Source organism: Convolutriloba macropyga, chromosome 9 (assembly GCF_964194025.1).
Source record: "Convolutriloba macropyga chromosome 9, txConMacr16.3, whole genome shotgun sequence".
NCBI classification, from domain to species: Eukaryota; Metazoa; Xenacoelomorpha; order Acoela; family Convolutidae; genus Convolutriloba; species Convolutriloba macropyga.
The window spans coordinates 30,959,818-31,103,996 of record NC_134476.1 but is presented as its reverse complement, the minus strand read 5'-3'; the positions used below and the strand labels follow the sequence as shown (position 1 = coordinate 31,103,996).

Sequence of the window (144,179 nt, the reverse complement as noted above, 5' to 3'; positions counted from 1 at the left end):
AAGTTTTTTAAATCATCTGAGTGCTTGCAATCAAGTAGCGCTGTCATAATGGGGACAAAATACGGCTACAATGACGTTATAATCAAAGACCTAGATAATGAAAACTCTCATGTACCTCAGTTTTTACTAATACAAAAAGTTTTGTTTTCTGAACCTAATATATTTTTTACTTGCTTCAAAATAAAAACTCATGAATATCATGAATCATCTCGTTCTTACTGTGTTTCTGTGAATTACAGTGAAGGACTCGTCATTGTTGCTTTCGACGAATTGTTTGATTTTCATCCTTTATCTCTTCACAAATGCGCTGTTGTAGATTGTTTTTTTGAACACGTTGTCCTAAGGCAAGCACTGAAGTACAACAACTATGCATCTAATTTTAAATTTTATTGAGGAATTTCCTTTTTCTCAAAATTTTCATACAAAAAACGTGTTTGGCTAGCAGCTAATTGTGTTCGTTTGGTAAATTTTTCCAGGGACATGTTGCTCTTTGTTTGTCGACCTTCGGTCATGTCTGATTGATAAATTTTTGTTAGGTTTTTTGTCCTTCAGCAGTCAGATTTGGCCGTTAGGTTTTTCGACCTTCGGCAAAATCTCATGAAAAAGTTGGCTGTTAGGTTTCTCGACCTTCAGTTGGCCCTTGAATTTCGGTCTGGTAGTTTTTTGTCTTATATTTCGGTCTGGTAGTTTTTGGTCGTTTATTTCGGTCTGGAAGTTTTGGTCTGTTAAATTTTTAACTTATTCAATAAAGTGTGTTTAGACATGGACATTCAAAGAATTGTGCAACGAAATGGATATGAGTTCTATTTCTACGACAATGACGAAAACGAAGATGTTGTGACAATGCTAGACTACATGTGGTATCTTCAAAAACACGTGAATTTAGTGCTAATTAATAGGGTTATAATGATAGGAGATTCAAATTTGCGGAACGCTTTTGACGATTTTAATGATCTTGACTGTATTAGGGATTTACCGGTTGTTAACAAAAGTAGAGGTGGTAGATGTGCACGCCATTTAATTGATTGTTACCCTGAGATAGTGAAATATAGATATATAATCATTTGCGTTGGTAATAATGATTTAAACACCACAAGTGATGAAAAGCTATTGAAGTACTACACTGACCTGATTGAACATCTGCCATATGAACATCATATATTTTTTCTAGAATTGCTACCACGTTTGGATCACGCTGAATTTTATCTTAACGATAAAGGAGAAAAAAAGTTTAGACATACAAGATTGCAGTCATTTAATTTGAGAATGAAAAATAAATTAGGTGCTAAGTTTTATGGAAACAAAATAATACATCCCTGTCATTTCCTACCTCACGATCGTGCTCATTTGAATGATTTCGGTAAAAAAAATTGATTGTCACTGTGTCAAAGATGGCAAAAAATCTGTTAAAAAAGAACTAATAGTTGCGTAATTCTCCTTTAACAAGTAGCTTTGGCTCAAACTGATTAGTAATTTTAAATTGATGATTTTAACGAGCTTTAATTGTCTCTTTGCAATAAAACGTTTTGAAAAAGAGCCAAAGCCACGTGTTTTACTGCTTTTAAGTACTTCTGTTCAGAGGTCATAATTATTTCCTGCTCAAATTTTTTGAAGTGACCCATTGTTGGATTTCAAGTCTCATCGTAACCGTTTCTGACTGATATCTGAGCAGAAGCACTTAAAAGTTCTTATTCTCTTGGTAATTTTCTGCTTCTGTTAGTTTTATGTGTTGTGTTTGTTTTATTAAAAAAAGTCTGCTTCCCGGACACAAAACCAAAAAAATAGCTTTAGTAACTGTTTGTTTTTAGTTGTTGTTAATTCGCGTTCATGATAAACTATTCAGAAAATAATTTGCTCAGTTACTGTTCAAGTTGTGCTTTATTAGTTTTACTTGTGGTGCTTGATTAATTATTATAAAAAAGTTTGCTCAGTGAACTCAAATGCAAAAACATCATGAAGAACTGTTACTCTGCTGCTTCTATTATTTAAATCCGTAATCCTTGATTAGTTATTCGAAAAAAGTTTGCTTAGCGGACCAAAAAACCAAAAAAATAGCATTAGAAACTGTTTATTTTTAGTTCTTGTGCGTGCATGATTATTTATTCAGAAAATAATTTGCTTAGTTACTGTTCAAGTTGTGCTTTATTAGTTGTAGTTCTTGATTAATTTTTTTAAAAGTTTGCTCAGTGAACTCAAATGCAAAAACACCATTAAGAACTTAGTTTTCTATTTCTATTAGTTTAATCCGTTCTCCTTGATTAGTTATTTGAAAAATGTTTGCTTAGCAGACAGAAAACCAAAAAAAAACATTAGTAACTGTTAATTTTCTGCTTCTGTTAGTTTTACGTGTTGTGTTTGGTTTATTAAAAAAGTCTGCTATCCGGAAACAAGACCAAAAAGCCTTAGTAAATGTTAATATTGTGCTTCTATTAGTTCAACGTGCTGTGCTTGATGAATTGTTCATAAATGTTTGCTTAGCGGACACAAAACCAAAGAAAGTAGCATTAGTAGTTTTTTATTTTTAGTTATTGTTAATTCGCGTGCATGCCTATTTATTCAGAAAAAAATTTGCTTAGTTACTGCTTCAACCAAAAAAATAGTATTAGTAACTGTTAAATTTGTGCTTCTATTATTGTTTTGTTGTGCTTGATTATTTAAAAAAAATCTTGCTTAGTAGACACAAAACCAAAGAAAATACCTTTAGTTGTTGGTTTATTCAGTATAAGTTGGTTTGGCTCAAATGTGTTGAATGGTTTAAACTGTTAGGTTTTTCGACCTTCAGTTGATTTTTGAATAAAGGTGTTGCAATATTGAGCCAAATAAACGAATATTCTGTTTATTAGTTCTTGTGATCAGAAGTCCTAAGTAATTTTAGCTTTAATTTTTGTACTTGACCAGTTATTAGGTTGCCATGTTCTAATCTTTGATACTAGAAAACCTCTGATTTAGACCTTAACTTTATGCATAATTTAGGCTTGGCTTCTGAGCACAGGAACTACGCAATCACGTTCTACCACCCCTGTGCTGTTCATTAATCTTTTAAATTAAAACTAAAATTTTTAAACTCGTTGAACTGAAACCAAACAAAAAGCATGAGTTTTACTTGTGATCTGTTTGACTTTATTTAGTTTTTTTTCCTCGCAAGGGGTCAGAAAGCAATGTGATGAAAAAATGTCGAGCCATGGCTTTAGCGTTTTTGTTTTTGTCGATGTTCATGTGTTACTAGTTGTTTTCTGTGGTTTCTCATTTTCTCGTCTTGTCCTTGTTATTTTGTTGTCTTTAAGTAGGAGGTTTTTAAACTGTTTTCAGGGAGTAAGCTTTTATTTAGTTCGTCTGCATTTTTTGTGTTTGGTCCTGTTATTTCTATTCTTGTTTCCTCTTTGTCGCGTGTCATTGATCTTTTTGTCTGCTTTTTTGATGTCTTTTATAGTGTTTTCTTCTTGTGTCTCTTGCTTCAAAAAATTAAGTTTAAATGGAATTGTTTTCGTAGATAGTTCACAGCCGGTTGCCTAATTTTCTAATATTGTAATCTTCTCTAGTTAATATTTTTTTAAATAATTTTATTCGTCTTGTTTTTTCCGGAATTTTTTTTACAGGATGCTACTTTGTTTAATCGCATAACCTAAAGTTTTGTTGCTCATTTTGCCTTATTTCGCCATTACATTTGTTTGTTATTAAGTTTTTTGCTTGCTGTCTTAAAACTTGTTTCTGTGGTCTTTCGTTCTTCCAACTATTGTTTCGAGCTAGGTTCTTTTTGTTTCTTCCTTAGGTTCTGTCAGTAATTGTTTCTTGCTTCAAGAAGTTAGGTTTTGGACGGAATTGTTTTCGTAGATACTGCTCAGCCGGTTGCCTGTCTTTTTAAAATTTTAATATTCTCGAAGTAATGTTTTGTTTTAATACTCTTCATTTTGTTGTTCTTTAAGGAATTTTTTTCAGGACGCTACTTAATTTTATTGCTTGAACTAAAGTTTTGTCGCTCATTTTGTCTTATTTCGCCATTCCATTTGTTTGTGCGAAAGTTTTGTTGCTTGCTGTTTTAAGACGCGTTTTGTGTGGTGTTTCGTTCTTTCAACTATTGTTTCGAGGTTCTGGTTGCTAGGTATGTTCCGTGTTTGTTTTAACAAACCTGTTCAAGATTCTGTTTTCATGGTTAGTTGAGTCTTTGTTTCTTCCGGTTCACTCTTCTTTTTTAACCTTGTACTGGTTCCTTTTCATGAGGACTTCGTGAACTTAGGTGGTTGCCCGTCGTTGTTTTTGATCCGAGTCAATTTTTTCCTAGTATTGTAAGATTTTGTTTTTGTCTTTTGGTTTTTGGAATGTTATGCTTCTGCTTCTTTTCTCTTGGTTGAAACTTAAGTTTCTTTTTTGTCTTTCGCTGTTGAGTGGTTTGATTTTTATCTAAGCCTTCAATTCTATTAATCTCCATCGCTACTTTTTTCGCATGTTTTTCCCATTCTATAAATGTCTTTCTCTCGTTCACTTGGAATGAAATGTTCTCTTTTGTCAAAAAATTTTTCCTGTTTTTTGTTTTCCTAATTACTTTTTGCCTGTTTGGGTAATTTGTTTTTGTATGAGTTTCGCTTTATCGTGTCCCGTTTTTAAATCTATCCATTAGCTCTATCCGTTGTTTAGCTTGAATTTTCTTTAGAACATTGTTTTTTGTTGTTGTTTCTGCATAATTTCTTGTCAGCTTGCTTGTTGATTTCCTGTCCTTAAATCTCCTCCCCTTGTAATCTTCTCTTGTTTTCTTTTTCCATTTGTTTTTGTTTTCCTATTGATGTTTCTCCTAGATGTATCTTTTTTTGTTCTTTTGTAGGGCTTCTGTGGCTGTTTTTGTTCAGTTCTTTTACTAGGTCTTTTTCTTCCAAATTTTGATTTTTCTTGTCTAAACTGTTTTTTGGTAAATTGTTTGCCTTTTTGGCCGTTTCTGCTGAAGTCATGAATGATCTTCGACAATTTCTGATTGCTTTCTGACCCCCTAATTAAGTATTGATTCTTCTCGGCATTCTCTATATGATCAACTTCCGATTCATTGATATTTTGCACTTGTTTTAATGTCTTCACCTGTGTTGTTTTGTTTGGTCTCTGCTTTTTCGTTTGTTTTAGTGAAAGCCTTCAAGGATCCGGCCTTGCCGCGCATCATTTTATGGCACTCCAATAGTTTGGGACCTTAGTGGACGCCTTCTCGATGGCGGTCCTGTATAAGGTGTGTACTCTGTGCATACTGAGCTGAGATTCACTTTAAAAATACAATTTTCTGGATTGTTTTCTAAATAATTGGTTCATAAAGTGACTGAAGAAAATTTTTCTGTCAGTTTACTGTTGTTTTACTACCTGGTCAAGTATTGTTTCGTTTTGCTTTTTCGTTTGTTTTAGTGAGAGCCTTCAAGGATCCGGCCTTGCCGCGCATCCTTTTATGGCACTCCAATAGTTTGGGACCTTAGTGGACGCCTTCTCGATGGCGGTCCTGTATAAGGTGTGTACTCTGTGCATACTGAGCTGAGATTCACTTTAAAAATACAGTATACTGGAATACGCTTTCTCAATAGTCGGTTGATAAATTGACTGGAGAAAAGTTTTCCGACAGTTTACAATGTTCTTTTACACTTGTTTTTGTCTTGCCGGACAGTTAGTCTACCTGAACAGAGCTAAAAGCACCTGAATTTTTCCGGAACTAATACCTGAACTCATAGAGGATTCAGGTAAATTTACCTGAAAAAAACACCTGAACTTACCTGAACAGTTCAGGTAGATTTGTCTCACCTGAACCATACCTGAACACACCTGAAAAATACCTGAAATTTACCTGAAAAATTCAGGTATCACTGCCTGAACTTTTACCTGAACTTACCTGAAAATTACCTGAAAAAAACACCTGAACTGTTCAGGAAATTTTAACAGTTCAGGTAAATTTACCTGAAATTTACCTGAAATTTCAGGTAGTTTTTGCCTGAAATTTCAGGTAAATTTCAGGTAAATTTACCTGAACTGTTAAAATTTCCTGAACAGTTCAGGTGTTTTTTTCAGGTAATTTTCAGGTAAGTTCAGGTAAAAGTTCAGGCAGTGATACCTTTTTGTCTTGCCGGACAGTTAGTCTACCTGAACAGAGCTAAAAGCACCTGAATTTTTCCGGAACTAATACCTGAACTCATAGAGGATTCAGGTAAATTTACCTGAAAAAAACACCTGAACTTTTTTTGGTGTGTAGAGCATCTCCGAAAACTTAAATTTGAAAAATTGAGTGACACGATTTTCTTTTTTTTGGGGGGGGGGGGGGAGGGGAGGAACTATTTTCTCAAATGGTTTTTTTTGTTCAGTCAATTTTAGCCCAGAGATATACCCATCGTAGAGAATCGCGAATAGTATCATTGAAAAGCTCTTCAAGCGTAGAATATGAAATAAAAAATATTTTTGATTTCCTATTTTTTTAGGCGTTATCGAGGCTCAAAGTCTTTTTGAACTTTTGATATCTGGGTGTGATTTTGTTCACTTTTTGGTATATCTCGTGTCATTTAGAGACAAGTAGTTTTTCAATTTTCAAGTCATATAGACCAACTTCCTTAATTAAACAAGCGATTGGCTTCATGAAGAAGATTAAGCGAACTTACATAATGCTTCGAAAGCATTACTAATGGTTGTTGAGACTGGATTTTTGTTCATAATTAGGGTTCTTTTTAGAAGTCTTTTCACCCTAAAACAACATTGAAACTTCCCATTGGCGTTGAAAAGTTTCCCTTATTAACAAGAAGAAAATAAGTTGCAAAAACTATTGGTTTGAATGGCTTCAACTCCTCTTTCAGGCACTGTTTAATTAAGTTCTTGTTTTTGCCTGTATATGTTGTCCTGCCCTCTTATATTCATAAGACCTCTTCTGATTAAATAATCACCTATTGGTTCCAATCCAGCTATGAGTTCAATTGCTTAGTGGTTTCCGGTTAAATTATAGGTTTTTATGGCTCTGATAATACAATTTGTCTTTAAAATTTAGTGATTTTTGTAAATCAGTTCATAATTTTTGATACTTTTGAAGTGACCTCATCACATTTCTGAGTGATCCCATTGATGTTGACAATAGCACTCAAATTGAATTATCCATTTTTGTTTAACTTAGCACCCTATTTTTAACAACATCGAGACTTCTCTCCCATTTTCTTCTTAATTTCACGTTTTTGACAGTAACTGTTGTTTTTCATTATGTCTTCGCATTTTTTGATTATTGACAATATAGTTCTTTTAATGATTACAGTTAATGATTCTATGAACCTCGGCCGGTGGATAGGTGACGGTTCCAATGGCTTTGTTTTTATTTGCCTTCAAATTTTATAGATTTTTTTGTTGCTTCCTTTTTGTTCCTCTTTTGTCATTTTGAAACTTGGTCTTATCAATGCGAGGTCCTATCCCTTTTCATAGAACTTAAACTGCACGCTTGTTTGATTTTTAAGTCTTAGTGGATGTTTTATATCATGCAGACTGTGCATTATCATCTGAGTGGTAAATTTGTTTGTTTCTTTTTCTTGTCATTTAAAAAATTCGCGTAAATAAGAAGCCCAATGGATTTTAAAATAAGACCCATCTGAAAATCTATAATTTTTTAAATACAGTACCCGATATAATGCAAACAAAAAGTCAAGAAACAACAGATAGTTTTAAGATGATAGCTGATCACGCTAATGGCTTCAAAACTTTGCGTTTTCGTAAATTGTTGCTCATTTTTCTGTATTTGTGTATCTGTAATTTTTTTGTAGTCCTATCGTGTGTCTCAGTTTCAACAACTACAGATCTTCTGAGAACTTAAAAAAGTGTATTCAAAAATCTATTTGCTCTTAAGTTTTTTAAAATATTTGACTAAAAAAACCGATAGATTTTTGGAATTCACCTTTTTTTGTGGGCTGGTTATCTAGTTCCTTCGTGGACCAGTACCATCTACTTTGTAATTCAGGAAGCATAATTTTTGTACTACCGGTTTTTTCCTGTTGTGTTTTGATTTTGAAACTGTGTGCTTTTAAAATGAGGCATTTGCTACAAATTTTTATCGGTTTTTTTTCTCAATTGTATTGTCTCGTAGTCTTAACAATGGCAGGTATCAGGAACTCTCTAATCCGGCATGGCATTGTATAATTCATTTATAAGTTTGGTTTTATAACACTTTTTTAAAGCAAACATCTATTTTTGTATATCTCTTATCTCTTCATTTGTATGACAATTATGCAAAAAAAATTGGATGAGCGGGGTCAAAACATATTGTGCAAAGGCACATTACCGAGCATCTTTATTTCAGGGTAATGTTGCCCTAGTTGGGCAGTTATATCATTGTAGTTGCTTTTTTATATTCTACTACTTTCCATGATTTTCAATTTTTTTTGCAAATTTAGCCGTTCAACGTTTTTCAAATATGATTCAATTTCCCATCAATATAATCTTTATCATCACTGGGATTAGGTAATTTTACCGCGGTAATCTTTAACGTCGTCAAACTTGCATTTTTTTCTTAATCATTCAACCCGTGAGTGAATTATGAAAATATTTTGTTCTCCACTTCATTTGTGTCCATGCTGAAATTTGACTCAGTTAATTTTTTACAACGCCTTTTACAACTTTAAACGCCTTGTTATGTCATGCAAAATTTTGAACTTCGTTGCAAAACATCGCGCATATATCTCAATGTTTTCTGGTCAAGTAACATGGTAGCATCTTGATAGGGTTAACCGTATGTCTTTATGTTTCTTATGACGGTGAGCAACTGTACTTTTACAGTGAAAGGATATTTGTTAGTAAATATCGGCCTTAGTCAACAACATGGTGGCATTTACAAATTTGTAATTGGAAAACAATGCGCATCATTTATGATGAAATAAAAAAAATTAAAAATGTGCGCCTGTATGAGAATTTTTAACGCAATTTTGTTTTTATCGTAATTGAGATTTGTTTCCACATAAATTCTATGACCAAACTCTGGTCGTGGGTTTTCAGTCATAGTCTAGGTATAATACAACAAATTCCTATTAAAACTTTGCAAATACACAAATACAATAATCATAATGTATTTTGGCAGTTGCTGTTAAAATTAAATGACTTTATCCTGAAAAATATTATATGTCTAACCAAAAGCCAGTAGATCTGGCATTTCGTATTTGATTGCCTGTAGCAGCAGGTATACTCCATAGGGTGCCCAGGTGATGACAAATGCAATGAAGATTGTCACCAAACAGATCAGCAGCTGTTTTTGTTCCTTTTCCCGCTTTTTGCTTCCAGAGGCAATGGAGGAACCTGTAACAATGTGGGTTAGCGAAACCGTAACAGAACTTCAACCCTGGCTATTATATCCTGGAAAATTCTGACAGCTCTTGCAGGGTTATAAATTTATGCATCTTTGATTGTTTGGTTGCAATCTATGTTATATAGTAACCTCTCTCGTAGGAATCTTGAATTAAGACCTTCTTCAACATACTACAAGATTCCTAAAAGATATGCCTAAAAAGATAAATCAGTGGTTGGAAAACTTTTTTGCTTCACGTATTCGAAAAGGCAGAAGAAATGTATTTTGTCTCTTTCTTGAGATATTTTTTCGGTTCCTTATGTTTCTTGTACCTTGAAATTCTAATTAGTTTGCGAGGTAAATAATAATGCTCGTTCAATTTAAAAGCATTAGGTACGTCCAGGTTCTAACTAAAACAACTATAGTCAATTGATTGGCCCATTGTCAGCTTTTTTACCCCATTTTCCTTGGTTCCATGATGGCTAATTACTTTGCTGATTAGCTGTCGTTCCATTCGTGGTTGATAACACGGGTCAAAAGAATTCAATAAGTTGAATTTTAAATTAAAATTAGAACTGAAAATATAAAAAAATAGCTCGTATTTATAGCAGTCATCTATGCGAAAATATGCAGAAAAAATTTAGACTAGCTAAAAATAATTTACTTCATTGACATGTGAATAGATCTTAGTTCCGAATCCCGGAAGTGATTTTCTATTTTTATCAACAATTCATGAGAATCACATATGGCCTAGGTACAATCCAGGCCATCAGTTGGAGGTCAGTGGATGTTAAAATCAGTTTCCTGTTGGTGAGAGAATTGACTTCTGACATATGATTGATAGGTCAATAAAATAATCATAGCGCCAAAACAAAATTAGAACTAAGCTTAGTTTAGTGGACATTACTTATTGACAAAGCAAAAAAATTCGTCAGGTAAGTTCTTCTTTTGTTCCTTAAACTTTAATAAAGAAAACTTCTAAGTTCCTTGATGTTCCTTTGAAACCATCACATCTTCCCTCCTCTTTTAAGCAAATTTGTGGGTATAGGTTCTCCAAATCTGTCTGGTTGTTTTCTGTCTCTTGTTGATGTTACTGAAGGCTCTGGTGGTTCGGGTTGTTGGTGCTCTGCAGCTGATGTGACTGCAGAAGCTTCATCCTGATGTAAAGGTCCCACATCTGTGTTCTGAAGTTGTGGTTCTGATTGAGATATGGTCTCCTCTACTGCTAGTTCGGTTTTCACAATGTCCTTTTCTAGTCTCGCAATTAGGTTGTCGCTCACTAGAATAGTCCGTGTCGAGTTTTTGGGCTGTATTAAAGATGTGTTCAAGACCTTTCTGATGAGGTAGGTAACAGGAACTGTTTTTTTCTTTTCATTGGCCTTGAATAGAATAGGTTCGCACAAGTCGAGATCTGCTATTGCTGGTAGTCTCACTCTGCGTCCCAACAGGAGTTCAACTGGAGTTTTGCTCTTCGTCTTTGAAGTGTTGCGATGTGTCATCAATGCCCTTTGCAGGAATGCTCCAAATGACACATTAAGATTGGGACTCCGTGCTTGAGGTGCCCGCTTCACTGTCTGAACTGCTCTTTCAGCTTGTCCCTTACCTCTTGGATGATAGACGGTTGATTCCATTTTCTTGTGATTCCACTGTTTAAAGTCGCCACTTGCAAATTCAGGACTATTTTCTGATACTAAAGTTTTGGTACTCCGAATCTTGCAAAGATTTGACTAAGATACTTTAACTGTTTCTGATGTTATATTTCCCGCGGAGAAAGCTTCTATCAAGTCAAAACCCGCGTCAACAGTTACTAAGATATTGACTTGGTTCTTAACATAACCCCAGTACATGTGGAACCGTTCCCAAACGTCGGCTTGTGGCCACGTATAGACTGTTTTTCCCAGGCTAGGCCTGTTCATTTGACTATTCTTACAATTACTAACAAAATGTTGAACGTCTTGGGTAATGCCAGGCCACCATGCTATCTTTTTGACTATTGCCTCAGTTGCATTCTTCCCAGGATGTGTCTCATGCGCACTTGCCAAAACCAAGCGTCGTAGTTTGGGTTGAATGCAAGGAACAACACCTCTGAAGATGATTCCTTTGTGTATGGTCAGTGCATCTTTGTGTTGTTCGAATCCCTTTTCTGCTTCTGGACATTGTTTCCAAATGCCACCTTTGATTCGTTTCATTATGCTCTGGACGAGTCTGTTTGTTCCAAGTTCACTTTTGATTTCTGCTTGGGTCACCAAATCAGTCTGAGCGAAGCAGATGTTATTGGTTGCGAAGCACACTCGATCGTTGTCGGATTCTTTTCGTCAAAATCCATTCTGCTCAAAGATTCTGCATGGGGTATCTGCTCCCCTGGTGTGTATTTCAACTGTTAGTTGGAACCCATTAGAATTATTGCCCATCTTGTGATTCTGGATGATGCTGTCTTCGGGATCTCCTCGTCTGGTGCAAAGAGAAAATTGAGTGGTTTGTGGTCCGTCTGTAGGGTAAGTCGTCTTCCAAGAAAAATTGCTTCATTTTTGTGACCCCAAAACTTAATTACCAAGGCATCCCGCTCTATATTCGAGTAGTTTTGCTCCGCTGGAGTCAACTTTCTTGATACATATATGACTGGATGTCCTTCTTGCAAAAGAACCCCGCCAATGGCTTTTTCAGAGGCGTCGGTAGTAACTGTTGCTTCTTTTTTTAAACTATATGGCTGTACAAGTGGGTTAGTACTTAATTCTTTTTTTTATGTCATCAAAGGCTTTTTATTGCATTTTGCCTCATGAGAAATTTTGTCCTATTTCTCATGTTATTTTAGGCAGGAATCATTCTTCCCTAAAAAATTGCTAGCCCAACAAACGATTCGATTTGTTTGATGTCAGTTGGTGCTTTTGCATTTTTTATTTTCCCAACACGTTTGGGATCTGGTGCTATTCCCTCCTTTGAAATGGAGTATCCTAAGAAACTAACGCTATCGACTGGTTTTGAGTTAGACTTTTTCTCATTAATAGTAAATTTTTTTCACGTAGTCGACTTTTGACAGCAAGCATTCTCTTGTCGAACTGCTCCTTGGTAATTCCATACACCAACACATCGTCTTGAAAAATCACAACACCTTTGATTCCTTTGCGTGTGTATTCGATGCAATTCTGGAAGATTGAAGAAGAGTGTTTCAATCCCTGAGGTAGTTGGCACATCTTGAACAGTCCGTGAGATGTGTTGATTGTGCATATATCTTTTGCCTCTTCGTCAAGTTCAATTTGATAGTAGGCACCTGCGAGGTTAATTTTGCCAAAGTATGAGGCCCCATGTAGGTTGTGGAAGATCGTCTCCATGTCTGGTATTGGGTAGTCCTCATCCATTACCTTGCAATTGATATGCACTTTCAAGTCCACGCAGAGTCTCAATTCTCCACTCTTCTTTCTCTGCCGCGCCACTGGAGATGCATTAAGGACTCCTCCTGGCTGTATCGGTTCTGACAATCTGTTCCAGTTTCTCTGTGACCTTGTCTTGAAGTGATGGAGGTATTTTTCTGGCTTAGCAGAACATTGGCTGTGATCCTGGTATCAGCTTCACATGAGCTTTGTAACCCCTTTACAGTAGGTAGGTAATCGGTTGTGATGTTGTTCACACCGTACGTGGGTAGAAAGTTCCTACCAAGTAGTCCAAATTCATTATCAGACTGCACAACTGATAGTGAGCCTGCTTCCGTTCCACTCAACGTCACAAGTAAGTGAACCCAGAAGCGTTAATTGATGACCATCATAAGCTTTCAGATGTCTTATCTCACCATCCAATTGAGGTTTACCAAGCTCAGTCCATATTTTTAATGATATCACTGTGCTATCTGCACCTTTGTCTACCTGCATTTATACTTTACAGTTATTTTTTGAGATATATTCCCATGTTGCAGACATGCTAAAAAATTGTTCCTTAGTATAAAACAATCCCATCTCCGATGCTGGAGATGCTTTTTGTGAGGAATTGTTTCCATCGTCGCAAAAGTTATTTTGTTTATTCTAATTAACTTAATTTAGTTGGGGTTTGCTTCTAGAATTTTTTGAGAAATGTCCCACCTTTTCACAGGTGTTGCTTTTTTCACTTAGTGCTGGACAAGGTCTACTAGAATGTGGCTTACCTCCACACCTAACGCGCATATTGTTGCTTTTATTAGCCGTAAATTTTTCATTTGGCTTTCGAAAGGCCTTTTTGAACTTGAACCCAACTTCTTCTTTCACAGTAAAAGGCATATTATCTGATGAAGAACTTGCAAAAGCCATTGCTTGACTTCTTAAATATAAGTTCTCGGTCATTTGAGTAATCGACATTGTTGGTTTTGCCTCGTTTAGTAGTCTAAGTTTTGCTTCAGGGTCCTCCAGACCTGAGATAAATTTTATTTTTATCAACTCTTCTGCGGGTTTGGCCGCTGTTTTAAGTTTTCGAAGTCACCATGGCGTGCTTCTTCTCTAAGACGTGCTAGGGAATCGTCTTCTGACTCCCCTACACCTTGTATTACGGACAGAAATTCAGCTCTTTCTGCCGTTACTACTCTCTCTTTAGGAGAAATATAAGTTTGAATCGCCAATCTGATGTCTTTATACGGAGTGTCTAATAATCTTCTAGGACTAATTAGGCTCCTAAGTTCAATAATTGCATCTTGCCCGCACATAATAAAATGAGATTGGTTAACTGTAGGTCCTGAACAGTACCATCAGTGTTAATTTTGCCCTCTTTTTTCTCTGCTCGACATTTCGCCACAAAAGACAAAATCCAACCAGTAGCTGATTCTGCATTCTGTAGATCCAAAATCTTTCTGTCTGTAGTTGGTCTGAACACCATTGTCGTGGTCGATAACACGGTTCAAAAGAACTCAATAAGTTGAATTTTAGAATAAAATTGGAACTGAAAATATACAAAAAATAACTCTTATTTATAGTAGTTATCTATGCAAAAATATATAGAGAAAAATTAGTTTAGCTTAAAATATTTTACTTGATTGACATGTGAATAGATCTTATTTCCGAAACCCGGAGGTGATTTTCTATTTCATGAGAATCACTCCTCTATGGCCAAAGTTCATCAGGTAAATTCTTCTTTTGTTCTTTCAAACTTTAATAAAGAGAACTTCTAAGTTTCTTGATGTTTCTTTGAAACCATCACATTTCCCCTCATTTGAATCAGGTTAAGAACAAAAACAGGGATCAATTTGGTACTTGTTCACAGACCTGATTGGATTGTGTGTTATGTTAGGTGAACTGATTTTTGGTGCTCTTTTTAATGAATCTTCAATCAATGTTCTGAACGAAAGCGTTTTTATTTAATTTTTTGCCGGTGTTTGCGGCAAATATGAAGTTCAAAAACCGGGTTTCTGTAGAATTTTGCACCAAAATAATTTTTTTTCTTGAAGTTCATTAATTAATGGTCTGCAAGTTTAGCCGACGCTACAAATTTTTTTCATAACTTTTGTGATACATGTTTTTTCTAATAATTTGTCTTTAGGCAAGTCCTTAGTGTTCAAAATTTTTCGCTACTTCTATATTTTTACAATTAAAATCTTCTTTTTCTTGTTTCTAATTTGGTAACTGAAGTATATTTGGTTCAGACTCAAGCAATCAATTAAACTTTAGCTACGCAATTTCTATTGTTGTCCAATTTTTCTTACGACAGTCCTGTTTTATTTTGTTCTTTTAAGTCGAGCTTGAAAGCGGCCACTGTTTTGGAAGAATATGTACTGTTGAGTGCCTTTTTACAGGTCAGAGCGATTGATTTACAATAGCCTGCGCTGTTATCCTGTAATTGCGCCAATTCGAGAGAATATGAGCGTCGCCGGTTAGCTCACATGCTAAAAGAATGAAATGAAAACTTTAGTTTTGAAAACCACAAAATCCAATCAGTTGATAAAGGATATAATAAACGAGAAGTCTGGGAGGCCTAGTAGGGTGGTGGTATTATATGCACCCCAACCACTGCAGAAGAAGTGACTGGCCAATGCAAAATTCTCAGAGCTGTGCATATGCCAGACATCATATATTCGTTCTGAATATGATCACGGAATTGTTAACTTGTGTGGTGTCCACAGTCATGACGTGCGTTCTCACTCTACAGTTGATAAAAACTGATTTTCAGACAAGAACACTGGGTGTTTTGAGATATTGAAAATCGGACCGACTTTATTCAAAAGCATTATGGATATCAAATCCAATTGAATGGCTTAGTGACAAAAAATTACCAAAGATTAGTTTTGAAATTGAAATCCAGTTGCCAATGAAAACTTTTAACCGTGTAACAGCATTACAAAAAATTTTACAGGAGCAAAAAATATATACATGAGACATACGATAAGCATGTGCGGACCAGGAAACTGGAGTTTGAAATGGCGAAAAATTTTTGCATACATTTTAAAGCAACTAACCCGAATAAACCAAAAGGACACAGCATTTCAAATGGATGCAACTTTACCACACTTTAGAAATTCATTTCTATTTTTTACGGGAGGAACCAATACACATTCCTAGATTATAGTAATTTGGTGTTCTCATGGAGACAGATTTTCATTTTGTTGTTTTCATTGTTATGTGCCGTGACTATAATCACCAGGAAAGCTGAGCAACAGTCAGATAGGAACGCAATATACCGCACAAAAACATTTTGCCAAAATACAATGCTAGATGCAGTAAAGGTACAAAGAAAAAGTAAGTGAAGTAAACGTAGGCTGTACAATAGCAAAAAAGATATTTTAGGGCAAAATTGTAAAAAAAAACAGAGCCACAGTAACCTTTATTCAGTTTACCATGTGCAACCTGTTTTAGCGATCTCAATTAAACTTTCTTTGTTAAAAATTAAAAATTCAATTATAACATAATTTGATAGAATTATACTTTTCACAACCAGTTGCTGAGATTTGCTAAATAATAATGATATTTAAATTAGAAAAAAACATGTCAATTGTTTCAGATGAATATTATTCCCCTGAACGTTATCAACCCTGCCACTTGATAGTTATTATCATCTTTGCTTTATAACAAAGGTTTTAAATATTGTCCATACCTGAATATTCAATTAGCGGAAGTGGTGCTCTACATTGAAAAAGTACGAAAAGCAACTCAAAAAAAACTCAGGTCAATTTCTTTTTTCCCTTGATTGACAAAATGTTTGAGAAACTGATTGTCAACGATCTTCCCTTCTTCCAGGAGATGCATGAATTCTTGAACTCAAAACAAGCCAAACCAATATAATATCATGTTTGGTTTTTATAGCCTAAAGTGCACTTCCTTTTTGGCCGATGCCTAAGGAATACAGTTATCAGACATAAGAAGAAAGAACTCAAAGTAATGAGGACTAGAATAGAATGGCATTGCCAATCTGCCAGCATACATTATCGAGGTGTTGATTCCCGTGACGATTGAGTCTCATTAAATCCATCTTTGGCCACATAGCAGAGTGTGTGTTACCTAGACCAAAGATGTAGTGTAGCCACTCTTTATCAAACTAAATGGGCGTTGGCTATTTCTGTGACTGTCAATATATCTGTTTATGTCTGACCTGACACAATGTTTTCTACAACTTGATCCTCAATTCAGATGCTACACACTGTACACACTGTTCTCTCTCCAACTACTTGTCGTCTTTCAGTCATGTAGTGTAAAAATTATAGTGCAGTGTAAAGAGCCCTCAAATCCCATCTGCATTAATCCTGCGTTCGCTGACTACTGGCAAGGCGATTCAAATTGATTAGAATTCAAAAAACATTTAGTTTATTTAGAGCCTGGTTAATTTAGTACAAACGCGACAAAATTCATCTACTGGTTTTGATTTTGCTTTTGTTACTTTTGTGACTTTTGAATCAAACTAGCGCGTTTCTGCTCATTTAAAACATTGCCAAAAGCGAAACATAACTACAACAACGCTGATTTAAAAAGTCTCAAGAAATAACATTCCACCCTTCATTGAAATGAGTTAATCGATGCTCTGTTTCAACGCTTCATCTTAGGGTCTCACCTGAAGTGATTAGTATCAAAATTTCATGGAAATCTGAGCGATATTTGTTTCCGCTTCGAGATGGCTTGTTCAGAGCACAATCCCAAGCTTAACCACTCAGCTAACTACCGCTAACTGAGCTGGAAGTAGTTAACCTGAGTTGTCTTTTTTAGGTGGCTGTCACCGTGTGTCTACTGAGTTACTAAAACTTCTTCACAAAATTTTCTTCTCAGAATCGCACTTCCACGTTTCCCATTGTTTTTGTTTTAGTTTCATCTTCCTTTTGCCGGGAGCCCTACTTATTTAGCCATTGGGCCCTTAGAAGTCCGAATCTCAAGCCAAGACGATCAGACTATTGGTACCAAGACCAATTGAAATCCAGTTCATTGAGGTGTGGAGTCCCGACAGTCTCAAGTCTCCTAAAATTCATCTTTCGGGACATAGCCGAGCATGTGCTGTCTTGACCCAACATGTAGTGTAGCAAGCCACTTGTTTGTCATTTTAGATTCACAATCACAGTTGCAACACCACTTGGCGATGTTAGGTCTGTGACTTGTCAGTACATCTGTTTTCACTAGACTTTTCCCAGTATTTCATTTCTGTAGGTTCTCATATCAGATATGGATTGGACTTAGGAACAGTGTTTTCTCTTCCACAACTCAAAATCTTCAATTCAACAGTGTAACAATCAGCCCAACATCTCTCGCATCTCAATCCTACTAACCCTACATTCGTTCCCTAATAGCAAAGAAAAAACAAGTAGGTTCAAGTTCATTACAAATTACAAGAGAATTTGATCGGAATCTAACCTAAATCAGTAAAAATTAATCAAAATTGTCTCAATTTTAATTGGTTACTTTGGTGACTTTCGAGTCACAAAGACCTTCTTTTCCTCAATGGAGACATTTCCAACAGGCAGAGGTAGACAACAAAAGACTGCAAAGCCATTTCTTGACAGGTCGCCGTCAACTGCCGCATTTCATCCCTTCTTCCAAAAGCCCTAATTGACGCTTTGCCTCAACTGCTTCATATCAAGCTCTTGCCTGCACTGATGGATACTGGACTGGCAATTAATACAAAGAACAGTTTGCTTTGAGTACGAGGTGCCTTGTTAAGGGCACATTCCTCGGACTATTTGTTTTGTGAACTTCCACCAATTGAGCTGGTAGTAGTTATCTAGGCTCACCACGTGGAAGTTACGGATAACGTCCACAAATTTGACTTTAAATTCTCCTCTGAGGCTGTTTGTCTCAGTAGAGTACCTCCGTGACTCAATTATTTTTGTTAAAACTTCTGACACTGGGAAAATTAAGACTATCGACCAGCTCCAAAAACTGCTCAGGTCATTTAAAGCGAACAAAACACAATTCTTTTCAATGAAATAAACACTTTAAAAACCAAATGCTTTTTAGAGCATGGTGTACAAGATAATTAATTCTGGAGTCAAGCCTACAGCAGCCAGAGTCATTGCTTGCAATTAAATTGAGCTTCGACAGAGAGGAAACTAATTTTGTGGATGTAAAACTTAATTTGCAAAAAAATGCTTTCAAAAAATTGTTTTCAATTAAGACAGTATCTACTTAAAACTTGGTAGCATTAGCTGATTTATATATTAATCGTCCCGAGAGGAAAAAAATCGTTAAAAACCGATTGATTCTATAAATTCAAAAACGGTTTTCACTAAGATAACACTCATTAACCTGTATGAAGCTAAAGCTTTTGTTCAGCCACTTTCATTATACGATAGGCTAGTTTGTAGTTCAATGGGCAGAAAAGAGATCTGAAACTGATATGGTTTTGCAATTATATCCTGAGGGCTATTATTTTGCTACGAAAATCCGCTTTTAAAATCAAAATTGGTTTCAAATTCTTAAGAACTGAAAAACGGCACTTTTGCTTGATATAATTTAATGACGAAAATTAAACGGTGGAATCTTTCGATTATTGCAATAACTATGTGTGAAAGTTTTTAATCAAAATTTTTAAAAAACAAAAACAAATGTAGATTGGCAGATCAGTTTCCGAATTCTTTTTAGTAGGACTAAAAAGTTCCTGTAGGTTTTTCTCACTTTTTCAAATTTGATTTACAAGAAAAATTTCCCTACACGTTCCTGCTTAAATGGGTATCTCTTCAACGCTGTATGTACTTATTTCATGTGCAATTTGTACAGCGTTTGAAAATTCAAATCTAATCTGATTTAAGATGAATCAAGATTTGGGGAGCTTGTAAGATTTACTGCACAGTAGTTTTAAAAATTTGAAAGAACTTTGAAGGCAAACTGGTATCATCATGCATTCACTTTCAAGGTTGACTGCATTTTTTTCTCATTCATCAATCACTAGGGGTCCATTTGTCGTCTTGAAATAATGTTCCAAGTTAAATTGAAAAGGTTAACTACATTTTCTGCAAAGAGCTTGAAATTAAGATTAATATTTTCGGAAAGGATGCTGATGAAGGAGGCAGAGTCGGATTAAGAATTCTAAGTTTTAATTAGAGCATACTGTTTTAATCGGATTCACTGAAATTGTTTAGTTGATCCATCAAGGAATAAGAATGGGATTATTTTTTTGCAATTAAAATCAGTATATGTAACATTACTTTTCGATGCCAGCTTCCAAATATTGTAGTAGCAAAATGTAATCACACACACTGGAAACACAATAGCTCCACCTGTCACCAAAATCGTATTGAAGAACTTGTTCACATCGATGAAGCATCTCAGATATAATTTGTTGAAGGGGTGGCTTCCCAGACCGAGTATTTTCATGTTAGGCAAATCGATTAGCAGCACACAGATGACTAGACATACGATTGAGAGGACTGTTCCCTGTTTTGAGAACATAGTGGAGTAGAGGTCATTCTTGCACACGAACACAAACCTGCAATAAAGATTATATCATTTTGTTGAGATTTAATCCACGAAAGAGGTACGAATTTGAGGTCCAGACTGAAATGATCTTTGACCATAGACAAGTCCCAAATGTGCCAGCGCTCCATTTTTCCCCCAGACTATATAATTTGAGCGGGTGTGCTCTCGAAGTTTTCCAGAATTGAGAGGTGGCTTTGGTTTGGGACCTCAACCAGGGCTAACATCTGCTCGTGGCTCGCAAATGTTTTGGAACCCCTCATTTTTAGAACTTGTGCCTTACCATGGAAAATATTTTTATAAACGTATTGGGGCACGTCTGCTTGAGGGTTGCAAATAATATGCAATCATTATGCACGGGGCCTAATCGAAAACGATGCCAGATTTCTTTACGCTGCAAGAAAGCCCAATTGTTTTGCTGAGAATCTTTAAACTATATCTCACCTGTTGATTGCGATGAACATCATAGCCCAGATACTACCCACACAGCCTACCATGCAAATGATGCCAGATACTTCGCACAGAATTGGGTTGTTAGGTAGGAAAGTGTCCCCATATATGGTACCAAGCAGTACAAATACATTCATAGTCATCACTCCCAAATCGAACACAGCCAATACGACAATGAACACGTGATGCAGTTCACGAAGGTGTTTTGTAAAGATCACAGACGCCATTACTGAAAAAGAATTAATCTCTTACAAAACAATGTCCCGAGTGAAAAACAAAATAACTGCTGTCAACATGTCCATAAAACGACCTTTCGAGAGCATCTGCGAAGTAACAGTTTCAAATCTGTGCACGAAGGTAAAGCATTTATAGGAAGTTCCATCGAACGTTTTATCACCCAGGTTTACACCTCGAATTATGAAAAAGCCAATAAAGTCTAGTGGGGGTGGGGGGTCGAAATAGACAAAAATTATAGAGTCGAGCACTCTCTTACAATCAAGCAAAACTATTTTTTTTTGGGTTGGGAAATGACCCCAGATTATATATTATTAAGAAATTGGAAAACTGCCATAGGACTTAAAATTTTTTTGCGGATTGTAAGATAAAGCAGTTATAGAAGTTGGCCTATATTAACACATGAGTTGATTGAATTAAAATATGTAGTTCAATTGTAGTTGTCTCCCTCCCATTAGCTGTGATAAAAACTGAAGTTATTCAATTGTTTTCTTTTCCAAATTTAAGCATTATCAATTTAATTTAAAAAATGCTTATTTTTGATAGATTGGTGGTTCTTCTAAATCGCGAAAGATGAAACAGTATGCATGCTGACTACTTTATAAGCAATAGCGAATGTAAATTTTGTGATGTAGAAATGCAGACTCATGAAAAGACAATTGCTCGGTTCACGACTTGACAAAAACTTGCACTAATTTTTCAATTCATTTTTTCGAGTCAAACAAAAACTGGGCAGATCATTCGAGTCGAAGTTAAGTCCAGCGTGGTTAAGTTGAGTTCATTAAAAGTCAATTTATTGTCAATTATCAAATTTGGATCGAGCTAAAATCCAGAAGAAAAATTAAATGTCAAGTTCAAGTCCAGATGCCCAAAATTGGGTGGAGGTATAGTCCAGATACAAAAAATTGGGTCGATCGAGGTAAATTCAAAAAGCAATAAATTGGGTCAAGCTAAAGTCGAGCTGACAGTTAAAGTCGTGCTAAGGGGCAATTTGGGTCGAGCATGGTCTTTTCACATCCGTTTTGGGGTAAAATTTTTTTCTGAAAATGAACGCAGTTTTTACTGGTGATAGAAGCCTTTAATTTGTGTTATCATTTTTTTTTACAAAATAGATCATTTCTAACAAGCAAATGGGAAAATGGATATGATTGATTGTTGCAGCTATCTGCAAAATAATTTTGCAACATAAAAATGTTTTACATTACAATTGAAGTAACACTGATTCAAGGAGGATACTGTTTCAAAAGACAAATATTGGGAAGTATCAAACCTACGATAATGAGCTACAAAAGCGCGGAACAGGATTGGTCGTTGCGAGGCAATGTCTTTCGAAAAAAATGTTTCTTATTTGATTTAACAAACAAAAGCAAGACAAATTCGGGTAGATGGAAATAGAACTATGATTATTTCTCCGACACACAAAGCTAAAGAACACAAGGTAATTTATACACACTGAGTAACAAAAAAAATTTCAATTTCAAACAATGATGAGAAAAATGAACGAACTAAATTAATAATTAAAACTTTGCATCCAACTTTTTTAAAAGTTTTAGCCTAATTTTTTTCTACGAAATCAAAAATCCGCACTGAACACGCTCGCTAAGTAATTAATATAAATGAGATGTGGCTCACAAATAGTTTTTGGAACTCAAAATCTACTCCGAGAGCTTATTTGTGATCAATTCAACGTCTTCAAAAACAGTTATGTTAAATTAACGACCAACTTTTTTGACGGTTATGACTCTAAGTTAGCCTTTAGAAGTGCATTTAGGTTAGTTTTTTATCTTCAATTTTCAATTTTAGGAATATTGAAAATTGATTTCGTCTCCATTTAGGAAAAATATAGATAAACAAAGCTGTAGACACCATTTTAAAAAAAATATGCAATATTTTCTAACTATCGAATGCTGAATTTCATGGCAATTTCTGCAATAGAAATTAGATTCAGAATTGTCAATGTTGGTGCTTTGAAACTGAAAAATTTTAAAGAAAAAGTGATAAACGTTGGCGTATACAAAAAAATATGACTGAGATTTTAAAATATCACGCCTCTTTTAGTCAATTTTTGGGCCAATTAAGGGACAACAAACTTAAACTAAATTAATTCTAAATAAATTAAACATTTTTATTTTCAAGAATAATTCATAAAACAAAATTAAGCAATTTTCAATAAAAAATGTCTTTAAATTAAAGTTTGCATCTTTTTCTTGATATTTGTTACCCAAAAGATATTAGCTTCGATTTGCCAACTTATCTAAAAGCTTTCAACTTTAGCAATAAAATCCAATTTTAGCTACACAAATTGAAAAAAAACGTTGCCTGACTAAAATTGGCTTTAAGGAAAGTGAGCTTAAATTGAATCTGACGTGGTTATTGCAAAAATTTCTTTGACACAATTGCATCATTTTTCCACCACATTTATTGAACATTTAACTCTGCTTTCTTAAACTCAAATTCACATTCAATCAAGTTTACCTTACCTAAGAAGTTGCCTGGAATTCCCAACAAAAGGGAGATTAGAAGCCAAGTAATCATCACAATCCTCAACTTTTTCGATCTGTCCATAGTTAGTTCATGCAGTGGTTGAACCCAGTCATCCTGAAAACAAAAATAACAACATCGATCTAGGTTTGTCTCTAAAATAGGAATTTTATTGTCTGTTTTAACGCACCAAAAATGTGCTGATTCTGGAACCACTAAATAAAAAAAATGAACAACTTTTATCGGTGGCAAACAAGCGCATTTTTATCGCTCAAAACAAATTTTTTTCTTATTAAGTCAATTCACCGAAATAGAAACGTGAAGTAGGTTTCCCCAAAACCACCAAGGTGAAAAAATTACAGTGAAACAGTTTTGCCCAGTTTTTAATTTTTAATCTAGGTTTTCAAATTTATGTTTTAGTCGAAATTTGACTTTTTTGTTTATAAACTATATCTACTCTCAATTCTTTGTTCATGGAAGTTGCTTTTTAAGAGAAATTAAATGCTCCAAAACTCCTTTTTTATATTTTTGTCGAGCCAATTTTATGGCTGCAAGAAGTACCTTGGAAGTCAAAGATAATGAGCTTTAGATTAATCCGTTTGTGTATTAACTGGCAGAAACACCTGAATTAGATTTTTCGTTTACAGATTTTTGAAAGAAAAAGGATTTTTGATTGGAATTTGGTTTACTTTCCAAGAGTTGTACTGATGAAATTGACTATTACCGATGATAAATCAGTTTATTAGTTTTTTGACAAATTTTTATCATTTTTTCAAAATGTTTGCTGCTGTTTTTCTTCTCAGCAACCGTAGCTTAGTTTTTGAAATATGCAAGAAAAATTTTTAATTTCAGGAACTTTGATTCAATTGAGGACTAAAATACTGTTCTGAGTACACTTGTTCAAATATGTTTTTTACAAAATTATATCTGGACAAAAATATCAACCGTTGCAGTTTTAATTGAACTACTGCTTGCAAAACTACAAAAACTAAATGGCGATGAAGCGCAAAATGTTCTGACAAAAAATTATTGTTTTGTGTGTTGATATAATTCACATATAAAGATAAAAAAATTAATAGTACAACAGACTATCAATAGAAAGAACAAAATATGAAACATTTCAATTGCAAATGCATGATAGCTCAAATCACCAAAAGCAGCTCGTTTAATTTGACAAAAAAAATTTTCCAAATTCAAAAATTATAAAAAGAAAAATTTTACAGAACAATAAAGTCTGAGTTGAGGATCTTTTGACAATTTCGGATGCAATTTTTTGTCAAGTTCAATACAAAGTAAGTCTTGTCATTATTAAAAGTTTTTTCTTTTCAGAATTTTGATTGTGTCAAAACATATAATACTCAAAAGATTTGTAATTTGACTTTTGAACTAGGCCGGGAAACCCATTTATATAAACTAACAAACTTTTTGAAACAAAAGTTTCGAAAGATTACACGGCTTAAAAAATGTTTTTTGTTTTATTACATTTAATTCCATCCAACTCTTCCATCAAAATTCGCAGCATTAAATGAATATTGAGGTTTTATCATCAAAAAATGAATTTTAACCCTTGAATGTTTTCTCTACTAGGTATTTGCTGTAGCGTATCATACAAGAACTTACAGTAGAGTCCCAGAAGAAAACCAATCTGAAAAAAATTTCATTCAAACAATTTTGCCCAGCGTTTCTTAATCTTGTTTTCTAACTTAAATTTTAGTCGAACTTTATCTCTCTTTTGTTTAAAAAGTGTATTTACTACCAAATTTTTGTCCATTGAAATTGTTCTTTAAATTAAAAAAAAATTGAATGCTCAAAAGCTCCCTTTTTTTCTTTGTGACAAGATAATTTTATGCTTCCAGAAGTCCTGCGGAAGTCAAAGTTAATTAGCTTTAGAATAATCTGTTTGTGTGTAGAGGCACGTATTAAAACAATTGGCCAAAAATTAATTGTTGGTGAATTATATTTTTTGTTTAAAGCTAAATTTTCGGTGTTGAGTTTTGAAATAAATAAGGACTTTTGATAAGATTTTCGATCATTTTCCAAGAGATGTAATGATGAAATCAACTACTATGGTTGATAGCCCATTATATTAGTGTTTTTTTAAACTAATTTTTTGTTCAACTTTCCATAAAAGTTTTTCGTTGGTTTTTTTCAGCAACCGTTGTTTGGTTTCTGAATGATATAGGAAACGTCTTTAATTTGTGGAGAATTGATTCAATTGAGAACTACAATACTGTTTTGAGGTCTCTTTTCAGATGTGGGCAAACAAATGTCGTGTGCAGTTTGACATTAAGTGACACTTTCAAAATTATATGACGATGACACGCAAAGTCTTGAGATAAATAAAAAAAATTGTTGTTTTGTGTAGATATATTTCTGAAATTTAATAGTAGAACAGGCTGTCAATAGAAGGAACAAAATATGACATTCTCCTGTTCCAAATGCATGATAGCTCAAACCATCAAATGCAGCTCAGTTAATTTGGTATAACTTTGTTCGAATTTTAGAAACCATGAAAAGAAATATTCTAAAAATTAGCAACGTCAGAGTTGAGAAGTTTTTGGCTAATTCGGATATACTTCTGTGTCAACTTCAATACAGGATAAACCCTATTTATACGCCTTAAAGAGGTTTTTTCGTTATTCAATAGCAATTATTTCCATCAATCTGTTCCATCAATATTCGCAGCGTTTATTGAATATTGAAGTTTTATCATCAAAAAATATATTTTGACCTTTAATTGTTTTCGATATTTTTAGTTACACGAATTTTTGAAGAAATCCAGAAAAAAATTAAAAGTTGGACAATGTTATAATCTACATCGCGATTTTTTAAAGCTCACAATTGCGATGAAACTTTTGTTTAAATTTAAAACTCCTCAATATTCGATGACGCTTCGAAGAATATATGTATTAATTATACTAGAAGGAGATAATTGCAACTGATATTCGTTCAGAATGGCGAAAAATATTCTACTGCAAACAATTGTCATCAATTCTTAGAAGAATTATATTTCAAACATGTCTTGATCAAAAATTAGATCTATGTCTTATTCTTAACACAATTTTAAGTTAAATGTTTCAAGGTTACATTTTTATGTTTGATCAGTGTTTGCGAAACTTACTATAAAGTCCAGTTCTGTAAGTTGAGCAGTTATATTTGCCATCTTATGTTTGGATCAGAATATAGTTGCACCAGTTAATATGAATCAACACTTATCACTCAAAATAATGTGTGACCTTTTCTCACAGAATTAGATTTCAAAACGAAGAGATTTTAAGAATACAAAATAGGCCCCGCCAAAGTCTCTTTGAAGCATAGATAACAAAAGACATCAGATAATAAAGTGCATTTTTGTCATTGCTTGAAGGTGGTCCGTTATCAAAGGCTGCTAATATTTTTAATCAACCACTCACCAAGTCACAACACTCAAAGCTTACTTTTGACAATTTAAGCAAAACATCTGAACAAATTCATTCTCAATTAAAAGCCTATATTTAAAAAGAATCATATAAAAGATTTATTAGAATCTTAACAGAAAAGTGGATATTCAATGCAATTGAACTTTGACGAAAACTTTGAACCCGTGAAAAATTCCTCACTCGAAAACTGCCCCTTTATTGTTCAACAGCGGTCAAAATTAACCCAATGAACTTTCAGCTGAAGATATAGTGCTTTTGTTTAAGAAAGATTGTTTTTGTGCAATTGTTGATTAAACATTTTTGGGGACTTTTTTGCGGGGGTGAGACATTTTTGGAGACTATTGCCCTTTTGACGAGCAACTTAGGCAGAAATTGATCAAGCTCGTTAAATTTCTAACTAGTATTAAGCCCATTTTGGCCAACAATAATGAAAGACGTAACCGTTTTTGTAGTAATTTGATTGGAACCTCAACGGAAGTAAAAATGCGATCAAATTAACCACATAAAATTGCAAGAAATGATAGCAAATTCATGGAAATTTTCTGGATTTAAGTCTCGCAGTACTTCAGCGCAAAAACAGCATAATTCAGTTGTGAAACTCAAAATCAGTTCAAAAACATTGCGTATCAAGTGTATTTTAGTTTTCCTTATGCACAGTATATCTTCACTATAGTTCAGTTGAGGTCATTGAGTTCGCCCAGGCTATGTTTAATACTTCATGTCTGAAGATTTATTTGTGAACAAAAATTATGTCTGACTAAAGTAATAATTTGGTAGCTTATAACTGTCAATTACTATAATAGTATGCAGTTTTTATACTTAAGCTAACTTGTAGGTAAAACTTCTAGATAACCCCATTAGCGTAGAGGTTATGACGTGCTACTCAAATTCGAAGTTACTGGTAGAAAACCGGCAGTTCGAATAGCAGAAGGAAGCAAGCCTAATACAAGAGAGTAAACCCATTTCATTAAACCAGGCAGTTCGAATACCCGGCAGTTCGAATACCAGAAAAAAAAACAAGTGTATTACATGGGAGTAAACCCATTTCCTTAAAACTGCCAATAAAGATAAATTTGCCAAACTGAAAGTGTTCCAAAATCTTACACCTAAAATATGATTGTATCAGAGTGTATCGTTGGCATTTTTTCTACGAGATCAAGTTTCGAAGCCCTGAAGCACTTGATTACTATCATTTTAAAGAGTTGGATGTCAACTTCACAATTTTAATCACAATTCTCAAATCGTTATCTTGGAGCCTATAATCGCATTTACCCCAAACGTCTATAATCTTGTCAACTTATTAATATAACAGAATATTTTTTTCATCTCTAGATATTCAGGCAAGATAATTTGATAAAAAGGCAGATCTTGCTTGGAAGTTGATGTTTCTGTAAAATTTTATGCCTTCTGTTAGGTTAAAACGGAAGTAATTTAAGATGTAGACAAGAAGTTGACAAGATTATGACAAGGTTATGTTCATTGTAATACTAAAGTCAGATAATTTTTGTAATAGCAAAAAAAAGTGGGATTTAGTGAATAGATTTGTTTAAAAATTCGTAAAGAATCTTTTTAAAAAGTTTTTGGAGAAGTTTGCTAACTATTTTAATGGGTATAAAAAATGCTGTTGGTTGGGCAATTATTCAAGAAACTTAAACATTAGCTAATGCCTAGAGCTGAAAAATTTGATAGTCTTAATTGTTATGCGGATAAAAACATCATCAGCTCGTTGTAAATGGATTCAGCCGTGTTTGTGTTTTGCGGTTTAAAAAGCTAAATCTCTCACCACGCTTTATGTTGTAAAACAAACAGTTCAATTAAAATAATTTCTCTTGAACCGTTTTCTTGTTTTTCAATGCTCCTTGCTTGAGGCTTTTGAGGTTTTATTACCTTTTACTTTTGAGGTTACTACTTATTTTTTGAGGTTTTTGACGTTCAAATCTCGAAAAAATTCTTTTAAAAATTTTTTTTCAAGTGAAACTCAAAAAAAATTAATTGTTGAAATAGCCGAAGCAATGGATTTGGAAATTTCTCAATTTAGAGTTATTTTTCACATTCCGACCGTTTTCCGAGAGTGTTTATTATTTACATGAAACAGAAGACTACAACTGATTTTTAAGATGACCAATTAATTGTAAAAATGAATAGGTGGCAGGGAGAAAATTGTGTGATCGTGAGAGTTTTGGAACCTTCTGCATCAATTTTGAAGGTAATATACATACAATCTAGCTAAACACAAAAACCCATGCTTCCAAATGCGAAATTCTTGTGCATTATACAAAGTCACTTGGATTGTGGAGAGGACAATCCAACTACTGTATGAAAAACGTGATTGCATTGGCAGGCTAAACTCAGCGAAATAATTCATACTAATAACAATTGAACTGGCCTGAAGAAATTTTTAAAAAAATCATGAAGCCATAGTCAAAATGTTCAAGAACCTGTTGTGTTAAAATCAAAGCAATTTTGTGGGGATGAGAAAAGATCAGCGCCTACAGATATTTTTTGTGGTAAAATACTAATAAGAGGTAACTAAATGAATTGCTAGTAAAAACAAAATTACATTAATTTTAAAGAAGCAAATCCTAAAGGAGATGACCTTGTGAATGAAAACTCAGAGAGCAATTGGTTGTATGGACACCTCAGTAGATATCAGTAAAACGAAAAGATTTCGGTCTCGCAAATTTATTTTCGTATTCAGAAAACACAAACGTTTTCCTATTAAGATGAGAACTCTTGTAATTAATCTTAATAAAGAAACTCTCGCGAGGCTGAATATTCAGTTATAACAAAACTGAATTACCTATAATTACTCCCATAAACATTATGTTTCTAAATGTTCCCTAAAGTTGGTCCTCACATAATAAAAACGGAGGCTCCGGAAGAAATGAACGAACCATATGTGTTTTTTACTGTACAAAAATTCAAAGGTAGTTTAGTGGAACTAAGGTAGTTCAGTAATTTGGTAGTTCAGTAATTCAAAGGTAGTTCAATAATTTGGCAACTGAATCTAAGCGCTGAGAAGAGAGCCCGCGTTTTGACGCTGAAACTTTACTTTAAAGAGATCCCAATTTGCAGATAGAACCCAACTGATATATTCTGAGTTCAGTATTTTAATTTTTTGAATTATTCAACTATTAGCAGAAGTTTTTAAAGGCTTTTTCTAAATATTTGTCAGAAGAAACTTTCTAATATATCATTCTTAACAATGAATTGGATGTCGCTTAATGCAATTTTTTTGTGTATCATTTAGATAAACTTGTAGGTGAATAAAAAAACTGATATTGATCCTAAGATTGGTGATCTTTTCATTGCAAACCGATTTGGTAGACAATTCTTCTTAGTTTGTATTTTAGAGACATATAATCTCCTTTGTAACAACGGAGCGTGCACGGACCAGGGACAAAACGATTTGCCTAAAAGTGTCGCAACATTTGAAAGGGGATGCAAAAATGGACCTTTGACTTAATTAATTCGTTGTCAATGTTCCATCGTGTTTTCAGTTCCAATATCAGCAGGCTAGAATTCAAAGTACTCAGGAGGAAAAGCTTTGTTTTTTTTTGCATCGTAATCTAGTAATGAGTGCCCTCAGTTTCAAAAGTTTTAATAAAATTATTTTAATTGAAGCGCTCTTTCCCAGCCTTAAATTGCTTTCTTTACATTTTCAACCTCTAATTTTCAATGATCAGTCAAAATGAATTCTTCCCTGAGGTTAGCATTGAATCGTTTTATGTTTTTGAAAAGATTATTTCAACCAACTAAGGAGCCTCATGTCTTCTGATTTTGACCCCCTTCCCCTGGGTTTAAACTGGTGCACAAACCATTTCCTATGATTAAACAAACTGTGAGTTCGGATAATCGTTCTAGCAAAATTTTTGAAATCTTCCAGAAGTTCATGATTAGAAACTAAGAACAGCAGCGAATCAGAAGTTAATTTGAAACATACGGAACCCGGTGACTATATAACTTAACAACATCAGTTTTCAGGGTGGCAGTCCTCCCTAGATTCATTAATCTTTTCGATAACTATATCTGAATTTATTTTGACTAGTGTAGACCATTTTTGATGATTCAATGATATTGAATGAATTTGACAAATTGAGAAACTTAAAAAAAATAAAAAGTGGGAAGCGTCTCAGATATTTTGAGTTTAATAGAATCAAAATATTCAGGAGCCACGTTACACCAGATATTCGAATACCGAGTTGGTAACGGCAATTTTTCTTAAATCTAATGAATCCCCGAGCAATAGCTCAAAACATTTTTCGACACTGCATCTAATGAGTTAACTTTACTGCAATTTGAGAATGCGTTTTCTTCAGCATTGCAAAAGAAATCACACGTCCTAATCTTAAAAAATTTTGAATTCCTTAGTTTAGCTTGATAACCTTTTTAGAAATGAACTTTTTATATCGCAACTTATTTCATATTCATTGAAGTTGTTTAATTTTTTGCTATAATTTTGTTCTCATTCAGTTTGTTCGTAGAGCAGCGTTTATCGTTTCTCTGATTCCTATGGATACTTTTTATATTCATAAATTTTTTTGTATAAAATTGATTGCATTTTTATTAAAAACATTGTGAGAGATTTCTTGTGAAGATATACAAATAACTTCTACAACAAACAAAATTGCAACTGAAAATATTGTTAACACTAACGTCACTTTTACAATATCACTCGGTTATCGGGTCTTCTTTCTTCTTCAAAACTGTATCTAATTTTCTTGTAGTTTGTTGCCAATTTCTAGCACGTATTCATTTTTTCACTGAGTGAGGTATTGAGGGAAGAAAAAGTCCACCAAATATGAGAGAACTGTAGTCAATTTATTAAAAACAGTTTGTTAAACAAATTAATAAATGTTACAAAAGATAAGTTGTTGCTTTCAGCCAGAGGTTTAATTCAATCAAAATATTTTTAAGATAGTTTGTAATTTCATGTTTTTCGAATTAATAGCAGGCGTGGTAAAATTGTATGTGGAAATGACGTTTTGTTGCCTTTATTCTTTTGTAAAAAGCGAATAGAGATCTTTTTGTTACATCTTATTTTTGCTGCCTGCCTATGCATTGTACAGAAAAATAATTCATCAACAAAAATTTTTTCTAACCTTTGACAATTTTAAAATGGCAATAATGGGCGCGATCAACAATCTCTCTTCAGTTCTCTGATTTTTTTTAAATTGCGAATAGGGGTTTCCTCTTGCTTCATAAATTAATTTTTTTTTGAGTTCTGATATTGTTGTCTTCATGCCAAAAAATAAACATTTTTTCAGCTGTCATCACTTTTTTGGTTGTGAACTAATTTTAAGTAGATAGGAAACTAATTATGTTGTTTGCTTACACAAAACATAACACTTTCAATCTTTTACGATTGTTTAGTTGACTACGCAGTTTATACAGTAAAGCCCCATTAGTTATTCTAGTAACCACGCCCTCAACCGACTTGTCTCTTTTTCTGCTTTTGATATGAAGGTCTTGATTTTGAAAAACAAAACATGTGCTACATTATTTTGTGTGTAATCGTACTTAATACTGCCGATAATTTTCTAGGAGTCAGAACAGGTAGTTTTGCCAAGAATACTTTTTGAGAGAATTTATTATCGATAGTGGCGACCTTCAGTAATGACTTAAAAAGTCCCCTTACCTAGTCGACATTAACCTAATCGTTCAGTTAGACTACCAGTTTTTAAAAATTTATTTTTTCCACTTTGTCATTTTTTTGTAAAGCTTCGTCTTGCTCTTTCTGGTAGCGGATGCCCTACCCCCATTTTTCCCCCTATGATTTTGTTCTTCTGATAATGAAATGGCTACCTCGCCGACAGTATCCTCCAATTGGTCTTACTCTCAGTGGTTATTGTTTACTCTACCTTAATGTTTCCTGTACCTGCGGAAATTAATGAAAGTTACAGGACTTAAAAGCTATTTGTCGTTTTTCCTAAATTTGTCCACATATTTTCTTCAAAGCTATGTTGCACCGATTTCTGAAATCATTTGAATGCTCATTTTAAGTGATAAAAATTTTTGAGCAGCATGATAGTGACCTCTTGTTCTACGTTGAGCAATTTTTCCAAGCCACAATTTTTTTAACGGTAAAGTTTTTTTGTTATAAGATTTGCTCACAAGTTGCTATTCGAGATTCGTGATTATCAATCAGCGTGATACCAGAGAATAAACTATATTTTCACTCAAAATGACATTTAAAACCAATTTCATTACTACAAAAATAAGTTTTTTAAACACATTTATTGTTGAAAACAGACTTCACAAAAACTCTTAAATTTTTTCGGAAAACATTGAAACAAGGAAGACCAAATTTTTGTGAAGTGAATTTAGTCACTTTTGTAACTAAATTTCATTTTTCCTTTTTTAATGCATTTTTCGTGAAAAACGTAATTACAAATTTCGAGGATGAAAAGGAGGTGCCCTATTTAGAAATTTCAGTCAGCGTTTTCCGATTTTAAATTCGAAGTTGAAAAGTGGAATCTATTTTTTTCGCAAAATACTTTTTGTAGAAGCCAATTCGACAAAATTGCCGCAGTTAGTTTCCCTTAATTTGGGAAAATATACTGCGTTTTCATGGACTGGAAAGAAAATCACTTTTAAAAGGTGCAAATTTCGCTTTTAAGTGAATTGGCTCAAATTTATGCTAGAATTCACAAAGTAGCACCAAATATAAATTACTAATAAGGGAAGCATGATTCACACAATATCAAAACAAGAAGGGCGAGAGCAAGCAAGAAGATTTATTGCATTGTAATCTGTCAGTAGTAACAAAAGTGCTTTAGTCAAATCTTTTGCCTTGTTAAGAAACGATCAGAGTATGGAAAATCAAGTGGAAAACAATTGCAATTTTCTACTCAAATACGTGTACTAGAGAGCAAGATCTATTATGTCATGCCCTCTTTGCGACAAATATTTCCAATAAAAAATTGGTAGTTTTATTATAATTGACCAAATTTGCTTCACCGAAAAGGATTAAAATTTTCTGCAAATCCTCTACCGCCTAACATAACTAGTAATCGCATTTCTTTGGAAGTATTTTGCGTCTTAGGCCATTTAATTACTATAAATTGGTTGTATTTTTGTTACCGATAGAATCACGTAATCTTTTTTTAAATTTCTAAAAAAAAGTGGCTCAATTGATCTCTGTGTTTCCAGACGGTTGCAAGGAGAAGTTCTTGCAGCTCTTGTGGCAGTTTGGATCTTCAAAGAGATTAAAAATTGATCCTTTTGTAATGATTTTCTGTAGGGTCAATGCGTTATTTTCGAATTCGAGTATTTTGAAAATCATTAGACATTTGATTGCTTCTGCCCCTTCTCCTATATACAATTGCTTCAATTTTGGTCGCAATGTTTATTGAGAGTTTTTCATAGCATTTTAGTGCGCAAATTTTACGTCATCTACTAAAAACATTTCCGCGCATGCTTGAGGCCAAGTCAAAATACCGGATCTTATATATTCGCAGCTTTTTATTGATAGTTTTAAAAAGTTTAGGAGCTTCATGAAAACATAGAGCTGATAGGCAACTGGTTGAGCCATTATTTATCCAGTTTTGTAAGGAAGTAGTGTCTCCTGCTTAAAATAACACTCAATAAATTTACAGTTAGTAAATATGAGACAGAACTAATTTTTAGCTATAATCAAAATTTTGTAGCTATATTATACTAGTTTCATCATTTTACTTTCTTTGTCTGTTAGCTTGGTTGACCAAGCAAGAAAAACGGTAAATTTTTGACAACAAGAGAATGTGACAAATCGGTGACGCTCAAAGGTGTTAGATGTTAGTGCGGCTCTCTAGGAGCCTTCAAACGCTCTTGGTATGCAACTCTTTCTAAACCCCTATAGTATACTTTTTTGATGTTAAGAACAACTTTTGAAATTTGAACAATTTTTGAGGTCCACAAGCCCATTCAACTCTTCATCGCAAAGTCTCATACAATTTCAGCTCTGTAGGCGTACATTTGCCAAGCAACGGTCTTTGTACTTCCTCGTCACTTAGTCACCCTATCCACTCTTTCGCCAAAAAAGTTTTTGTGGTTTGACTGCTTTTATTGACAACAAACAGCAACCAAAAACCTTGACAAAGACCTGGCATTAAAATAGGTCGCGACACCCCCAGCACCTTATGCAGCAGCTGTGATCTCAATCTAAACATAATCTGATAAAATGTCAAGACAAAATTTAGTCAAATTTCAGTGACATGAAACATGCGAGAATCATATCACAGTGGCAATGCAAACTGTGTGCTATCATCCACTATTAACTCCATTTGAAGATCAGAATGGCACTCACTGCTGGGTGAAAAGCCCATGACTTACTGCTGCTACCATTGAGTATCTGGATATTTTACTGTAACAGATTTAGTAAATAGGAAAATAGTTAATTCAATGCAACCATGTGTCATATCAGTGCACAACTCCGACACAATTAAAATTTTAAAAGATAATCAATTGGCTTAAACTATGCCAATATAGAAATTCGTTGTTTTCTACGGTCCCTAAAACACGGGTTGAGGTGTCAACGCAATAAATTGCTAAAAAATGTAAAAATTGCCGTCTGTGCGGTGAAAACTTGCTAGAAAAAATAGAACTCACCGTTAAGAGTCGCTAATTATTTAACTAACTGATAAATTTACCAACTACCTTCATGAAAGAAGATTTTGCAAAAAAAGATGTAAGAATAGCAGCGAATGCGTTGACATCGAAGAAAAAACAATTTACAGTTAAAAAAGAAAGTTTTACAAAAAACTAAATTCAACAAATATCTTTATCGCAATAAATATTGCAAAAAAAGAATAGCGGTGAATGCTTTGAGATTGATTAACCCAATTTCACTGCTGTAAACCTCCAACTGCACACAAAGTTTCCCCGCTAAATTAGCACAATTTTCTATTGACTCAAATTTTTAACGAAACTACGTAAGATTTGAAGCGAATGCGTTGAACGCATTAAAAAAATTCAAAGCTATCACAGCAAATTCTATGAAACACGCAAATATCTGCAGTAGTGGTAGCAATGGTATTTTTATACAAAAAATGATTGTCTATTTAAAACTTTCTTTTACTACAAATTTTAACTTTATTGGACACTTTTGTAGCAACCAGCAGACAAATGGAGGAATTTTAACTTTTAAAAGAATTTTACTATCAAAACAACGCATATATAAATCGCGAAAATGTCATGAAAAAATTTCGAAAATCTCACAATAAATTCAAACTCGTAGTCAAAGATCCCTTCTGTACGAGAAGTCTCAAACATTAAGAATTTTTGGTGTAGTTTTTCTAGCAAAAAGTTAAAAGTTCATCGGTGGAAGCGGCGAGAAAAAAACTTACTCCTAAGAAACGCATATCCTACGTCAATTCACCGCTTATCATTGATGTAATTTTTTTCCGATGAATTTTGGCAAGACTTACGGTTTTTAGTGGTGAATTTTTTATTTTATCCACTTCCTGTTGTTAGCGGCCAATTATTTTTTTCATCGATTTTGCGGTGAAAATAAAAATTCATCGCTAAAACTGCGAATCTTACAACATTTCAACGCATATGTTTTCATATGGTTTAATGAATCTGATTTAAATTCAAAACAATTATCAAAGAAGTATTTGACAGTAAATCCCTTTCGATAATAAAGTTGTTAACATGCCGGAGGTTAGAATTTCAAACCAGTGTACGACTGTTTCGTCTTTGCAAGAATTTCAGTGAATGCGTTAAAAATGAAAATTTCAATGACGAAAGTCTCAAATGTAGTAAAAAAAAATCGGCGCTAAATACGCAAATATTACAAAAATCACCGCTTTCACTTGGTTCAGCGCTAAAAGATCCGGAGCTTTGCAGTGAAAATTTTATCACCGCTATTCACCGCAATTCTTACATTATTTTTTTGACAACACTGCCACATGGATAGGCTCAATTGCGCGCTGTGATAAGTTCTTGAGAGAAGGCAGAGGTCATCGGAATCCACACGCTAGCCTAAAAAAATTAAAATGTTGCCTTGGAACGTCTATAACTCTTACACAAAATTTTTCCAATTAAGTTCAATTTCATAACAATAACAGCGTCACATTATTGCATTCTACCAGTCAAAATCAAAAGAAGTAGACATGTCACAAGCAATCACGCTTGAGAAAAAAAGACGTGATCCGGTTAATGTTCAAAAATCTTTCATTCAACGAGTTAAAAAATAAATTTTCTCTTCCAGTGAGAGGAGATAGCCTGCACAATTTTTAAATTGAAAACAGTTAAATTGAGAATTAATTTTTGTGTGAATCAGCCAGGGTATGAGTATGCTAGAAAGGACCCAGGAGAAAGTAAGAAAGGAAACGCGTTAAATTGTGAGAAATTTTTACCGAAAGAACTCATTGATGAGAAGGACCCATAGTCTCGCTAAGTTGTTCTCAGTCACTGTTAATATACTACCAACCTAAGCATCGGAGGAAACGATGAATGTAGCCGATTCTTCAAATTGTCCTGTAAATTTAAAGTAACTATAGGCAACCAATGGTCTTGTCAAATATTTTTGTTGGTGAATCTTAAAAGTTACAGTTTGTGCTCTGTAGTTCTGAATGTCCTTTGAAAGTTAGATTTTTAGGTTATGTAATCATATGAAACCAAGATGGAAGTAGGTAGAGTCGTAGTTGCACGCCTAAATGTGTCTCAATCAGTCTGATTTCGTTAAAATTTATATTTGTATCTAAAGATATATACATTTGTATCTCTGTCGTTTTTAAATCTGTTATCTTTTGTTCAAAAATTAAATAAAAATAAGGAATAATAATAATTCATGTCGGTTGATAGCTCTTGATCAAAGCCCCGGTGTACGACCAAAAGGAATTGAGGAAGTACTCGGGCGATTTTTTTCAAGAACTATTGTCAAATGTATTGCAAACTGACATTGATACGTTAGGTGATGACCAGCAACTATGTAAAGGTCAAACAGGAGGCATTGAACAAGCAATTCATTCATTGAGAACTGCTTTTAAAAACACAGTTTCGCAAGCGATCTAGCTTATCGACATAAAAAAACGAGCTTTCAATAGTCTCAACTGTGATCTTGCCTCACGAAACAACGAGAAATTATGTAATCTCTCTATCATTCCATATGTAATTCCTATCGTGAACCATCAAATTTGTTCATTAGCAAACAAACAATTTTCTCTTGGAAAGGTAAAACCCAAAGCAAACCCCCTTAGGATGTCGATGTATGGAATTGCACTTATCCCCTCAATTGAACATCTTGACGATTATTTCACAGTTCAAATGTGGTATGCTGACGATGAAAACGTTTTTGGCTCTCTTTTTAATTTGAAAAAAAAATTGACTCATTTAAAAACAGGGTCCTGTTTTCCGTTATCATCATAGCAAAAGCCACATCATTTCCAAATGCCACTTTTTTATAAAGGCAAAGCAGGTTTTTGTTCCTGAGGAACTGGATAGAGTTGAGGGTTGTAGATTACTTGATAGTGCAATAGGTAATGCAGAAAAGAAAATTGTAGTACTATCACTAAAACAGCAGAAATTGTTTCTTTGTAAAGCTGACCTCAAAAGTTTAATAAATCGTTCACTTCATTGGTGCAGCATAAAATGACTTTTTTTACCTCGTACAACACCTAACATTGAAGAAATGTTAGCACAATATGAGAAATCATTCACCAATGAGCTATTACCTAATCTACTGAAGAAATCCTGCCTAAAATCAAAAATACAGAAATATCCTTTGGTTGTTCAAACATCCTTTAACCTGAAGATGATTTTAAGGAATATATACGAACAGTTCAACTGTCAAGTCCCTTATCCCTATCTCTGCTCCAAAAGCAAACAGAACCAACAACATATATTCGAAATAAAAAAGGAGAATGCGCTTGGTATCAAATCAAAAAAGACGAGAATTAGGAGCAAATTGAACAAAAACGAGAGTCGCTTGCTTGACTTAGCTAATGAAAAGGGAGCATCAAGCTGGTTAAACGCTACGCCATTGAAATGATATCAATTTGATACAAGCAAAAGCAAGTTTTGTTATGACCATGCCCTTCACTATTGCTGGGACACAGTGAAGATGCCGTCACTATGCGCTTGCAATGAAAACTTCACTGTGGCACATGCCCTCTACTGTCCGAAAGGAAGGTGGACCCACATGTGACACAATGGACGTCGCGAGTTTCTTAAGTGATGTCTGTCATGATGTCGAGATCAAATCTTATGTTCAGCTTTTACAAGGGGAAACATTTGCTCCTAAATCAGAGTCAACCCATATTGGTGCAAGATTAGATATCAAAGCCAACTGACTTTGGGGATCGAAGTTCAACAAAACCTCATTTGATGTAAAAATTTTCAACCCGCTTTAAAAAAAGTTGCACTGAAAGCAGTAGCGAAGCCTGCAAGTACCATGAATCTATTGAAAAGAACAGATATGAAGAAAGAATAACAGGTTTAGAAAGGAAAATTTTGTCCGCTTGTCATTGCATGCACTGGTGGAGCTGGTCCATCAGCTTCTAAGGCTCTGAAACAACTGGCATCAGAACACTCTGCGCGGAAAGATGACAGCTACCTTAATATCAAATTACATCTATGGACAAAATTAAGCTTTGCTCTCTTAAGGAGTTCCATTCTCTGCATTAGTAGTAGTAGCGAAGTCTTTAGGGATATACCATGGGTTTTCACCTTTTATGTCATTAGTGAGTAAGTTTGGAATGTTGGTTACAGTTCGTGCATTGGCAGAGTATCCTCCAGGTACATAGATTGGCTTCGTTTAACTTTTCGAAGAATTTCCAAAATTGATGTGTTATTCGTGCTTTTCTGTTTTCTGTATGCATTCGCGGTTGAAGAAAACTTAGGTGGCGCGCAATTATCGGTGCTTCAATGAGACCTGTGGTCGAAGAAGTGAGGCTGTTAGTTTGACTCATCTGCTTTCGTCATTAGTTGATCGTTTTCTAATGCTGTCTATCTTTTGTTTTACTTTCTCAGTTGATAGATTTAAACAATACGAAATGCTTTATGAAGACTTCATGCTGGGAGGGACCCGGACCAGCCAATGTTCACTGTTTTGAGTAGAGACATTTCCTAATTTACCTTTTTAAAAAATTATATTGAAGGAGTGAAAGCAGATTTACGTTGCCAGCAAACGTAGCCTGTCTCTCAGAAGGCGTCGAATATTAAACGCGCGGAATATTGAATTGTCAGATTGTAATTAATTTAGTCATTGGGTGTGGAAATTGTTTCTTATTGAGATTTCGTTGCTGTTGTAAAAAAATTAAGATTTATAATTTTGATTTTTGGAAGGTTCCTAGCTTTTTGCGGTTTTTTTATAATTTTGTTGCAGCTAATAGGCATTCCAGATCAAATTGTTTGAACGTTAAAGTGTTCATTTGCACAGTAAATCCTTTTGTAAAGAAAACGAAAAATATCCATTAGGGGTGCAAACAGAATGCGCCATCTGAGTTGGTGAGCTCAAATGGATAATATCATCATCTGCAAATGTTAAATTCTTCCAGTTTTGTTTTCCGCCTGTCCCATGCCTGAATTGCAAGCACCTATATTTGCAAGACCCTCTGGATTTTGCTATACTTTCTCAATCTTTTGTCCGTCTGCATCAACAGCCATTGCCTACTATATATCAGTTCTGTTATCAAGTCTGTATATATACGGATGTCTACTATTTACCTATTATAAAAAATATAATCTAATTACTACGAGGAAGGTAGGGTGGTAGCAGAATTTAACAGAACAAATGATCCAATCCAAACTTGGGATCTATTCTGTTTCGCCCCCCCCCCCCAATGTTTTTTATGACCCCCAGTTACAAATTGTATGTTGTTATATAGCACGTTACTATGTAAGAAAATAGCACGTGCACCTGGAGGTCATAAAAAATTTATGATTACTAAGCTGGGGGGCGAAACAGAATAGATCCCAAACTTGCTTAGCAAAACAAACTATCCCGGAATTCATTTTTCGTATTCAGAGACGGAATTCATTTTTCGTATTATGGAAACTTCGTTCTGACAAATGTGCTCAGAACACTGATTCAAATATTCTCTTTCTGTTAATAATTTGAGCCTTCCTAAAATGTCTTCAAAAACTCATCGTAGCTTCTGCAAGAAGCACCTGAGAGGGCATGATATTTGGTAAGGTATTTGCGGTTATTTGCACAGAAAATGCAGTGGGTTAGCCCCTACCGAACAATACACTGAAAATCTTATCTGCAATAACTGCAGCCTGTCAACCCCAGTCAACGAGACAACAACTACCGTGAAGCAGAGCGCTCAGACAGACGACACAGAACAGCGAGACATGGATCAGCTGTGGACGAACCTCGATAGCTATGAAGAAGAAATTGACAAAATTTACTTCAGTGTGGTACACTGGAGGAGCCAGTTTTTCTCACTCGGCAAAAATAAAGTTGGGACCAAATTTGTAGACTACAATGAGTGCGATTTTAGAAGTTTTTACAGACAGAAAGGGCAAGAACAACATCCCAATGAAGTTGATGATGATCAAAACCTGAAAGCACCTGCAAAACGTGCTCCCTCCCCATCAGTAACAAAAGTGCAGTGTTCAACTGTGTCTCGTGTGGCGACTCCATGCACCTGACCCCGAAATGCAGTGGAATGAGTGAAAAAGCCATATATGGACTACAGGAAATCCGACAAAATGTTTTGCTCATATGTAACGACTGTGTGCAGAACAACCAACGAGACCGAGTTCTAGACAACTTGGCATCCAGCAGAGAATCCCCGGACGTGGCGGAAATAGCAAAGAGCTTCGATGAAATCAATTCTGAGATATCCAAAATCCGAGCGGAAATCAAGTCCCCTCCGCCCGAGCCGACAAAACCAGCCGTGCGTCAACCAGCACAGCCGATCATCCAAGAAAAGCCAACATTCGATGGGGTACGCTTCCGAGGGATTCCCGAATCCTCCGGAAAAACCGCCAGAGAGCGTTATGATGTAGATGTTCTGAAAGTAAAGGAAATCCTCGCCCACATGGATATCGACTGCCCAATGGATGATGTAAAACGCGTTGGAACCTACGAAAATGAGAAAACGAGAACTATAATTGCAAAATTCTCCAGTGAACATCATCGGCGACTTGTCCTGCTGTCCGCCCACAAACTTGCAACCTACGATAAACCAATTTTCGTGAGCCGAGAACTCAGTCCGGACGAGAAAAAGCTTGAAAATGCTCTGTTGATCAAGCGCAGATACCTCATAGATGTCGAGAAAATAGCCCTAAAAGACTTGCGAATTCGCAATCTGAAACTGCAGAAAAAAGAAAACAAGAAATGGATTGACGTTGATGTCACTCCTACTGGCAGCAGCTCACCTGCGGAACAAAATTGACTACAAAATAAAAACAAACTCCAAATACTCAGTTTCAATGTGCGAAGTCTGCTTGACTTCCAAAGGCGACAAATCCTTGCCAATGAAATAGCAAAGAGGAACTACGATGTACTCTGTCTCACGGAAACCTGGTTAACAAGCGATGTACTTGACAATGCACTCTTCCTTACTGGATAATCAATCCACAGGACTGACCGACCTACTGAAAACCATAAATCAAAACACGGAGGAGTTCTCATTGCGGTGAAAGAGATTCCTCACTACAGACTGAAAAACACAACGCACTCGGAAAGTGTATCGATTGCGTTACAAACTCCAACTGAATCACTTGTAATTTACTGCATGTAAAACCCTCCTAAATCTAGCCCTTACAGGGCACCAGCCAGTCAAATCCACGAAACCCTGGAAGAAATCGAAAAACAGATGAAACAACGGGATAGTTACACCTTATTTGTCAGCGGCGATCTCAACCTCCCTGGAGCTGATTGGAACAGCATGCTCTCAGATGATGACTACGAACTTTCGCTTCTCAACAACTTTGAAACCCACCAACTTCAGCAAATTCTGCCTTGCAAACGAAATCAATCACTGGATGTATGCCTCACCCAATCTCCTGACAGCATTGAACTTGCCGAAGTCGACAAAAACCTAACACGGGAATACTCAATCAACGGAAAGAGATGCTCCGACCATCAAGCATTCCGGACAACCATTTCCATCGACATATCAGCTACGAAACCAGCCCCCAAAGTGAAACATGCATATCACAAGGTGGACTGGAAAGAATTTAACAGCCACATCAGAGACCATCCCTTTTCACCCTACTGCTTCAGCAACGTCGATGAACTTGTTGACCAATAGTACCTATGGATCGAAAAGATAATTGAGATACTAATCCCCCGTGTCACCCAGCACCGAGCAAACCTTCCCCCAAGGATTTCCTCTGCCACATCACACGAACTCAAGATCCTCGGAACGATGAAAAGAAAATACGAGAGAGCACCGACCCTCAACCTCCTGATAAAGATAAAACGACGCAAAAAACTCCTCAATGAGCAAATCCTGACAGATCAGGCAGTCTACGAAGACAAACTCTTCAAAAGCCGCCGAATGTCTGATCTACAGAAATACCTGAAATCCCTACGCAAATCAAAACACTTCCCTGATGAAATGTACTACAATGTTGTGCAAAATGGACAAGAAACAAAGAAAACAGCCACAACCGATAGTGAAAAGTGCAATCTCTTCAACGACTTCTTCTCCAACGTTTTCACCAAAGATGGTAAAATCAACGAACTCTCAGTCTACCCAAAACAGAGACTCAACTACCTCAGAATTTCTGAAGAAGAAATTGAAAGACAACTGTTGGGCCTCCAGGCAAACAAAGCGTGCGGCCCAGACAACATCGGAAATATAATCTTAAAAAACGCCCCAGCTTTGGCAAAATCTCTCAAATTTATCTTCCAAACCTGCCTTAATAAAGGAAAATTCCCAGAGAGCTGGAAAACAAGTGAGATCACCCCGATCTACAAAGAAAACGACAGAGCAGACATCACACAGTATCGACCAATAAGTCTATTGAAGAACGTCTCAAAAGTCTTCGAGAAAGTCATCTTCGAACGGCTTTACCCACCAATAGAAAGAACCCTCTCTGACTCCCAACACGGTTTCAGAAAGAAAGGATCAGCAGTACTTCAACTCATCCTCTTCACAGACGAACTATACCAGCAACTTGAATCGAAAAAATGCAATGACATTCGAACTCTGTATGTTGACTTCAGAAAAGCCTTTGACAAAGTAGCGCACAAAAGACTCATCCAGAAGCTCGAGAACATTGGCCTCGGAGGAAAGCTACTCCAACTACTCGAAAGCTATCTCACAAACCGAACGCAACGCGTCAAAATTGGAACAAGCAAATCAAAGACCAGAAATGTAACCAGCGGAGTACCTCAGGGATCAATTTTGGGGCCTCTGATGTTCATCATCTACATTGACGATCTCCCCGAAGAAATCTCAGACATCCCGGCCTTCGGATACGCGGATGATTTCAAAGCAATTACCCACGGTGAACACGAATGCGAGACCACTCTCGGGGAAAAACAGAAATGGAGCAAAGCGAACCATATGGACCTAAATGTTAGCAAAAGTAAAACTCTCCTCATCAGAGGGGATCTAGCCTAGCGTGACGAAGCAGGTCTTGAAACCGTTGCCACCCAAAAAGATCTCGGAGTCGTAATGTCTCGAAATCTCTCTTGGAGCGCAAACTGCCAACTTAGAACAACCAAAGCGTGGAAAGCCTTCTACACACTCAAACGAAATGTTTCGAGCAGAACCTCAATGGAAACGAAACTGAACGCTTACATAGGATACGTAGTGCCCGTACTCACTTACGCCTCCCAAGTCTGGTACCCTTCGAAGACTGACATGAAATCAATCGAGAAGATCCAGCAAAAGGCAACAAAGTGGATATGCGGTGGAAACGACGAATACCATCAAAGACTCGAAACGCTGAAAATACTCCCACTCTCCATGTACATGGAAATGCACGATGTCCTCTATCTCCTCTCAATCCTAGAAGGCAATTACTACGTCCCCGAAGACAAACTGCCAAAGCGAAAAGAAAACGAAACAAGACAAAAGCAGGAATTTGAACTCCCCAAACATCGACTACATAAATCAGACGAAAATTTTTTCTTCAGAGCCACAAAGCTATTCAACATCATCAGTAGGACAACGGAGAAGCCAATGACGAAGAAACTTCTGACAGAGATGTACCAAAACTATTTCCACAGAAGCTACAACGAACTCGACAGCTGCAGCTGGAGACTTCTATGCAACTGTGGAATCTGCAATCCAATGAAAAAACTCGTGCCAAACGAAAACTGAAGGGTTCCACACCCGAAGGCTCCGACCCTAAAGACTCTCCTACTACTACTACTACTACTACTTACCGCACTTGATACTGCCCAGGACAAAGTCTGAGAATGCCGGCTTAAAAGCAATCATCCAGAGAAGACTAGATTCGCTCACACATTGCAAGCTCTTGGAGCTTTATATTGAAGCACGAGCAATACAAGTGAGGCTGCCCAAACAAAAAACGCCGAAAGAAGAGTCAGATTTAAAGAGCTTCAATAAATTTATGTGTCAAGGAAAGATCTCGAGTGTACTGATATGTCTGTCCAATCACCAGAAAGGAGGAATTTTATCATTGAAAGAAAAAACTGGAGAGAAAGCCGTTTTAGAACTATTGAAAGAAAAACACCCCTCACCTGGAACATTGGAGGAAGATTTTATTACTGAAGAAGTTGATACCCTTCCATATCACGACTCAATTTTTGACGAGATCAACTCTGCGACGATCCGCAAAGCAGCCATGAGAACACATGGCAGTCATGGGGCTTCAGGTCTAGATGCGGATGAATGGAGAAAGATCTTGACCAACTATGGACAATTTTCAATAGATCTGTGCAAAACTATTGTCCAACTCGCGCAACGACAAATGCCCAGGCATCCGCCCTATTTGAATTGGAGAAGTTCTCAGACGGATTATCGGCAGATGCATAATCAGATGCATCTCAAAAGATCTCCAAACGATTGGCGATGCAACCCAACTATGTCTTGGACAAAAATGTGGAATTCAGTACGCTATACATTTGCTTAGAGAAACATACCAGCAACCAGAAACTGAAGCTATCCTCCCAATTGATGCACCAAAAACCTTCAATGCGCTCAATAGGAAACTCTCTATGCGGAATATTGACAGAATCTGTCCTTCGCTAACATCAGTCTACAATTCATATATTTACGCGTCTAAACTATTTGTCAATGGTGAAACCCTACTATCCTAAGAAGGAACAACACAAAGCGACCCAATAGCCATGGCAATGTATGACATTTCAATCATGCCAATGATCAGAAAGTTGAATCCATCAATCGTTCAAAAATGGTACGCTGATGATGGCAGCATGGCCGGGACACTTCCCGATTTGCTGGATGCCTTCAAGACCCTCGAAACAATAGGGAAAGCCTTCGGCTATTCTGTTAATGCCCCGAAATGTCAACTGATAGTGAAAAACTGCTTACGTAAGAAGGCGGAGCGCATATTCAAGAACTCTGAAGTCGAGATTACTGATGGTACTCGAGTTCTGGGATCAGTAATTGGGGAAAGAAGAGCCTGCGCGGAGAAAACGAAAGATTTCACAGAGAAAATGATAAACATAATACAAAAATATGCAAAGTTCGCCAAAACATAATCACAGAATGCCTACGCATGTCTGACCAAAGGCCTGCAAAGTAAATTGACATTCATGTCCAGAACAACACCAGATATGCACCAAAATTTTGACAAAATCGAGAATCATATTAAAACGGAACTGATTACAGCCATCACTGGCAAACCCAATCCCGATGAATTAATGCGGAAATTGTTGGCTCTGCCCCTCAGACATGGAGGTCTGAATATACAACATCCAGATCAGCGACTGAATGACTACACGAACTCATGTCTAATTTCCGATGCCTTTGCAGTCTGTCGAGAAGACGAATCTCAATTAAGCAAATTAACGATACAGATAAGACAACAGAACTCGAAGTCCTTAATTGAGCGCAGAAACCAAGTACTGATGTGGACGAAAACGAACAATTCATTGTGACATTAGCTTCAGAGAAGGGTTTGTCCAATTGGTTAAATGCTCTGCCACTTAAAAAATACGGATTCAACAAGAATAAATCAGAATTTCGAGATAGGCTGCGTTTGAGATATCATTGGGACCTTGAGAGATCCCCCGAACATTGCGCATGTGGAGAAAAAAGGACAATCGCACACTCCCTCCACTGTCCGAAAGGAGGATTTACTCACCTGAGGCATATCGGAATCCGTGATAGTTTCGGAGAGTTGTTGAATCAGGTTTGCCATGATGTAGAAATAGAGCCGAAACTTCTTCCGCTTCAAGGCGAGAGCTTTGCAAGCAACTCAGTAAGCAAAGATGACGAGGCTCGACTCGACATTAAAGCAAATGGATTGTGGGAGTCACGATTGCACCGTACCTTCTTCGACGTCAAGGTCTTCAATCCGCATGCCAAATCATGTCCAAAAAACACCAAGGACGCTTACAGGTATCATGAATCACTAAAGAAACTGAAATATGAAAAGCGGATTGTTGAGGTTGAACAGAGCTCCTTCACGCCACAGATATTCTCATGTACTGGCGGAGTGAGTCCCATCACGAACGAAATCATCACAAGGATAGCTCAGAAATCGAGCCACAAACGAGAAGAGAGTTTTAGCGATATTGTTAGTTACATACTGACGAGGTTAAGCTTTGCTCTTCTACGAAGCTGCCTCCTATGCATAGGCTGCAAAGTTTTAAAAAAACCGGAACTTACCGAATCATCCATAGGGGCCATTATAGTAGAGGGAAGGCTCAAATAATTTTAGTTTCTAGACGCGTTGATTATTACTGTCATCTAATGTTCCTTGCATTGCTATTATATGTCTTCCTGAAGCTATTTAATAGTTACTCTTTGTTGTACCACCGTGTTAAACTGAATTCACGCTTTTCTCCTTTTAAATTATATACACCTGCTAATATTGTTCTATGTACCTTTAATGTACGTGCTTTTCTTAACGCTAGCTTCTATTTGATTTGTAATTTGTTGTACCACCGCGTTAAACTGAATTCACGCTTTTCTCGCAACTATCCCTGGGAGAGCTTTTAATCCACTGTTATTCAATTTATTCTTAATAGTAAGTTAGGTTTCTAATAATTGCTTTTCTCGTTTTAGAACAAAATGTCTGCTGAAGGTGTGGAAAGCAAACAGGTAATAATTCCCTTAAATTTGAAATGACTCAAGAAATATTGACTCATATTCGATTCTTAACTAATTTTTGGTCTCAAATGATTGTGAAGATACGAGAGTGTTGCAGTGATCAAGTGACTCTGAAAGTTAATGATTTATTGTTAATTTTAGATTTTCGTCGAAATTGGACGAGTAGCTCTGATCCAACAGAAGAGGTACAAAAATAAGTTGGCCGTAATTGTTAATGTGATCGACCAAAGACGCGCAATCTGTGATATATTCCACCCTCACGGCAAAGATGTTCGTTTGGTTGCAAGAGCATCGATCGCGCTCAAAACAATGAGATTGACAAAGTTGGTAGTCAAAGGCATCCAGTGGAATTCGCACTCAAAATTTGTGACTGACAAATATAAAGAGGCAGATATTCAGGAGAAATTCCAGGATACGCAGTTTTACAAAGCATGGCAGAATAAAATGAAGGTTTGTCGTGATTTTTTTTCTTTCCTTCCCAGTCTAGTCCGTATTAAACTTTGCGCCCCTAACTGTATATGAAGATTCAGATTGTTTCCGTTTGTGCCCCCCCCCCCCAGTCCAGAGGGTGCATATTATTTGTACCCCCCCCCCCCCCCCCAGAAGCACGCCATATTTGTACATAATGATTTACTATGCAATGACACCTACTCTGTAACTTGGGGGGGGGGGGGGATTTTCATAGCAGCAAGTGAAATTCAGCAACAAGTAATTGAGCTCAATTGTTTAAAAAAAGCGTTTCTTTACGCAAAGGTCTGTAATTGCATCGTGATTTTGTTCAACCTCTGCCTGTATAGATATTGGTGGCCGCCGTATTGGCCGGCAGGGCGTTTAGCCGACAACCAAAAAAATGAGAAATTTAGCCGACAATTTAAGTAAAATGAGCAATAAAACTTATTGTGAAGCTGTGATTGGTCAATTTAAAACACTATTTCGTAAGCGGATAAATATACCGCAGTTTTTTCATCAACTAGTGTAACGAAGGTCTATCAATTAGTGTAACAAAGGTATTTAACCGCATCTGGCCATGCCTCGCGGGCCATGGCCATGCCTCAGCGGCCCATGGCCATGCCTCAGCGGCCCGTGGGACTTGATATGAATCTATCACAACCGAACTACTGATTTATGGACCAATGAGACTTTTATGACCAATTATGATAAAAGTGTCGGCTAAATTTCCCATTTTTTCCTTGTCGGCTAAACGCCCTGTCGGCCAATTTTCCTAGCACCATAGATATTGTACTTATTGGCAAACTAGTCGTGTGATAACTTTTGTGTGTTTCAGAGAGACAGCCTGAACGATTACGAGAGGTTTAAGTGTGAATACATCAAGAGAAAGGTAGGATAATTTTTTGTGGTTTTTGCTCAATTTTTTTCTGCATATCCTATTTTATTATTTTTTTTACATCATATTGAGGTTTTGTATAATTACCGAGGTATTAATTTGCGAGTTGCATCGATGGCAGATTAGTAAGCTGTTGATGCCATTCTAATCCCTCTATGTGCATTTTAGCGGTTTGCCATCATCAAGAAGAAAATGGCTGAGCTCAAGAAGGCAAAGACGGTTGCAGCAAAATAGAGGACTTTGTTGACTCAAGAACCAGCAGGCTGATTCCAATAATGACCGTCATTTTTGTTTGAATCATAAAACTGTTCTTGATTATAATTTGATTCGGTTGGCAAATTGTAACGCTAATTCAATAGTCTTCAACTGATATTTTTCTACTTTTAGTTAGATTGACCATCGGAACGCCAAGTTAAATATTATAGAATTAGTTCGGAGATTCGCAGATTAATTTCACGACAACTACCTTTGCTGTTTCAATACTTCGCTGATGTAATAAAAACAAGAACAAGGTTGAATTACGTTGATTTTTAACCTATGGATCGAAAATTCTTGATTTACAGCTGTATAACAGTTTGGATGGATTACAAATTTCTAGCTAATGACAAGGTTTTTCTTTCAGAACTAAATGAATTTTGAATAACAATGAATCTTTGCTGCGCTGGAGTCTTGAACAACCATTTTCATTCTCTCAGCGACAAGATACTTCTGAAGGCAAATTTATCTGAAGCGGAATTGTGTCCGGATATAAATCGAGTTGTTCTGACAAAGTGTACCAATCAGAAGATTTTTGATTCTCTTGGATACTTTGACCGAGATCTGAGCAAAGTTGTTCTGTTTAATGAAGAAGCACTTTATTACAAAGAATGCGGTTATTTGAGAGTTGTTTACAAAACAAGAGATTTGTGCTTTGCGGAGCTGTTGTCATTGCTGTGCATTGAGCCCTCGAAATATTTTGTTTACAGTTATATGAAAAACCTGGGTTATAATTTGAAGCCATTCGATGCATGCCACTTAGTGGTTACCACAGAAGATGAAAATTTTGACAATTTAGGTACAAGTTCTGATGAAATCGGCCCTTGTGTAAACAATTTGGCTGCTAGCGAAAACGAAGTATCTGAATTGGAAACGGCATTGAGCAAAGTGAGCGCAAGCACGAAATTTTTTTTGCTCATAGTCTCCTGTAACAAAAAGTTAACAAGTGCTTTCGGACTTTAGGTGAGATGATTCTTCATACTTAGTTCAGGATTTGCGAGAGTTGTGTTCTACAATCCGGTATTCTACAAGTTGTTTTAATGCTATTTTTCGTTTGTTTTTTTTTTGAGCGGTTTGTCGTCTGAGCGGTTAAAGTGTTCTTCCTGTGAAACAGGATACCTAAGTGGTTAAATTCGGTTTTAAATTGCTATGCAGTTATCTTTGAACTTTACTAGTCTAATTGTGTGGTTCATTAAAACAGCTGTGTGAAAACAGCATATTTTCATGTTGTAACAATCGATTTTGGTTCGCCAGCTTCCTCACCCCGCCTATTACCAGGTGAGGCTAGCCTCCGTGAGCCCACGCTAGCTCTAAAACAAACTAGCTAGCCACATCAGTCATTTGAGAGCAATTTGTGCGACATTAGTAGGTTACGTGTTAACCCCGTGCTTTACATTTTAATGTTCAACAAATATATTTGTGAAGCTAATAATTGGGATACATTATTAAACTCATAACTAAGTTTGTCTGTATCCGCTATTAGAAATAGATGCAGAAAGGAGGCATTGTACAAAGAAAGTTCTGAAGGAAAAACGATTCTTCAGAAAGCGAGGATTTATCATTTCCTGTCCCTTCTTTTTATTAATAGCTGCGAAAGTGATAAAAAAGCGGGGAGCTTTTGGCCTTCACTCGATTTTTTTATTTCGTCGACAAGATGTTTGGCCACCACATGAGGTTACACTCCTCTGTTTCGGCTTTTGCGAAGTAGGCTTTGTTGGCTTATGGAGTTTAACGATTTTTGGCTCACGATTGAATTATTGCTTTCCTACAAATGTTTTCAAGCAATGGTTTTTCATGACGGATCTGATTTTCTTTAATATATGGCCGTTCTGTTGATGGAGAATATGCACTTTTTTGATATGAAGTCATTTGAGTTAAAAGCTGGAACCTTACTTTTCAAAAACAGCCGTAGCCCCTATCTGTCTCCTCCGTTTCCTACAATTTTAAATTACAAGATGCTGGTGAAATGTCAACACTGAAGGACTTCGTTGGCACTAAAACACTTGACTCTTTTTGTCGAACTCAGTGCGGTGTAAAGAGTTTTCAACATAAAGGACAATAGTAGGCTGACTAATGACTTTCAGTTCCCAAAAAAGACTGTGAATGAAACAGGACATGCCTTTAAGTTTATAGTAGAGAAGCAGTTGAATACTTTTACCCTCTTTATAAGTTTGTTTGCTTTGAGGATTTTCAGTTATCACAGAGTGGACTATTTCCCTAGAGTCACACATTAAAATTGTGTCGAATTCTCTCTGCACGTTCGGCAGTCGCAATGAAGCTGCCATGTGCAGATATTTTGACCGCAAAAACTTTCATTAACAAACTTCCACATTTCCTTGAACACTCGTTTTTTCAATCCCTTCGGGTTGAGAAAATCTATTTTTTTATTCAATCCGTTAACTATGTTGCATGTCTTGAAAACGAATTCGCCTCTCGCCTTTTCAGTTCTGGTTTCGTAAATTAAACAGTTTGTGCTTCTTCTCGGAAGCTCGTTCTTAAGTTTAGCAAGTATCAGGATATCATTCAACTGGATATACATAGGAAGAGGTAAGACATTCAGTATCCTGAGTTGGTTGATTTATGGTTCATGGCGTGCAGTCAAGATCCAAGTTGCGGCTTCCTTTTGAAATTTTTCCAGTTTGCCATATCTGTTCTTATCTGCGCACAATTAAGACCATACATTAGGACTGGTAACACCAGCAATTTTGTACCAACCGAGTTTAGTGAATGGTTTTACTTCTTTCGCAACATTTCTTCGTAGACTACATAACACTTTGTTGGCTTTTATCAGCCTGTATTCAATATGACATGAGCAGTTAAGTTTCCACATACCATTACACCCAAGTTTTTCACTTCTGTTTGTTGTTTCAATTTTTGGCACATATTTGGTATGTCTCATCCTTTCCTCTGCAGGTTTGATTCGTACATTCGTCTAGGGCCAAGGTCATTCCATTTTCTGCTACCCACATTTCGATCGAATTCAAGTCTTCCTGTACTTCTTCACGCTTTTTGCCTTCAGAAAGAATTTTTAAATCGTCAGCAATGATGTAGGGCTCGCTGAACTTTTTACTACATCTGGTAAGTCTCTTATGAAAATGCAAAAGTGTAATGGTCCCAGCAAAGATCGTTGTGATGCACCGCTCGTTACATCTAGTTCGTCCGATTAGAAGTTTTCCACCCTTAAGTATTGTTTCCTTTCCGTTAGGTAGTCGAAAAGCACTTTTTTCAGCAGCTGATAATGGTACTCTGTCAAATGCCTTTGAAAAGTCAGTGTTAAAAACAAGAACATCATTATCCACACCATAAACTATCGCTTCATAAATTTGTTTCAAAAAGAAATCACATTTGTCAGAACTAATCTTTTCCTTACAAATTTGTTGATCTGCGCACAAGTAGATCGTGAAGTGTCGATAGAGTGCTTAATAAATGCATTTTTCCAGTACGTTACTATCTATGATTAGTAGAGAAACTGGGCGGTAGTTTTCCACAAGACGTTTCATCTTTTTTTGCAAATAGGTGTTTCGGATGCAAGTTTCCAACAGTCCGGAATTTTCCTTAGTTGTTTGATGTTCTTGACTAATTTATGCGTGTTTTTGCTCATTGATTTCAGTTTTCTGGAAAAAGAACGGTTGAGAGTCATTTGGACCCCGTGATATCCGAGTGTCAAGATCATTTAAGATGTTATAGACTACTACTCTAGAAGTGTCGAAGTTTTTCAGTTCTGGGTCTTTGCATTTTAAGTCCTCAATTTTGAAATAAATTTGGGTGAGAAGACCGAATAAAAAAACTCGATTGAAAAATGATTGAAAAATTTAGCTTTTTCCTGGAGATTCGACGTGGATTTTCCGTCCTTAATAGTCACGTTTGGCAGACTTTGGATTTTTTGGGACTTTTCAGTTGTTTTAAATTTTTGTTTATGTACCATGAGATTTTCCTGGAACTCAAATCTTTCTTTTTCGGCCATGCTAGTAATCTTCTTTTGGAGCTTTGTAACTTGATTTCTCCTGTACCTTGTTGGTCTGTGCTCTAACAATTGTTTTAGTGTCCTGAGGTTTTTCATCAAATTGGATGTCCCAGAAGATATCCAAGGATGCAAGTTTTGGCGGTGCCTTGTTCTTAGCGCAACGTGGATGTCAATCACTCTGTCAAGATATTCATAGGTCTCCTGGCAGATTTTTTTTTATGTTAGTATGGCAGCATGGTACAAACTCGGTAAATTTTGGAAACTCCAAAAATTTCTTATGCCTGGTTATGGATGTTTATGAGGGCACTCTTGTATGATGTTTATTGCCTCCTGGTCCGAGCAATCGAAGACTTTCGGGACTACAAAATGTTTGCCTACTTGCTGAGGGAAAATTGATTTCGCCTCATATTAAAGTTGCTCTTGTTCTGCCGTTCAAATTTTTCATGGTTTTATCAAAATCTTCATGTGTATCTGTAATTGCTCGGTATCGGACGATTGTAAAATATGCAGATCGCTCTTTCTGTTTTGTCTATTTTTACTTTAACTGCAATACAGCATTCTTGTAATTCAGTTTTGATTGATTCTGAGTCAATTTCGGTTTTTACTGCTATTAGCACACCACCGTGTGCACTCTTCTCATCAGTTTTACCTTCTCTATCTGATCTATATAGAAAGTAATTGTTGAGCAGTAATTCGGATGACTCAAAATTTTTGGTTAACCACGTCTCTGTCAAACAGACTATGTTGTAATCAAAGAGAGTGACAGCATTCGATAATTTGTACCTTCTAGTTATGTTTAGTAGACTTCTTGTGTTCATGTAGAGAATTTTAACAAAGTTTAGTCACGAATCCGTTCTTTCGCTTGATTTTTTCTCCACTTTTTCCCCGTCATTAAAGAGTTCAAAGTTTCGAATTTTCAGTTTCTCTTTTGAACACCATTGTTTATGAGTTATCTCCTCTTCTTTAGACACATGTTCTCTCTGACAGAGTCTTCTTTGGTAAGCGCTGGGAGGAGATACACTTCCGTCTCAGCCAGCTATTTTCTCTTTTCTTGTGCTTTAGCCAGTACCATTCTGCATATTTTTGTTTGGAAAAGTGACCAATAACTTGCGGGGTTTGGTTCGGTTTTGTCAAACTTTCCCTGCCCTTTCAGTTCTAATATTTGGGCCCTCATTCCTATTTCTTTCAACACTTCTCTCACTTCTGTTGTTGGGACAAAATTTTCTGACTTGCTCTTCTCAGCGTCTTCAGTTATCCCTTGGAATCTCACCGATTTTCCGATATTGTGATCTTCGTTCTATTCGTCCCTTATCTGACCCATTTCAGGCAGAATTTGTTGGCTGCTCGGCAATGGCCTCAGCGTAACTCTTACCAATATTGTCGCAGATTGTTTTGGCTGCCGAATCCACTTTATTTGCAACCAACTTCGTCGGTCTATCTTCCATTGACACTCGTCGGTCATTTAATCCCTGTCTCTTCGTCTAGTTTTTCATTGATTTTTTCTACTGTCCTGCACCTTATGAAGCTATCTCTTTCGTTATTCTCGATACAGGTGTTGCAGAGCAACGTAGCTAGTTGTTCTAGTTCCTTTATTCCGTTTAATGCAACCTGAGATAAACCAGTGCAGATGGGTTTTAGGTGCATGTGGGCATTGCATGATACGCAAACGTATTTTTAGCGGACTGATTTATGGGCTTTTTGCATGTAACATTGATTTTAATTTTGAAAGATAAGAAAGCAAAAGATTTTGTTACTCGAGGCGGAGAAGCAGACCTGAACAACGGAGCTCAGTTCCTTTTCCCCGAACGGACTAATTTACCTCTACTCAGGACCTGAACAACAAAGCTCAGTTCCTATTCCCCTCAATGATAACTTTCGGACCCGGACAACAAAACCCAGTTCCTAAGGTTCTTCTTTTCCGACTTCTGCTATCTTTCGTTTTTTGGCACGTTGTTTCGATGAAGGCTTTTTCTTCGTTAGAAGTTTACCGAGGTCAAGGTAGTTGTTAACAACAATTTCAAGAGTATGCTATTCAAGGAAGTCAATCTGGTGCAGATGATGATACTCTTCCACTAAATTGGGGTCCTATTTCTTTTGGACAGAAGAGTTTACTACTTGTAATTTATGCATGATTTTGCTCATTGATTTCAGTTATCTGTAAAAACACGGGTCGGTAGCCATTTGGACGCCGTGATTTCCGAGTGTCAATATTATTTAAGATATTATAGATTAGTACTCTAGAAGTATCGAAGTTTGTCAGTTCTGGGACTTTGCAAGGAATCAAAAGATTTTGTGACTCTAGGCGCAGAAGCAGACCTGAGTAACGGAGCTCAGTTCCTTTTCCCCGTACTGGCTGGTTTACCTCGACTCAGGACCTGAAAAACAAAGCTCAGTTTCTAGTCCCCTCAATTATATTGTTTGGATCTGAACAACAAAACCCAGTTCCTAGGTTTCTTCTTTTTCGACTTTGCTATCTTTCTTTTTTGGCACGTTGTTTCGATGAAGGCTTCTTTTTCTTCGCTAGAAGTTTACCGAGGTCAAGTTCGTTGTTAGCAACAATTGCAAGAGTATGCAATTCAAGGAAGTCAATCTGGCGCCGATGATCATACTCTTTCACTAATTCGGGCTCCTGTTTTTTCTTTTGGACAGAAGATAGTTTACTACGTGCACAACAGGAATCGATATTTTAGACTCTAAATCGTTGAAGATATCAGGTGTGCTTTCTCGTTTGGTGTATACTCTTCCCCGTTGTTCGCGGTAGCGATTTGATTTCTTTAATTAACCTTTCAATATCAAAGGGATTCCGCTCATCATGGCGATGTTCGCTTATCGTGTTGTTAATTGCGTTGTGCCAAATTATCACGTTTCCCTCGACTTTTCAATATTTGATGTACCGTGTTGTTCGGATTCTTTGCTGATGGATTTAAACAGGCTCTGTGCTCACTGTATACGTGTTGAGACAATATTTGCAAGGTCAATCAACTCTTGATCTCTTCTCGAACCGAGAGCTTGATGCAGTGAACTTGCTCCAATTATCAATACCATTTAGGGGTCACCACGGGTACCCCGAAAAACATATAGCCTGAAACTATTTTATGAACCAATGAGAACGTTTCATTAACATTGCCTGAGCTTTACTACTGTTTCACTACTTGCTTAAATACTCCAAACCTGAAAATTTATCCGACGTTAAGAACTGCTCAAAATGATCCATCCTAAAAGAACTCCATCACATATAGATAGTGCATGCTTAGATGTCTTTAAAAAGATCAATGAATGTCATCTTTAGCGGTGCCAGTTAAAATAGTTCGAAGTGAATAGGAACAATAAACGAAACATACTTGAGACAACAATTAAGCATAGGAAAACACAAAAGATGTTAATAGCCCGAGTTGTTGGAATTGATAGCTGGATGTTATTGGTTTCGTCTGGGTCTTTAATTTGTTCTCGCAAGTATTTGTTCTCGCGTATTTTGTTTGTCCTCGCATATATTGTTTGGATCTGGACAACAAAACCCAGTTCCTAAGTTTCTTCTTTTTCGACTTTGCTATCTTTCTTTTTTTGGCACGTTGTTTCGATGAAGGCTTCTTTTTCTTCGCTAGAAGTTTACCGAGGTCAAGGTTGTTGTTAACCATTTCAAGAGTATGCATTTCAAGGAAGTCAATCTGGCGCAGATGATCATACTCTTTCACTAATTCGGGCTCCTGTTTTTTCTTTCGGAAAAAAGATAGTTTACTACGTGTACAACGGGAATCGATATTTTAGACTCTAAATCGTTGAAGATATCAGGTGTGCTTTCTCGTTTGGTGTATACTCTTCCCGTTGTTCTCGGTAGCGATTTGATTTCTGTTTTTAACGTGTCACTATCAAGGGGATTCCGCTCATCATGGCGATGTTCGCTGATCGTGTTGTTAATTGCGTTGTGCCAAATTACACGTTTCCCTCGACTTTTCAATATTTGATGTACCGTGTTGTTCGGATTCTTTGCTGATGGATTTAAACAGGCTCTGTGCTCACTGTATACGTGTTGAGACAATATTTGCAAGGTCAATCAACTCTTGATCTCTTCTCGAACCGAGAGCTTGATGCAGTGAACTTGCTCCAATTATCAATACCATTTAGGGGTCACCACGGGTACCCCGAAAAACATATAGCCTGAAACTATTTTATGAACCAATGAGAACGTTTCATTAACATTGCCTGAGCTTTACTACTGTTTCACTACTTGCTTAAATACTCCAAACCTGAAAATTTATCCGACGTTAAGAACTGCTCAAAATGATCCATCCTAAAAGAACTCCATCACATATAGATAGTGCATGCTTAGATGTCTTTAAAAAGATCAATGAATGTCATCTTTAGCGGTGCCAGTTAAAGGAGTTCGAAGTGAATGGGAACAATGAACAAAACATACTTGAGACAACAATTAGGCATAGGAAAACACAAAAGATGTTAATAGCCCGAGTTGTTGGAAGTGATAGCTGGAGGTTATTATTGGTTTCGTCTCGGTTTTTAATTTGTTCTCTCGAGCATTTGATCACGAACCGAGAAGCGTAAGGTTGATTTTCCACTGAATTTACCACTCAGTAGATGAATTTGTGTGAAAGGACTTATGTTCGCTTAAAAATTAATTAGATAAATTTTTAAGAATATTTAATTATAGTTATTGTTCTCTCACGCTGGAAAGTTAATACGCTATAATGACTGAAAGATATTCTTATTGTTTCAAAACTTTTGTTTGTCCGCGTTTTTTCAAAACTTTGTTAGAAGTTACGGCTCAAGTTACAAACCAGAATTTTGATTAAATTGAATAGAAACTTTGTCTTCAATCCTAGGAATCTTTTTGAACTAAAGGTCTCTGCTGTCTTTTTCACGGCTATTTTTGAGCAATATACCAGCTATGTTTGCAGTTTTTGATGTTTAAACGGTAAACATTCTTTTAAAATGCTATAAATTTGAATGCGAATTAGGATCACAGTAGGAGGAAGTCTCAGAATTTTAGTTCAAATTTTGGGGAGATTTCGGCGAAGTTTTTTGTTTTGCAACTATTCCAAAGTTTTCATCTGCACTTCATCAAAAAGAAGTTTAATAAAAAAGAATCGAAGCTGCTCAAAATTATGCAAATGAAGAATCCAATTGAACATTAACAAATTTCCATTAAAAACTGTTTGTAAACTCCAATTGAAAAACTATCGGTTGAATTTTGATGTTTTTCAACTATATCCGTCATTTTTTTCAGGAACATTGGAATGGAATCTTAAAGTGAAAGATTCAGTTGTAAAAGTATATATCCTGTGGAATGAGTTTTAATGTCACCAATGGAAAACTGTAAACACTTAACTTTCCGGCCGTGAGCTTTTTGATTTGATTTGCGCTTCATTTTGAAATATTGACCTTCAAAATATTTATCCTTTTTATCGTCGGTGTAACCGTTTTTAAAACAAAAATTGGAAAAATGCCTTTCTACGGCCTTTTCCGTTGGAACAGTATCTTTTTCAAAACTCTAAAGCTATTTTCAGTCAAAATTTCTTCGGGAAAGTTTTGATTACATATGATCCAGAACAATGACGCTGGCAACAACGTTGTGAATTATGTGAAATCCGCTTGCGGAACACTGTAACTATCTAAAGGAAACCCAAAATCGAAATATTACTTGAAAACTAACAGACTGTGTGATAGAAAAACTGTAATCACATATCAATAAAACAACAAACCAATGAACAATTTTCACACAGTCTACTGAATTCGAATTATGTAACGGACAATTGAATTCGAGCAATTGAAATGAGTTACATCTTTTTCCCAGAAAATACCAAGGAATACCAAGACAAAAATTACCAAGGAATACCAAGACAAAAATTACCAAGGAATACCAAGACAAGTTATTGAAATTCGAGAATCTAGCCGAGACTTTACCAACTCAACGTCAGATTCAAAGCAAATTTAGAAGAATTAAAATTGCAATTTTATTGTCGATTTCATTACAACTAGAAAACTTAAATTGTTTTGTTTTTTCTTCATAATCACCGGAACTGATAAATCCGAACGAGGACGTAAATGTTAATATTGAACCAATTGCACCAAAGTTTCAAAGTTGTTTGGACGCAAAATTGCAAAAAGCATTATAAATTGTACTTGAAAGTATGCTGTGAACAGTACATTGAGCTTAAATGTGTGTGATCATCACCAAATAACTCTTTGGAATTGATAAAGCAGCTCAAAGGTAAAGCAAAGTTTGAACATTTTCCTGTTGGCACAAAGTTGTGAATTTCGTTTCCCAATTGTTTTCATTAGCCGCTGAAAATTTGAAACAACTATATAAGCAACCTTGAAGATTGCGTTCATACTCCTTGTGTCCCTATAACAAAGGCATCTAGATATTAAAAATTTTCTTAAAATTTTTGAATTGTGAAAGTTCGAGTATTTGGATTCGATTTTGTTCAATGGGAGTGCTTTGAGGTTTTATGTTTTATGGGAGTGCTTTGAGTTCTTTGGAAAAGTTTTCGCTTTTATCCAATTATTTTTCCCGAGAATTTAACGAAAATTATTGGAAGATGTTAAGCAGTATTGCTTATCAGCCCTCGCTTTTTTTCTGGGCAGACAAAAGAGAGCATAAATCGTGTTCTACAATTTTTTAAAAATAGAGAATTTGATATTGTTTGTAAAAATTGAAAGCTATCGCAGTCATTTTTATTACTGTGCTCTGAAACAACTTTGTCGAATTTCCAGATTGCTCCAGTTTGCGCTCACTTCTTTTATTGCCTATAAATGGTTCTGTCAATCCAGAAAATTCCACGAAAATGTCCAATTGGTGGCCTACGTTACTTGAGAATGACAGTTTCTTCTCTGCGAAGTTGTCCAAAACAGATCTGAGTTCTGTTAAATCAAATTTAGGTTCGAGTTCCGCTAGTTATCCATATAAAGTCATGAAATTCATGCCCAAATGTGAATCGTGGCTTGCTTATCAGGAAAGTTTAGCAAATTTACAACGGCCTGTTATTTCAAAAACCCATGTCCAATGCGATGAACTGTTAAATTCAATTTCTGCTAACTTTGAAGGTATAACAATGCGCGAAACTTTGACAGCCGAACACTTTGACTACAGTGTATTCAACAGAGATCGAAAATATACCAGAAATCTTGCAGGATTGCCAGATGTGCTGTTAAAAGTACGTGACGTTAGTTGCCAAAATTGGGATTTTTCAGAACTGAACCTCAATTTTACTGTTATTCCTCTTGGTGTGAGTTTGGTGTTAGCTTTATATGATTGTGGAGATGTTTCCTTTTATTCAGTATCTGGAAAGAGTTGTTCATTTCCTTGAAAAATTTGTCACGCCGAAGAATGAGGGAACCACACTACTATAAGATTTTTATATAAAATTTTGTTTTTGTTGCAATGGTATGGAATATGGCCGTGTTGATTAATTTTGAATCGTGGTTTCAGACTACTGAACCATGCACTTGTAAACAAAAATTTTTACTGTAATTTTGATAAATCTTATGAAACTGATTGAAAAAGAAAACGGTTGACAAAATGACGGACCTTGATCTTCTTCAGAGCTTTGGAATTTGTTGCAGACATCGGAGATGTGAATATTAACATCAACTGACAAAATTTTGGAAATTTTTCACCAGTGATGGTCAGCTAACGAAAAGCTTCTTTGCGATGCTTTTTATGGAGCTTGAGTTTTAAAGTGAATTAAAAGTGTCATCCGCTGAACTCTATGGTGGAAAAATACGGTTGCATAAATTTAGCATCTCGAAATCTCAAGGTGGCAAAAATGTCAATATTACTTGTTTAAAGAATTTTTAACAAAAATCAAAAACAAGAATTCAGTTACAGCTGGTGGAAAGTGGAAAGAAATTATTCTATAATGGCTCACCCACTTTTGTATTGACAGGACTGTTTTAAAAAATGTATGTTTTAAAAAATGCATTTTATCATCAACAGAATTTATGCAATCCAAGTTTGATAAATTGTTTTGGAGATGACGGGTTGGAACATTGCGCAAACGCATATTACCGATCATCCTTAAGGATGATCGGTAATGTGCGTTTGCGCAATGTTCTAACCTGTCATCTCCGAAACAATTTACCAAACTTGATTGCATCTGTTGATGATAAAATGCATATCAACATACAGTTTTTAAAACAGTCCTGTCAATACAAAAGTGGGCGAGCCATTATAGAATAATTTTTTTTCCACTTTCCATCAGCTGTACCTTAATTCTTGTTTTTGATTTTTGTTAAAAATTCTTTGATCTAGTAATTTTTTACATTTTTGCCATCTTGAGATTTCGAGATAACTGAACAGTTGCGGTTTGAGGACAAACCAATATTTTAGGCTTTTTAAGTAGGAAAATTTTCTACTGAAAAAGTGATCTGCTGAATCAAAGACTAGAGGCGAGATAAATCAGTTTACTTGTTGAAAATTTTGAATGGTCGGGACAGATCCAAACTTCCGAATACAATTGTAACCAACAACACCTTTGATAAAGGGGACTAGCACAACTAGTTAATTATACGAGTTAATTATGCACCGCGCAAATTTCCTGAGAAAAGCCGATTCACTGATTACTCTCAAACGAAATTTGTAGCAATTATATTAGTCCTGGTGGTCTTTTTTAAATGCAACTGTTCGCTTGACCGATTTTTCGTCTGACCCATTTGACTTTTCGCCCTTAAAAACAACATAAACAGGTAGCACCCAAATGGCATTATGAGCTGTTAGAGCCTCATCAGCTCAGTTTCAGCTCAACAAACTGTTTTGGAGACATACTCATAGTGTGAAGGGCGGTTCTTAGAGGTTGAAGACACCCCCACTTAATTCACCCCCCCCCCCCCCCACTATTGCCCCCACCCGCCCAAAATCTTTTGAGCCCAAAATATTGCATTTCTTGTTTTTCGTCATTTTTCCGTTTTTTGTTGGACCTGTCTACAATTGAGGCTGCTTAAAGTTGATAAAGATCTTTTCAAGACGTATGACCTTCTAAAAGCTATATATGAAGTTTTGGTACTCCAAGCAAAAACAATCAAATTTATACTAATTTTCACAATTTTTTCAAGATTTGTTGGAAATGTTTGACATATGAGTTTTTTCAGCCCTAGTTGTCAACGAACCTCCTCTATATTTTGAAAATAGGTAACTGAATAGTTTTTAGGGTATTGGAATGGTTTGCAACTTTTTAAGGTCACGAATTTTAAGGTTTTTTTGACAAAACTTGCAATTTCTTTCAGTTATTTGACATTTATTGTCTTGATTCTAGTTTTCACAATTCAGCCGCAGGGAGTCGCCGGTCGTTTGGGAGCAATTCGCCCGACTTGAGTTGGTTATGTTTTAATAATTGTTTTAAAATTTTGCCATCCCTAAAATGTAAACGTCAGTTAAAAGAAGTGATAGCACGAGTTGCTCTTAAATTGTAGCCTTGTGCGCGAACTAGAAAGTAATGGAGTAACGACAAACAATTTTTTCTACTATTTTTTAGTAAAGTAGAATACTTGGTTTCAATCAAAAATTTTTTACATTTGACTAACGCATAGAAAGATCAACATTTAATCTTCATAATACACCATATAATCAATGAATCACAAATTTCCGTGTAACCCTTTTTCAAGTTTTTCCATCCCCAGGGCCATGAAAACCTCCTTTAGGGTTTGATAAAATGTCACTCAAAAATTGTTTTTGGCCATGGAATAGTTGTCAACTTTCTAATATTTAACATTTTAGCAATTTTTTGATAAAACTTGCAATTTTTCAATTTTCTTGAAAAGTTTAGTCCTTAGGGTTCTGCAGCCTCAAGAGCCGGGGAACCTCCTCCGGGGATTATAATAGGCTACTATACAATTCCTAGATGTAATGGAATTTTTTTCAAGATTTTAACGACTTGAGTTTTAGCATTTTTTGACAAAACTTGCACCTTATTTTCAATTTTTTGTTGTCAATTTTTTGTCATTATTCAAGTTTTTGCAAACCTCGGGGCGAGAAACCCTCCCCATTAAGTTACCCAAATTTTTAAATTTCCATCCAGTAGTTTACAACTTTTAAACATCACAAATTTTAGCAATTTTTTGGTAAAGTTTAGAATTTTCAAGTTTTTTTATGAAATTTGTTGTCATTTTGTAGGTTTCTCGAGTATCAGGAGCCAAGGAACCTCCTCTATGATTTACTAACAAAGTTACTTTTTTCTCTTTTTAATGGAAAGTTTTATTATAACGAATTTAAGTATTTTTTGTAATTTATTTGCAAATCAAAATATTTTTTCCGGCATCAGGGGCCCAGGGCTGCATATCTTCTAGAGTTAATGGAAAGGTTAGCAGTTTTTTTGACGCGAGTTTTGGCAATTTCTTGATGAAATTTAAATTTTCAATTGTTTCGGGAATTTATGTCCCAAATTTATGGATCTTTGAGCCAATGAAATCATTTAGGTCTTGAAATTGTGATACCGGATACTCTCACGAGACAATGAAATGGTTCTGAAGATAATTTTTCGATTTATAGCAAGATTCTATTAAAATCTGCCAATGTTTCTAATTTTTGTCTTTTTTCTTTTTTTAACGATCAATACTGGCCAAGGAAACTCTTAAAAGTCTTACATATCAGAACTCCAGAGACAAAAAATGTTTCAAACTTTTTTCGCTGCGGAATCTGGGAACATTTTTCGCTGCGACACTCACGAGACGATCAAATGGTTCCGAAGATATATCACGAATTATGGCAAGATTTTGTTAAAATTTGCAATTTTTTAAAAGATTTTTTGTCCTTTTCTTAGTTTAACGATCATTACTGACCAACGAAACTTTTTAAGTCTCGCAGATGGGTTACATGACAGAACTCCAGAGACAAAACATTGTTTTGAACGTTTTTCGCGGCAAGATCTGGAAACTTTTCCAAATTTTGCACTCATTTTTTTGATATGATTTAATTACAAGGCTAGAAAACTAGAATTTGCAGAGTCGATTTTCATGGAAAATATTCCTAGATATCTCTCTTTTTTGTGTGAGTCTGTTAGGTTTTGTTTTCTTCTCTTTCTCGTTCACGTTTTATATCTCACACTTTATCTCTCTCACTCTACTTTACTCTTTTGTATATGCCGCGCTTCAACTGCTGTTATGTGGCGTGATATCATCTATTGCTCTTAGCTCACTCCCCTTCAATCAGGCTAAGTTAGGATCACTAAACCCTGGCTTGCTGCCAATAAAGCTAACAACCCGCCGATCGTTTGAGAGCGATTCGCCCGACGTTAGATTCATTTGACTAACGCATAGAAAGATCAACTTTGAATCTGCACAATATACCATATAATCATTGAATCACAAGTTCCCGTTTTTTCAAGTTTTTCCATCCCCAGGGGCCTAAAAACCTCTTTTGGGTTTGATAATATGTCACTCAAAAATTGTTATTGGCCATGGAGAAGCTGTCAACTTTTTAATATTACAAATATTAGCAATTTTTTTTATAATACTTGCAATTTTTTGCAAGTTTTTTGACAATTTTAGTCATTTTTTGGGTTTCTGCAGCCTCAAGAGTCAAGGAACCTCCTCCGGGGTTTGATATCAGGTTACTGTACAATTCTAGATGTAATGGAATGTTTTTCAAGATTTCAACATCACAAATTTTAGCAATTTTTTTTGTAAAATTTGCAATTCTCAAGTGTAAGTTTTTGTCATTTTATAGGTTTCTCGAGCATTGGGAGCCAAGAAAACTCCTCTAGGATTTAATAATAAATCACTCTATTGTTTCTAGATGTAATGGAACGTTTTAATATCACGAATTTAAGTATTTTTCATAAATTATTTGCAATTTAAAATGGTTTTTCCGGCACCAGGGGCCCAGGACCTCCTCAAGTTTTGATAATAAGCTGCTGCATATCTTCTAGAGTTAATGCAAAAGGTTATCAATTTTTTTGACACAAGTTTTGGCAATTTTTTGATAAAATTCAAATTTTTAAAATTTTCGGGAAATTATCATGTCCCAAGTTTATGGATCTTTGAGCCTGTGAATTTTTTTAGGGCTTGAAATAGGGATACTGGATAGTCTCACGAGACAATTGAATGATTCTGTAGATAATAATATCACGAATTGTAGCAAGATTTTTTAAAATTTCGATTGTTTTTAATTGTCCTTTTTCTTAGTTTAACGATCATTACTGACCCAGGAAACTCTTTAAGTCTTGCAGATGGGTTACTTGACAGAACTTCAGAGACAAAAAATGTTTTGAAAAGTTTTTTCGCTGCGAAACCTGGAAACTTTTCTTTCAAATTTTGCACTCAGTTTTTTTTTATATGATTTAATTAAAATGCTAGAAAACTAGAATTTGCAGAGCCTATATACACCAAGGAAGATATTCCTAGATCTCTCGCTCTCTCTTTCTTTACGTCTCCTAGTTTTTGTTTCCTTCTCTTTCTCGCTCACATTTTCTCAAAGTTTATCTCTCTCTCTCTCTCTCTTTTTATGTGCTGCGCTTCAGGTGCTGTTCTGTGGCGTGATATCAACTATTAGTCTTAGTTCACTCCCCTTCAATTAAGCTAAGGCTAGGTGCACGAAACCTTGGCTTGCTGCTGACGATTGTAATCATCCGCCGGTCGTTTGAGAGCAATTTGCCCGTTATGCTTAATAAGTCCGTTTTGTTTAAATGAATGTTTTCTTTAAAATTTTTAAATGAAATGTAAACGTCAAACAGTTTAAAAGAAGTGATAGCACGAGTTGTTCTTCGTAGCCTTTTGTGCTAGGCAGAAAATAATGGGGTAACGACAAACATTTTTTTTCTGCAGCAATTTACTAAAGTAGACTAATTGGTTTCAATCAAAAATTTTTTCCATCAATTGACTAACGCAATAGAATGTTTTTCAAGATTTCAACATCACGAATAGACAAAACTTTTTCATTTTTTTTGATGTTTTTTGTCATTATCCAAGTTTTTTTTAACTTCGGGGCGAGAAACACTCCATAATAAGTTACCCAAAATTTTAGATTTCCATCCAATAGTTTTCAACTTTTCAACATTACAAATTTTCGAAATTTCTTTGGTAAATTTGCATTTTACAAGTTTTTTTGAACGTTTTTGTCATTTTATGGGCTTCTCGAGCATCAGGAGCCAAGGAACCTTCTCTAGGATTTTTTAATAATTTACTGTGCAGTTTCTAGATGTAACGTTTTAATATCACGAGTTTAAGTGTTTTTTATAAAATTTTTGCCATTTTTTCAAATAATTTTTTGTGGCAACAAGGGCCCAGTGACCTCCTCAGGGGTTTAATAATAAGCTGCTGCGTATCTTCTAGTGTTAATGCTAAAGGTAATTATTTTTTTGACAAGAGTTTTGGCAATTTTTTGATTAAATTTAAATTTTTTTCAAGTTTTCGGGAAATTATCATGTCCCAAGTTTTTGGATCTTTATGAGCCAGTGAAGGGCTTGAAAAGGGGATACTGGATAGTCTCACGAGACAATCGAGTGGTTCTGAAGATATTAATATAACGAATTATAGCAAGATTTTGTTCAAATTTGCGATTGTTTTTAATTTTTTGTCCTTTTCTTAGTTTAGCGATCCTTACTGACCAAAGAAACTCTTGAAGTCTTGCAGATGGGTTACTTGACAGAACTACAGAGATAAAAAAAAATTTTGAACATTTTATTTTTTCGCTGCGAAATCTGGAAACTTTTCTTCCAAATTTTTCACTGTTATTTTATATGATTTAATTACAAGGCTAGAATTTGCAGAGTCGATTTTCATCAAGGAAAATATTCCTGGATCTCTCTTTCTGTGTGCCTCATTTGTTTTGTTTCCTTCTCTTTCTCAATCACGTTTTATTTCTTACACTTTATCTCTCTCTCTCCTTTACTTTTTTGTATATGCTGTGCCTCAGCTGCTGTTGTCGTGATATCATCTATTACCCTTAGCTCACTCCCCTTCAATTAAGCTAAACCTAGGCTCACTAAACACTGGCTTGCTGTTGACGAATCTAAACACCCGCCGTTGTTTGAGAGCAAATCGCCGGATGTTAGTCGGATATGTTTTAATAATTGTTTAAAAATTTTCAGTACTTGAAATGTAAACGTCGAACAGTTTAAAAGAAGTGATAGCACGAGTTGACCTTGTAGCCGTTGACCTTTGCGCTACGCAGACAGTAATGGGGTTACGACGAAGAATAATTTCTACTGTTTTCTACTAAAGTAGAATAATTGGTTTCAATCAAAAAAAATTTCCATTTGACTAACGCATCGAAAGATCAACCTTGAATCTGCTCAATATACCATATAATCATTGAATCACAATTTTTCGCTCTACGCTTTTTCAAGTTTTTCCATCCCCATGGACCTGAAAACTTCCTTTAGAGTTTGATAATATGTCACTCAAAAATTATTATTGAAGGAATGGTTGTCAAGTTTTTAATATTAGAAATTTTATCATTTTTTTTCTGAAGAGCCAAGGAACCTCCTCTTGGGGTTGATAATAGGTTACTGCACAATTTCTAGAAGTAATAGAATGTTTTAACATCGCGAATTTTAGAATTTTTTGACAAAACTTGCACCTTTCTTTTTTTGACATTTAATGTCATTGTTTAAGTTTTTGCAAGCCTCGGGGCAAAAAAAACCTCCCGAATAAGTTACTGAACACTTTGATTGGCCAACCAATAGATTTCGGCTTTTTAACATCAAAAATTTTAGCATTTTTTTTTTGAAAATTTTTGTCAATTTATAGGTTTCTCCAGCATCAGGAGCCAAGGAATCTCCTCTAAGATGCATTTGTAAAATACTGTGTAGTTTCTAGATGTTATAGAAGGTTTTAATATCACAAATTTAAATATTTTAAAAAAATGGCAATTTTTTGAATTTTTTTAGTTTTCATTTTCAGCACCCGGGACCTCCTCCAAAGTTTGATAATAAGCTACTGCATGTCTTCTAGAATTAATGGAAAAGTTATCAATATTTTCTAGACACGAGTTTCAGCAAGGTTTTGATAAAATTTTCAGGAAATTATCATGCCCCAAGTTTATGGATCTTTGAGCCAGTGAAACTATTAAAGGCTTGAAATAAGGATACTGGATGGTCTGACGAGACAATTAAATGGTTCTGAAGACATTAATATCGCGAATTATTATAAGATTTTTTTAAAATTTGCTATTGTTTTTAATTTCAATTATTTTTGTCCTTTTTTAAATATTTTTGTCCTATTCTTAATATAACGATTTTTCATGGTTAACGAAACTCTTTAAGTCATGAAGATGATTTACATGACAGAACTCTAGAAACAAAATTTAGTTTTGAACTTTTTTTCATAGCTAAATCTAGATTTAAAAGGCTAGAATGGTAGAATTAAAGGCTGAATTAAAAGGCTAGAAAAGTAGAATTTGCACAGTCGAATTTCATCATAGATAATATTCCTAGATCTCTCTGGCTCTGTGTGTGTGTCTCTTGGAATTTGTTTCCTTCTCTTTCTCGTTCACTTTTGATCTCTCACACGTTATCTCTCTCCCCTTTTTTTTACTCTTGTGGCGTGATGTCATCATCTATTAATTCCCCGTAGCTCACTGCCCTTCAATTAAGATACAGCTAGCCTCACTAAACCCTGGATTGCTATGGACAAAGGTGACCGCTCGTCGGTTGTTTGAGAGCAATTCGCCCGCCGTTAGTCGTTTATTTTTTAATAATTGTTTTCTTTTAAAATTTTCAATGCTTAAAAGGTAAACATTAAACTGTTTAAAAGAAGTGATAGCACGAGTTGATCTTTGTAGCCTTTTGTACTTAGCAGAAAATAATGGGGTAATGACAAAAATATGTTCTGCTGTTTTCTAAGTAGTAATTTACTTAACTAGAATAAGTAGTAATTTGCTAAAGTAGAATAATTGGTTTCAATCAAAAATTTTTTCCATTATTTGACTAACGCATAGAAAGGTCAACCCCGAATCTGTCCAATCTACCATATAATTGTTGAATCACAATTTTCCGTTTTATTTTGAGTTATTTTCAACCTCAATTTGAAATATGCAAGAAAAAGGTGAATAAGAAAAGTGTCATGCAATTTTCAATTTGTTTAAAAGGTCTTATAAAAAACCTGCTGTCATTTTTTGATTTTTTTAATAAAAGCTGCTGATAAATTTCCATTAATTATGATCCGTGGAATTTGCACTATATAAGAGTACAAGAGCAACCTCATTTTTTCTAATTAAACAGCAAAAAAAGTTCACCTTTTGGTTGGTATTTTAATGCAGAGCTGCATTGACTTGTCTCTTGCGTGCATCTTAGTGTGCTAAGATTTTTCATTGAGTTTTCCGAAAACCAAAAACTTAAGCATTTTGCAGTAGCTTTATGCGTTGAGCATAAATCATAACAAGGAAAAACGGAATTTAAATGAATCGTATGAAGAGAATATATCGCTCGACCAAAATGGATTTCAGAAAAATTTGGGGCAAAATATGGGCAATAAATTTGGTGGGTCGGAACAAAATGTATGACAAGGTTTAGAGCGTTTAGTCTATTTTTCGCTGAGTTTAGTTTGAGTTCAAGTTTAAATTCCGGTTTCTGGAAAGTTTATCGTTTTTCCAGAGGCATAGGGGCGCCTATGCGTCTGTTCTACTTTGTTGCCTACGATTGTACTGTGGTGAGCAAAAATCAGATGGATTGTGTAAAGTTTTAAATTCAGGGCCAGAATGTTGGCACCGTCAACCAGCTTTTACGAGAAGCAGAAACGCATTTATGAGAGGATAGCAAATTTGGAACGCGAAAGATTAGATACGGAACAAAAAGTCACAAATGCACGCATTGAATCTCATACGGCTGCTGCTGAAAACTTGTCAGGAATTGAGCGACTTCGAAAGAATGTTCGCGATGCGCAAACAAAGATAGCAGAAAATCGCGAGCTCATGCGAGAGGTCGACCGGCTTTTACTTAAGCTAGATTCAGTTTCGGATGAATGTGAATATTTAGAATCGTTGAAGAACAACATGGTCGATTATGCAAGGGAAGCTTACGAACGCTGGAGCAGTGAAGATCCGCAACGAGCTGCTAAATACTGGGCAGAAAAAGGAAAATTAGATGTCAGTTTGAATCGGAGTGATCAATCTAAAATGACGAGTCCCAAACGTGAAAACGTTCAAGATAACCGAGTTACAATGGATGCTTCAGAAAGACTTCAACAATCAAATCAACCTGAAGTTTTAGAAGCTAGTAGTTCCTCCTTGCGCAAAATTGACAGTCCTAAGAAGGGAAAGTCCCCCAGATTCAATGAGCGTGTACAAGTTGCGGAGTTTTACGAAGAATCGGAGGAAAATGTAGCTGGAGGTCTTCGTGAAACCTTCAATAGATCAAACACTAGCGTCTCTCCGGAACCTTTCAGCACTGCGAGAAGCAAAAGTCTTGAAGTTGACGATGATTTTCTGACTTCACGTGACCAGAATTTGAAAGCGCCCAAAAAGGACTTGAGCACAGGGAAAACTCGTCCGAAAAGTAGTGAACAAACACCTATGGAGTTTTTCAGCGCAAGCTCTAACCCGTCAAAATTATTGGCTGCTAAAAGTGCATCGTTTCAAGGTTTCGGAGAAATTTCAAGTGAGGAACGATTAAATCGGTCGGAAAGTGATCGCAGCTTCTCAGAGCGAAGATCATTAGACCAGAAAAACGAATTTTGTCTTGATTTAGACTCAGATTCGAATTTTGTTTTGACTGATAAACCACCGAGCGATAAGAATGTTATGCTAACATTCAAAGGTCTTCAAAGCTTGTTTCATAGAATCGAAGATTGCGTTACAGATCAGTTATCTCCTCGAGATGAAATGTATTCTGTTCGTGTCAAAGTTAGTTATGATTATTATAGTTTGGTTACTAAAGCTAATAACAATCAGTTAGAAAATGAATCGGCCCAGATTTGCAGTCAAGTTGCTTTGAAGTGTTTGCCCGATTTCTTCACAGAAGGTACATTGTTTAAACCGGGAGTCATTTTGGAGGATATTTCGACATTTTCTGACCTGGATGATTTAATTGACGCTTCTAAAAAGCCTTTGTATGTATTAATCCGTGATCATTTAAAGTATATCGCTCTCAAAAATGCCGTTGATGTTGATAATTTGTCGACTATTTTTGCGGAATTATTGGAACAAAAACATAAAGAAGATTTAAGAAGAGCGTTGAAGTTGTGCCTCGAATCAGTTCTGAAAGAGGAAGAATTCTCAGAAGCAACGTCTATTTCTGCATTCTCAACGCCTCGAAGTATCTCAAATTCACCGGCTGTTAAAAGCTCAACTCCGCGAAAGCCAATTTTGAAAAACTCCCCTTCTGTGAGTTTCGAAACGGAAGAAATGTCGAGGTCTAAAAATGGCATTAGCAAAGCTGATGCCGATAAGAAGAGTGACAAATTGAATGAATCAAAAACGTCGAAGGCTAGCACTAGCAAGAGCAGTTCAAAAGAGGCTAAAAATGATAACGAGGACGAAGACAGTTTCCCTTTCACCTCTCAGTCGCTGGATGATCATTTGGACATATCGTTGCAATCTGGAAAGGCCGAGAAAACATCGAACGCGTACCAGAGTTTGCTGAAGAATGTGTTTGGTGGTACTGACCCTACGAAGGCTAAGTCGAGTGAACGTGTTATGAACAAAAGTGATGAAGACGATAGTGATGAAATGGACGCAATTTTGGGCGGATCGACATCAGCTGGTAAGATTGGATTTTATTCGTGACATTAAAGCATTTCTTATATAGAAGTCATTCATACGTTGGAGTTGATAACTTTTTACTTCATTTGGTCAAAAGCGGTGAAAATCATATTGGTTTTGTCTGTTCGTGTGTAGGCTAGAAATCGTCTTTCGCTATTTTTGTTTATTTGAGGCTACCTATTTGATCTTTGTTGAAATAACAAATATTGTCGAAGTATCGGAAAGAGTTTTAATCGTAATTAAAATAATCGAGCCATGTATCAACTGTACAACTCTTTTTTAGATAAACCAAAACAAGCAAAGACAGCGGCATCAAATGTGACGGTTTCTTCTGACGGGAACAAAAAGCTCTTCAAAACCAAACAGGGATCCTCTCCCAAAAAATCTTTATCAGCCAAAGCGAGTGTAGAAAAACCGGACACTGCTTTATTTTCATCAGGTGGTGAAGATGATAATTCTCTGTCATTCTCAACCAGCACTTCTGGCGCGAGAAACAAAGGAAACGTAGCCGATATCCCATCTGCGGTTCGAAACTCGCTCAATCCAAGAACGTCAACACTTCAAACCAATCAAGGAAAAATCGTGACGCCGGTGGCACTGAAGGATTTCGGAGATATAGATGACGATGATGATGACGAATATGTAGAAGATTTCAATAACGAAATGGGAAACAGTAGTGTTACAGACTTGCTTGGAATCACGCCTCGCGATAAACACATCAATGATTCTGATGATAGCGACTTTTTTGCATAAGCGATCCGCAGAAACATAAACTTCTTACGTTGTACAAAAGTTCACCGTTTTGTAAATCGTATATAAAGAAAGAATCTGTAAATAGTTTTTGTGTACATAAAAATTTTTGAAATTTGAGTTCGAAGTGAGCTCAAACAATTTTCCAAGCTATTGTTCAAGTTACATTTTTCGTTTTGCAAGTCCTGAGCATTTTTTATGTAGTGATCTGATTTCACGTATGCGGTTTTCCCGACCCTATTTAAATCCTTAGAATTTGAAATTATCCGGGACAAAAACTAACTGTTCATTAAAAATCTTTGTTTGCCTGATAATAGTTCCACCTTACGTGAAACACCTGGTTAAAGAACTTTATGTAGGCGTGGTTCTTGTTAGCTAAGCTTCGTTGAATAACTCCTGACCAACTCTATCGGCTATTGGAGAAAGTCTATTTTTCCCGAGAAATCTGCGAGAAATTATCCAGCAGCTCATTTGGTTAAAAAATTTGTGTGTGTGGTCATTTATTGCTCGCCTTCCGTGGAAATTACAGTCATTAAATTAAAAATGCAAAACTCATGCTTATGGGAAAGCTGTACAAAAAAGGATAAAAGGAGAAGTGTTAAGAGTACAAAAGACATTCAAATTATTTGATACTTTATTAGTTGGCATTAGTTTTAGACTGGCTGAATGCGTGGTTGTTTACAGGGTCTATTTTGCAGATGCACGGCAGCAGTTTAGCGAACAGAGATTTGTACGCACGTCTGAATCCGCTGTGGGTTATCCCGTAGATTAGGAAATTGATAGCTGAGTTAGAGTGTGCCCATAGATCCATGATAAGCCCCACTTCTAAAATATTTTAATTATTCATATTATCAAAAAAAAGCTAATGGAACGGCTAAACAGAGACCCGCTTTATGAAACTATGACTTAAAAAAATAATGATTCGTAAACTTTGTACCCAGTGGTTAACTGGTTTGATTTTCAGTTTTTTAAAAATGGTTGCGTTGATTTTTGATCCCAAAATTTTACATTTCCAAGTGTTGTGCAAGGTGGGCAAACTGGGTTCGCAGATACGGTTGAGAAATCTCTTCTTTACACGTGTCTATTCCACCCAACATCAGAGACACTAACCTATAGCGACTACATCTCTGAACTGATATTTGATCCCGTAGAAAAATAGAAGAATGCCGTATGGTCCCCAAGTGATGACGAAAGTGACAAAAATCGTAATGAGTGACACTAGTAGTTGTTTTTGTTCCCTGTGTCTTCTTCCTCCACTTACTCCAGATTTAACTGCACTGGCTGAAAAGTTTAATATTTCAAAAGATTGCTCCTCGTCTTGTCTTTGCTCGAAAGCATTTGTTGTTTCACTCGAAGTTGTTACTTGCAGATAGATTCTCTATTTGATTTTGCTAGGTTGTTAGTTAGATACTTGATTCCATTTTACTATTAACAAAAGAGCTCCATGAAAACGAGATTGTCAAAACACTATCTGCAACGCTCGTATAGTTAAAAAATTAAATTATTGCTTTGAAATTCTGAAGAGAAAAGATCTTTGGTATGACTCAAGTATTCTGAACAATCTCCTTTCACTGCAGAATATGGACCTATTATTATCCTTTATTCAATCGTGCGGCAAGTTTTTAAGGCGGAAATTAGCTCGGGAAATGGCAGGGCTTTTCTTATCTTGTTGAAGTTTGAAAAAAAGAAAAAAAAACACTGAAGTGACAGGAGCCATTGTAAAGTTTGTGTATTTCTAAATTAATCATATTTCGACTAATGACCTGAACATTGATTTAGAAAAAGCTAACAAACTCATCAAGAGTGATTTGAAAAGCTCTATACGGATGTTGACCTACAATTCACTGATAGGACCCGGACACCAAAAAAGATTGTAACGCAAGTTCATCTTATCAAGATAATTTTTTTTTCAAAATAAAAACACAATAACTTCAAGAATTTTCACCCGTAGGCTAATGAAGAGAAGTCTTGGCCAACTTTATCAACGTGTCAGCAGAATTTGAGTTTTAATGTAAACTCCATTAATTGTTAGAAAAACATGGAACACTGTTTACTCAATTGAGCGTCAACCACTTACTTGAATTACTTATGGGACGTTTCGGAATACCTTGGAAAAATATTTCTCTATAAAAATGCAAGGAACAAGGACATAAACAAAGTCATGTGTCAAAAAAACTTGGCAATTTAAAATAAAAAAGTGGAAGCCCACAAAATTGGATGACAACAATTATACCTTTTGACAACGAAAAGTACTTTGTGCGCAATGGAGTCAATTGTAGGTAAAAATTTCAAAAAGTGCTTTTACTACCAATTGTTTTATTAAAAAAGGAGACACGAGGGAACATTCAAACTTTTGAAAACGTTGAACGTGGGAATTCAATCATAAATAATTGAAAATAATCTGTAAGACTAGTTTTTGGATGAATCCTTTTGAATTTTTCGCATTCTCAAATAGTATCTTCAGTTTAAATTTCATGAAATAACAAACATTGAAGTTCAAGAGAAAAAATGGACCCTCCTAATCAAAAACAATCGATGATTTTCCACTCTGAAGAGGAAATAGGTAACAAGTTTTTGTTCCCAGAACAAGTTTTTGTTCCCAGAACAAGTTTTTGTTCCCAGAACAAGTTTTTGTTCCCAGAAAATTGTTGAACCTTTTAAGCCCTGTTCTTATAGAAAGAGTTATTTAGTGATTTGATGCCCTTATTGTAGGACTTTGTTGCAAATCGACAAAAAATTCTAGATTGTATCAAAATCCTTAGTCTCCGCTTAAAGGCGGTAGCGTGGATTATCTATTTAAGTGCAAAAGGATTTCACTAATGACGACTTTGGGGAAAATTATGGAGCTTAGTGGGTTCAAGTCTGCAAAACTACTTACGTAGAGAAAGATTTCCTTAATGAGGACTTTGTGAAAAGCTCTAAAATTTGGTGTATTCAAGGCTGCAAAATTTTGTTTTTGAAAAGAAAATTTCAATTGAAAGAGTATTTACAAATATTTAGAGGGTAATTAAAGAAAGAGAGCTTTAGCAAGTATTTTAAAATACTTAAGTCTGAAAAACTACTTAAGCACAGAACGGTTTCTTTAATAACGATTAATAACGATTTTGGGAAAAATTATAAATTTTAACGTGTTCAAGGCTGCAAAATTTTGTTTTTGAAAAAAAAAAACTTCAAAGGAACGAGAGTATTTTGAAGTATTTAGAGAGCACTCAAAGACAGAACGTTTCAGGAAGTGTTTTAAACTACTTAAAACTGCAAAACTGCTTAAGTACGGAAGGATTTCCTTAATGACGAGTTTTGGAAAAATAAAAAATTTTTTAGTTCTTTCAAGGCTGCAAAACTCTGTTTTTGAAAAGAAAATTTCAAATGAAAGAGAGTATTTAGAAGTATTCAGAGAGTATCAAAAGAGAGAAAGGTTTAGGAAGTAATCGCAATGTACCTGACTTTTTGAATAAAATAATTAAACAAAATAATTTAACAAAAAATTCTGTTCAGAAAGTTGTTCACATTGTAATCCATACCCTGTTTTAGAAAAACATCGAAGACTATGGAAGTACATGATTATTTTCCTAATTCTTAAAACGTTGGCCGATGCACATAGTAACAATCCGTATTTTTTGATGACAAAAAATCTTCAATCTTTGAACCACTTACCGGATTTCCTCAAGGTTGTGTGCTGGGACCACTGTTGCTTACTCTTTATATAAATGCTACTGACTGTTTATAATTACTACTCTATTCTCAGTGCTGATGGTACAAACATCTGTATGACAGGTTAAAGCAGGCGATTGGACAATATGCCAAAAGAACTTGTTTCAATCAAAGTTAACAGAGTAGCTATGACAGATAGCGGGAAATGACAGATAGGGCTATGACAGATAGGGCTCTATTAATAGCCGCGTCAGCGCTTCCAGGCGGCTATTATTGCGCTCCTAATTTTTTTTTACAATTTGAATTGTTTTGGGGCGCTGTCTTTTTTAAGATCTGTTCACAAATTTTCATGATTTTTGAAGTTATATTGGAGTAATGATTTTGGTCACGTCAAAACAGGAAGTGGAGCAAAATGCGAGCGGTTTTGCGGCGTGAAATTTTTCGCTCTATTTTTAAAATAGAGTGAGAAATCGGTGTTCGAACAAAAATTTGCTTTCTCGCTAGTGATTTTTTGTTCACATGCGGCAATTTCACTTTGATTTTTACTGATTTTTCAATTTTTTGGATCGGATGTGTTTCTTAATGTTTTTCCCAATCCATTCATAGTTCATTCTAGGCCTAGGTGATTTCTTTGAACCAAATTTCCCTTTCTCGCAAGTGGTTTTTGTTCACATGCGGTATTTTGAATTTCTGTTTTTTTAATTTATTTTTTAACCTAATTTTTGTTATTAAAAGTTTTCCCAATTCACTCATAGTCCGTTTTAGTTCTAGTCTTTTGTTTAGTTAATTGTTTGTTTGTTTGAATTGTACGTCAGGACTTGTCCTGCTATGTTTTTTACAATTCAATAAGAATTCAATTGTATTGGGAGCTGTCTTTTTTTAGAGATCTGTTAACACATTTCTCAATGACTTTGATCTTTCAAAACGGGATAAACAGGTAAAGCGCCCAGCGGGCATTAAGTTTCATTATAGGCCCAAAGTGGGTTTTAGTAGTTATTGAAGTGCTTCGAGTAGTGCAGTTGCTGGAATGGCCTTAATTTAAGGTTAAAACGTCAATTTTTTAGGTGTTTTTGGGCCCAAAATGTTGCAATTTTTCCTTTTTTTTGAGTTTTTTGTTTTTATTAGTTTGAGTTTGAAAATTTTTAAAAATGATCAAGGTCTTTTGCGAAAGAAAAATACTTGTTATGATCATTTTATGGGCTATATGTTTTGGTACTCCAACCACAAACACGCAAAACGATACTAATTTTTGCAATTTTTCCATGTTTTTTTTACCTTTTTTGAGTTTTTCCAGCCTCAAAAGTCAGGGAATCTCGTTTAAGGTTTAATATTAGGGCACTGTGCAGTTCTTCTGATATTCTAGATGTAATGGAATGATTGTGAACATTTTAATGTCTCGAATTTAGCGTTTTTGTTTTTTCTGCTATTTTTTTAAGTCTTCCTAAAATGTTTTTGTCAATTTTTGATTTTTGTCAATTCTAAAGCGCCAAAAAACTATTCCACGGTCTGATAAAAAGTTGCTGCATGGTTATTAGTGTCAATGGAATTATTTTCAACAATTTAGCGATTTAAATTTTAGAAAGTTTTTTTGAGTATTTCTGCCTACGACCTCCTCCAGGGTTTGATAGTATATTATCACATATTTTTTAGGGGGCAAGGGAATGTTTTTCAACATTTATATGGAAGGAATAGGAATTTCAATTTTTTGAAGTTTGATTTCTCCGAAAATTTTTGCAAATCGATCTTTGAGCCATTGAATTTTGTAGGGCTTGGAATAGGGTTACTGGATAGCCTCTAGAGACACAGACATGACCTGGAAGATATAATATCACAATTTGCAGCGACAATTCGTTAAAATTTGCAATTGCTTTTCAGAAATTTTTCTGTCATTATCGGAGTTAATCGATCTTGAAGGGCAAGTGATTTTTTAAGGTCTTGCAGACATAATCCTGAACTGATTCAAAATCAAAAAGTGGTTTTGTACATATTTTTGAAATAGATAAAAGGGATAAAATTTTGCCTTCGGGGTAAAAGCTTCAAGAGTTTTTGGCAATGAGTATATTTTTGTTTAGTTGGTTTCATTGTTTTAACTTCTCAACTTTTTGATCATTTTGTTTGTGTTTGGCTGCCATTGTTCAATTGAGTTGCTGGTAACATAGAATTCTTCTAAAATTTTTATTCATTTCTTCGAATTGTATTTCAGGACTTGTCCTGCTATGTTTTTTACTTCGTCTAACTGATTTTATTTTCATCTTACCCTGACTTCTCGGAATTGACGTTTTCAATGACTTCAGCGATTTCTACTGCTTTGCAGTTAAAATTTGTGTTCGTGACGTCATTTCTGCTTTTAGGTCAATTGCGTGACTTACCTTGCTAAAAATGACTGTGAACTCACTTATGAAACTTATGAACATTTACCAGTTATAGATCAATAGTGTGCATCCAAGTAGTGCCAAACTTATATGCCCTAATTCCTGAGTCTTGAATTTTAATATCGAATATTAATTTTAAAAAAGCTCCATTAGGACTTTTTCCTTGTAGAGCAAAGGTGTTTCATAAGATTGAAAGTCCGAATCTAACACAAAAAGTATAGCGGTCTATTAAGAAGCTGGTGGTCGATCTATCAATCTTATTTCTTTAGTTTTTTCATTTCCTGGTAGGCCACAAGCTTCTATCGCGGCTAGTTTCCGGAAATCTGCTGGCTATATTGTTGCATAAGAATCTGGTATTTATCTTATAATTAAATTAGTTGGCGGAAAATTGAGCTTTTAATGCCTTATAGTCTCCTGACAACGTCACTTCTGGAACCTTGTTTTGGGCTTCCATAATTCTCACAGAAGCAAATCAAAACATTTTGAATCATTGTCTGTGATGAGAGTGAAGGCAAAATACATTCTACACAAAAGAATCATTCGAATGACAATTTCCTAACTAGAGAGAATGTATGATATTTTCTATTAAAGAAAATTAATCGCATACCTGAAATTTATCTGCAATGTTATTTTCAATTAAATTTTTGCAAAAGAACCCTACAAAAACCCTACAAATCTTCTTTGTATTTACCTACAACTTCTGCAAAGAATTAATGCCAAAGAAATATGTTGTTTTGTAAAGCATTTGGGCCAGAACCCAACTACAGTATTTTTGTAGCGAAAGAGTGGTAAAAAATTGATTGATTTTTAATATCACAGGAAATTATACCTCACAATTGTTCACAGCTCGCTTCAGAAAACCTGTTAGTCTTCGTAATAAAATTCACTGAAGCGTTTATTATAAAAATGAATCTTTTTTATTGCAGTATTAAAGGAAGGCATAAAAAAGAAAAAGAAGTCTGCTTGAAATGTGCTTTGTCCACAAAATTTATCTTTTCGGAAAGAGTTTTCTCTTAGTTTTTCAGCGCAAATAAATCAACGACTGATGTTCGTAATACTCCTATTAAGTCTTGGTTTGTAAAATCCACGTTACTAATGGATTGTAACTAAGCATGCTTCAAGAAATTTTCTAAAAGAAAGAGATGAATATGACTGGTAAAATATTAATTCACGACCGTTAATTGTTTTAAATATCAATTTTGTTCCAATTGTCATTGGAATCACTCCTGCTACCTTGCTTGAATAGTCTTTTGACCTATTTCTCCTGTTCTCGATCACAAAATTTTTTTGCCACTGATTTTGCAATCACTACAACGAGTCATAAAATTTTGAGCTCTCCTCTTATTGGGTGAGGCGTCAAAAACCTATAAATTTTGCTTGTCTACGCTTATTGCGTCTCAAACTTTTTGAAGATGACTCCCTCCAAAAGAATAAGACAAGGATTCAAAGATTAGATCGCGTTTCATGCCTGGCTATGATCTCGCGACCCTTGAAATCATTATCATTGGGGACGGTCTGACTGCTGTAACAAAGACTGACTGAGATAAGCTACTAAAAACAACCGTTAACCACACAGGCTGCTAACTTCTGCTATCAATCAAAATAGCGATACGTTGGAAGGTCTTGGAACGAACTGTTTCTGAAAACCACAAAGCAAATCAAATGCCAAAGGAATAAATTGAATTCAAATTTCTGTACACTTCGGGGGGTGTAATTTGGACTTTCTGTCTCGAGCTGTCTTTCTTTCTTTCTTACTTTCTATCAGCTAATGACAGAGCAAAATCACTCTTCTCCAGGGCATTTGCGATACGGCTCCGTTGGAACGAAGAAGTTATGGTAACAACCAAGGCTGCTCCCTGACCCACATTCCAAAATAGTGAGATTATGTCACCCGGTATAGATTTGTTGTCGGGAACTAAACTCTTCTGCCCACAGATGGAAGACTAACAGGCTCCGAGAAAACCGATATAATTGTCCTTTGTATACGGTTATGGCGAGCTGCCAAATCATCTCAACCACGACATAACAATGTATAACTTTTCACTACAGGGAGATAGATTTAAATAATGGACATTTTCTCATGTTTATGTACAAATTGATAAAACCCAGTCGATATTTTACAGCAACACGCAACTCTTTCGGAGGTAAGTTTAGCCCCAAAGCTGCAATGCGAGCAGCCGACAACCACGCCCTTGATTGGGATAGACAAAGAGACAGAAAAGGGGCTTTTTATCCAGTGGAGTGTTGTTTTCTTAACAACGTGTCATAGAGTGAATTATCAACTATTTCCAGTTATTTAAAGAGATGCGTGCTCAAGTTTTCACTTTTTTCTTCAATTGATTTAACAAATGAGATATGAGATGTTTGCAGTTGGAATATAGCCTGTTGGTTTTTCTACAAAAACATAGGACTGTTCAGCTTGAACTTGATCAGCCGATCATTTTAATCCACACCGGTTTTGTAATTGGAAGGCATGCTCGGTCTCATTAGGTATCTGAAAAAAAATCTCTCAAAATACTCTCAACGTTGCGTGCTGAAACGAATCGAATGATTGCTGAGTTTTCTTTTTTTTTTCATTCGTCTGAGAGAGAATTGCATCGCAAAGATCAGAAACAAGGGGCACCAAGTCAATAACGAAGTATTCTAAAAGCAAATTGAGGATCGTTCACATACGTTACGGTTTCCAGAAGTTCCTTTGTGTTTTTAACGCATTTTAAAAAGCAATAGGATACAAAAGCATCCAAATCTATGGCAACTCTCAAAATTTTAATTTCACCTGAGAAGTTCTTCTCAATCAAATTTTTAATAGCGTTCAGGTTTTCAACAGACCATAGCTCGCACTTATCCTTCCAAAGTTTCAAACCGCAATTTGCTCCTGATACTTGAGAATTTCTAACATTTTACACAGATCGTCCTCAATTCCTGCAAAAACTCCGTCATAAAGATGCCAGCAGTTTTGCGAAAGGTTTGGTAAATATTTTTCAATTTTAGTAATAAGAGACCAGATTGCAGAAGAAACAAAAACGGACCCAATGGATCTCCCTGTTTCACTCTGTCAAGCGTTAAGTTAAAGAAGAACAAATTACTATGCCATTAGTATCAAAACGAGGTAAAGGAAAAATATTTGGCTTCAAACTTTTTGATGAAGCGAGGATAATACTAAGCTGCACTGAAGTAAAGGTGTTTGTGAAATCAATTTGGGTTATATCACATATTTTGTTTTTTTTTCTTTTTTTGAAAGTTAGGTTTGCGGCATGCACTGTGCTCTTGGCTCCTCACTTGACAGCAATTACCAGCTGCTTTGCTCCAAACAAGTCTACGGCCTCGGAAGCTGCTTCTTCACTTCGGCAACGAAACGCCAGATAACTTCGCCTACTGGAATAGATATAACGCCATTTTTTTCCTTTTTGATGCTGTCAGTGAAGCACGATAAAGAGTTGGAGCCACAAATCTTGTGCTTTGGCCTTTTGATGACCATGTTCACTAGTTAAGGAAGTCGTTGCCCACTTGGATTGATCGGAAATTGAACAATTGATTGCGTGAAGAAGATGCAACATAAGAAGAAGATTTTTATCTTATGTTGTCTCATCTAGGATGTAGTCAAAAATGATTTTGTCCAGTTTTAACTTTTTTGGTTAGTTGTAGCTTATTCTAAACATTGTCTCTTGCTATCACAAATTCAATCCTGTTTACTAACTTTTAGACGCAGTTCTCCATATATGTGAGTAGCACACCAACACCACCAATACTGGACAACCAACTGCAAGACCAGAGTAGAAAATGGTGTTGAACCACCACGCACGGCTGAGGTCGAACGCACAGTGCAAGTAGAGATCGAAGAAAGCGTGGCCCGCTTCCCCGAACATCTTCCAGTTGGGCAAGTCAAGAGTAAACACGCAGAAAACTATCAGAATTATCGATAAAATTGTGCCGTGCTTCGTGAATACCTTCCGGTACACGTCATTCTTGCAGACGAATAAGTACCTAAACAGTACATAATAATTGTAGTGTATAAAAGATGTGCAAAATGTTAATGTGAAAACTGATCATGATACAGTGATCAGAGGTTTTTCTTCTGTCTGGGAACTCGACCTGGGTAGTTGCATGACCCAGAATTTTTTTGTGAGAAAATACAACATCCATATTTTTACCAATCTAATGTTCCGTTATAGCGCTGCTCTTGCGTCATGGGTCGTTTAATAAACTATGATTGCAACCAAAGCGAGAAAGTCTAATCACCAGAGCTGAAGTACCCTATAAAATGCAAAAAATAAGAAATTTAAAACTTAATCGAACGATTTTTTTCAGTTTTCAACGGTGCTACTGATATTTCAACTGGTTGAAAAGAAAACAAAGTATGTGAACATCTGACTAAAAAAATACCACGAAAAAATTTATCGCATGACTAAGCTTGATTTTTTTATCCTGCTACCCAGATTAACTTAATTATGATATCCCGGGTTGGCTCTTCTTGGAAACCATATCCAAGACCATTTATGGTTCCATAGACGAAGCGCATTGATTTCGTGTATGATCTTGCTCTGGTATCCAAGAAACCATAAATGGTCTTATGGTCTCTATTAATCAGCTTTTTTTTGGAAAAATATTATTCACCAGTGGGGAATAAATCCTCACCTGTTTATTGCAATAAACATCATAGTCCAGAGACTTCCGAAACAGCTTGTCATGCAGACCATGCCAGACAACTCGCAGAGAACTGGATGCTGGGGTAGGAAAGTGTCGCCAAAAATTGTGCCCAGAAGCTGGAAGCATTGCATGGCCATCACACCCAAGTCACAAGTTGCCAATAGTATGAGGAAAGCATGGTGTAGTTGCTTCAGTGGTTTCACAAAGATGATAGATCCAATCACTGCAATCAGGTTAATAATTTTGAAAAACTGCTTGATCAAAGGTTTTTTTCTGAAAATCATGTAGGAAATGCGGTGACTGCCGCTGAGAATTTTTTCAGCGGAAAAATATCTAAGATTTTACTTAATTTCAGTACTATTAGGCACATTCGTTGTAAAATTTGAGCACTTGTTTGATAATTTTTTTTTTCATTTTATATATTTTTACATGCTAAATTTCCACGCTTTCACTGCTTATCTTGAATAGTGTACACGCTTTCCGTGCAGAATTTTTTAACATTCGGATTGTTAGACATTTGTCAGATAGTTTCCACACTTTCCTTAAAACAATTATCAGGCTTTAAGTCCATTTTTCATTTATTTGACGCAGCCAGATGTTTCCGGTTTCTCGAAAAATAAAAAACACGTGATCGGTAAAAAAATGTTGCGGTTCAAAGAAATTTTCGCTCAGCTGAAAAATAGTTGAACGTACTGCTATCAATTGACCGAAGGGATGATAACATTTGGGGTGTATTGTCGATACCAAAAAACGCTAATTTCTTTCATTTCACTGATTTTTTTGGTCTAATTTTGTTGAAAAATGTGCTTATATTGGTTTTTATTAGTAAAAATTTGGTACAAAAATTGTGTCCTTTGTCTGTTGAATGCGCTAAATGTTTGTGTTGCTCAGGAGTTTTGAAAAAGATTAAAAAAAATACTGCAAAAAAGTTATGGTTTTCAATTTTATCAAAAAATTGCGCTCGATGTGCCGGTTTTTCCATTTTTCCAATTTCTCAAAGGTGTTACAGAGGTGTGCTGAAATAGTGGTGAGATTTTTTTAAAACTGTGCTGAACTGATGTGAGAATTGCGCTGAACGTACTCGTTTACAAAATTACCTAAGAACTGATTTTTATCAAAAGATTGTCCTGGAAAAGGTATATTTTTTAGAAGATGTGTAAAACTGTTTCAAAAATGTGCTTAAATATGTGATATTCACTTCTGGTTAAGTGCTGATTTTATGAAAATGTGCTGATGCTCTTCGCAAAATTATGAAGAGAGTGCAAAAGTATAGCGATTTAAATGTTTTGTCAGCATACTTTGCACCGAATTATGCCAATCAGAGGGCGGGTAGATTAAACTTATGCTATGGAACAAAAGCTACTTGTGTCTGTTAGGGGGTCAATTCAGGCGCAAATACTGTGAAAATGGACCAGTACTGAATTCGATCCAGCATCTCTTACTTGCAAGACTAGTGTGCTACCCATTTACATCAACTGGTCTTTAGCTTTCGAACTTGGGCATCTCTTACAACCAGTTTTCACGTTTTCTTCTTGTCCCTCATGGCTTATTTTCTCAAGCAAACTGTACGTTGAACTATTAAAACTTCTTGTCAAGTTTATCTTATGCACAGTTTATATTAGGTTGTTCTCTCTCAACCTTCTAGCAATGTCATTTAAAGAAATTTCAGCAAAAGTTTGTTTTGAATATCTATCACGAGATGCAATCTTAAAAAATTCAATGCCATTACTATATGAATATTTTGCCAATATATTTCGCTCAATTGGGATTTGGTCAATTCTCAGGTCGCAGTCTACAACAAAATTGTCTGTATTCAGAGCGTCCCAGTCAAAATTGAGCTTTGATCAGACCGATCCAGACGGAAAGGACATCTCAGCAGACTATCTGAGATTACAACTCCTTTTGCGCTCAAAGTGCTCTCGAAAATGCCTCCTCTGATCAGAACACCGTGCACTCAAAAGTCACTCCTGAACAGACTAATGTGCGCTCGAATCGACCTCTAGTCAAACTCAAGTGCTGTCGAAATTGCTTCTAATCAGAATTAATTTTCAGTAATATATTCTGCTAATGAAACTTTCTATGCAATTTTTGGGAGCTTCGTTTTGGTTTCTTCTCCAGTCCTGCCTATTTCTTTCAACAGTTGCAATAGAACCAATTTTGTTTTTCCTGCAGAACAAAATTTTCTAATTTTATCCAGTTCGGTGACTAATTGGAAATTATAAGTTTAGTGGTAGTTTTTAGTTATTTGAAAAAGATGCCCAAAAAAGTTTGGTAACACCCTACAAAGTGCTTGGTCGAGTTTGAATTCATCCATGAAAAATACTCCTCTTTTCATTAGATCACTGCTCAAATCAATTTGAAAAATAAAGTGAATAAGGAAGAAGCTAACCCATAAAGTTTCCAGGTATTCCGAGGGTGAGTGCAATGGATAGCCATGTCATCATAACAGCTCTAAGTCTTTTCGACCTCGCAAGAGTTAACTCGTCCAAAGGATGCAACCAGTCTTCCTAAAACGGAAAGAGCAGCTTTTCAGTGTCCCTGTAAAAAAAGATCTCATCTCTACGATGCGCCACTATGGTGTAAAATTTAAATTTAAATTTAAATATATTTCATCGGTCGGTTGTAATATTATTAGCCCTTCACCCTCTCCAAATTTAGAAGAAAAAATTTTGCCCTAGAAAAGCTCACTATAACATCCAGTTAAAGAAATATTCTCGACCAGTCGAGAAATTTTCTCGAAATTACGTAAGAAATGTGCTCATATGAGCTGATTTTTCAGAAATTATAGCGCTAAATTTTTGCACATCAACGCACCAGAATGCTCTGAAACTTTGCAAGAATTGCGCTGAAAACCGATAGGTTTTGCAAAAAAAACTCACGTTGACTGACCCTCGCACTCCATTCTCCTGTATCGTAGCCATTGTTCTATATATATATATATATATATATATATATATATATATGCATATGTATATATATATATATATATATATATATATATATATATATATATATGGGAACAAGTTCTCGGGTCAAAAGATTATATTCAGTAAAGGTTTTTGTAACAGGTTTTTCGATGATTACATATTTGCGGGTAACCGTTTTCAACTTTGAAGGACTTGAGTCAAGTTTTCATGCGCTTGACTTGATTGTTTCACAACATGCTCCGAGAAGAACAAGGGGCCAGCATTATTTGGAGAGGTCGTCGAAGAGAGGGGCCTTGAAGAGGTCGTTGAAGAGAGGGTAACCCAAGTTGCCTAGAAACCGTTACGTGGAAAAAAATTATAAAAACGTGGCTACCCAGTGCAACGTTTCCCGGTAAAAATGGAATTTTCCTGGTAGTTTTCAAATGAGAGGTTGAACTCTTAAAAGTAGGTTTTATAAGAATATCAGGCCAAAAATTTGAAGAACGTTTTTTGAAAGTCTGTTTTAAAAAACGTTTTTTTTTCGTCAATTTTCGTTTCTGAATAGCTGATTGAATTTTTGCAATTATTGACTTTTCTGGCTAACTGGCATTTATTTTAAACGTGAGATTGAACGATTAAAAGTAACTTCTATAAGAATAACACGCCAAGAATTCGAAGAACGTTTTTTGAATTTCTGTTTTCAAAAATGTTTTTTTTCGTCAATTTTCGTTTCTAGGAACAATTTCTTGCACTAAGAAGTTATCATTGCATTAAATTATTTTCAACAAGTATACGTCAAGGAAATTTGTCTTAAAAAGCACGGAAATTTTGATAAAAGAAAGAAAAATTCCAGGTTTTGTCTTTATTTCTCTTTTTTGACCTGTAAAAAATACTCATTTTTATATTGTTCTCACCGGGGAACAGGACTTCTTGAGGTGACCGCTGAAACCTCGGGCAAGCAGCGACGGTGACATCTGAAACCGTAGTAGAAAAAAATCCTCCAGAGGTAACGTCTGACACCCCCCAAAAATTCTTCTTTCTGGGTAACGTGTGTAACCCAAAAATTGGGCTCTAAAAGTGTCTTTGTCTTTAGGGTCTTTGTCTTTAGTCTTTTGGTGTTTTATGTTCTGTATTTTGTGCGTCGCACAGTCTGTGGGCCTCACGTCCTTGCTGTGACAGTTGTTGGGTGATGCCTTTGTCTTGTGCCCAGCACAGAATGTAGAACTGTGGGGAGACTCATGTCCGACATTTAGGGAGGTAAAAGAAGGTTCTGTCCGAAGAGGGTCACTAATTATTTGTTCTATATATATGGGAACAAGTTCTTTAGTCGAAAGATTGTATTCAGTAAAGGTTTTTGTTACAGGTTTTTCGATGATTACATATTTGCCGGTAACCGTTTTCAACTTGTTCAAGGACTTGAGTCAAGTTTTCATGGCTTGACTTGATTGTTTCACAACAGCCATCATTAAATCCAGAGCGCATTGATTCGTGAAATTCTTAAAATTTAATTTTATAATTATGAAGTTCAAAAATCAAGAAAGAGTTGAAAGGCAATTAAAATTATTTAGGAAATTGACTGAAACTTAAGCTCATTTCGTACAAGGTTCAGAGCATTTCATCGTTTTATTATTTAAAGATTTTGAGCTGAGTCTTTGAAAAATGCAGGGAAATCAGCGCAAAATAATGTTCTGAATCGGGGCTGACTTCTCAACCCGAACTAATTGACTTTTTTTGAAAGAGCATATACATCATTATGGCGAAGGTTCCTTGGCAAGTTTAAATTTTTCATAGTGCTTTTAAGTTTCGTGAAATTTTGGAAGTTTCTCAATTAAATTTTTTTGTTTACCTTTTTGCTTTTTGGTGTATCCAAAGACTCATCTCAGCGTTATTGAACAGATTATATTGTGCGCTTATCTTTAAAAATACTTTTAAATAGCTCTTTGCTACAACTTGAGGAAAATCCTCCTTTTTACCCGCTAGGAACAATAAATCCTAGGGTATATAAGTAGACAGCTATTTGTTTGCAGGTGCAAGACAGGTAAAGGATCATACAATGCGGAAAAACTATATTTGGAGGAACCGCTTTCCACAAAATGACATCCGTTCTACCCTAATATAAATTCGGTTAAAAACAATCATAATGTAAAAATTAGCGAAACTGTTTTAAAAGTGCAATGTTTGCTTCCGAACTTAATTTTCTTTTAATGTGATCATCTACTGATAAACTATGTATAAGAACTTTAACACGTTGATTGATAACACATGTGGATTTTTTTAAAAGATGTTTTTCTTGCGACTGATACAGCTCTTCTTGATATTGCTTATTTCAATCAGTGGTCCTCAGCTGCTCTGCCGGTTTTGAAAATGAAAAAAAAATGTTTTCTTGATAACAACCAATTTTGTCAAAACCAATGCTTACCACACTTTTTTAACACAATTAAATGATTAATAACTGTTGGTGCCACTGTTGATCAAAAACATGAGCTATCGGACCAACAAAAATGAAATCAGCACTCTAAAACTTGAAATTTCTGTCAAAACTGGAAAACTTTACTAGTTGCGACCAAAAAATTTTACACTCCCCCTCCCCCCAAAAGGAAATACTGAAGTAATTAACCATTTATTATTTAAATACTGACTTAAATCACCTACTTGATTAACCAATCATAAACGAGTAACAATTATGTTATAAATGATATATAACTGATTATTTACGTCAACCGAATCGTTTAACAGTGGAACCTTTTTGTATTTAGAACCATTAGAAACTGTTACAAAGAACAATTAGCTCTCAGTATAACCTATAATTTGGTTCTTTGTCAAGTTTAGTCTCTTATGCTCAGTTTTGCTAGATCTTAAAGTCTTTACAGTTTCAAGTTAGTTGAGTTTTGTGAAAAAAACTTAGCAACGATACTAGTTTTTAGTTGGAGCCTTACAAACTTCAGCACGCGCTAGAGCATAGTTTATCACGAAGGATATTGTTGACTTCAATCAAAGCTAAAGTTACAGTCGTTTAATGCAACTGTTTTACTATACTAGTAGTTTCTATAAGATTATTAGTCAGTCGAATTAAGTGAAGAACCAGGGTGGCATAAAATTTGAGAAACTGGGCGTGATGATTGGGTTTTGCTGAGATTTCTCGGAAAAAACAAATCAGTTGATGCTGCTGTTTCAATTTTGACTGAACTAAAAAAATTGGAGAAGTTGAAAACAGAAAACTTAAGCGACTCCAAAAAATAGACATTGAGTATTCAACTGGAACAGGTAGTAGTAAAACTAGATGGAGTTTACACAGATTCATCAGAATAAAAGAGCCAGAAGGTTGCATCCAGGAGTTTGTACTCGTCAGTGATAGTAGGAGTTACTATCGAGACTTCCTCAAGCAGTACCGTCAGTGCAAGGATTTTGGTAACTAAACATCTCAAGTAACATCTGCGCCAGGTAGCAAAATTTATCCAAAACAGACCGTAATTCACAACAAAAAAGACGCTTGAATTGCAAAGGGAGAAACAATTGAGGTTTGTTCTCAGAACTGTGCTACCAACAGGAGTAGGAAAGAACTCAGTATTGTCAAGTCCCGCTCGTCGAGGCATCGTGAAGTTGAACGATTTGAACTTTAAAATTTTGCTCGTTATGTTTTTGTTGCTAAAACAAACCGGCTATGTTTGGTTTGCCGGCTATGTTTTTCCCGGCTAGATTATTTTTTTTGAAACAGAAAAAAAACAATTTGCCGGCCGTTTTTTTATTTCACCCTTTCTTGCTTCTAACCATTCTTTTCTTACAGTTTTTTATTGGCTTTTCTGTCCGTCTTTCTTTTTTTCTTCGATTTCTTTTTCCGAATCCTCTTGTTTTTGAATTTTAATATCTTTTTAATTTCATTCCAAATAATGGTCAATCAAGGAAATGAAATCAATGATGGAAAGTTGCGCATGCAATGTTATCTGGAATATGGTTTGGCGGGAAAACTCCCCTCTAATACATGTTTTGAAATACTCCTGAACAAAAGTCATAGCAAATACTATACGCCTGCCGGAACACTTGATTAGCTTGACGAGTATATTACTAAAATTAGGAATAGCAAGCAACATTAGGTTGAGGGTATTGATTTTTCACAATTTTGTTTTGTTCAAGATTTCTGTTTCAGATCTATTTTGGAAATTTAAGCAACAATCATTTTTAGCAGTCTTGCCCTTATGAGCGAGATGACATCTGAGGCTTCCAGGAGTTAATTCCACAACTATTATTTGCGTTTGAAGAAATTTTGAAGCAATTGCTTTTAAAATAGCGGTCAATTAACTTGAGATGGCCCAGCAAAAAAGAGAGCAACAGCTGAGGGACGCACAAATTCAATTAGAGAAGGAGTGAGAAGCAATGGAGTTGCAAACACAACATCAAAACCAAGATTTATGTCTTCAACGGCGAGAGGAAGAACTTGAGCACGCCAGAAAGAAAGCACAGGCCGACGAAGAACAAGTGTATCTGAATTAGTGGCAGATGTTATAGAAAATGTTAAATCAAGACACAATCGAGAAAGAACAGAAGGGTGATCAGAATCAGTGGCTCAACAGTCCCGCACTTGACGGCCACCGTCTCCAGACTCTGTTGTTGAACCTGTCAGGCACCTCAAACAAGCCATAGGCGACAATCGTTTCAGCGATTATCCGAAAACTCCCGAAAATTAACCGCTATTTCACTCCGTTGTAGGATTAATTTCTGCACCATTGACAGAGCCTAGCATTCTCACGACGAATCCAAAGATCAATTATAGTAACGGACCCGCCATTGACAAGGACGGCGTTTTGACAGCATGGAACGCGAACATTTCAAAACAAAAACAAGAGTCAGAGTTTCATAACCAATCTCGAAACAGATCTGCTGAGAGTAGAAATAGGAACACAGCGAACCAAACCACTCCCGAATTGATCTATCAATCAGTATCAAGCAGTGGTGCCTGTGGCTTGCCAAAACTAAAGCTGACTTTAGGAGATACCTCAAAGTAGCCAGAGTGGTCAGGTCTTATTGATATTGCTGTTTATCTAAAAATAATCACCGATAATGCAGAGATGTAATACCTGAAGACCAGTCTCACAGGAAAAGCATAAGCACCAAAATAAGAAATTGGATTCCGCTCACGATCAAGATATTACTTGCGATATACTCAGTGAGAGGTAATGCCGTTTTTCTCGATCTATAAACAAAATCAGGGCTCTGTTCAGCAACGAGAAAACTTTCTCCGCAATGTAGAGGAGAATTTTTTTTAGTATATGGTAGACGGTTGACTACGAGGAAGCAACTTGATTGTCGCCAAAGTGTGGCTTAGGTTCGAAGCGGTAATTCATGAGAACAGAAATAAATTTCAAAGCTGCGATAACCCGAAGTCGAGTACTTTTGCTTCAAACTCTGAAAATTCAAGCAAACCTAAGAACAACGATGTAACTTCATGGGTGGACAACACCACACTTTTGACTTGTGAAAACTTCAAATCAATGAAGATAAATGAACGATCAGAGCATTTCCAATAGCTCCGACTGTGTTTCATTTGTTCGAGACGAATTCAGGTGTCGAAGTACTGCAAAAACAGGATATACAGTGTGCCAACTGTGGAAAGCAACTCAGCAGATTTTTGGCATAGCGACTTTATCTCAAGGAGGGAAGCCAAAGCTGGTGTTTCAGAACCTACAAGGGCAGTAGCAACCAACATTACTCAAGGGGGACTCCCAGTGGTGCGAATTGACAGAGACTTAATCCTAAATAGGCTAGCATGTGTAGTTCAGGATCTTCAATCTAATTTGCAAACAAACCAGTTTTTTTATCTAAACTTCAATGGCCAAAAAGCGTACTTATCAGTAGCACCGATCCCTGGCTCACAGGATGTCAAGACTGAAATAGTGCCGATAGCTGTTTCAGATCAAGAGAGGTCTCGGCCATTAACTAACAACGGTACTATTTTATGTTTACGAGAAGCCAAAATTGGGTGGCCAGGTTGTGAAGCTGCAAAGATGAAAGAAAGACCATTACCCACATCTCAGGACCATGCCAACTCAAACCTACAATCTAAACAACGTTCACGTGGTTTTTGGACAAGATTGCTACGACTTCCATCATCCTTTTCGAATTCAAGAAGTTGACAAAGCTGCGCCAGGGGCAGTGAAATTGAAAATGGGTTGGGCCTTATGTGGTCGGCTAACAGAGAAGCAAGCTGCAACTCTTGCCACAACATAAAAATCAACCGGAGATGATAAATTCGCAAACAAGTTTAGTAAGTGGTGGGATATCGAGACCTACGCCTCAACCTGCGATGTCGCCGGGCATTCAAATGGAGCAACAAGTAATCAAAAATTTGGTGCAAACAACGCGATTCAATGGTCAACGGTGAAAAATACGAAGTTGTACATTTGTGACGAGAGGACGAAGTGAAGTCACCGAAGAACTTCTATTCTGCAATGGGGCAACTCAAGTCCCTAGATTGACGCCTGCAGAAAGACGAAACGCTAAAGGATGCTATCATTAAAACATTGACAGGCATGTCAAAGTTGGGTACGCTCGAAAAATTGATTAAAGAGAACTGAATGAAACCCAATACAAACTACGATGGCAATTGCCACATCATCTTGTCATTAACCCGCATAAACCTGAAAAATTCAGAAGAATGTGCAACGCAGCAGCAAACTATCAAGGCGCGACCTTGAATGACAAACTCTATTCAGGACAAGATCTGCTGCAGAGTCTGACCGGAATTAGTTTCCGCTTCCGAGAACACCAAATAGCTTTATCAGCCGACGTAAAAGCAATGTTTTTTCAAAAAGCTGTCCCAAACGGCAACAACCGATGTATACAATTTGTCTGGCGAGAAGACTCAGAGTAAAAATTGGATGTTTACGTGTACACTCGAAACTTTTTCGGGTAAAAAAACTCGCCAACTCGTGCAAACTACGCTCTGCAGAAAAAGGCGAAAGACAATGCAGTAAAAAACGAAATTCTCGTCAAAACGGTTCATCAAAACTTTGACATAGACAAATGCCTTAAGTCAGTCAGAAACCTTTCAAGCAGGAATTGAAATCTACAAGAAAGTAAGCGAAATCCTCATCAAATGTAGATTCAAATTGACGAACTGGGTAAGAAATGACGAAGAAGTCAAGTCACAACGAAAGTTGTGAAAACTTTCGAAGCTGAACCACAAACATCTACAATCTTTGAACTAAACGGGAACGGTGACACAGATAGTCTCATTCTCTGTCTTGGAACTGAGCAAGGAGTTCCTGCAAAAATAACACAGAGAATTGTCCTATCGTTTGTCTCAGCAGTGTTTGACACGCTTGGTATATTTTCAGCCTTCACCATACTGATTTAGTTACTACTTAATTTTTTTTGGCGGCATTAGGACAAGCATGCGACAAAAAGTTGTCAGCAGATCACTCAAAACTATTAATTGATTGGTGCTCGGAGTTGAGAGAAATAAGGAAGATGTCGATAAATCGACTTTTTTTTTGAAAACTGATGCCGAATTCGAGATGTCGTTTCGTAGATGCCTCTGAAGAAGCAATGTACCTTGTGGCACATCTTCAAGATAAAAACAACATTATGGTTGACCTATGTAATTTCCAAATGCTGTGTAGCACCAATTAGAACTTCATGCCGCAGTTTACGGAGCTCGTCTCAGAAAACAGATACTCAACAGATATGATTAAACAATCGAAAAATTGTATCTTTGGACCAACTCATGAAGGATCTTAAAGTGCCTACAACCAATTCAAAAGAAATAAAAAATATTCATTATTCGTTGCAAACAGAGCAGTAGAAGTATTGGAGAACTCATCTATGGATCAATGAAGACACGTCAAAGGCGTCCAAAACCCTGCTGACATAGAAACCCGAAAAATGTCTAATTAAGGACTCCGGTAGTTCGTCTGATTAAACGGGCCAGCTTGGCTACAAAAAGTTGAAGATAAGTGGCTAAAACTGTGGCGTCAAGGAAACAAAGTTGAACCTGAACAAGCTTTATAGGCTGTGGCAACAGAAACAAATGCAGACACAGGAACTCCAACCGCCAACCCAATCCACCAATCGTTAACGGACTTAATACGAGAACAACTAGGTGAACATGTTTGCCCTTTCACCCATACCGGAATTGACTACTTAGAACCCATAGAAATGACCTTTTTCGACGCACCTTGATTACATCTTGTTGCCGCTTTACTTGTCTAACAACAAGAGCAGTACACATCGAAGTTGCACAGTCAGTGGACACCGAATCATTTCTATTTGCACAAGATTCATTGCAAGACATGGCTATTCAGGTAACATCATCAACGACAACGGCAGGAAATTCGTTGGAGCATCAAAGGAGTTGAAGGCATTGAAGAATGAATGGGACAAGTCTATAGCACAGAAAAAGATCCTATGAGAGTTTTACCCTCCCGAAGCACCGGAGAGACTGGTTCAAATCTGGTGGAATCTGGGACAGACTGGTTCAAATTTGTATGAAAATCATGATTGCCATCTTGGACAACCAAAACTTCATCGACGAGGAACTTAGCACTACATTGTGTAATGTGGAAGATTTGACGGCACCCATATCTGATCATTTCACGCTCGTACTAGATAACGCGAGCGCTTGATTCATATCATCCAATGGGCGATACCATAACCTGAAAAACTCCTGTAGAACGGCTGAAGCATATGCCAAAATGATCTGGAAAAGATGGACTAGTGGACAAAAAGAAGATCTGCGATTACTGAAAAAATGACAAATTGTTTGGTTGGTATATGATTCAGTGAAACTACGTGAAAGCAAAATGGGACGAGTAATCGAGGTCTTCAAAGTCGACGATGGCGTTGTACGATCAGCGAGAGCCAAAATGTCACCTGGCGAATTGAACAGACCGGAAGTGAAGTTGGCGCCAGTGAAAGCAAAATGGGACGAGTAATCGAGGTCTTCAATGTCGACGATGGCGTTGTACGATCAGCGAGAGCCAAAATGTCACCTGGCGAATTGAACAGACCGGAAGTGAAGTTGGCGCCAGTGAAAGCAAAATGGGACGAGTAATCGAGGTCTTCAAAGTCGACGATGGCGTTGTACGATCAGCGAGAGCCAAAATGTCACCTGGCGAATTGAACAGACCGGAAGTGAAGTTGGCGCCAGTGAAAGCAACATGGGACGAGTAATCGAGGTCTTCAAAGTCGACGATGGCGTTGTACGATCAGCGAGAGCCAAAATGTCACCTGGCGAATTGAACAGACCGGAGGTGAAGTTTTTTCCGATATTAAAAACAGGACGGGCAATGTTGGTGCTATTCTTGAACAGAAGCATGGGCTGTCAGACCAACAAAAACAAAATCAAAATTTCTAAAACTTGGATTTTTCTCAAAAGCAAAAAGGTCCGAACTGAAAACTTTTACAAGTCGGGACCAAAAATTGTACAACCCCACGAATTTGAGTAAGGGAAAACCTGAGCAATGCGTGGATATAGCAGAAGGTTAGGATAACTTCTAAGCTATTCATGAATCTAACGAACGTTATAGCGTCAAACCCACGAAAGTGGCTCCAGCACTTTTATGGTGCAAAAAATTCATTTTTTTTGAAATTGTGTTTTTTTTTGTTAAATATTTTTAATTATTATTTCTGTGAGCCTTTATGTGTTTTTTTAATGTCAAATATCATACATATAACTTGTTTAGAGTTACGTACGTATCACTTTTGCTTATGTCAACAAAAAGAAATGATGCAGTAATTTGTCATTGACTGTCTAAATACTGACTTAAGTTACTTACTTGATTAACCAATCATAAACGAGTAACAATGATAATATATATGATGTATAACTGATTGTTCACGTTAAGCGAAATATTGGAATACTGAAAGCATTTCATACTTAGAACCATTAGAAACTCTTACAAATAGCAGTTAGTTCTCAGAATAGACCATAATTTGATTCTTCGTCACCTTTAGTTTTTTATGCTTAAGTTTTGCTAGATCTTTAGATCTCCAGACTTCTAAGTTAGTTTAGTTTTTTTGACAAGAAGTTAGCAGCAAAACTAGAATTTGGCAGGAGCCTTACAAACTTCAGCATGAGATTGAACTTAGTTTATTACCGAGGATATTCTTAACTTCAGTAGAAAATAAAGTTAAAGTCCTTTAAAACAACCAAGCGACTAACTGTTTCGATGAGATTCTTAATTAATCGAAATAAGTGCAGACCCAGGCCGGTTTAAAACTCGAGAACCAGACCATTGGGTTCTGCTGAGATTCTTGGGCAGCCGCAACTTTAACTCTTTTTAGGAAAACAAAATATAGGACCAGAGATCAATCGAAAATACTGAAATTTCAACATAAATTGAAGAGATCTCTGGTAGCCATTTGATGACAGAAACTAATGCGCATGTCATGTTTGCATCTTTGAAGGCAAAGTAAGTTGTTCTTTGAGGATTCTCTCATTGCATATTTGCTGCCTCGACTTAGGGGGCTCGAAATTAAGGGGGGTCCCAGATAGATTGGAATTACCTACAATCAGACCCCCATCATAAATGATTGTGAAATTGTTTCATGATCAGGATCTAGTTCACCCAGCTCACGTTTCAAATTACCCTTTTCTATTTAAAGAGAGCTTAATCAGCGATTCAATGAGAGTTTAATTAGCCTTAAACTATAACATTTTTACATAGCAAAGCGATCTTATTCAAAACAAGTTTTGTTTTTGAATAGTGCTTTTTTTAATTATGTTCTCATGTTCCCACAAAAATACTCGAGTGCAAATTAGATCTAGATTGCCAATTGCCACAATTTCTGAAAAAGTAGAAAAAAAGATATTGCTGCAAGAAAGGACACAATTTTGTTACGTCACCGAGTCAGTATGTCCAAGAACAACGGCAATTTTATTTTTATCTGAAATTAACTGCCAATTAGAACATATTATCACGCTTTGAAAAATGTAGTTTAATTAAGTTCGTGACCTTAACGTCAAGAATTTATCCGCTAATACTTGCAATGATGCTTTCAACCAATGGATTTTTAAAAATGTGCGTCACAAGTTATGAATGTATTTGTAATAGGCAAGCGCTGACTAAAACCTAATAAAACTTAGACGGCAGCAAATTGTAGATGGACTTTTTTACAATTCAAAGAATTTGAATTGTATTGGGGCGCTGTCTTTTTTTTAAGGTCTGTTCACACATTTTCATGATTTTTGAAGTCAAATTGGAGTAGAGATTTTGGTCACGCCGAAACAGGAAGTGGAGCGAAAAAGCGAGTGGTTTTGCGGCGTGAAATTTTTTCGCTCTAATTTTAAAGTAGAGTGAGAATACGGTGTTTGAACAAAAATTCGCTTTATCGGTAGTGGTTTTTTGTTCACATGCGGCAATTTCACTTTGATTTTTAATGTTTTTTCGATTTTTTGGATCGGATTTTTTTCTAAATGGTTTTTCCAAACCATTCATAGTCCGTTCTAGGTCTAGTTTTCTGTTTAGTCAATGAAAATTCTTTGAATTGTACGTCAGGACTTGTCCTGCTATGTTTTAGAACTTATTCTAAAATTGTCAAACTTTCTCTGCTTGGGATACCAAGTCGAGCTAATTTCTCTTTCTCTTACTTTGATCTAAATAAAAGTCAAATAAATAAAAACCCCAAAATTCAATTGCAGTGTCTGTGTGAGTAATGAAGAGGGTTCAAGACCTTAATTCTTGTTCAATAATGACCTTCTAGGTTATTTGTTTATTTTATAATGTGATGTTGATTAACATACGTTATGCATCCTACTTACTGGGCACCTGACATTAAATAGAAAATCATTAATTAAACTATAGCACGTGTGTTTGTCAATACTGTGCACTCACTAAGCTGGGGGACAGAAGCGAAAAAGATCCAGATTTTTATTGTATCTCATTTTTGTACCGTATATTTTTTTGCGAAATCTTGTTCAATAGCGGTCGTTAATTTTTACCACTTGTTATGTCTTTACCACATCACGTTTCAGTTTTTGTGATTGTCTTGACAAGGGCTTGTTTCTCGATACTTATTCAAACACTCTGATGTACATATTTTGAAATTTTTTGTCATGAGCCATATCATAATTTCGACGAGGTTGCCTCTGTTTAAGTACGATTCTCATCAATTTATATCAAAATTCGTTTCACTTGGCAAAATGAATAACGAGCAAAATCTTGAGAATTCAAACCTTATCTTTAAAAATATATTTACAGCACGATCGGAAATAAATTATTTGCGACAAAAAGGCCAATGACAACATGAATTTGCTTCTGGATTTTTGTTTAAATTATAAAACTACCGCTTTTTTGAGAGTTAAGCTTGTTGTTTATTCCGAATGCATCTTGATATATTTCAAAATCACAACTTACCATAAAAATGAGCTGATATGTCTCAACAGCGAAAATTTCGGTTCCGTTCATTTTTCTAATTCAGCCTGCGATTTGTCAGGATTTATTATTTTTTACTACTGATATAAATAAGCGGTCATAAACTCAGTAAACAATAGATTTGGGCAACTGAACTTTATTTCAATGATGCTATTATTGCTTATATATCAGTTCAATGATTCAAAATATAATACAACTGATCGAAACAACAAAAAGCGTTTTGAATCTTAAACAAACAAAAATGAACAGAAATAGTTATTAGCCGCCTTTTAATGGAAAATCCTCACCCAGAAGGCGTTTTAATTGATAAGGGAAACTAAAATGAAATGATCAGAGCTTAAGGGTTTTTCCTGGGCTAATTGATAAAGAAACGTGTTATATATTTGTAATGTTTTACGCCCTCTCATTCTCGCTTTGAAGAACACTCACAACAATTAAACAGGCGCCATTATGGAATTTTCACTCTCGTGTCTCTTGTACCTCAATTTCTATTTTTTAGGCATTAAAAGCTTTTTATTGCTTTCACCGATTCGGGGGACTGGGCAAAAATTAAGAGCTGCTTATGAAGTAGGTTGTGAGCCCTCGGGTGAGCTTCCAAATTATAATTTTACAATTTTTTTGATGAAGATCATGGGTAGCAAAGGTGCTCCGAATTTTTTGAAAACAAATTTGCCTCATAAATTTTCGCTAAACCCTTTAAACAAATTCCCATCGTCAGTCATGGAAAAATTGTGCAATAATCATAAAACTAAGTTTTTGATAGGAAAATTCCCGGCACATTTTTCTCTCGGTGGAATATGACTATCTACAATTGAGTTCATTGTAAAAAAATCACATTCTTCAATAGATTGTGCAAATTGTCCTTAATGCAGAAATGAGCATTGGTTTGTTCATTCATTGTCATCATAACAAAAAAATCACTTAAGGGTACTCATAACTTTTTGCACTAGTGATTGTAATAAATTTGGTTTCACTTTACTCACTATAACAAAATTTGTGTGAGTGCTTCATTTTAATGTTGATGATATCAACCCCGAGCGATAAATCTTTGAAAACTCTCTAGAATTAGCAATAGCAATTTTTTTCACAAAAAATGAAATTTTGGTGAACACTGTGAAATTATGCATTTTCAATGATATATTGATGGTGAGAAAAACAAAAAAGTCAGATATTGCTGTTTACCACTGATCCAAATCTAAATGATTGCCCGGATCTGAGTCTCTTGATATTTCAGTACTGAATCATAAAAAATTCATTATGATTTTTACTATGGCCAGAGTTCTGATAATGGCACTTCATAGACATTTCATGGTAAAATTCATAGTAAAATCCTGAATTTACTCTGAACATAATGGAAATCAATTCTGTGTTTATCATGGACATAATGAATTTTTGTCTGTATTTCAAATGAACAGCATGAAAGATCACCAACGGCCGTACAAAACGCGAAAGGCAATTCAAAAAATTAATTAATCATCATCATGTGGTTATTCAAAACAGAATTTAAACGTGCTTACTCTCAATTGTATTTCTATAGAAGTTTAATGTTTTGCACAGTTCTCTACAATTGTCAGTTTGTACTGTATTCTGTGTGTATTCTCTGTGGTATTGTACCATGCCATACCATTCGTTGTACCATTCGTTGTGTCATTCGTTGTGCCATTCGTCGCAACTCACCTGCACCTTGCATCTGACCATGTGCACTGAATTACACATACTCATCACATATAAACATTCTCCATTTCCTCAAGTCATATTCCCCCTCCACACAACAGATTCGACTCTCTGTTTTAACAAAGGAACATTCGCAGGTCACACGTATGACGGCACGATGGTGATGGACACTCGGACATCTTCACTTTCTCGTGTTATACTTCGAAACGCTATTGTGGGAAGGGATCGTGTGTTCTGGAGAAGGAAAATTCATTAATTGTCATAATCGACCCGTCCCCCTTTTTATCTGTTGTTGAAAGAGGCCCGGACGAGTTGGGCCCGGACGAGTTACGAGTTGGGCCCGAATGAGCTAATGGATGCCCGGACGGGTTACGAGTTGGGCCCGGACGAGTTACGAATTGCGCCCAGATGGAGTTAATGGATGCCTGATCTGCACCCCCCCCCCCCAAATCTGAAATAAGCCCAATTTTGGGCCTTGTCGCGAATTCTAGCCCATACTAATTGCAATTCCTCGGGAGCCTAAATTTTCCTCTAAACTTCAAATCACACACACACACGCACACACACACAGCTTGTTTTCGGCCGGTTTTTGCACGGTTTGTTTGCACGCAGCTTGTTTTCGCTAAACGCTATATAAAACGCTATATCATGCTCCTAGCGCGTCATGTAAGAATTGCAACTTATTTTCGAAATTTTCAAAATTTCTATGATTTTGCAATGACCATTGACGAAACCTATGTTCATTATGTTCATGATAATTTCGTTAAAAATAACTGGGTCTGGATTTGGTCTGAACATAATGCAAGGTAACTTTACCCTTGGGACACTATGATCCGGTACTGATTTAACGTTCTACTATTGGATTTTGATTAATCAGTACTGATTTACTATGGCACTCGGGTCGGGTGATTAATTTATTAAACACTTGTTCGAGACGTCAGTAGTTTTTTTTAGTTTCAGTCGAAGCAATGGATTATATGATCAGACAGTAAGAGTATTAAATTTCTGTGAAACGTGTCTTAAAAAATATACACCGTTTATGGCTTGCCAAATTGTCATAAATTTCACTGTGTTGTGCCTTTTCACCGCTTAATTACTTTTAATGTCACCACCCGTATTATTCACTTAGTTCATTACTTATTTTGCTAAATAATTTGAAGTCCCTCTTTTTCATAGCGCTGATGTTATGTAACTTTACCACTAAATTTTAACTATGCATTTTGTAATTTCCTCACTATTAGCGGAGCGTTAGATATGCGAGAACGCGAGGAGATAATGCCATTTTTTGGAACCAGTAGGCGAAAATATGCAATTATTATTTTCTGTGGATGTCACTGCATAGAGTATTATTGCAGCAATTTGTAGTATATGTAGTAATTGGAGTTTTAAAATGAGCAATATGCAATTTTTGTACAAAGTGTTGAAATCTTGACATTTCTCGGTAAGTGACGACCTTTTAGATATGTATTTCGTGACTGAAGCATGTATGAAATCTTATACGATCTTTTATGATTAGCGGTGAAAAAGGCCGGAAGTGTATTGATAGCCCGGACCTTAATGCCATAGTATTTCAGTACTGAAACATTGTATCACAATTGTATATCGTCGGCCCATTACTGTATCAGTGTGTCTGAAGAGTATCTTGCCACTCATGATGTACAGGTTAAATCCCATAGATACTTTTTTTCTGAAAATAGACTGTGCATCATTGGTTTTGATGCTCATGATGATCATAGGAAAATCATAATAAAATTTGAAAATTCCCAAAAAAATTTTGAATTTTTGGGCGTTGCACTTTTTGAGCATAACGATGAGATTACTATATTAAAACATTGAAAATAACGTATTATCATCACAAAAAACAGCCACCAAAACCAGTAAATACACGCCGAGTGTCTGGGACCTGCCGATTTTTAGATTTTTATGGTTTTTGTTTCAGATTGTAATTGAAATTCGTATGTATTATAGTTTTCAGCCTAAAGAAAATGGATACAGAACTGGGCCGACGATATACAATCGGCATACAATGTTTGTGTCAACAATTTGTGTAAGACTTTCCAATCAAAGAAAACAAGAAGGCTCGGCAATGTGCGTTCGCACATAATGTTCTGACCCCACTCATAGGACGACGATTTGTGTATATATTTAGATAATATTGGAGTGGTTGAGACAGTTCTTGGGGGGGGGGGGGGGGGGGTCGATACTTAAATCTACGCAAAAACAGTATTCAGAGTCTAGAGTATTCAATGCGTTCTTCAAATATAAGAAATTCATATGTTTTATTGAAGATTTGGTCCTAGCATGCATGAGTATGGACTCAAAAAGTCGGATTATTGGTTGAACGGTGAAGGTTAATGGTTGAGGGATTGAGACAGTTCGTGTGTGTGTGGGGGGGGGGGGGGGGGTCGATACTTACATCTACGAAAATACAGTACTGGGCCCCCAACGATACAGTACTGGGTCCCCAATGTAACAGTACTGGGTCCCCAACGATACAGTACTGCGCTGACGATAAAGTACTGGGCCGACGACTCGCTAAACTGGGGGGGGGGGGGGGGGGGGTGTCCGCTTATAATTATAGTGGATACAGATATTTATTTCAACCCCATTCTCACAGCTTAATGGGCAACTCTCCATCACTTTGTATATACACCACCATACAAATGCACCCAACTGCGCCTGAATAGTTTCAGACGCCGTCGTCCACAAAAAAGAGCAAAACTGCCCATGAAGAAGAACAGTCTGAAGTATGAGGAATAATAAAAAAGGGTAGCTGAGAACAAGCCGCTTTGGCCTAATGCTGTTCCGCTGCGATTACACAGGAACGAAAATTATTAATGATGATTATTGTTTTTAATCAGTCCATATATTGCTTTTGTGGAGGAGCCGCCATCTATCATGAGATTATCGCTCAACAGGTTACAAAACTTAGATTAAAATACTGTAATCTCAGCAAGACCAAAAATAGGCATCGGTCAGGCTCAACAGACAGAAATTTGTCTATAGGCCATACTGATTAAACTAGAGATTAAGTTTAGGCAAACTCAATGGACAAAAAATAGGTATGGGCCGGACCGAACATACAAAGTTGGAAGCATGAGCTGGAGCAAAATTAGGCATTGGCTTGACAAATAAGACCCTTTTCATGTATGGACGATGCCGAAGAGACCGAACTTAGGAATGCCAGACGGAAGACGCAACCAAAATTTTGTCCGGAATTTCAATGACTTCGGACCACCGCTACCCAATTTCCAATTTATAAGTTTGAGTCGCATCAAATATAAAGGACCTTTGAATACCAGAACAAAGAAATAATTGATGCATTAATGTATAGTCAGTGCTAAATTAAACGCTCTATTGTGTAACAACGCTAACAAACATTAATTTTTTGTTTTCAAAGCAAGCAGTGTTTATTTTGCATGGTTTACTCGCATATCAACTAATCCGTTATACCTCTGCATTTTTTGTGCTGACATCTCGGCAAGGGTTTCTCAGTAGTGTGAGCTTGAAGACCAAGTGCTCAAACCAATTTTGGTTTTTTCAATGCTCATCATATTGTGGTTATGGCTGTCTTCTGTTTGTTTTGTCGCTAAAAGACCGTTATGCAATTTTACTGCTAAAATGTAAACCGTACCATACCATATTCACCATGCTATGTTGAACCCGCATAGATGTTACAAAAATTACTTCAGCGTTATTGATCAATAGAAAGTGGTGACGTCAAAATGAGCAGAAAATAATAAAACTGACTCTAAAAACCAAAACGTTATTGGCAATATAAAACTAACTTTTTTAGCTGAATAAATTCACCCATAAAAATATAGCTAACTATTTGAGAACAGAACAGCCACGACTTGCCTCAGCCACAACTGTGCCGACATAAAACAGTGTGGAAGTTTAAGTATTCCAAAAAGTTATTCAAAATTTTTGCAAGAAATGACTCATCCGACCACACCGACTCACTCAACTATGGGCAATAAAATTCAACCAATAAAAAGCGAGCAATGCGGCCATCATTTTTATTCGTTTTCTGTAATTTGCGAAAAGATTCTGGAGTGCAAATAACAATGCAATAGCAATTGCGAGTAATAGTTAGGCAAGTGGCCTCTGGGACATATGATATGTACCTATAACACTTATACAAAAGCTGCAACTATTTTTTTAAATAACATTTGTATGACAAATAATTTCTAATCGCTTGGTCGGCATTTGTCCTGTTTCGGCGCCCGCTAAAAATCGGTCTGGTTGTGCATCCGCATATTTGTGCGCATTTCTCACCGACTCGGGAGATTTAATACGAAATCTAACCGATTATCAGATATATATATCGATTTTAATCAAAGTTATAACTAATTGTTTCACTATTTTTCTTGCCAAGCCAGGTTTAGAAGTTTTCATAGTTGCTGTTTTTGGCGTCGATTTTCTGACTGACGCTAACAGTTAATCAGTTTTTGGTGAGCCGGAAGTAGATCGAAGGGACAATAGATCAAAAACAGACAGATTGGGACAACAGATCCACAAGTAATCTTTATTCTCATTGGCTGAAATTAAAAATTATGTATTATTTGAGGTCGGGCATAAAACTACTGCATCTGGCCATGCCTCGCGAACTATGAGCATGCCTCACGGCCCATTGGACCTAATATGAATTATCAAAAGAAAGCAAAATGTCACGACGGAACATGTTATGCTTTGTTTTGTAAGTGACCACTTAAATCTGATTGGCCAAAACGCATCTTGAATATCTTCATTTTTGATCTTTTGTCCCAATTATTGCTTTTGAATTGTTGCCTTTTGATCTGTTGTCCTAACACCCAATTTTTTAGTCGTAACGGCCAGCTACGTGGTCAAACACTTCTTTTTCGTAAAGGTCAGCTAAGGGCCGACGAAAAAATTAGCCGAGAAAGTCAAAAGTGAGAAAATTAGAGGTATTAAGTGCTGAGATAAATGTTGTAATATAAATGGGACACAAAATTTTCTAACTCACTTACACATGAGTTTATCGCCTTTGCCACGGTCAGCGGCCATGCCTCAGTGGCTTATCGGAATTTAAACCATTCCACATAAGAATATTTTTATATACCATTAACTGAAAGTAACATAAATGCTAAAAAATTGATCCTGTCTTCTATAAAGTATCAAAAGTGATAAACTCAGAAAATTCAAAATTTAGAAAACCGTAGAAAGTCTTAATTAACAGAAATAAATTTAATTGCTGACTTCATTGGGTTTCATTGCTGTTTTTTTCTAAACTTCCAATGCAAACAAACATTCGAAAGTTTTTAATACAATGCCTTCTCGATTTCAGTGAACTGATTTTTTAAATGAAGAATGCGCAAAGCAACTAAAAATCTGTGCAGTTTGTTTTGGACACACTGTCTCACATTATTTTGCTCGCATAATAAGTCGCGCAATTGTCTTTACTTTATTAGGATGAATAATTCTCAAAAACCATTTCTTTTACGTTGTGTGGTGATGAAAAAAATTTATCGGTAACCAACCAGTCTTGTAAAGTTTTTGCTGCAAAACTTTTTATATTTTACATTAAAATACTAAAAAAAAGTGATTGACTACTACTTAACATATAATAGCAATTCTTACAAATGTTCACCGCTTTTCATTTATATAGCTAAAAGAGAAAATTTAGTTGAAGAGAAATATATAGCTAAGAAAAAAAGTTCCACTACAATAGCCAGTTTTTACGCACCTTGTGTACACTTTTTTTGCAAAACAGGGAAACGATAAATCTCCGGCGGAGAACGCATAAAAGAAATTTTGTATATCTAGTGATAATATTTATTGCGGAATGTTATCACTGTAACTACTTCCTTGATTGCTTTCAATCGCATTTTTTACATTATATCACTGTTTTGACTTCAATTCTTATAATTTATGCCAAAATTATCAGATCGAAAAAACAAGGATCCTGAGCAATATCAAACAAACTTACTTTCTGTGCCAGGCCAAAGAGACCAAGAATGGTATTTGCGCGGGGAAAACCCTATTTATTTAAAAGCAATTTAAGCAATATATAATTTTTGCGTTTCACTTTTAGGGTTTGAAATTCAACTTGAAGTGTTTTAGCTTTTTTTATCAGAATAAAAACGTCTAATTTAGTAGAAATGCAATTTCGACAAGCAAAATTGACAATTTTTTGAAATTTTCAGCACTGTGCTGCTTGCTAACGAAGATCAGCTGTTCCCCACAGTACTACTCAATTCAGGATCCATTATCTCTTTTTTGCTTATTACGGGTTCCTCCCACGGGCTGGACATTTTTGTGGCGTGATAGCCGACAGCTAAGGCGTATGATTCACAAGACAATGATTGAGTATTCAATCCCCTGCCTTCGTTAAGCTGTCTATGTAAAGATGAGCTCTTAATTTACCATAGCTTTAGGTTGAGTATAGCCTGACCAATTTTGGCTGCAATGATGGTACTAAGTGAAAGTTTCAGACGCAAAAAAAGTGGCCATCGTCAACAAAAAAGAGCAAAGCTACCCATGAAAAGAACAGTCAGAAGTGTGGGGAATAATAATAAAAAGGGGCAGTTGAGAACAGGCCGCTGTGGCCTAATGCTGTTCCGCTGCGATTACGCAGGAACAAAAGTTATTAATGATTATTGTTATTTTTAATCAGTCCATATATTGCTTGTGTTGAGGAGCCATCATCTATCATGAGATTATCGCTCAATAGTTTATAAAACTTAGAGTATATTACTATAAACTCAGCAAGACTAAGAATATGCATCGGTCAGGCCGTACAGACAAAAATTTATCTATAGGCCATACTGATCAAACTAGAGATTAAGTTTGGACAAATTCAACGGACAAAAATAGGCATGAGCCGGACCGAACATACAAAGTTAGAAGCATAAGCTGGACTACGATTCAGGCATTGGCTTGACAAATAAGACCCGTTTTCATGCATGGACGATGCCGAACATTCCGAACTTAGGAATACAAGACGGAAGGCACAACAAAAATTTTGTCCAGAATGATTAATTCTCATACACGGAGTTTTGATGAACTTGCTTGTGATTTTAAACCGAACTTATTGTAAGTCCCTGACGTTTGAAACGGAACATACCAATGGTTCCTTACGCGTTTGAAACCGAACATACCGACGGTTTCTCATACTTAGAGGAGTTGTTATTCGAGTTCAAAATCCTTTGTTGGTTTTAGGTTAAAACTTTAGTAATCTTTAAAACATGTACTTTGAGAAAAAGCCATTCAATTTTTGCATGAAATATTTAAATGATGAACAAACTTATAGCTCTTGGTAACAAACGGCGTGCTGCATGCATAACGCCATGCATTAACTGTTTTCTTTCTGTTCCAGTGTTTCTAATGGCTGCTTCAGTACTGACTTCTACCGGCTCCTGGTTCTTCAAAGGGGTTCGAATCTGCACCCGATGGTTGCTGACGTTTGAAGTTTGGGGGAGGGGCTTGCTGTGGCTCTTGATTCCCCCCTGTGACACGGCTGTCCAGTTGGCTGCCCCCCGATCGTCGCAACAGCGCTTGGGTTACTTCGCCACGCCTGTCCATGAAATGATAGTAGCCCATGAGGACATACAAAGGACGCAAGAAGAAGTTGACGAAAAATGCCATCATGCAGAGCACGTATTCAAACGGGTGGGCATGAGCAAGATTTCTGAAACACTGATTGCGATTAATATATTCTTCACAGCTACTCAATACCAACCTATCATAGTTAATTATTGTGTTAATTACATGCCAACAAAAATTATGGACCTTTTCCGTTTTGAAGCTTCCACCCCACCCCTCCCCTTTATTCGATGCAGCACAGATACAGAGCGCGTGACATTACATAGTCAAAAGCACGTGACAAAATCAATGTGAGTAAAATGTGCAAAATGGCAAGTGCGTTTGGTTGTTCTGCGGTGTTTGATTGTTGCAGATACTATTTGTAACAACCCAAGATTCTGGTGAGTCATTTCGCTGAGTTATTCTAGCTTGGTAGTCAAGAGTTTGTTGGTCGTTCTTAATAAGTTCATTGTACTTTATACAAGACAGAAATTGAACGCTTATCGGTAACATGTAGTGCAAACCCCCCGAGGCGGAAAAACTCTCAAAATTCGATTGTACATAAATTTCAGTTTTGATTTCTGATTTCTTAGTCAGTTTGTTCTGATTTCTTACTCAATATCAAGCCGGCGCTTAGAAATAAATTCTTTCGACTCAATTGTTATTCAAACCAAATCTTAGAGAAAACCATGTAAATTAAATAAAACCCGTTTTCATAAAACCCAAGTCGAACCCATCCGTATAGAAGGATTTGTGTTTCAAATAATAGTAACGGGTAGGGTTGCGAGACTATTCACCCCAAACTTGGCGGGGCGAAAAAAATTGAGGCGTATTTCCCAGAAAATATTTTGACTGCTTCATTTTAACCAATTTTTTTATTTTTATCACTTATCTTGATTACTTTTCTATAGGAAACTGGAGAGCTGAAAGAAAATCTCTTCTGATCAAAAACTGAAAGAAAATCTCTTCTGATCTATCTAAATGATAGAAAGAGAGCTAAGTTTTACATAACTAAGAGCCAAGGTAGAAAAAAGAGCGTCGACAAAAAACAACTAGTTGTAGTCAAAGTGAAAAAAATATCTTTGTATTCGTTTCCATAATTTGACTGCTTTTTTACGAATTTGAATTGATTTTTTACAGATTATTTATACATTCGCGTAAATCTGATAACTACGTGTAACTGAATCGCTTAGCTTTATGCAGCTTTCAGGGCAGAAGAAATCGATAAGTTGGTGTTAAAATATGTTGATCTCCTTTTATTCTGGTGTTACATCTTAACAACCTCCAAAACTTTCAGAGGTTTAGAAACCGCAAACCTACTTCTCCTATTGAAAAAAAACGTATGAATAATTGGATTACAGCAATTATTAAGATCCGATGCTAGGAGGCGCTAAGAAAACCTTGTCTTACTTTTAAATAAATACAATCCAACTGTTATATACCGCGAATTTTTGTTTGAAATAGATCAGAGTCCGATATATTCCCTCAATTCTTGCTCTTAGAAAGAACGTCAAAGCTTCGGGTCAGCACTTGAAAGATTATTGTAACTTTTTATGCAAAGACATGAGTTGGCCAAAATGATGTGTTCTAAAAGCTCAACAAAGTATGATTGGAACAATTAGATAACAACAGGATACAGAATTTCGCAAAAATCTTACTAGTAAGCTTTCTCCTGCCAGCTTGCCTCTAAGATTTTTGAAATAATTTGAATACTTCAGCCACAGTGCATTAAGGAAAAACTCGCAAACTAGTTTTTGAAAAGAAATGAGTTCCTCCTTATTGATTTCTTTTTCCATCAAACCCGAAAAAAATGTGAACAAAAGAAAACAAACTAAACTGATAATTTAAATAGCCAACATATGATTGGGCGCTTAAGAATGGAGTAACTATTGTGCTTTTGATCGGTTTGATCTAATATAAACATTAGAAGCTGCATTTTCTTTCTAGAGCCAAGTTTTAGCTGTCAAATAGACTCTGTTGTTGAGGCAAGCTACTGATTGATTGTCTGTTTTTTTTTGCGCTGATTATAGTTTATCAAAAAAAATCTAGAAAACTTTATCATTTATCTTGGTATTGGCCAATTGCATAGCTTCTTATTGCTCACAAATATTTATTGCTTCCTCATGATTTTTGGACTTCGAGAGAATATACGTTTTTTTAAATTGTATAATGGTTAAAAATTGTTCAAAATTTCGGTTAAATTTGCAATAATTTAGGTAAAAATCGGCAAATCTGGCAAATAGACAAGCCTAAATAATCATCTGTGATCAAATGATCTGTGAAAACAAAATGAAAATAAAATGAGAAAATCAATTCAGTTGGTTTAGTAGCAGCGTTTAAAAAATAAAAACGAGCTCAAACTTAAGCTCTCATTTTTTTCATTTATTTTTTAGTGTTTCTAAACTTTGATTGATTATTTTGACAAAAAAACTTTTGACTATAGGTGGTAATAGCGACCAAAACATAAAATTTTTTTGTTATTACTCTAATCAAAGGTTGCTCGCATCAACAGATAGTTCAGCAAAATTATTATATCTCAGATAACTGTTAGTTCATTATTTCAAATCTGTTGCTCGTGTTTCTTTCGTAGAGAGAGGAAATTTGTAAAAAATAAAACATACAGGCGTAATTAATGTTTCTGAGATTCGAAAATTGCTGCAACTTTGATTGTATATTTTCTGCCAGTTTACACTCTATCAATCTATGTAAACAGTTTGCCACTGACTTTTTCCAAAACCATTAAAAAGCAAAAATCAAAGGTAAAAAAATTATTCTGTTGACGTATTGACTAGGCCCTGCAGACTTTCTGAAGAAAAAGATGGGAGCCAAATTTTGACTGAAATAATTTTGTATCATAATTTTATCCATTCGGCAAAAAGCCGCACAGAAACATACATTGTGTAATAATTGAGAACTAAAGTTTCTTTGGAAAAATAACATGAAACAATTTGAAACAATACACACAGACACACACACACATATATATATATATATATATATATATATATATATACATACATATATATATATATATATATATATATATATATATATATATATATATATATATATATTCTTTCAAAAAAAACTAAAGCGATTAAAAACAGTTTCTTGTACTTTTGAATAATTATACATTTATTTTGAGCTAAGAATTTCAATTGAACATCATCGTTGTGATTTTTCAAAAGGTAATATATTTCGTAGTGTGTTTTCCAAACTGAATTTTTTGTGAATGTCCTTTCTTGAAGCGCAATTTTTAGCAGTTTTTTGACAAGTTTAAATTTGTCGTCGCCATCTTTTCTGAAACACATATTACCGTAGACAAAGATACTTTTTTGTGTTACATTTCAATTACATCTTGTATTTAATCAGTGTGTTCCCATAATTCTTTTTTGAATGCCTAGTGATTCTTTGATTATTTTTTATGCTACAAATTAGGTCTATAAACTTTTGTTTTTTTTTTGTTTCTGTTCTCTTCATTTAATCGATTGCTCAAATCTATTACCAATCTGATGTAAGGTTTTATTAAATTGTAGACGTAAATAAATTAAAAATGTTCAAACCCGATTACATACTCATTGTTAACCAGTTGCTGATTTAGTTAATTTTTTACAATTTAGATTTTTCCAATTGAAATGGTGGCCCCGTCAAGGCACTGACAAAGTTATGGAGAACTAATTTTCCAACAAAACTTCAAATTTGTTAGAATACAAGCAAAAGTGCGCATTTTCTTTAAAAAAATTTGTTTTTATTTTGTTTTTTATTTTGGAGATAACAAATTAATATCAACAACGTAAAGAAAACATTACTTCCTGGACTTGAAGATGTCCCTCAAATCAGACGCTATGCATTATGTAATTTATTGCCTGTTTCAAAAAATTATATGTTCTCACGATGATTTCATATTGGTCGTTCTATTTAGTATTTCCCTATCTAGAAATTTTTGAGTTTTTTTGTTCAGCAATGATCTTTTCCATCTTTGCTCTGTTTGAAAAATTTACACAAAAAAATTGGGAACACAAAGTAAAAACTTTTCGACACTCATCATCTTACGATTCTGATTTATCGTTCAAATTTATTGTAATTTTTCTGCCTTTGTTCAAAAGATTTCCTCAACGGCTCAATGTCAATGAATTTTGGAAATTGCATGCCAAGAATTTTTTCGCGTTGTATCAGTCCGCTACACGAGATAAAATTAACGCAATCGATATTTGTTCAGCGCAATTTTTTGTGAAACCAGAAAAAAAATTTCAGAGCAGTTTTCACTCTGTTTGTTTCTGAATGTCTGGTTCACAAAAATTAACTGAAAGAAAAAATTTTAACCTGGACACAAGAAAAAAAATAGAAGCAAACCGCTGGTAGTAAACCATCGGTAAACTCCGATGTAAGAATGATCTGCAATGCAAGAAGAGTAATTTTGAGGAATTACCCCCGATCAAAACTGCGATGTAAGAGTGGGCTGCAATGGAAAGACTCTGAGGAATTACCCCCTGACAGAAGAATTGGGCTTACAAGGGGTGTAAAACGATGTAAGAGTGATGGGCAATTTATTCAAAGGGGTAAAATTGCGTAAGGAAGGGGCTGCCAAGGGGTTAAAATAATGTAAGAGATTGTGGGTAATGGAGAAATTACCCCAGACACTTACATCATTTTACACGCCTTGAGAGACCAAAAAGATGTAAAAATGGGGGTTAATTTATCTGTCACCCCTCTCTCTTACATCATTTTAACCCCTTGGCAGACCATTGCAGCCTTAAAAGATGTAAAACTTTTGTGCCGTATTTTCCTAAAAAAACTTCTCATTGCAGCCACACTCTTACTTTTTTATGGGTGGGTAAATTCGACCCGGTAGGAATTTCTCTAGTTGATGTATAGGATAATTACTCTGATGAAGTTAACGAGAACATCTCGCAATCGACTAGAAACGCCTATAAGAATTTAGCAGAATTAGCTGACTTCAGCAGAATCACGTAAGCTTGCTTGAAACACGCATTTTGCAATTTTTAAAATCTAGGACTGTATATAGGGGAATCTGGCGCTCTAGAATTTGGAAATACATTGGTCTAGCATTTTAAGGCATGAACGTAAGTGTTTCAATTCAAATTTATCTCCAGATTTTGCTATACTTTCCGCACAAATTGGGCTGATTGTACTTACTGAGCGTCCTGGAAGTGGAAACTGAACGCAAATATATCCTGAATGAATCCATGGACCTGTACACTCATCAGACAGAAACAGGAGAGGGCACTTTAACTCATGATGAACAAATTACCAACAGAATCAGTTTATATGAAACATACTTTTGGTTTTAACTTATATATTAATCGATTTAAAAGTTTTTCTTAAAATTTAGCGCTATATATAAAACTCAGGCCTATCGTAAGGTTAAATTCATTAAAGGCTATCATAATTTCTTCAATGACATACTCATATTTTCCGCTAAGGCATTCCAAATAATTAAAATGTTCTATTTTAGTTAATAGAAACGACTAGAGCCCTTTCCTTTTCTCATCGGTATCGTCAATGTTTTTGGCGCTTAGACGCTAGAGATCGTGCCTAGATTCTGCTCAAATGTGGATATCCTCCTTAATCTTCAGATTTCAAAAGTCAGACATTGCCTCAATGTTCAGTATTAAAAAAGTGAGTGATTAGGCGTGTTTGGCGCTCAAAAACGTTTGCAATTCCATTTTGAACCTAGACAACGATAAATGTGTTGATTTTCAAACGGTGAAAATTGGCTTAACGCTTGTTTTTGTTAGCAAAACAAAAATGCCGAAAACACTGCATTTCCTCAGTGATAACTTTGGTGTTTCCTGTTTCAAAGGTCCAGTTTTTGAGAAAAAGACTTTTAACGGCTGGAAACAAGCTCTTTTAATAGGCCGACATAGAGTTTTTAACGTGTCATTTTGTAAAACTGAAACTTTTATGGGTTAACATAGGGTCTTTTCACTAATTATACGGGAGAAGCAATAACGGAATTTTGTTTCTCTACCAAAACAATGAGTTCTTTCATTACTCAACAAAAGTCGACAATTTGGGGATTGGCTTCGGCTGCGATTCACACATTAAATTTTCCAGCCTACCAAATAGGATTTGAATAGCCGCAATCGGCTACTAAGTTAGATAGCATTTAAGCTTTTTTCAATTTACGACCCGAGAGTTGAAGTCAAATTTTTAAACGCAAGTCAAAAGAAGAGAGAAAAGACAGTGTTTTCTGTTCATAAACGACCTTGATATAGCGCACGGACAAGGCAAGAAAAAACTTTTCTCAAGGAGAGAAGAAACATTTGCACACGTGTGGATTTTTGAAATTTAGGCATCGTGGCTTTTTCGCATAATTCAGCAAATAAGTTTCATGAGATAAATTTACTACTCGAATAAATTTTTATGGCAGTAAATATCATTTTGCTAGCAAAATCCTTTTGTTTATAATAAAATCTGATTTGAAAAGTTTTAATTGTTCAAAAACTAGTTTTTTTTTCTCTTTTTGTCGTTATTATCTTTTGTTCTTGCTTTTCAAATAAGTTTTCTTGCATTTTTATCACTGAGGTATTTACTAAAAGGAATTGTTCGAAAAAAAATAAGATAACTAATTCTTAAGCCATTTTGCGTAAATTGTGTTTTGATTCATTTTCCTGCCCGCTGCCTTCTTTTTTGGCACAAACTGATCTTTGCTTACTTTTTGCGTGTTATTGCTTAGAAATTTTGTATCCCACGGTAATTTCAGAACAACTGAAGAGCAAATTGGGACCAATCAATTCGAATACATTGCTACAAATTGATTTGACAATCCTCATCTGTGTTTTAAAACCTCTCTTTTATTTACCTTAAAGTTTTTCGATTTATTCAAGTAACGCTTTTAAGGCGTTAGGCACTGACCAATTTCTAACCGACGTAACCAGTGTTTTAAAGGAACGGTGCCTAAAATTTGTGAAGAAACGCTACGCATTATATGTACTCCACTCCAGGTCAAAAACAAAACTGAAATAAAAAGCTATTAACTCAAGAAGCCCGGTCTCAAAATCCTTGTCTTTTTTTTATACCAATTCAATTAAACTAATTTTTTGTTAAAACTGTGGACACATATGAAATTTAGAACTTATTGATTTTCAACTGACTGTAGCTGGGCTATTGTTTTTTTTTTTAAAAAAAATACCCTACAATCTACTTGAACTTACACTCCATATCAAAACATCATATTTGGCTTGAGAAAAGCTGACAATTGAACTGAAGCATACGATTTGTAATTTTTTCTGATTTTGCTTCAAAATTTTCTGACCACAAGACTGTTACTTGTGACTATTTTTCTACAAGCCATCTGTTGCATATTTACCAAATTTATATAGGTGAAAAATTTTTTGGAACCCCTGCTTGATGAAATTCTTTTTCAATAAAAAATTTAAAGCAATATATCATAGTTTTCCAATTTCGCATTTTATTTATTTTATTTTTTCTTGCTTTTAATTTTTTCTTATTGTCATCTAGGTCAGCTTTTATTATCAAATTCAGTTGATAGATCACAGAATTTACAATACGTCTTTTGCTCTCTGAGGCTAATAAAGATATACGAAAATCTCAGAAACGTAAAACATTTGTAATATTTAAGCCTTATTTAATCTGCGAAAAATTATTTTAAAAAGTAGAATGATAGACGATCTTAAAATGATACAGAGTTACCAAGGCATTGTTAATATTGTGACAATAAAAGCAAAGCGTACCATTGTGACGATAAAAGTGACGTTTCGAAGAGTTTAGATTACGGCATTGATGTTCTATCAAGAAGCAGTAATTACTGTCCTTTTCCCGCTATGAATTTTTTGTTCACGAGTGGACTGCGTTTTGGCTTCAAATTTGAGCTGTTATTGCTCTGAATGGACCCAAAACCAGAAATAAAAAACTTTGTTTAAAATTTTGGAAATGGTTTTATGGCTAAAATATTAAATATTTTTTTTTGGGATACGACTGAGAAAACTGTTCATATTTAATTTAAGTTCTAATGATATCCCGAATCTGTAGAGAATGAAATGAATCATAAATTTTTATACTGTTTTGCTCACAATTTTCCAATTGACAGTAATTTTTTTCAAAGTTTGTTTTCAAATGATAACAAGTGTGGATTCTGACGTTTTGTAACTGTTCACAAGTAACGTTTTCCGTAAGAAAAATATCTCATAATTTCAAAAAAGGGGAGAGTAAACTATCGCTTGTTTCAATTCATAATCGTACATAAATCAACGTATTTTCATTCAAGCAAGCATTCATAAGACAACGTAGAAACTATAATACGTACATAGCAACAAGTGTCTTTAGACGGCAAAGTCTTTTTGCTCATTTAACTGGTATCAGTCTATTTCTGATACTTGAGATCAAAGCTGGTCACCATTCTATTCGAAACCGTGCAAAAAACCGAAAATTATTAAGTTCAAACGAGCCTTACTTGATAGGTTTAATTATTAGGTTTGACGGAATTATGTTATTTGCACTTTTTCTGAGCTTTGTACGCAAATTGGAACGATTTCTATGCATATTTAAATCCGTACATAAATACTCGAATCTGATTGGTTAATATTCTCGCTTAGATTTATTTAGTTACTAACATCCTCCGGCCCAGAAGAAGATGCTGGGAGAATTGGTACTAATTTTACAAGCGGGCGAACGAGCGATCCGGAGGACGTGCGCAATACGGCGGAGCGTGCGACGCTGTCGGAACCGTAACGAAGTTCAGTGATCCGAGCAGTGGGGTAGTAACCCCTTGGGTTGGTCTCTTCAACTACCCAAACCAAATCACCAGTCTTAAGGTGATGCTCGGCAGGCGTCTGCCACTTGGAACGTCGGTTCAGCGCCGGTACGTATTCTTTGATCCAACGAGACCAAATAGTGTTAGCGTAAGACTGCGCGCGGGCGTAACGTTTACGGTGATCAAACTCATCTACGCCAATGATGGACGGGAGACTACGTGCTTGGTTACCGAGGAGAAAGTGATTAGGTGTTAATGCGCCTAAGTCGGACGGGTCGGCGCTTACGGGCGTTAACGGACGTGAATTAAGTGCATGTTCGACCAGACAAAAAGTGGTATTTAAAACCTCATCTGTGAGGCGACGTGTTCCAAGGATTGTGTAAAGTACGCGCTTGAAACTACGTACCAGCCTCTCCCAGATGCCACCCTGGTGTGGCGCACTGGGCGGGTTGAACCTCCACTTGATGCCTTTGTGGGCAAGTTGCACAGCGATGTTGATGGTGTTCCACTTTTCGATGTTCTCGCGTAGTTCTTTTTCCGCGCCAACAAAGTTAGTGCCATTGTCTGACCAAATAGTTGCTGGTGTACCCCGACGGGAGACGAACCGCTCCACTCCCATTACACACGAACTGGCGTCCATGGACGGAACGATTTCAACATGAACGGCACGAGTAGTTAAGCATGTGAATAGGAAACCCCACCTCTTCTCGGTAGTCCTACGTACAGTAACGTAAAACGGGCCGAAGTAGTCGACCCCGGTGTTCGTGAAGGGAGGAGACTGGTATGCGAGTCTTTCTACTGGGAGGTCAGCCATGATGGGTTGAATAGTGGCAGCGCGGAACATCCTGCACGTAAGGCAGTTAGATTTAATGGAACGTAGTGAGGAGCGTAATTTAAGGATGGTATAACGTTCTTGTATTTTTGCCCGCAAGAAATCAATACCCTGATGATGATGTTTAACGTGGGTGTGCCTGAGGAACAACTTTACAAATGCATGGCGTGCGTCCAGAACGATAGGATGTTTTACATCAAAGTCAACTTCGACCAACCGCTTGATGCGGCCTGCCGATCGGATTAGACGATTTGGCCCAATAAAGGGAGAAAACGGGGCAATACGGCTACTTCGTTTAACGGGTTTGTTTTCGAGAAGATCTTTTCTCTCTGCATTGAATGACTCCCCTTGCACAAGATACTGGAGATGACGCTCGGCTTCGTCAAGCTCCGTGGGGTCTATGATGCTACCATCGACATTACGGTAACATTCGTGAGAAGGTAACAAGCGGAGTACGTACGCTGTTATCCGTAACAACTTCTGATAAGAACTGTACTTATCGAAGGGAATTAGTTGCGGGGGCGGTTCCTTAGTTGACTTGGTTACGGATGCGGCCAATGATGTATTGGTTTCGTCAGTTTCCTTAGTTACTATACCAAGTTTGATGTTTTTAACTACTTCGATGCTTGGTTCGAACGGGAATTCCTTGGTTCTTAAGAAATCTGGACCCCTTACCCAGCTACTTGATTGCAAAACCTCAGCGGACATACCACGAGTACCGGCATCGGCTGGATTATCGCTTGAGGCAACGTGGTTCCATTCGTCAACGCTAGTGTGTTCTAAAATCTCGCATACGCGGTTTGCAACAAATATTGGCTGCTTGCTTGTGGAGTTGAGCCACTGCAAGACAGTAGTGCTGTCGGTCCACATATAAACTTTGTTGACATGCACAGTAAGGGCTCGACAGATATCTTGTTTCAACCGAGCGGACAGTAAAGCAGCTTGCAGCTCTAGCTTTGGAATTGTCATCACCTTCATAGGTGCTACACGAGCTTTACCCAGGACAAATGCAAGCTCTGTTTTTGGCCCACTAGAAGTGTTTACTTGAGCTCGGAGAAATGCAACAGCGCTGAAGACTTCTTGGGAACTATCGCCAAACATGTGTAGTTCCAGGTAATTAAAGTTTCCCGAAAAGTAGCTCCTCGGTATAGTGATTTCTGCAAGCTTGGGCAGTTCTACACTCCATTCGAGGAACCTTGCAACAGTGTCTTTTGGTAATTCTTCATCCCAGTGCTGCCCGCTGACACGCCAGATGTCCTTTAGTAACAATCGGGCACCAACAGTAAATGGTGCCACTAGGCCGATGGGATCAAACACCTTAGACACTTGGCTCAATACCAAGCGTTGTGTTAAAGACTTAGTTACTGTACTGGAGGTACCCCGACTCACAACTAGAGTATCATTGTTGTGATCCCATTTCAACCCAAGCACGTGCGAAGATTCCTCCTTAGATGAGGCAATTACTTTTGGTTCGGTGGACTGAGGTGACCCATCAATTCGATCAGCCAAATTCGGTACATTGCTTATGAACTTAGTAAGCTTGAACCCACCTAGATGGAGAAGTTGCACCAACTCCTTCGATCTTTTGAGAGCCCTCTCAGGTGACTCCACCGAATCCAAGTAATCGTCCATGTAGAAGTTTTCTAGGACGGCTTTGGTTGCTTCCGGGTACTGAATAACATTGTCTCGGGCCGTGCGTTGCAGTGCATAGTTAGCGCATGTGGGCGAGTCTTTAGCCCCGAATATATGGCGCGTGTATTGATACACTACAACATCTGTTGTGGGGTCCTCCCGCCACAAAAAACGCAGTGATGGCTGGTCCCAATCAGGGACACCCACTTGGAGGAACATACCCTCGATATCTGCGGACACGGCAAATTGATGTTGACGGAATCTAAGTAGTACATGGATTAGGTTTTGGAGCAGGTCGGGGCCAGTGAGCAAAGATTTATTCAAGGAAATACCGTGGAACTTTGCTGCACCATTTAATACCCTACGCACTTTCCCCGGTTTGTTCGGATTGACCACGGGATGATGTGGTAGGTACCACTCTCTATCCGACCGCTGCTCTACCTTGTGAGCATCAGGGACTGTTTTCAAGTAACCTTTTTCCAAGTCTTCACGGATGGTGTTAGCATAAGTTTCTTTCAATGATGTATCTCTCGAGAGCCGCTTTTCGAGAGACTTGAGCTGTACCAGTGATGAAAAGTAGTTATTCGGGAACTGGATGTTGTCATCAGCCCATAACATACCGACATCGTATCTTTGGCCGTTATGAAAAGTTGTTGATTCAAGTATTTCCTGCGCGCGAGCATCCGCTGCGGATCGTGGGTCAACTTGCTCGAACGCGCCGTACGATTCCATATCATACCAAGATTTAACCTGACAAGCTAATTCAAAATCCTGTTCAATATTGGCTTTGAAACACGTCGAGACTAGACTTGAACTTGACGGGAGTGGGCCACTTAAAACCCAACCTATGGGTAAGCGGACAGCGAACGGTGAGCACTTTTCGTCGGCTGAAAAATACTCTAACGGGCGGATGGCATGGTAGACATCCTGTCCAAGTATCATCTCAATTTCTCCATAGCAATATCTTACTGGATCTAGAACTGCCAAATGTGGGTAAGTTTCTTGCATGGACTTGACGTCAATGATGTCAGAACCTACGTTTAATGTTTCTCTCACGTAGGGACGCACAGTGAACGCTTCGAAGTCTTGGTCTTTATGAGGTGTCACAGTCAATTGAACCACCTTTGTGTCTATGAGTTCTTCCGTGTTTATACCCTTGACGGTCAGTTTTAATGCGGTACCCTGCAAACCGAGTCTAGCTGCGAGACTATCGGACACCCAAGAGTTACTGCAAGCGGTATCGCATAAAACCAACGCCGTAGTATTGGTACCAGAAGAATTAGTAAGTTTCAGTTCCGTGACCTGAAGGAGGCCTTTAACATCGGTCACGGAAGACAAAGTGGTTGTTTTGCTTGGTTGCTGTTGACCCGTAGATGGCCTAATTGTACCTGCGTTCGACTTCGAAGTATCGATGTTGTTGTTTGTTGAGGGTTTAGCTGGAAAAACCCTTTCAGCTCCATGAAGTAAGGTGTTATGGGAGCTGTTGCAACCATCTTTCCTACATTTACGGGGACTTGGGCATTGCCTAAACATGTGTTTATCACGCAAACAAGAGAAACAGAGCTTTGCCTCAGCCACGACCTTGGCTCTCTGTGTGGGAGTCTTTTCCTTAAAGACACGGCATTCCCACAACCGGTGGTTGCCTTTGCATACAATGCAACTAGAGATTGCTGTTGACGGAGACCTCTGTTGCGGCTTAGGGTTACTCTTCTGTTGCGTATTTGCAGCAAATGCCTTTGAAGCAACTTTTGATCTTGTTACTGAGTTGTTGGTATCCTCAGTCCTTGCTTTAGTTAAGGTATTCTTCATTAAATCGTGCGCTTCGGCCTTCTCTTTTAACCAATCGTTGAAATCAAGAAGAGTAGGTTTCACCCAATGCTTTTTGACCGTGAAGAGAGACCATGACTCCTTCATATTGGGTGGTAGCTTCTGTACGACAGTGTTGAGAAGCGCAGCACTCTTTAAATCCGAATCATATGACAGCGATTTAAATACCCCGACAAGACTTGAAATGCACCCCGAGTAGTTAATGATGTTATCGCTATTGTGCATCTTCAGTGGAGGAAAGCTGTTGAGTTTGTCCAAATGTGCACTTACAACCGCCTGTGGTTGGCCAAATTTACGTTCTAAGGTCCTCAGTGCGTCTTTGTACATTGCGCCGCAGTAGGCGAACTCAGCTATAGCTGTTTTAGCTTTACCTGTTACGAGGGTCTTAAGGTATGTCAATTTTACATCATCAGTTAAGGACTGAGAGTCAATTGCGCTTTTAAACTGACCATACCATTCGTGCCACTGTAGAGGATCCCCACTGTATTGTGACAACTTCCATTCGGGTAGTGGGTCATTCCTCTTGCTAGATAAGGCGTCAGTGAATGCCTTAATCAAGCTTGCATTTTCAGATGCTGGCGCTGAAGGCGTGGGTTGCGGTGGGCCACCCCAACACAATGGTATCGGAGCAGTATGCCCGTATGTTGGATGTATAACCGGCGTGACGAAAGGTGGCGCGATGTTAGTAGTTGTACTAAAGGGGTTAACAGGGATGCTACAGTTTGCTGCGTGGTTGCTATTTGGATCATGTTGTGCACTGTTTTGCAGGATGGGATGGATGACGGTGGGGTTAGCTGTGCTTGGGGGTAGGTACGGTTGAACATTTTTGAAGATGGTAGCGTTATTTGTCGCCTGGTTTACATTTGGGGGCTTATCCTGAGGAAAACTCCACAAGTTTAGATCAAGCTTACAGTTCAGGGGAGATTTTTGTGCTGTAGGACACGGTACCAGGCGGGTTTGAGGCGATTGTACAAAGTTTTGCTGTGGAATGTTTGGGACGGGTAGGTATGTTGCTGTGCTCGCTGGGATGGGCAACGGAATCACGGGAGATTGAGGATTAAATAATTGTTGAGGCGGGATTACGGGAGTTGGGTTCAAGAGTGGGTTAAGAGGTGGAGGGACCTTATGCGGGGAATGGGCAATAGGGATTTGTGTTTGGTGTGTAATGTTACTTTGAGGTGGATTCTGTTGTTGCGGATTATGAGGCTTCGACATATGTAATTGACAAGGTACACTGGAGCTTTTTGGACCCAAGAACTGATTTACCTGTGGGTTTGCTGAAAAATCAGGTACAAAAATGGAGTTCGTTGGTGCCATAAAGGGTGTCGGTGGCCGGGGAGGTTGCATAGGTGGTTGAGGTGGTTGGAGTGCGACATTTTGTACGTCGACTGGTACTCGGTTCACGTCACCACTGCCTGAGGGACTATGTGCCCTTTGATCAATGAGTGATTGCTGCAGTTGAGCCTGGAGATATTCCCGATACAAAGCTTCCTGCTGGGCAACAGAAATTGCAACTCCTGGCCGTGTGTACTGAGAAAGCATTTCAAGATGATGTAAGTTATCGGCAACATTACTTGGGTTTTCTGGAGGATTACTAGGGGAAGTATCTTTAACAGGAGGGTCGGCGGTTGCTGAACCAGGACGAGAAAAGTTTAACTCACTTGAATTACCTGCTGGAAACGAATTTACCCAATCCTGAACAAGTCCCTGACTTCTATCTGATCCCCTATCTTTAAACAGTTTCAGTTCACTTGAGTGGTGACTAAACAATGAATGATTGTCCATTAAATCAGCCTCATCTATTTTGGCTGCTGCAACACGCTGGCGGTGGTCTTCCTCCAATTCTTGAAGTGCCATCTGTTCCATTTGTATTTCAAGCTCCTTTTTTCTCATGGCAATTTCGTGTTTTTGTTTAGCGAGGCGCATGGCAGCTTGTTCTTGTTTCTCGGCCTCTTCGCGTTTTAGTTTTGCCATGAGAAATTCATGTTTACGCTGGCTAGACATTGATGATGTTGTTCGGCGTGAACTTTTCTTAGATTGGCCTTGAGGATTAACGCCCTCATATACGATGTCTCGGTGAGCAACTGAGTCAATATAGCTTCTAGCCGCAAGCAAGAAATTATCATTGTTCTTAGTTACATCATCCAACCATTGCTCAAGGACAGGGTAAATTGATTCTGGGTTTTCCGCTCTACTGGCCAGGTCAAACAGTTCTTCATTCTTCTCCACCAGTTTACTGAAGACATCCTTCAACTTAGAAACCAAGCGTTCAACTTTAACCCTCCTGTCCTGACGATCTATGGCATCTGTGATGTCCTTATGGATGTTACATAACTCATATTCTAAATTAGATCTTGCATTAAAGAGCTTTTTCAATTTCTCTTGCTGTTCGGCCATGATATTGAAATGGCTACTTTATCAATGTAGAGTAACTTTCAACCAAACACGTGGAATGCGGGTTATACCGAACCCAAATGACGACGACTTGATAATCAAGACGTCGAAGAGCAGAAAAGAAGTTACCGAGTAATGAATTACTCGGCGAAAGTGAGTAAAACTATAGAGTGCGTCTAACGTGCTTGAAAGCAACGTGAAACTAAACAGGAACACAGGCAACCGGGAAAAAGGACTGGGTGGACGAAGCACGACGTAACGGGGAACGAGGCGGACGGGGCGGGAAGGACTGGCGAACGGCGCGCAACGCAACAGGGAACGGAACGGAACTGGCGAAAACGCGGGTGGTAAACGGGCGACGCAACGGACGGGACGGAAACGCTGAACGAGCGACGCACGAAGAAACGGGAAACGAGACGGAGAGAACGGAGGCGTTGAGCGAGTAGCACGCAACGAAACGGAAAGGCGGGTCGGAACGGGCGGGAGACGATTACGCAGCGAGCGGGGAGGTCGGGAACCACTATGCTAGCCGACCGCAGCAACAAACTCAACCAAACAAACTAGCCGTAACTCCAGAACAAACTTAAGTCACACCCTAGGAAGGAGGAGAGATGCTACTGCAAGAGACAAACTAGCACAAGTCATTATGGGGCTGAATATATACAAAAAACAAACTAAATTACGGCAAACAATAGTATACTAAAAGGATGAAAGGGAGCAAGAAAATTACTAGCCGTAACTCCAGAACAAACTTAAGTCACACCCTAGCAATAATCAAACCTAAACAACCGATCAGCATACCAACAATATTAAACAAACTACAGCAAATATTAATTATTATGCAGGGCTTTTGTAGTCTATGAAAGTTGGAAAAGTGAAGAAACAATCTAGCCGTAACTCGAGAATAAACTGAAGTCACACCCTAGAAGTCAAAAGACCAAACCAACTAACAAGGATACAGTTACACGCAAACATACAGTGGTAAAAATCAATATACTACAACAGGGGTGCTAGTGAATTAGTTAAGTTGAAAAAGTCCAGGAACCAACTAGTCGTAACTCTAGAACAAACTTAAGTCACACCCTAGAAAGCAACAAGACCAAAACAACCAACCAGCATACTAGCATAATCAACATACTGCAACAAAAACACAACATACTTCATCATATATGACAACATACTACATCGAGAACATAATTAGACGGAGAAAACCATCTGTGAACGCAAGAAAAAAAAACGGAATGATCGGATACGAAAACGAAGTTTTGGGAGAGCGACGTTGATGAAAAATAAACGGAAATTGTGAATGGCGAAGTTAGGGAACGAAAAAGAAGAGGACGGTACGGTACGAAAACGAGATACGAAAAGAATAAGATGACATTTTTTTTTTTAAGCCAGAAGTTTTGAAAATTTTCACACCTCTCTCTGTAGTTTGAGTTTCACTCGAATCGACGAACCTTCTAGTTGAAAAATCTTAATTTTGACAAATTTGTCAAAATTTTATGCCTTTGTCCAATTTTTCTCAAGTTTTGGTCATTTTTTTTGCAAATTCTTGGCTACAGAACGGTAATCCAATAAACTGTACGGAGTTAAGCTCGAAAATACGAATTATCAAAGTTTGGTATTGATTTTAGAATTGCATCAAAACGGACCAAAAATTTTCAAAATTGAACAATTTAGAATAATGTTCTATCAATTTTCTCTATATCGGAGGATAATTTTGATATATGAACCGACTTAATCACTTTCTTACAAATTTTCGATATTTCGACCAAAAATTTTCAAATCGATGTTTTTTCGACTCAATTTTTTGAATTGCCTACCCTTTGCGATTTCATAAAATGGCGGGTTAGATTTCTTGCCGTCTAAAATTATTTTAAACAATTCTACTGCAAAAAATTGTTCTGTTCTTACAGTTTTTTAGTTTTTTGGTGAACGTATTTGAGCCGTGACATCAACACATATATACCGTATGGTTAGGTCTTACAGGTTTTCGATGTCAAGGTGGTGTGAATGGAAGATCGCAGTCCACCCCCTCTGGTATCTTCACTCGTTGGGGAGACCAATGTGAAGCTTCTTTATAGTTCAGGCCTGCTGAAGATTGGTGTCAATCTAACGGACAAATGTCGGACTCTGGCTCTCATCAAAGCACGGGTCGTCTCTATCTGGTTGCCCCTCTCCTGCGTCTCCAAATCAACGAGTCCAAATTAAGTTTCTGGGGTCCCAACCTTCTCGATTTCGTTGAACAGCGGCCGGGTGGTAACAAACACTTCACTCGTATTCTGTTCCCGGACTCGGAGTAATCTTTTGACGGCTTGGACTTCTCATTGGATCCACCTGACTATTTCGAAGTGTTACGAACGTTGCTTCGGTCAGAATCGATTACTACTGTTTGTCAAAAACCTGCTTCCGAAACGCCTTCCTGCATCATAATTGATGTTAACAGTAACAGTAGTGCGTTGCTTGAGCTGTTAAAAGGACCAAAAGGACAGTCTTTGAAAAGAAGGTCCCTTGTGGGGCGCCAATATAAAGCTGACAAGATCAGACTTTCGCTTGTTTCAATTCATAATCGTACATAAATCAACGTATTTTCATTCAAGCAAGCATCAATAAGACAACGTAGAAACTATAATACGTACATAGCAACAAGTGTCTTTAGACGGCAAAGTCTTTTTGCTCATTTAACTGGTATCAGTCTATTTCTGATACTTGAGATCAAAGCTGGTCACCATTCTATTCGAAACCGTGCAAAAAACCGAAAATTATTAAGTTCAAACGAGCCTTACTTGATAGGTTTAATTATTAGGTTTGACGGAATTATGTTATTTGCACTTTTTCTGAGCTTTGTACGCAAATTGGAACGATTTCTATGCATATTTAAATCCGTACATAAATACTCGAATCTGATTGGTTAATATTCTCGCTTAGATTTATTTAGTTACTAACAATATCCCGAATCTGTAGAGAATGAAATGAATCATAAATTTTTATACTGTTTTGCTCACAATTTTCCAATTGACAGTAATTTTTTTCAAAGTTTGTTTTCAAATGATAACAAGTGTGGATTCTGACGTTTTGTAACTGTTCACAAGTAACGTTTTCCGTAAGAAAAATATCTCATAATTTCAAAAAAGGGGAGAGTAAACTATTAAGAAAAATTGAACTGTTTGAGACATATACTACTTCGTAAACATAGAATTGACAGGCTATGAACACATAGCAGCTTCTACAAAAAGCACCCCACTAGAAACTAACAATGCGTGTCTGTAGCATTAACCAAGTGCCCAATAAAACGTTGGCTTTCTTTTTACTTTATTTAACAATACATAAACGAAACAAAAATCAGTTTTTGGATCATTTTTCGGGAACATTGTTTTTATTGAAGTTTCATGAAGAGACCATTTCAATGATCAGAATCAGGGTTAAAGTTTTTGTTCACCGTGTGATGAGCATATTTAAATTTAATTGAAATTTTTTGGGATTCAGCTGTAATCAAGGTAGCCGGTAAAGTCAAGGAGAAGTCTTATCATATTCTATTTTGGTCAGGCGCGGTCATTTCGCGGACAATTATGATAAAGGACTGTATTTTGATACACTATGGATATGGAATAGGGAGTGTAAATAAGAAACAATTGAATCAAAATTTCCAAGATTTTATTCCTCAGTAATTTGCTCCTAATTTGTTCAAAAATAAACTGTTCCTGGTTGGGTCGTGTATAGCCCACACAAATATGAACGTGCTGACCACGTAGTAGTAACCGTAAGCTGCCTGAGGCAGGAAACCATCAAACATCAAACTCCAACAAGACAGGAATTGATACGCCAGGAAGCACAGGGTCAAACTGGGAAGCGGATATCCGTCCATGTACGACTTCAACTTCCAACTAAACTCGTTCAGCATTTTGGACAATATATGTTTTCACGCTTATGAAGAATATTCAGCTTGTGTATTAACGTTTGAAAAGTAAAGAGCCAATCTTCGTGTACTAAAGTGTAGTTAAGTACTTGTAGTTAAGAAAGTGACTGTGAAAACTAGCAACTTAATGATAAAAGTTTCAACTGGAGCATAATTTTAACATTTAAAAAATTATAACCAAAAACTGAATCTTTTGAAAACTTTGATATTTTGAAAACTCGAATAAAAATCAGAATTGTTCAATTATTTAGCTTTCTATCGTTCGGTTTCCGTCTAAAACAAACTAATTTCTTCAATATTCACAATTTGAACACTATAATATGCAATGATGGTTATCCTGTAATAGAGATCAAAATCTGTTAATATGTCGCGATTTCAGAGCAAACAGATATTTTGTTCACTTCTTTTGATCTGAGCAATTGCTGAATAAATATAAGATTTTGAATATGCTTGCTGCCAAATAAGACAAAATGGTAATTTGATAAGGTAAACTTTGACACATTATTCGACGATGTATGTCCTGATGAAACTATAAATCATCCTAACAATGTTAGAATTATCACCGGAATGATTTAAGAGCAATTATAATTTCAGAGTTATGGTATGGAGTTATTCGGTTGATAAAAGTGGCGAAATGTCTTTTTATGAATGTTGCGCCAGCGAGAAAAAAATGGGAGATATTTTATGCTAGCCTCACTTTCTTTTTGCTCAGACAATTTTGACTTTTTTGAGGGCATCCCAGGTTAGCATATGTGGCATCAGTTTACAACTCTCTGAGAGTAAAATTTCACTACAAGGAGAAATTTTTGAAATTTTGCTTTTCGGAAAAACAGCTTTCAACATTTTCTACCCACAATTTCAAGTAATTTAGCCTAATTTTTGATCAAAATTTTGATGAAAATTTTGAATCAAAATTTAAGACAATTTTGGTCAAAGCAATCATTTACGACAACTAGCGGTTTTCTGAAGACAATTTGCAAGTTGAAATTCAAATATCTTATTGTTTTGTCAATGTCGACATACATGTTAAAAATTACAAAACAAAGCGTTTTTTGTGAAAAAAGAGATGGAATAAATTTTGGCAAATTTTTTTAAAAAGACTTTTTAAAAACTTTTGAACTGTTCTTCACATGCGCTAACCTAACCTTTCATTCAACGTTTAGTTTGTTTATCCTTGTGTAAGTCTTGGTAAATAGCGAGAAAAACATTTGAGATCTCCCTACTAATGGTTAACGGTTAATTTTTTCTGAAAAATTAAAATAATACAAAGATATTTCATATGGAACCTGAAAATCTGAGAGAAATTTTTAAGTTTACTCTGAATGCATAATGAACTGAACACAAAACAACAATGACTCATTCTGCATTTTGTAAGAGAACTTTTTGAAATTTTGCTTGATTTTTGGAATCGTTTTCGATTAGCTGCAGAAACCATGAAAACATTATTATTTATCAAAAGTATTGTAATTTCCACAGCAACATTCAGCAATGTTTTCATCCAAAGCATTCATGCTGAGAAAAGTACAGTGTTTGAAAAACTTTTAACGTTAAATCAGAGGTCATTAAATTGATCTTAGATTTATGAACAAAAAAATTCTCAAACAGTTATAGATTAAAGCTTATGAAGCTCAATTAAAGTCGTGTTTAGATTAATTTTCATGAGACTCAATTAAAATTGTTGTGCCCAACGGAAAAGAATTAAAACTTAAAGATTTCGTGTTTAGTTACAACACGCTTTATCGAAACTTTCGCATTAATGTTGATCGTAATTTAGGTACTTCGTAATTGAAGGTTTCTCACTAACTATTTTTATTTACTCTGACAAATCAAATGTTTGTCGCTGTTGTTTGTGATACAAATTTCGGCTAATTTACTTCAATATTTTTCGTAGCAGCTTTTTAAAAACAAGGTTTGTTGCTAAAACAATTCTTTCTGAAATATTTTTTTCTATATATTGATTTGTTATATTTCCTGATTTTTATGCTAGCCTCACTTTCTTTTTGCTCAGACAATTTTGACTTTTTTGAGGGCATCCCAGGTTATCATATGTGGCATCAGTTTACAACTCTCTGAGAGTAAAATTTCACTACAAGGAGAAATTTTTGAAATTTTGCTTTTCGGAAAAACAGCTTTCAACATTTTCTACCCACAATTTCAAGTAATTTAGCTTAATTTTTGATCAAAATTTTGATGAAAATTTTGAATCAAAATTTAAGACAATTTTGGTCAAAGCAATCATTTACGACAACTAGCGGTTTTCTGAAGACAATTTGCAAGTTGAAATTCAAATATCTTATTGTTTTGTCAATGTCGACATACATGTTAAAAATTACAAAACAAAGCGTTTTTTGTGAAAAAAGAGATGGAATAAATTTTGGCAAATTTTTTTAAAAAGATTTTTTAAAAATTAATGAAAAATTAAAATAATATAAAGATATTTCATATGGAACCTGAAAATCTCTGAGAGAAATTTTTAAGTTTACTCTGAATGCATAATGAACTGAACACAAAACAACAATGACTCATTCTGCATTTTGTAAGAGAGTTTTTTAAAAACAAGGTTTGTTGCTAAAACAATTCTTTCTGAAATATTTTTTTCTATATATTGATTTGTTATATTTCCTGATTTCAAATGCTATTGTGCGACCATTCTGTTCTTCACACAGATCAGGCGAGCCTTCTTATTTATGATAGCGGTTTATAATGAAAGCTCATGCTTTTACTGATCTTACTGGCTTATAGTAGGACCTACTACTGTAGGACTTATTTTTGTCACCGTTTTTTTTCTGTCAAAGTTCGGTGAAACCAGAATTGGCCCCGCGTGAGAAGTTTTCTTGAGGTAAATCAACAACAGTAAATTCAAAAGCAGAGAGAAGAACAGTAGAAAAAAGCGAGTGGTTTTGTTGATGCACTCACTATTCTGAAAAATATTTACTCAGCAGCAGGTCATTTGATTACGGGCAGATTTTCTGCAACACTTTTTTTATCTTTTCCTCTAACATCCTCTTTAATGGCGCGTTTTATACCTAAGTAGGCTGGTTTGTGTTAAAATTGGTCTTCATTTTTTAATGTGACAGTTTACGTGGAAACATCTTGGTTGCGGTTAGTTGCGGTTGCGGTGGTTGCATCAATAAAAGATGATGTGGTCAAGTTTTAACCTATTTTCGTTATTCTAGAGATTTTCCTGACTGATTGTGTAAAACAACTGTAAATTTTAAAAAATTGCTGACGTTTTTGCACAGCTACACCATCAATTTTGTTTGCCATGAGAGGACGCATGAAAAAGTGATCAAAATTTTTGTCGTTTTCAATAAACGATTTAGTTTTGCTAAGATTTTTTGCTAAATACTGTCTCGGTTTTTAGAAAAAAAAATTGCTGAAAATCTCTGTTTTCGGTTTTTTTGTGTCATATGATTAGCCACTGATTGAAACCAAACTGCCCTAAAATTTTTGGTACTGAAGAATTAGTGGGGAATTTTCGGAGGGACTGTTAGCAGGTTTTGATCTTTGTTTCCTTTTCCAAATTTCCCCGATTTTTTGGTTTGTAGCCTTATTTTGATTGATATGACTATCTTTTGATAACTCACAGGCCAAACAGAGGATCTCAGAAATTATCACGTTCCTTTCTCCTCACTTTTTGCTGTATTAATGATATTCAGTGTTGTTATCCAATGAGGTAAGTCACCGTTTATCGATTGACAAAACTTTATATTATGTTGACTTTTGTTTGCAGTGACTGCGTGTACAACCAAAAATTTTGAATTTTATATATATTTTTTTTCGAAAAAAATAATCTTCTTTTCTGGTAATCAAAGTAGTTTTAACTCAAATGTCATATCCGCTAACACTTTTACCTTTGCTGCTATAACCCTTTAAAGACATTGTTCTTCCCGCTTTTCATCCACTTGTATTCATCATTATAGTACAACAGAAAGCAAAAGCTCTTCATGCTCCAAAATATGAGATGTTCATACAAAAATTTAGACCAGCATTCCAAGATGTAAGATCTTCATGCAAAAATTTAGATATCATACAAAAACTTTGAATTCTATTAAACAGTTTTGATAGTTTACCCTTAGTATTCTGAATAACAGAAACCTTGATAAATGAAGGGCATGACACTGCTTGTTTACAGCTAGATCTGTTAGCGTCGACAATTACGCTAACAGATCACTATGCGCTTTTTTGGATTCTAGGAGCTCAAATTGAATAATTTAGAAAAACAAAAAGTTATTGACCTTCTGATAAAAAAGTGGACAAAACTTAATGACGTGAATACAAATATTAATCATGAGTTCTATATGCAACATTAATCACAGAAGTTTGAACTAACCCTCGATCAATTAAGAAGCCGTGAAATGTTATTGTTTCTGTTTAAAAATTGCGTTGAAAAAATTGTTCCTACGAAAATTTGTAGAAGAACAAAAAATGAAAGACTCTTGAGTTTACAACGAAAGAAAACATCTAGCAAACAAAAAACGACAAAAATATCAAAATTTTATATTAACAAAAGACAAAAACGATCAGCTCAAATTCAATGTATTACGTAGCAAGCTGGAAAATTTGATCAACTAAAATGCAATTCAAATACAATAAAGATTGTTTTGAATTCAACAATTTTTTCTGAAGAAATTTGAATGTGTAATTGAGCCAATACTAGCAAAATTAATCAACAAATGAAAAAAATTTTCCACTGTGCTTGAAAAAAGCTATCATAGTAGGAGTACATAAAAGTGATGATGTCCAGGAACCACCTAACTTCAGACCAATTTCTCTATTTCCGTTTGTTGCAAGAGTATTGAAACAATCTTGTTCAAAATATTTTTTTTCGGAGGTTTTTGATATCCTGGACGCAAATTAGTATGGTTTCAGACGACAAAGAGAACAATTGATGCTTTCGCGCATTATGTTGAAAACGTTAGGGACACTTTATAAAACCAAACAATTTGCTCGTTAGGAATGTTTCTAGATTTGATAAAAAGCATTTGACACAGTTGATCATAACTTACTTCTTAGAAAAATTGCTAACATAGACTTGAGAGCCCTAATGCTTAAAATTACAAAATCTTACTTATGAGAAAGAATACAAAGACTTAGATATGATGCGGAAAGAACGAGTCCGAGACAGTTACCTTTGGCGTTCCTCAAGGTTCAGTTTTAGGATCATTACTTTTCATCACATACGTCAATGACATCAGACAACGATGCAACTGCTCCTCAATAACGCTTTATTCCGCCAATAATGATGTGCAGCCACAAAAACATGCAAATAAAGTTCTTCTTCATTTTGATACTGACAACATGGGCCTCTTCTTAAGCGATAACAGAATGACGCTCAATGTTGAAAAAAAAAATTTAGTTTAAACTAAGGTGTGTGAACTATGATGAATGAGCTAATACTGAACAATGCAGGCATTGACAAGAGAAAAAATGTAAAGTATTTAGGCGTTCTGTTGGACAACAAATTGGATTTGGAAACAAAACAGCGCCACAGCAAAATTGACAAAATTTACTGGATTGTTCTACACACTAAGGTTTATATTGAGTCTTAAACAATCACATTTAGTATATAACGATTTTGTCCAAACAGTAACACAATCTAGAGAACTTCTTTACGGAACTTCATACAAGACAATCCTATCCTGAGTTTTATTGAAGTTAAAATCAAACAAATTGCGCAAATTACTTTCAGAAAACAAAGTCCTCAGTCAAGAGTGAACGAACGGGAAAAATAGGGAATCTTCCTGGCGTAAGAGCTACATTTTTATGAGCTTTTGAATTTTTTAACCAAAATAATTAGGCGAGATCATAAAATCGAAGTTTCTAACAGGTTTTTTGAGGTTTCAGAGCTTGTCAAGCTAGACGAGAAAGCAAAAACAAGTAAGAAACTAAACTCTAACAGTTAGTTTACTGCTATCAACCCAAAGAGAATTGGAATACGAATAAAAAATTGCCAAATTACGCACTTATTTTGGACTCAAAATGTGTTTACTTTATAAAAAGTTGATGTAGATCCGGACTTGATACACACCTCTATAATTTTCTTGAAAAATTATGCAAAAGAAATGATATCATAGAACTTTTTCATTAGTTTTTTCTGGTAATTATCTAAAACATTAAAAATGTTTTGTTTCTTTATCCTTTTACAAAATCTCCACCGTTTCCTCACATATACTTTCTGTCATTCACTCTTTTTTAAAGATTAACAGAAAATCAATATCAACCCGCTACCCCCGTACTTATTTGCTCATAAACTTGAACTGCTTCCCAAATGCATCACTTGACTTCGCTATTTTGTTTTTTGATGGCCTTTCGGGTATGTATAAGTAAACCTCATGAAACGATGCTGTTTGTTTATACATAATTGAGAACAATTTATTATTATTATTTCTACTTAATTGAGAACAATTTATTATTATTATTTCTTTTTGTTTTTTTTTCATTTCTTCGTTCTTTCTTCTCTTTTAAATGCAAGATAATATTCCAGAAAAGAGTTTAATGCTAAAGGAAATGAGTGAGACGAACAACTTTCGTTTTTGGTGAGTATCACCTGCAAAAGTTTTTTGATATGGTGATAAGTGCTGAGAAGTTAAAGGTATTTAAAAAAGACTACAATCTTTGAAAACTAATGTGACCTCGATTGATATATCAATTAATATTGTCTGGAATCATAGCTCTCCAATGGTATTGTGGCAAATCTCTGCATATTTTTTCTAAATAGCTAAACTAGTGTCAGGGGCACAAAAAGAATTTTAGATCTATCGTTTTCATACAAAAAAAGTGTTCAGATATATTCGGAACTGCACTTCAACTACATAAATTTTGAGCATTTAGCAACTTTTAGCAATTTTTTCAGAATTGAATTTTTTTTGGCAGTTTTTTCGCCGCAGTGTTTTAGAGTTTTCATGTAAAAAAATTAAGTAATAGGGAAGTTCTTATCGCACCACAATATTTCTGTATTTCTTAACAGCAAAAGTCAAAATATTAAAAGGGTATATGATTCTTGTTGAATATTTTTGAATATGTGTACAAAAAAATGAACATATATATATATATATATATATATATATATATATATATATATAAATAATATATACATATGTATATATATATATATATATATATATATATATATATATATATAATTGCCTCTTTTTCAGTCAAAGTTGGCTAATCGATATATTCATCCATCGTAGAGGGTTGTAAGTGGTATGATTCTTCATTCATCTTTGTTTAATATTGCCGGATTAACAATCCCAACAACTGTTGTTGGAAAATCCATTTATGCCGCCATAGGGGTCTAGTTTTACTCGTCCTTCATTTGTTTTCTACAGTCCAAAAAAGTTCGGACTGCAATAAGTTGCTTTTTAAATCAATTTCCTAATTAGAGAACAGATTAACTCAAATCTAAACTAATGACAGGTGCATTGAATTGGCTTTCTATGGAAACTCAAGCAAACTTATCTGGAGTTTTTAGTGGAAAGCTTACGATCATTTTAACCTTTAAAAATAACTGTTTTCAAAAAAAGCAATGGATTTTTGTGCATTGCAGATTCTTTCTTTTTTCTTTGGTCAATTGTAGTTCAAAGTCAGCAAAAACTGGGCGCTTCGTCTTTCGAATAGATTGAAAATTAAAACCTATTGCAGTTTCACAATTTAAGTACTGGTTTTTCGGCTACGATATTAGGGTTTTCAAACGAAATTTATACCTTTTGAACACATTTTAATCTTGAAGTTGTTTTTCTCGTTTTTTCAATTTTTTGGTGGGTCTGAATTCGTATAGCGTTTAAGACGCCATATTTTTTTCACTGGATGGATTATGGTATTAAAGGCTTTGACACCGTCTTCTAGCAGAGTTTAATGGATTTTTTTGTTTTCGTAATTATTTGTCGTTATTTAGTAGCCGTGTGAAAAGTGTTGGATAACAGCCGGTCTGAGTGGCGTCACATGAAAGAGCAAGGGAACCTAATTACTGTTTTCGGTTAGTCTAAAAGCATTTTCATGACTTTGAAATCAATTGTTTTTGAGAAACGTAGACCCGGAGTTTGACTTCGCACTTTGCCGTTATTTGTCTTATTGTTTCTTAGTCTCAAATGTTACAGTTCAAATCATTACTGATGTTGAGAAAAAGCAGAATTGAATCTTTTTGATGTTTTTTGTCCTTGCTTCCTGTTCTAACGACCTAACGGCTTTGCTAAAAAAGTTCTTCAATTTTTGGTTTTTGTCTGTAATTGTCGTTTTTTCGCAGACGTATGTCATATTCTGAATAATTCTCCTGATTGCTATTTATTTTTCTGACATCTAATTATTATATAAATAAATGAAATGTTCTTTTCACTCTCTTGCTTATGGCTTTGAAATGTTTACTTTTTCATTTTCCACTTGCTGTTCTTAATTTTCTCGAACTGTCTTTTTTATTCAGAGGCTAAATATCAAATTATCGGCCTTCAAGGAACATGTAATTGATTTTTATCATTTTTACGGAATAGATTATGGTTTTAACGGCTTCGACGCCGTTTTTACGCAAAATTTAATCGTGTTTTTGTTTTTCGTCCGTATTGGTTGTTTGCTTTAACCTATTACGAATAATGACATGTTGCAGTATCTTCAAGAGAAGGCTTGATTGAACATAATTCTATTTAAAGATTTGAGTTGATAAATAATTTTTTTTATGTGAAATTTTTTGTATTCAAAGAATTTCCAGGTATTTTTAACTTTTCCATTTTTGTTCATTCTTGTCTACTTGCTATCAAGTCTCAAATGACTGGTCCCAAAAGTTCAAATTAAATTGTTTAGTTGGGGTTTTTATTTAACGCTAATATGGGTTTTTTCGAGTTAAAGTTTTCCAAAAAAAAACAAACATTCAGTTTGGATGTAAATAACGTTTGTTGACGTTGTTTGGCTTGTCTCGTAGTCTTAATAAATCCAGGTTTTCTTGGTATTCTAATGTGGAACTATTTACTTTCTTAAGTGATTTGAGTTGGATGCAATTTTTTAATCATACACCAATTATTTCTGAAGAATATTTGATTTTTAGAAAGTTTTCTGTCTCTTCCTGATTTGCTTAACAATTAAACAAAAAACGTGAATTGACAGGGTTGGACCACTATGTGCAATGCCACATTCTCCAGTTTCTTGTATATTTTTATTTAAGTTCTTTGGTCATAGAAAATTAATTAAAACAATCTGATCTTGGTTATTTCTCTTTTACACAAATAACTTTACCTCATCTCGTCAGAATAAACAACACGGCAAACAGGGCTAAGAATATCTCATATCCCTAAACAAAGAGAGAACAAAATTGCAAGTTATCAAGCAGAACTAAAAAAACATTTGCATTAAACATGATATCATTTTGATTCTTTCAAGATACGAATTCAGATAACAGTTTTATCTTTTTTTCTCTCAAACAGTATAATAAGCAAACCAAATAAGTTTGTTTCAGTGACTTGATTTTACAAACTATAGCCAAGGTAATAGGTTCAGTTACTTATAAAGAAGTGATTTTTCACTGTCCTTCTTTTTTGTCCGAAAAAAATTATGAGTTCTCTTCAATTATTTTCGACAGCGAGCAGATCAATGCTCAGAAATGCAACAGTTATGCTTTCCGAAAGTACAAACGCGAAAATAAAAGGAGAAGACAATTTCACGTGAGCTTTTCAGGGCAACGACCTTGATAACTTTTCATTTGAAATAAAAATTTGAAAAACAAAAGACGGTTATTTAATTTTTTGGGCTCATTTTTTTCAGAAATGAAAGGGCATTTCACATGAGATCTTTATGTTTTTGAGCACTCTACTCTCTCTTTTTCTCTCTATCTCCTCATTTCTCCAAATGAAAAATATATTCTCTAGTAATTTTTCATAGATTTTTCGATTGACTGTGTAAATGAACAACCATAGATACATGCATCTACACACTTTTTGAAAATATAACAAGCGAATAAGTCGATATTTCCGAGTGAATTACAAAAATTTTGGTAAGGTTAGGTGGGCCATTCCTTTTAGTTTACAACCTGAATTTTACTGGTAGTTTGAGATTTTAATTTGGTTCACTTTAAACAAATCTTTGACCCCATAATTTTTCCCTGTTTTTCAAAACATAATAAACAAAATAGTGAATATTTCCAGTTGAAAAACGAACATTTTTACCGGAACTTTAGGCGTAAAATTTACTCGCATTACAAACTATGAACTACCGGTAGTCTGTGATATCAACTTTGTTTAATTTAATGAACTCCTTGACCCGATAGAAAAGAATGATTCGTGGTGAAAATTTCAATCTTACGTACAAGTCTCTAAGTTGAAAATTTTCGGGGGTTTCGTAAAAGTTGCTTTTTACAGGTTTTTGGTACAAAACGCAATCATACAGGTCGATTTGAAAATCGATTTGATTAAAATTTTGAAAATCATATCGAAGATCATACATGGCTTCTTAGAAACAATAGAAAGATCATGAAAAAATTTTGCTTAGATTTGGATTGAACCATATATGGTCTTTGATATGGTATCTAAGAAGGGTCAACCCGGGCAGGAAGAGGTAGGTACTTAAGCCGACAAACAGGAGCCCTGCGATTCCCATCTTCTCCTTCTAACATGAAGGTAAGGACTCTTAGAACCATTTTCAAAAGATAAAAAATCCGTGCATATATCTAAGGAATTATCTACACCAGGTGGCCTCGTGTTAATCTAAGTACATTGTTGATTCCCAGTTGATTCCAAAGTCCAGATATCCGCTTCCGTTAGATAAGTGAATGTTTTCACCTGTGATCTAACAGTAGTTGCAGCATGGTTGAGATATGACTGTCAACCAAGTTTTGTATTAAGTGCTGTGTTATCAAGAAACAGTTTCAAAAATGTATGCTCAAAATTTGTAAAAAAAAAACTAACAAAAGCGAATTAAAGTTTGACGTTTTCATCGTAAACAATTTTTTTCGCAGTCATGTTATTCTCTCAGAGACGAAAGTCCAAGTCTATAACCAGGATACAACTTAAAAACCGGTTTCCACAACCTCTTTCCAAGGATAAGAAAGTTCTATAATATGTTGAAAGACTGGGATTACCCAGTGGATTTCAGAGTGTCAGATAACCCCCCCCCCCCCCCCAAAAAAAAAACGTTAGTATCTCGTTCTAGTGGCTTTTTTATTGTTGTGAGGTTAAAAATGAAAACGTTAATAAATGAACACAAATTTGTTTTTGTTTTTAATTCGGATGAAAATTTTTCCGTTTATATCAATTCATACATACTTCAGTTCTTTTTATTTTTCGATAATATAAAAAGAGACACAAACTGCAAAAAAAAAACCGAGGAGCAGGAAAATCAGGCAAGCCCATTTTTACCTTATTCGTCCATTTGCATTTGTATCTTGAAAAGACAGTTCAATTCCATTACAGGTATTTCTAATTTGAGAATATTTTCAAATATATATATATATATATATATATATATATATATATATATATATATATATATATAAGCTACAGCAATAGAGAGAACTAAATGTCAAACAACAATCCTTACAGAGCCAATATTTTTGCAGAGCCAAATACAACCGACAAGATTGTTAAGCCGTTGCAAGTCAGAATTTCCGTTAGGTTATAATTCTCTTTCTTAGGTTGAATAATAATTTGGTATCAACTGAACTGAAACAAATGGTATGATACAATTTGATGTATTTTTTCTTTACACTTTTGGCCATTAAGATCTTCATTAACAAAATTTTTATTCTATTTTACAAAACACAAGGAGAGCTGTTAAGGTCGTTGATAGCAAAGAAGTTTTAAAATTATATATATGTATATATATATATATATATATATATATATATATATATATATATATATATATATATATAAAGATGGAAAAAATACAGGATACGAAGACGAAAGATTTCATTTTTTGTTTGCCCTTTGCTCTTAATCAACTCGGAAACAGTTTTGCGTACACGTAGAAACCTTCTGTCGCAAAAAAAAGACAAAAAGCGCAACTTGTTTTAAAATTATTGTTTTTGAGACAACGAATCATATAAAAAGGCCAAAACTGAGCGGAGGAAATTTTAGAAAAATCAAAGCATCGCAACCGTGCACCTAATAAAATAGCCATAAAAAGATATCCTATTTCATTTTTCATCTGTTTAATACTTTAGTTCTCGGTTGCAAAAAGATAGAAATGATCAACTAGTTGCACATAAAAGTTTCAATTTTGTCGCTCAATTAAAACAAAGAAAATAGAAATATATGGTCTTTGTTAGCAATGACTGTTGTTCAACTCGGGACCAAGTTTGGATATTCGTGGAAACGTACTATTGTGAAATAAACGAATCATTTTATTTTTAAACAAGGTTTTGTTGAGGCAACATAGCATATAACACGACCGAAACCAAGGGGACTAATTTTTGGAGAAAAAAAGTACCACCTTCAAAAAACAACTTTTAAAATTAAAATCATTCCGTGCGCCTAATATGATCAATGCGTATATTTTTTCATCCTGTTTTAGGTTTTTTTCGTTCAAACCTGGCTTGAATTGATAAAAAGTAATTCTGGGCTACAAAACGATACCAAAAAACCAACTGGTTTGAAAGGAACGTTCAATTTTTCTGCTGGATTTCAACAAATTACATGCTTATTCTAAAAATATGCTTTTAAAAATAATTTTTACTTTCTGAAGTTGCAAAAGAAGCAGAATTTTGATTTAAATTTAGAGAATTTTTTAACAAAAGAAATTGACAAATTTCTCAATGATGCAAATGTTTGCTGATAATTCAGTCTCAGTTTGAAAAAAAATGTGCCCAGTTTCTATGCAAAAAAATGGTTTCCATCGAGATAATGGAGCTTTGATCTTTCGAAATAATTTCAACAATTTCTTCACAATCCTAAAAACCCTAAAAACATTAGTTTTTTTGCTCTTTTTAGTTTTACAACAAACATTGAACCAAAATTGTGTGAGATCTACGCAACAAAAAAATGATATATCTTTTCAACAATAATTTTTTTAAAAACTTTTTCAATTAATTTTTTAATGAACTATTCATAACGATCAGCATTTTTGAAGCAACTACTGATTAGAAAAATATGCTCTCGAAATCACCTTCGCCCATGAAATCATCTCCAATGAGACTCATGTGTGCTCGAAAACGCCTCTGATTAGACTCAAATAAGCTCGAAATTAGACTTAAGTGCGCAGGAAAGGGCCTCCGATCAGGCTTAAGTGCGCGCTCGATATTCAACGTCAATTGATAATCAATTGTCAATAAAATAATGTGTACAAAGTATGGTTTTAAACAGGAACAAATCTTAACTTTTGTTTTCAAAACAATTATTGTTTCTATTAACTTATTAATCTAACGTAAAAACCGATCCCAAGAGTTTTGGTATTGAATATAAACCCAAGTCTCAAGAAAAGAATTTATTTGGTGTGCCCTTGGTGCATGTTCGCGGTTGAATGATTTTGGAAACCAGTAGTAGATCTAATTTTTCTGCATAAGGTTCAGGAGTGGGATATGGAATTTAGACCCCCTTTTTTGACCACGGCACATTCAAATCTACCAACAGCTTTCCATAAAAAAACGTCTTGATATACGTTAAATCGAAATTTCTTCTAAAGGGGTCCTATCAGCTTGACCCCTTGGTTCAGAACCACCAGCTTTTAGATCAGTTTCTAATCTAAACGCCGCCGTATTGTTGCCTCATGGCAGAGCCAACATCTCTCACTAAGAAAATTCAAAAAACTTTTTCTGAAAGTGCTCTCAAAAGTTTTTCCAGACCGTGTAATTTGAGCGCAGACTAGTTGGATCAGAAAACAATTCAAGGAAAATTGGTTCCAATCAGAAATCTATTTCTAGCGTATTTTTATTTTATACCAAGAGAATTCTTGTTTAATTATTTGGGATGTTGGTTCTATCAACGGGCATTAAAACAGCACCATTTTGATTAGAGACTCATCTAGAGTCTGATGAAGTTGATCAGAAATAGGGAATCCTACTGATAGCAAATCATGGTCCCCTGTACAGGAAACTTTGATTATCTGTAGATCAAAACATCTTTTATGGAAAAATGCTTCCAGTCACATATCTAGTCAGAAACATGCACCAATGGCATACGAAGTAAATTATTTTTTAGCACTTGGGTTTTATTTTCATAAGCAATAGTCTTACGATTCGTTTTTACTTAATTGGATTTCTCACTGAACACAATAACTTTTTTGGTAATGAATCTTTTATAGTGATAATAAAATGTTTGTTCATGTTGAAACCATTCTCTGATCACACTTTTTTGAGATCACTTGAGATTCATCAGAGGGATTTTCGAGCGCACTTGAGTCTGATGAGAGGTGGAAACGAGCGCACATTAATCTGCCCAGAGCCGAATTCGAGCACATACTAGTTTGATCAGAAGTTACTTTCAATCGCAATATATCCTGGTCGCAGGAGCCTTTCAAACGCATTTCGAGCAGAAACGGAACTTGAGCGCACGATAGTCTGATCAGTGGTCTCATTCATCTGGGTCAGTCTGATCAAAGTTAATTTTTGTCTGTGATGGTCTGATCCGAGACTTATTTGGTCTGGACTCAACCTGGGGACTTGCAATCCCAATAACCCAGAACCAGATACATTTGGGTTTTGGTGCAGGTACGGGGTTTAGTATTTTGGCAACTGTGCACCCTGCATATATGTATTTTTTTGGGTTTTGCTCACAATATATTGTTGTTTACTACAAATAATTCTCCAAAAAGCGTTGAATTTTTGATTTGCACTTTGCGAATACATCCTTCACGAGGATTGTTATTACTAACTTAATATGGCCCATTCATGTGGCTGCTGCATTCATTGTTGTAAAATCGCCTATTTTATTAGCATTTTCTTATTCAACCATTGTATATCAATTATTTGACAAAAGCACTTAACACAATATTACATAAAGCGTTATTGACAAAGCGTAATTTATAAAGCGTTAGAAAAATAATTAAAATAAAAAATAACTCAATTTTTTTTGCAAAAGTAAGATCAGAGATAATCAGACCGAATATTGAAAAGGTTGCAACTTTCAGAATGAAATTAAGGCAGTAATAAGGATGAAATTTAATAATCAGAAACAAACCACAGAGTGTAGTAACTAAAGAGTTTGCTCAGTTTACTCTTCAATAATGAGACTAACTTATGATCAAACTGAAATTAAACATGATCTGTGATCATCTTTCAGTCAAAAGGCAACATAGAAAGGTTACTACGAGGTTGAAGTCAACGTAGATTTATGTACGTAGTAATTTGATCTCCAAACCAACTACTATATTGGGGAAAACTACTATGGTACTTGGCTTTAGAATTGCCCAGTCTTAGCCCAGACTTGGATTTAGACTGCCATGTGTGAGGAATGACATGATTATAGTTCTGAATCAGTAATGAAATGAGACTTGTAATTAGACTTGACCATAGTACTGAATTTGACTTGGCGTTAGGTCCGGGCTTCGTTTAAAAAGACAGAAGTTCTATGCCTAAGGAAATCAGATAGCAGAACTTTAGGATATTTGGTCGGAAAAGCATAAATAATGCTTTCTTCTGCTTCGGAACTAAAAATGATGTTAATGAGTTGATGTTATCATTATCATCGGAGCCCATGGTCACCATATCTAATCGCCATCACGCTGTATTGGCATTTATAAGAAAAGTTAGGTCTGAATTGCCTCAATTCTAATCATGATGAGTTCCCCGAAACAAAAAACAATTTTCAGCAGCAGCAGCAGCAGCAGCATCCTGGGCCAGACCAAACAGACTCTAGGCTAGATCCTTGGCCCAGAGACAACAGGTCTTGGGCCAGATCGGACAGGCTCAGCCTGGACAAGACACTGGGCTAGACAGAATCCTAGGCTACTAGGCTAGTTTTGAACAACCGAAGACAATATGTGCCTGATGGAATAGACCTGGGGTCAAAAGTCTTCGCCAGGTCAAGCAGGCTTCAACTCAGACTCTGTGCAAGACCAAACACGTCCTACAAAAGATTATCGAAATGAGCAAACAAACTTGGCAGATCTTGCACCAGTCTAAAAACATTAACTCTGACCTTGGGCAAGTTTCCACAAAAAATGCCCCGAACATCAGAAAAGAACCGCAATGACCTTATAAAAATTTAGGTATGGTGAGAAAAAGGAGAGGCTAAACTTAGGTATCAGCCAGTATGGCCCAGTCAATATTTCTTCGATGCCATGATCTTGCCTTCTCTGGTACCCTTGCGCACGAGCCAGGTCTTCTGGTCTCTGCCTATCCCTGGTCCTCATCCTACCCTGAACGCATCCCTTACTTATGGTAAAAATAGAGACGATATTGTTTTATTCTGTTATTTGTAAAAAAAGAAATGGAATATCTTGCTTTAATTTGGCTAACATGAGAGGAACCTCACAATTTTTATTATTAAAATTAAAAGATTAAAATATTAAAAGACAACTTAATTGAAGACATTGTTACGGAATGATCTTAAACGTTTTTGACGATAAAGTTTTTAACGGATCTCAATGAAGGAATTTTTGGAAAATGAAATTGTTTAGTTTCGAGGATGAATAGCTACTAAAACGATCTGGGCATCAGTAGTGAAACTTTTTTCTCCTACACAGTGGAAGAATTAGGAAAATGATAACTTGAAAGGTAAAGAATTAAGAACGCACGCATTTCTTTGCACTGTCGTGGTAAGTTTTTCAGTAGTTTTTGATACTACGATATTCCTTGAATTATCAATTTCTGAATCTGATCCAGTTTCAAAAGCTTACAGGACATATAGAAAGTATAAAAAGCCAAAACTAATCAGCTTTTCTGAAAGAAAGAAATTGGAACAAATGTTAAATGTTGATACACAGCAAAAGAAGACCTGAAATGACTTTGGTTGATTCTTCGCTC

At 35.9% G+C, this 144,179-nt stretch overlaps 5 protein-coding genes and 1 long non-coding RNA gene across 7 annotated transcripts; 3 read left to right on the top strand and 3 right to left on the bottom strand.

Annotated features, from left to right (window-relative positions):
- Window positions 1-9,068: 9,068 nt before the first annotated feature.
- On the bottom strand, window positions 9,069-26,444 carry LOC142346181 (melatonin receptor type 1B-B-like). Its single transcript, XM_075398691.1, has 5 exons — window positions 26,381-26,444; window positions 23,259-23,376; window positions 20,539-20,773; window positions 19,827-20,107; window positions 9,069-9,267 (listed from the first exon to the last, which is right to left on the bottom strand). The coding sequence occupies exons 1-5, from the start codon at window positions 26,420-26,422 to the stop codon at window positions 9,098-9,100; spliced, it is 846 nt and encodes a 281-aa protein (XP_075254806.1). The 5' UTR covers window positions 26,423-26,444; the 3' UTR covers window positions 9,069-9,097.
- Window positions 26,445-47,701: 21,257 nt separating this feature from the next.
- Window positions 47,702-49,551, top strand: LOC142345331 (large ribosomal subunit protein eL14-like). The gene is made up of 4 exons (XM_075397332.1): window positions 47,702-47,827; window positions 47,978-48,286; window positions 49,122-49,175; window positions 49,350-49,551. Exons 1-4 carry the CDS (start codon window positions 47,798-47,800, stop codon window positions 49,413-49,415), a joined length of 459 nt encoding a protein of 152 aa, XP_075253447.1. The 5' UTR covers window positions 47,702-47,797; the 3' UTR covers window positions 49,416-49,551.
- A 256-nt stretch (window positions 49,552-49,807) lies between these two features.
- LOC142345330 (uncharacterized) lies at window positions 49,808-60,886 on the top strand. Its single transcript, XR_012759307.1, has 2 exons — window positions 49,808-50,324; window positions 60,187-60,886. It is a non-coding gene; the product is annotated as an uncharacterized LOC142345330 (long non-coding RNA).
- Window positions 60,887-69,947: 9,061 nt separating this feature from the next.
- Window positions 69,948-72,916, top strand: LOC142345728 (uncharacterized). Its single transcript, XM_075398013.1, has 2 exons — window positions 69,948-72,047; window positions 72,330-72,916. The coding sequence occupies exons 1-2, from the start codon at window positions 70,046-70,048 to the stop codon at window positions 72,797-72,799; spliced, it is 2,472 nt and encodes an 823-aa protein (XP_075254128.1). The 5' UTR covers window positions 69,948-70,045; the 3' UTR covers window positions 72,800-72,916.
- Window positions 72,917-73,150: 234 nt separating this feature from the next.
- On the bottom strand, window positions 73,151-98,945 carry LOC142346180 (melatonin receptor type 1B-A-like). Its single transcript, XM_075398690.1, has 6 exons — window positions 98,723-98,945; window positions 85,856-85,973; window positions 83,455-83,689; window positions 82,517-82,803; window positions 73,907-74,077; window positions 73,151-73,621 (listed from the first exon to the last, which is right to left on the bottom strand). The coding sequence occupies exons 1-6, from the start codon at window positions 98,771-98,773 to the stop codon at window positions 73,434-73,436; spliced, it is 1,050 nt and encodes a 349-aa protein (XP_075254805.1). The 5' UTR covers window positions 98,774-98,945; the 3' UTR covers window positions 73,151-73,433.
- Window positions 98,946-107,628: 8,683 nt separating this feature from the next.
- LOC142345329 (uncharacterized) lies at window positions 107,629-142,431 on the bottom strand. 2 transcript variants are annotated; one of them, XM_075397331.1, is made up of 5 exons: window positions 142,210-142,431; window positions 138,061-138,099; window positions 127,085-127,223; window positions 113,117-113,208; window positions 107,629-108,065 (listed from the first exon to the last, which is right to left on the bottom strand). In XM_075397331.1, the coding sequence occupies exons 2-5, from the start codon at window positions 138,084-138,086 to the stop codon at window positions 107,771-107,773; spliced, it is 552 nt and encodes a 183-aa protein (XP_075253446.1). In that variant the 5' UTR covers window positions 138,087-138,099; window positions 142,210-142,431; the 3' UTR covers window positions 107,629-107,770. The 2 variants fall into 2 exon arrangements, with proteins under 2 accessions (XP_075253446.1, XP_075253445.1); XM_075397330.1 differs by lacking the exons at window positions 138,061-138,099; window positions 142,210-142,431 and having other exon boundaries at window positions 127,085-127,717.
- Between the last annotated feature and the right edge of the window lie 1,748 nt (window positions 142,432-144,179).

Coding starts and splice junctions, on each gene's coding strand:
- LOC142346181 (XM_075398691.1), bottom strand. CDS start 26,422: ATGGCAAATATAACTGCTCAACTTACAGAACTGGACTTTATA. Junction 20,774..23,258: donor AATTCCAGGCAACTTCTTAG/GTAAGGTAAACT, acceptor ATTCTTTTTCAG/TAATGGCGTCTGTGATCTTT. Junction 9,268..19,826: donor TTGGAAGCTGGCATCGAAAA/GTAATGTTACAT, acceptor ACATTGTTACAG/GTTCCTCCATTGCCTCTGGA.
- LOC142345331 (XM_075397332.1), top strand. CDS start 47,798: ATGTCTGCTGAAGGTGTGGAAAGCAAACAG. Junction 48,287..49,121: donor CATGGCAGAATAAAATGAAG/GTTTGTCGTGAT, acceptor TGTGTGTTTCAG/AGAGACAGCCTGAACGATTA. Junction 49,176..49,349: donor GTGAATACATCAAGAGAAAG/GTAGGATAATTT, acceptor TGTGCATTTTAG/CGGTTTGCCATCATCAAGAA.
- LOC142345728 (XM_075398013.1), top strand. CDS start 70,046: ATGTTGGCACCGTCAACCAGCTTTTACGAGAAGCAGAAACGCATTTAT. Junction 72,048..72,329: donor GGGCGGATCGACATCAGCTG/GTAAGATTGGAT, acceptor ACTCTTTTTTAG/ATAAACCAAAACAAGCAAAG.
- LOC142346180 (XM_075398690.1), bottom strand. CDS start 98,773: ATGAACGGAACCGAAATTTTCGCTGTTGAGACATATCAGCTCATTTTT. Junction 82,804..83,454: donor ATGTTTATTGCAATAAACAG/GTGAGGATTTAT, acceptor TGTACTGTTTAG/GTACTTATTCGTCTGCAAGA. Junction 73,622..73,906: donor CAGAGATGTAGTCGCTATAG/GTTAGTGTCTCT, acceptor AAAATATTTTAG/AAGTGGGGCTTATCATGGAT.
- LOC142345329 (XM_075397330.1), bottom strand. CDS start 127,282: ATGCTGAACGAGTTTAGTTGGAAGTTGAAGTCGTACATGGACGGATAT. Junction 113,209..127,084: donor GGGCTATACACGACCCAACC/AGGAACAGTTTA, acceptor ATCATGAGTTAA/AGTGCCCTCTCCTGTTTCTG. Junction 108,066..113,116: donor TTCCACTTCCAGGACGCTCA/GTAAGTACAATC, acceptor TCAGTGTTTCAG/AAATCTTGCTCATGCCCACC.